Source organism: Pollicipes pollicipes, unplaced genomic scaffold (assembly GCF_011947565.3).
Source record: "Pollicipes pollicipes isolate AB1234 unplaced genomic scaffold, Ppol_2.1 Scaffold_7261;HRSCAF=8764_pilon_pilon_pilon, whole genome shotgun sequence".
In the NCBI taxonomy this organism is placed as follows: domain Eukaryota; kingdom Metazoa; phylum Arthropoda; class Thecostraca; order Pollicipedomorpha; family Pollicipedidae; genus Pollicipes; species Pollicipes pollicipes.
The window spans coordinates 3,935,457-4,040,869 of NW_023597054.1; the positions used below are offsets into that span (position 1 = coordinate 3,935,457).

Below are 105,413 nucleotides of genomic sequence, written 5' to 3' on the forward strand. Positions count from 1 at the left end.
GATTGGTTTGGCCACCAGTGACATCTTGTCAGTTTTTGGTCAGGACAAACAATGCCCGTGACTACGTCGGACTATTACTCAACCACCTCAAAGGTCAGAAAAGAAACAAAGCTGAAAGGGATGCCACTGGGTGAAACCACCAAGTCAGTGATATCACATACCACACGGTTATCACTCACATGTCGCGAACTGACCTTCTCCAGGAACTGATACGGACAGGCCCAAAGGCAAATTCCAGGACACCTATTCCAAAGCGCAACTGAGGTGTCATGCGTCGCATACCCCGGAAGTTACGCAAAATCCCACCCTAAAGACAGTGATTTTCGGAATCAGCGTGTTGAGAAGGCCCTGCACACCAAATTTCAATGCAATCGAGACGCCCCGCAGTATCACATTGGGATGCTACGCGGCGTATAACTCGGAAATTACGCAAAATTCCACCTCAAAGGCGGTTATTTTTGGAATCAGCGTGTTGAGAAGGCCCTGCACCCCAAATTTGGAGGCCATCGAGACGCCCCGCAGTATCACATTGGGATGTTACGCGGCGTATAACTCGGAAATTACGCAAAATTCCACCCCAAAGGCTGTGATTTTCGGAATCAGCGTGTTGAGAAGGCCCTGCACATCAAGTTTCAAGGCAATCGAGACGCCCCGCAATATCCAACTGGCAATTGGATATCAATCTGCTGCTAGATTGACAGAAGCCATAGTGATGCGTAGCAGCATATTCTTGGTCAAGGCTTTTATGACGCGGGGATGCGCCGTGATGCTGTAGCTGTACGCAGTCAGCTGAACAGGGGCGGATCCAGGATTTCGTCAAGGTGGGGGGGGGGGGCACGCGATGTGGACCCCCCTAGAGTTTGGGGCCCTCCAAAAAATATCCTTGCATTTTGGTCGGTACATTTTAAGATGGTGTGCTAGATGTGCTACGTTTGCATATATATAGAGTTCATTCATGTCCTACAGATCATGTTAATTCCTGTAACTTTGAGGCCAAGTATTTAGGAACAACAGGCGAAATTAACTCGAGTTGGCCGTTAACAACCATAAAAACCAAGCACGGGCTTGACTAATTCCTAATTTATTTACGGCCAGCCGGCTGGGCGATGTTATCAGCTGATGACTGATGACTAATGCAAAATTTTTTCTTTGGTATAAAGCAGTACAAAATATTCTAGCATTCAAAATACGTTAAGAACGTGATGCACTAGTATATAAAGCGTCACACGCTAAATAACAAATGAAAATGAAACATACGATGTCGGTGGCACGTAAAAATACGTTCTACAGTTGCGCGTAAAAATTCATCGATGCATACCTGACTACGGCTCTGAGTCGAAGGCACCAAGACCATCCCCATTGAGTTATCTTGATGGCTGGTCCCCAGTCCATCGGATAACTCACGGGACGAAGCCTGAGCGATCATGGGTGCCGCAGGAGGTCAACAAAGTGGTCCCAGTCAACAGCTATATGGTCCTCAGGGCAAGCAAAAAGAATTCAAGACTGACGTGGTGGGCCCCTGAACGATCGGTAGCGCCCCGACAGGCTGACACATAAGGCCCCAGCCAGAGCACAGTACCCCCTAAGCAAAGGAATTATTCAAGACCGTGAGTTAATACCCTTGTGCGATTAAGAGTACATGGGCAGGCTAGCAGACAGAGCCTCGATAGGAGTGAAGAATCCTCCGTAAACGAGATCAAAGGGAAAGAGCCCTCAATCAAAGTAGAGGGCCCCTGAGCATCGAGTGTCTCAGTGACTTACCTTATAAGCGCCCCAGCAACAGCACAAGCCCCTGCATGCAAGTGGAAGGAACCCGAGACTAATATGAAGGGTCCCTGACCAACTGAGTGTACCCTAGCATATGGGGCCCGGAAAAGCATATAGAGCCTTTCGGGCGAATGGGAAAAATTCGTGGACGAAAACCTGCATCGACCAAGAGTGACCAGGCATGGAAGCAGATAGCATCCCAACGACAGCGTTAGGCCCTATGATAAAATGCAAAGAGATCAAGGAAAACGTGGAAAGCTTCTTAGCGGTCAGATTGACCGGCAAATGGATATAAAGGTTAGGGCAATTAACAGAGTAACGCTTCTATACAGCATAATGAGCTCCGAAACCTCCCCAAACAATAGCTTCTCATCCAGCGAAGAATTAAGTTAGTGTGTTTATAAGCTCTTTACTTTTACTAGCAATTGTTTTTGACCGTCCGTAGGCCCAAAGGCGTCCAATTTTGTCGTGCTTTTGTTGTTAGAAAACTGCGTCCGTTCGGTCGGTTATGGGCCCCTTCAGAGCCTTTAGGTCCCTCGGCATGGTCCATGAGGGAGTGGTCCCGTGCCTCCGCCAACGGCCCGAGCAGCTTAACACGTGCTCGTGCGGGGTTGAACTTGACCACCCACCAAAGGTTTTTTCCAAAATGACTTCCGGACAGCGCGGCGCAACCGCATCAAATTTTGTATACTCTGGACAGTTGAATAGCGGATCGTTTGGTGTCAAAAGTTTAGATGTATCTTGTACGGTTACTGACCTACGGCGGGTCCAATTCAAGCCGTGGGTACTGCGAAGTCGATTTCTAAGGAATCGTTTGATCTGATGCAACAAATGAGTGTTAGACAAGACCGTGCATCTCTGAGATGCTTTCTTGGACAACACAACAAATGAATAAACAAATTCCATTCACCTAAGGTCAGTTTTGAAGGTCAGACCAAGGTCAAAGACTGCCTGTTTTATTACCCTAGGGCTTGCGGTCTGGGGTGGTTTCTGGAGCTCGTTTCGAATTCACTGATGGCGGGAAACTAATTTTACATCTTGCATATACTTCTCAAAGGTCAGAATAGGTCACTCACCTAAAATGACCCGGGCCAACATTTTGTTTTGTTAGGAGCATACTGCCTAGTGGAATCTTTGTCGCTTATTCAAATGCAAAATTTGAAGCAGTCTTGTACGATTTTGGTCAATATGACCTTTAAATGGTCAAACAAGGTCACTGACCTTAAATGATTTTATTTGATCTTTAGCTTAGAATAGGTATCTTGGTTATGTGGGGCACTTCGGAGGCCAGCCTGGAGATTGACATTGTTTGATCTAATTTGACCCGAAGGTTATGACCTAGGATCTCAGACCTTGACCTAAGCGAGTTCAGGTACAGGCAAACACACCCTGGAGTTTGGTATCCCTAGCTCTCTCAGTTCCTGAGATCTCGGGGGGGGGGGGGGAGAATTGGCTTGCCACACGAGCGAAGGGTATCCAACCGACCACCCGGGCGCGTGTTTATAGATGGGGTCCGCCAAGAACACAGGCCATCCATTTAAGTAAGAAATACTCACGACATGATGTGTGGGGCTCCGAACGATCAAATGTGTCCAAGCAGGTTGACATATAGGGCCCCCGTCAAGAGCGCAGGGCCCTCCATTCAAATGAAAAGTATCCAAGACCTAATGTAGAAGGCCCCCGAATGATCGAGTGCGCCCGGGCAGATTATCAGATGGCTTCGACAACCAAGACCCAATATATAGGGCCACCGAACACTCCGGCGTGGCCGAGGAGGCGAACAGATTGGTTCCCGACAAGTGCGTAGGACCCTCCTTTCAGATAGGAAACACCCAGGCACATTGTGGAGGGCCTCGAAATAATTGAGTGCGTCTTGGTAAGTTAACAGAAGGGGCCCCGACCAGAGCGTAAAGCCTTCCGCTCAAATATGAAATGTCCACGGCATGCTAAAGAGGGCCCCGAATAGTCGAGTGCGCCAGAGCAGGGTAACAGATAGGGCCCCAAAACGAGCAGAAGGACCTCCATTCAAATAAAAAACCAGATGAAGAGGTCCCCCAACGATCGAATGGGCCCGAGCGTCTTATCAGAAGGGAGCCTGACAAAAGTGCAAGGCCTTCCATTCAAATAAGAACTACCCAAAATGTAGTGTGGGGGGCCCCTGAAAGATGGAGTGTACGTGAGTAGGTTATCAGGTGACCCCGATAGGAGTGCAGGGTTCTAAATTCAAACACCAAGATCCGAGGCGCAGGGCCCCCAGAATAACCCTGTATTTCTGTAGTTATGGCCGGGGAAGCGAACAGAGGGGGGGGGGGGGCGACAAGTGCGTAGGACTTCCATTGAAATAAGACGTGCCCAAGACCAAATGAAGAACGGCCCCGAATGGTCGAATGTGCCCGAGCAGGTTATCAGATAGACCCCCCCCCAAAAAAAGCGTAGGTCCCCCCATTCAGATAAAAAGTTCCAAGACCCAGTGTGGAAGGTTCCCGAACGACCGAGTGTGCCCAAGCATGCTATCAGATGGGCCCCCGACAAGAGCGTAGGGCCCTAAGCAAGTGGCAGGGAATTGGAAGCGCCCTAGACCAATGTAGGAGGCCCATGAGCACATCGCGAGTGTGTCAGTACGTTAATCGGGACACAAGTAAAGAGCCCCTGAGCGACCGAAAGCACTCCGACAAGTCAAGGGCAACATGGGAGGCTCCCTGACGATCGGAACGACCCTGCGAGTGGGCATATGGGCTCCCCAGAAACAGTATAGGGCGCCTAGACAGTGTAATGAGGCTTAGAACTCCCAATTCACAACTCTTGCAATCACTGAATAATTATTTTACTTCTCGTGGGTCCTTCACTTTCGCTTGCAACTATTCTTGGTCGCCTGGAAATCCAGAGATGTTCGATTCTGTTGCGGCTTTTCGTTGTTGAAAAACTGTACCTGTTCGACCGGCTATGGCCTCCTTGGAACCAATGGGTCCCTTCGGGGCCCAAGGGGGGCCATGGTGACGTGCTCTCTCCCATCCTTTGGATCCGCCCCTGCAGCTGAACACAACATGACGCCAAGAATGGTTTGGCAAAAAGAAATAGGACTACATGTTCGACACCCAAAAAGGTCTTGATTCTCCCTGCTCTTAAAAGTCCTGGTGTTAACGGTGCGACGTATGCTGTAGCTTTCTGTAGTTATGCGTGCGGGTAACAGCCGTGGTGAACCCCGATCACCAGATTCACACCAGATGAAGAAATCGCACGCCGTCAGCCCATGAGAGAGGGTATTATTTTACCGGCGTTTCTAAACTCGAAAACAATCGCATTTTCATTGACTACCCACCGGACCCAATGAATAAGACGCAGCTGCTCAGCCGTGGTGACGTCACCCAAGTGCGTGTCGCGAGTGAGCACGTCCAGTCCAAAGTCGTTGGTCGCCGCACGGGTCGCCGAGTTGGTTTGACCGTCGACCGCGGCATTCCGGCCCACAATGCCGGACGGATGCCTTGCTCACAGAACCCACTGGCCGAATTCCCTCGCTAACAAATCCATAGGCGCTCTCAGACATGTTGTTTCTATCATGTAAGCGTCCGCAAAGACCTCACGACCACGGGAGCTTTCAGTTCATTTGGGAGCTCCCCTGATCGTGAGATCTTTGCGGACGTTTTAATGATAAGGACAGCAGCTTCAGCTCCCCAGCTTTGGCAATACAGACGATCAAATGCCAGGAGCAGCTCCTTCCGTGGCGAATTTTGTTAGTGCGTTGGGACATTTTCCCTGCACTGTTCCATTTGCCCCCCCCCCCCCCTCCTCCCATACACACACGCTTATCTTATGAAACGACTATCACGCTCACGATGCTGCTTACAATGCACGTGCCAAGCGCACCCGTTCATTCCTGAAATATTCAATTTGGTGGAAGGTTCCAGTGGGCTGGGCAAACAATGTTTCTGACATAAAATCCTACCGGAAGCCGAAGTTTTTGTTAGGGAAATTTCCTCCCATGATCGTGCTTGGCCGTAGGCGTAGGAGCGTCTCAAACAGTGAGGGCGGGCTCAGCAAGGGTTTTGCCTTGGCTCGGCTGTTAGGCCTTCGGTAAAAAAAATTTGGCATGAGAGGCATGCACATCTGAGTGCAACAATACGCTATCCCAATCATCCACTCCCTCGCGTGTTACGCTTCCGTTGCGCTCCATCCAGTTTCCGACACTCTTTCTCCCCATCCATCCATACTCAGCGTAAGTTATGGATGGCCCAAAATACAACGGGGAGAGGAGAGGGGGGGGGGGGGGAGGATAGCAAAGTGTAACTATCGTTGCCAAGGACTTGGGTCCACGTGGAAGGCTGTGTATTAATTTGGGGAAATATACCCAACCCACACAGAATGCCTCCCAATGGCTAAACGGAAGAGGGTGGAAGGGATTCCCTCGCTACCTGGCCTCTAACTAACATAGCGACACAGTACATACGACAACCGATGCTCGTAGACCTAAGGAACACGACGGTGGCCACTTTGCCCAATCAGGTCAACCACGTTTCCGGGCAGAGCATCGTTCGTTCATCCGTGACATATTTCGTCGTACGCAGGTTCTTACTGGCAAATCTTCGAATCGCATTTCCTTTTGTGTATACCTTCCTACGCGAATATTCGTGTGCAAATATTTGTCTTGCAAAACTTTTACGCAAATAGACGTATTCGCCCAACTACGTGTCCGGAAATCTCGATATCCTCGAAGCTGCGCACGCGCAATTATTTGTATTGCATTGCTTCACATATGCATTTCATCGCATCGCAGTCCTTCGTACCACATTTCTTCGTATGTTTGATTCACCGCATCGAATTTCTTTGCTCCGCACTTGTTTGCTTCACATTTTCGTACACCGCTTTCTCTGCATTTTTTGTTTCCGCATGTACAGTCCGCCCTATGAAGTGCGTGGTGTTGAGAGCAGGAGACATGGACGACGAAGGGTGCATATTTTACTCTCAGTGGAAATATTTTCCAGCCGAGACTGTCGCGCTAGGCCGGGCGGCGGCGTCTCTGCAACTCAAGAGTGTTGCTATCTGGGAAGCTGCCAGGGTTTTTTCTCGTTTAAGTGGCTATGTCCCCGAAAGGGCACTCTCGGCCGGAAATATGCACGAGCCCAGAAAATCTCACCGAGGCGGTGCGCCGCCACAAGTACAAACAGTGCTATTACGGGCTCATCCGTCGGAAGTACACCCCAATGGTAGATGCGTGTTTTGCCGAACCTGAAAGCCATACACTATATTGGTGAGACGCTCCGGGTCTTAGGCAAGACTTGGCACCCGCAGAAAACCTCTCAAGCCCGCCCCAGCTAGGGCCGCGGCTTAGTTAAACAGGAAGTTCCAGAGTCGACTAGGAGGCTGCGTCAGACAACCAGCTGGAATGATGCATTCGCTGGGCACAGACTGCCATCGACGAGAAAGTGTCGTGCAGCAAACTGAGGCAGGAGGACGCGTCTGTGCTGCGGTGCGGCCAGGAGGACGCGTCTGTGCTGCGGTGCGGCCAGGAGGACGCGTCTGTGCTGCGGTGCGGCCAGGAGGACGCGTCTGTGCTGCGGTGCGGCACGAATGAGCAGTGCTCTTTACAGATGCGTCGCGCTTCACGATGTCTTTTTTCTAAACGTGCAAACCAGGCTTCATGATGGCGTCGTCAAATGCAGCATAGTTTCTGTCATTTGAAAATTGTCCAAAAAGTACGTGCTGACATGCCATTTGCTTGCCAACCATGTTGGTTTGTTGTTTGTTCTCACTGTTGTGTGTATTACATTATATCTCACTGTTGTGTGTGTCACTCCACGCGTATATGATGCTGTTCCGTCTTCATTCATAACCCTGCACAGCTGATGAATGCGCTGACATTCCTCTGAAGCCTGACCACCGTTCCACCAGCTCAACTGGTAAAACAGCGCTGGAGTCAATGTGCCACAGACTGAGCTGGCATCTCGAAACCGCAAAATCTTAAACCCTTCCATCAAAATATTTCAGAATACTTCCAGTAGCCTCTTTAGCAACTTAACGGATGACGTAGTTGACTTACATAACTTTGTTAGCGTACAACGTACGGATCACCTGCAACGAGAGTTATAACTTTTTTTAACTTTTCACTCCTCTACACAAAGTCAGCGTTCTTTGGGCATTATTTGGATGACCATTATATCGCTGAGATCGATTCTTACCTACTTGAAAAGTGGTGCAAGAATACAAATAGTAAATGGCTTTTGGTAATGCAAAATGGTCCAAGGCTGTTGCGAAATACATATTTGGAGAGCTAGGGATGTTTGGTCCTTAGGTCGCTCCCTCCCCCCCCCCCCCCAACACAAGTAGGCGCTCCTGGCATTGGTCACAAAGTGACTAATGCCAGGGGCGTTGACGTTGCATTAGACAGCGACATTAGACAGTGCACATGACGTTGAATTAGACTGCGTTTTCTGGGACCCATGTGCGTTATTCGACTCTTGTGCGATGAGCTGTTGTATACATATATGTACACACACATAAATAGATAGATAGATAGATAGATAGATAGATAGATAGATAGATAGATAGATAGATAGATAGATATATATATATATATATATATATATATATATATATATATATCTCTCTCTCTCTCTCTCTCTCTCTCTCTCCTCTCTCTCCTCTCTCTCTCGTCTCCTCTCTCTCGCTCTCTCTCTCTCTCTCTCTCTCTCTCTCATCTCTCTCTCTCCTCTCTCTCTCTCTCTCTCTCTCTCGCTGATGAATTGTTGAAAATAAGATCTTCAGATTGTCGGCATGCGTGAAGCATTATGAAATCGTCAACCTCGTATGTGTAGGGAACCCAAATTCATTCTATCAATATGTCAGGGCGTCGTTGGCGTGCTCCTTCTGTTTAGAGGGATATGCGCACAATTTTTTGGAAATCTTGCAACCACGTTGGCCAGTGGTCTGGATCATTGTTGTTTTGATTGGTCTCGTGCTTGTGGCACTGCTTGCGCATTCGGCTATGATTTGGCAGCACACTTCAGAATTTCCACCATCAAATTTTCTCGCTACACACAACCTTCCAAGGTAAAAGTATCCTTCAATAAACAGTTCACACTGTCAACAACCTGCCATCATGGCCGTTCCCGTTCGCGGCGAGCTTCAACGAAAGCTTAAAATGATCCGCATATTTCCTTCGATGTTCAGCTGATTCTTAGAATGGAAATGCTCCTCAATACCTTGCACATCGACTTCAACAGCCGTCCCAGTCGGAGGTTTAGGCATATGGTACGAGCTGGCTTAATGGCACGCACGGAATGTCTTGTGCCCGACTGCAGTGAAGCAAATCGAATCGCAAGCAGAGTGAAGAATATATCCACGTGTAATACACACCACCGATGAGGACATCTCGCGGATTCACTTCGCTGCCATCTCAGCATGACTGCTGGCAAAACGTCCGCCAGCGGCGACGCCATGGCACCGTCCTAACACAGCCGGCGGCGCTGGGCATGAGAAACCACAGTGGACGACACGGGACGAGACAGACTACTCCCTCCGCCAGTGCACCAACAAGAGCCGGGACGCACTGCCGTGTCCATGGGCGCACCCCTGGAGACCAGCTCTGGACTAGCTTCTGCAAGCTGCCCTCGCCCCCTCCCCTCCACCCCCACCCACGCATTCGCCTCTTCCGCTTTATGCTCTGTTACGCGGTACATTTTCCCCAGCCGTCTCATGTCATAGACGTTATGGCTGGCTAGTCAGTATCGCTAGCAGGTTCAATGCTGAGCTTGGAAGTGCTGTGGTAGTATCGTGTGTTTGAGAACACCGCCTCAGCTATTGCTTTGCTCTCTAACGCCAGCATTAGACCCATCCGCGGCCAGGAGACACTGGCTGATCAGTTGACGGACTGTTCAGCGGACGGGCAGGCCGATCAGCTGACGGGCCGAGCCAAAGACAGCTGACGGACAGGCTGATCAGCTGACGGGTCGAGCCAAAGACAGCTGACGGACGGGCTGACCAGCTGACGGGCCGCACCGCGGCAGAGGCGCCGCGGGTGAGAATACAGAGGGCGGTATATGTATGCTCCACGTTGAGACGCCGCGGACACGGTGGTATAAGTGATCCTGGCGGAGATGGGTTTGGTGACGCTGATACGCTGCTCCGCTTCAGCTTCCCGGCGCACCAACAGCCCGTCGGGGGGGGGGGGGGGCTGACCGTGCTCAGAGAAGTGCAGCTCTCAACGCCGCCCAGCGTGGCAGAGCACAGTCGAGAGAGGGTGCCGAGAGAGCTGTCTTTGTACAGTGCGGGTCAGGTGACCGGACTGCGGCGGCGCTGGCGCTACATCATCTGACACTTCTCCTTAAGCCTCAGGGATCCCATGGCAGAGCGACCCCGCGGATCCAGGTGCACCGTCATCGTCCGACTCTTGTCCAGACTCAGCAGCTCCTGGAACAACTGGCTTACGTTGACGTTGTTCTTCGCCGATGTCTCGAGGAAAGCGCAGCGGCACGCCTTCGCCTGAGGAGAGATACGCCTTCATGTTAGCTGCCAGCGCTGGCCACACAGATGGGCAGTGACGCAGCTGTCGTCTTCTTGCGTTCAGTGACGCGACGCCAGAGACCAATAAACACAACGGTGCACGGGTGTAGTCTCCTTTTCAGTGCGGGGGGGGGGGGGGGGCTCAGCCCTCCTCCTAACTTGGGCTCTACCCTAACTCTGGGAAGAAAGTGGGTCAAATCTGAGGAGAAACATGTTTGTTGGCAAATCTTGGGGGTATTGTGGGTCATTTTTCACTGTTCAGCTCTTCAACCCATTTTGTGAAGCTACGCTCCCGCCACGGCGGGCAGACCAGTTTTATACATCCTCGCACGATGAATTACAAGGTCAGACGCACGCGCTTGCAGACGCTTTTATAGGTTTCATGAAAATGAATTCCGCTGATAAAAACAGCATGGAGTTCCCTGTTCCGTTGGGGAAAATGTCCGCCTTGAGAATGAAGTGGGTCAAATTCGTGGAGAAACGTGTTTTTTGTTCGTCAGGGCTTATGGATTGCTTAAGGTTTCGTTCGTTCGTGAGAGTGGAGTTTGGGCATGTCATAAAATACTCATCTAAACTTATTTTGTGAGGCTGCACTTCTCACAATTTCGCCAGACACCCGATTGTATCTGCTTTCCCCGTTCCCTCCTCACCTGTGCCTCTCCCTCAGCTTGCGACACCTCCCGTTTGTCGTTCTCGTCACACTTGTTGCCCACCAGAACGATGGGAATGTCTTGCAGATCCCCCTTCACTTCGCTGATGACGTTGAAGATCGAGCTGCAGACACGTGACCAAGACCATGAGCCCTGCGGTCAGCTGGCGGCATGAGCCATGAGCCGTGCGGTCAGCTGGCGGCATGAACCATGAGCCGTGCGGTCAGCTGGCAGCATGAACCATGAGCCGTGCGATCAGCTGGCGGCATGAACCATGAGCCGTGCGGTCAGCTGGCGGCATGAACCATGAGCCGTGCGGTCAGTTGGCAGCATGAACGGGGAGCCGTGCGGTCAGCTGGCGGCATGAACCATGAGCCGTGCGGTCAACTGGCGGCATGAACCATGATCCATGCGGTCAGCTGGCGGCATGAACCATGAGCCGTGCGGTCAGCTGGCAGCATGAACCACGAGCCGTGCGGTCAGCTGGCGGCGTGAACCATGAGCCGTGCGGTCAGCTGGCGGTATGAACCATGAGCCGTACGGTCAGCTGGCAGCATGAGCCACTAGCCGTGCGGTCAGCTGGCAGCATGAACCATGAGCCGTGCGGTCAGCTGGCGGCATGAACCATGAGCCGTGCGGTCAGCTGGCGGCATGACGCTGCACCATCCTGAGGGCGATGGTGCAGCATCAACGTCACGCGTTGTTGCGTCTGCCGGGTAAAGTGAATAGTTCACGCTTGAAGACATTAAAGCAAGCAACATGTACAATGAGATAAGCTCATATATGCCTACTGGTACACTTTTAAGTGAAAAAGACCACTCTAGACACCACAAATCCTCTGTTAAGTAAACATGTTTTCCTATGCAGTATTGCTTGAATTGGTCATCGTCTCTCGTAAGGCATCGATTGAGAGCCAGTTGGCTGCCGTTAAATCTGGAAAACGTGCTCAGCAATTCCAGATATGAACGCCTCGACAAATATATTTGCATTGGCCTTGATCACCTCATGACTAATGGAATAACCAGATCTTAATGACGTTATTATGGCATCATGAATGCCTGGGTGATCTTGAAATAGCCTCACCAAAATAGCTCGCACGTCTTCGCCGGTGTCTAGCTCAGAAACTAGAAAGGCTTAGGTCATAAGAAGGACAGCGCTGTGAACTGCACCGAACGATCTTCAAGATGGCTTTTTTTCAATTCGATACCCCACACCAATGTGTAACATTGGCTTCACACGCGCCCGGGTGGCCGGTTGCATGCAACGAGCTCATATGGGGGTCAATTTGTACTCTTCCTGGATATCTCAAGATTGAGAGAGCTAGAGACAAAGAAGGAAGGAAGATAAATTCAAATTCACAAGGAAGATAAGTTTGTAAATGAACGCACGTATATCAAGTTTTGATGTCCCTAGGTCACAGCCTCCATGTAAAATTAGGGCAAACAAGGCCGATATGAAAACCGGTGTCTGAAGTGCTGTAAAACCTCTTCATGAAACCACCTTTGCCCTTCATGGCCGTTCTACGCAAAATTTCACTGGCGTTTATTTCCGGTAAAACATTGAAATTGATTTAGGAGTCAAGCCGTATATGGCTGATTCCTTAGACAAAGGGTTGATTAGGGTTTTTGAGGTCGGTGCACTCATCTGACCATGATCAGCTCCAAAGAAGATGCATACGTTGACCCTTCTGTGATGGAAAAATTTAAAGCAATCCTTATAAACCACCCCACAAAGCAAGTTTTCTGGTAAAAAACCATGTCGTTTTGACCTCGATCCAACCTCCATGTCTTGCCCAAGGGCTGCAAAGGAGCTAGTTTTAATCCTGAGTTCAGTTCTTTAATTTTTTAAGCAATCAGCTCAAAGACGCATGTGTTCGCCTAACGCTCCTCTGCTCGGATCAAATCAAATAATTCCCTGGGAATTGCCTTTGCTGATACCCTTGATCTGACTTTCATCTGTCATACGTCAACGACCTTACGACACCAAATGTGTTGGCAATCCAACCACCTGCAGCTATGCAAAGCTTGACGCTGATGCGCTACACCCATCTCAGGTTATTCTGGAAAGACCTTCGGGGTCCAATAGCCCCCAGGAGGGGACGTGTTAGTCAGCGCGCTGGGCGGAACACAGCCATATCGATAATTGTGTACAAACACCACCGAATCACTGTGTTGGATTATGTGCCAGTCGTCTTTTTAGCCAGCTGGGGTTGTGGCATGCAGCGTGTGGGGCTCCAACAGCTAGGCCAATGTTACTCAGGGACCTATTGTAGACCGGGTGGAGTAATTCCAAATACCTTACCGCCCAAACCCCTTAAAACACGCATACGGAACGAGGCTTTACAATGGAGACATATTTTGTATGCACGGACCCTGAGGATCACACGAAGTCAGAATGACAAAACATTGGCTAAACTGCTGAAAACTGCAGTCGACGAGCGGACCAGTTCAGCTGTCCACAGCGCGTTTCTTTGCTGACATCAAATGCTAACGACTGATGGGCTGCGCCTGATATCGTCCAGGATGCACTCCTGACCTGATCTCACCCAGGCTGCACTCCTGACCTGATCTCGTCCAAACTCTGCACTCCCGACCTGATTTCGTCCAAACTCTGCACTCCTGACCTGATCTCTTCCAAACTCTGCACTCCTGACCTGATCTCGCCCAACTCTGCACTCCTGACCTGATCTCACCCAAACTCTGCACTGCTGACCTGATCTCGTCCAAACTCTGCACTGCTGACCTGATCTCGTCCAAACTCTGGCGGGACGTTATGGAGTACACCAGGATAAAAGCGTGGCCCTTGGAGATGGAGAGCCGCTGCATGGCCGGAAACTGGTGGCTTCCGGTCGTGTCGGTTATTTGCAGCGTGCAGATGTTCTTATTACAGCTGATCACCTTGGAGAACGATAATAAAAACGATGACATAAGTAGCGAATGTGAAGCGCCACGGGCATGTAGAATCACGAGTAACGGAACATCATATGTAGGTATACACTAATGATGCTTTCATCGGTCAACCAAGATCTCTGTTTAGCAATAGGTGTTTTGTTGCTTTGTTGCTTTTTGTGCTGTTTATTTTTCCCCGGCTCAGTTTGATAATCAATCAGTCAATCTGTGCAAACCGCTAGCTAAAAGTGTTGTAATATTGCATGAATGAGATCTGGAAAACAGCAATAGTCTGCGGCATTTACCGCCTACTATAATTGTTGCAGGATTGAAACACATTGCAAGGAGCAAAAGATTGGCTCACTTGTACAAAGTCATGCAACTTGTAGCCTGCGTTGCTGGAGGCAAAAGATCAGCTCACTCGTACAAAGTCATGCACTGAATACTCATTCAACAGTTTAAAATGTCTTAGCATTTCCATAGGTACTGGACACCATGTTCATTTCACGATTTCACAACCACATAGAGCTGCAAGCGTTTCTCTTGAGTAGCTTGTCCACAAAGGCACCACGACTCTGTCCGCAGTAGGTTGAGAAACGTGACCACTCTGACATGGTTCTTGATACGTTTTGAAATATGCGGACCATATCGCGCCGTACGGTTTTGTGCGAACGGCAACCACAGAGGGATGCGGGTAATAGCTATGGAGTCGTCACATTAGAGCTCAGCGTGCTCAAGAACCTAAATGCGCCACGATTTCCTGAAGTCCTTCACTCATATTCATCTTGCAGCCATTTTACGCCGTGAACATGTATCAGGGCGACGGCAGCAGAGGCATGCAGGCAGCAAATATGAATGCATTTATTCGTGGGTTCGGTGGGTTGTCGCAGTTGCCTTCGCCGATCGTATTCGCAACGACTTGCCTCTGTGGCTGGGTGGCGTGTAATGGACCCACCTGGTCAGTCAGGTACGTGTCCTCGATGGTGGGTACTGGACCCACCTGGTCAGTCAGGTATGTGTCCTCGATGGTGGGTACTGGACCCACCTGGTCAGTCAGGTATGTGTCCTCGATGGCGGGTACTGAACCCACCTGGCGGTATGTGTCCTCGATGGTGGGTACTGAACCCACCTGGCGGTACGTGTCCTCAATGGTGGGTAATGGACCCACCTGGCGGTACGTGTCCTCGATGGTGGGTACTGGACCCACCTGGTCAGTCAGGTACGTGTCCTCGATGGTGGGTACTGGACCCACCTGGTCAGTCAGGTATGTGTCCTTGATGATGGGTACTGGACCCACCTGGTCAGTCAGGTATGTGTCCTCGATGGTGGATACTGGACCCACCTGGTCAGTCAGGTACGTGTCCTCGATGGTGGGTACTGGACCCACCTGGTCAGTCAGGTACGTGTCCTCGATGGTGGGTACCGGACCCACCTGGTCAGTCAGGTATGTGTCCTCGATGGTGGGTACTGAACCCACCTGGTCAGTCAGGTATGTTTCCTCGATGGTGGGTACTGAACCCACCTGGCGGTACGTGTCCTCAATGGTGGGTAATGGACCCACCTGGCGGTACGTGTCCTCGATGGTGGGTACTGAACCCACCTGGCGGTACGTGTCCTCGATGGTGGGTACGTAGCTGTCCTGGAATGTACCCCTGACGAAGCGGAGCACCAGGGAGGACTTGCCGACGGCGCCGGCTCCGAACACCACCACCCGATAGTCGTCACTGCGCTCGGGCATCGTCCACCTACAGCGAAGAGGACCGGCCCGGCCGGCTCTGGTGCTTGCGCCTCCGCTCAGCAGGGACGCACGGGCTCAGCCCACGTCTCTGGATACTTCAGCTTTGCATGCGTTCGAGTATCCCGTTGATTCGTTGGCTGAAAATGTAGGATAAATTCTTTGAAACATTCACAAACTTGACCAAACTAGAAAGTCTTAGTTAGAAATGCAGTGCATATAAAACAAGAGCGATGGAATCAGCACAAATCTCTTTTAATAGCATGAGTGGTAAGGAAGTGTTGACATACCTGCCAGCGCTATTCCTGATATCCTATCAAATCACTTAACTATGCACCTAGCCTATGTCGAGTTCAAAGTTATGCAAGGTTGGAATCATGAGATACATGTTGCTATTCCTTCAGAGTTAATAAGGATGATGTTCCAGGACCCAAGCTAGCACAATCATTCTAATGTGCTACAAAAACTGCGTGGATTGCACGCACAATGCATGTCTTTAAGTCATCTGACCCGTACTAGCTGATTGGTCATTTCGCCCCCGTCATCGACTCACTACTGAGTGTGCAGCGCTGACCGGCAGAAGAGGCGAGCAGGCGCCGACTGGGACCAGGGACGGCTGCTCTCCACCGGCTGGCCACATGTCTGAGCGCCGCTCAGACAGCGCTGGTGTGGTGCGCCGCTCTGAGGCCCAGACAGCGCTGGTGTAGTGCGCCGCTCTGAGGCCCAGACAGCGCTGGTGTAGTGCACCGCTCTGAGGCCCAGACAGCGCTTGTTTGGTGCGCCGCTCTGAGGCCCAGACAACGATGGTGTGGTGCGCCGCTCTGAGGCCCAGACAGCGCTGGTGTAGTGCACCGCTCTGAGGCCCAGACAGCGCTTGTTTGGTGCGCCGCTCTGAGGCCCAGACAGCGCTGGTGTGGTGAGCCGCTCTTAGGCCCAGACAGCGCTGGTGTGGTGCGCCGCTCTTAGGCCCAGACAGCGCCGGTGTGGAGCGCCGCTCTGAGGCCCAGACAACGATGGTGTGGTGTGTCGCTCTGAGGCCCAGATAGCGCTGGTGTGGAGCGCCGCTCTGAGGCCCAGACAGCGATGGTGTGGTGCGCCGCTCTGAGGCCCAGACAGCGATGGTGTGGTGCGCTGCTCTGAGGCCCAGATAGTGCTGGTATGGTGCGCCGCTCTGAGGCTCAGCGGCCTGGGGCAGTGGCGAGAGGCGGCGGGCAGCGGTGGCTCACCGCCACAGCGACGGCCGGCCGGTCAGCTGGCGCCAGCACCGCCGCACCAGCGGCCATCGGAGCTGGCCTACTCCTGTGGGAAGGAGCGGCCGTTTGAACAGCCCCGTCGGCGCCACAGCGACGCCAAATTGCCGACGGCGGCGGCTGCCAGGCGTGGATCCCAGCTACCATTGGCCTGTAAAAATAGCTGTCATTGGAAAAGCGAGGCCATCAAGACAAAAAGAAGTTCTCCAACCCACTCTGTCAGACCCCCATCCCGCTCTTTTAGACCCACGGTAGGTCTGTTGAACCCCAGCCCGGTCTGTCAGCCCTCCAGGCCGGTCTGTCGTACCCCCAGCAAGGGATTCCAATTTTGTTTTGCGTGCCGCTCAACGACTTGTGTCGGCTCCTAAGCCAACTAGGACTCAGCCCTGAACAAAAGCAGTAGCTTCACGAGCTCCGTGTACCTACTGCTCACTTATTTCGCTGTTTCTGAGTGCGTGCTTATCAATTGTTTTATAAAGACAACCTACCGATTGGCACCGATGCTTGCTGTCAAAAGGTCAGACCAGGAAGACAAACGTTCGGTCCATGTAGCTCTATACTCTACGCAGCCTCGAATATCGATATGTTACTCCATATCTTTTCATGAGCTTTTGGAAGGCACATTCTGTCGAATGAGAACGATTCTGTAAAAAAACCTAGGAGGAAAGAAATGAAATAACAAGCAATGCAAAATGAACTTGTCTGATGGCAGAGCATGTGTACAACCCACATGAACCGGCATCAATAACGCGACGTAACATGCATTAGAAAACAGCAAATGCGCTAAAAGAAAATTACACAATCGAAATTGTTCACAGTGCGAGGCATAGTCTGTTCAACACGTCAAAACGCATCTGGGAAGCAAGGTACTTCGCTCCGAGCAGCTAGACGTAGTTACAAAACTTAAGTATGGTTGCACTTATGCGCTTGGCTGTCTATGGGGGAGCTTTATAGATATCTCTCTGGAAGGGCGTGGTCTCCCAATATTTGTTTCTACACCTCGAATATTTGACCAGAATTACGATATACCGCAACCGATAAAGTATCTAAAAATGTGCATGTCTTGGAGCAATCTTGTATTCATCTCCATTGGTTCTTATGAGGCCCAGCTTATGAGTGCGGAGTAACTTGTTGCGTGTTCGTGCTGGCAGACCTTTGATTACATCTGGGTAGTGATGGGACGGCGCCATGACTATTGTAGCAATTTTTACACAAGTACGCACATGCTATCCGCTGATGATGAAAGTGTTAAAATAACGAGTACGCTAACTTCGCCCTGTGGCCTATTTGATAGGTCTTCGGCTTGGCGCGAGACGAATGAACCCTCAGCGCAAACACTTTGGCAATGGTTAATGCCACCTTAATATTACGTCCACACCATTCTAACACACCCACACTCGTGCATGTGTTACAACAGTCGTCCCACACCCACACCCACACCCACACCCACACCCACACCCACCCACCCACACCCCCACACACCCACACACCCACCAACCCACCCACACACACACATACGCACACACACGCACACACACACACACACACACACACACACACACACACACACACACACACACACACACACACACACACACACACACACCAGGTACGGGGTGCGGGTCTTCTAATCAAAGATCCACAGGCGGCGCACTGGCCAAATCTCACGAGCACCGCTGCCTGTCGCTGAGGACTTGTTGCCCCCATGGAGGGGGCACCGAGCGGGCAGGCCTGCAGCCGAGGCCTGGCAGCTTCAGCTGGGCGCCTCACCTGTGAACCTCCAGACCTGCCAGTACAGCCGACCTTCAGGCTCGCCAGATAGCACCGTCCGCCGCTCTGGCGTCACCAACCGTGCATTCAATAATCCCAGTATCGACTGCCCTTGCGTGACGTCATGTTGGCATGACAACGCAGCGAAAATCGTTGCGATGATGTAATGGATAGTGGATGGAGGAAGACTCTGTCGGTCAACACAAAACCGCAAGGGATAAAGCTTCGCTAATGGCACAACAAAGTAGCATGCACCGCGTGATCTCAGCGTAGGTGTGGGACGTAGCTCTCCGCAAAAAGCAACAGCTCACAGCGAACAGCAACAGCTGCGCCTGACGCAACACCGGCCACGCCCACTGCCATTAGCATGAGTAGAATTGAAAGGCTTAATATTGAAAGGGGCTGTTTTCGACAGCTTTCGCAAGAACATTCGCAAACATTGTCCAGCATTTGCACAAGACAGCGACTTGAAAGGGAGCGAGGAGGTCGCCGTCCTTGCTCGATCAAACCGCCGTATCCCTGTGTCTTGTTTTGGCCCGGGTTTTGGCCAACCCTAGGTGAACCTAAATCGAGGAGAATGCTGTTGCTATTTGGGAAAAAAGTTGTTTCCATTTTGACAATATGCCGTTCTTTGCGTTTTTGCCCGTATTCTTTAGCTTTTTAGTGCAGTGCGTTTAGTGTCCTTGGGGCATTTTTTCCTCTCGCTCTGAAAAGTGATTCGCCAGGGCTTAGTCCGACACAAAGCTGACTATGTGGTGTTGGTGGTCTCTGGCCAAAATAGGGCCCACATTGTCTCAGACGTCTCCGATCCGTGTAAGAGGCATCGCGAATGACATTTGAGACTACGGGCCTACGGGCATAGGTCTTTAATGTGACCTATAGCCAGCCCTAGGGTTCTTCGGGCTCTAGGGGTTGGCAGATGCAGAGACAGAGCCCCTGTTAGGCACTGCGGTCCATGACCGACAAGGGGAGCCTCCAATGTTTCAGGGACCTCGATCAATGCAAATCGCGTGCCCCTGCCTTGCTCCGGCTTGAGGGGTGCCCCCCCCCCCCTCTCCGGCTCTGATTGGCACGGGACCAACTATTGGGTGTTAGTGGTCTGTGGTCAAAAAAGAGGCCCCATTGTTCCAGGTGCTCTCAATGGGTGCAAGATGTTCGCTGACAGACAATTGAGGCCACGATTCTACCAGCCGGGATCCTTAATGTGACCTATAACCAGTCCTTTGGGCCCTACACACCCTTCAGCCCTGCAATCGAACCCTTGATATTTGGTCCAGAGAGGCTTTCCGGGCCCCTCTTTGGCAGAAGCGCATCTCGAGCGGGCCACGGGGCCATGCCCCTCCTCTTGGGCCATAGTCTCCGAAGGAGCCCATAGCCGGCCGCACGGGCGTAGCTCATTAACACAAAACACAGCAAAATTGAATTTCTTTGAGCCACTATGCAACCAAGACAGTCGCGAGGGAAGGCAAAGGAACCGTGAGCGACATAAATAATTATACGATGATTGAGAGGTTCGTGATTGGAGAGATTTTTAGGCTCATTCCTTTGTCCAGAGACCCTGCGCTGTTGCCGGAGCCTATATGTCGACTTCTGGGTCAATCCGATCGCTAAGAGGCCTTTCACGTTGCTCTTGTCTTTGCCTTTGCTCGGAGGGCCCTATGCTGCTGTTGAGGTCCTATCTGCTAGCGTGCCGGGGTACTCCCGATCAATCGGGGGCTCTCCAGGGTTTCTTCACATTAGCCCGACAAGCTTTACGCTATTGCTGGAGTCCTAAATGTTAACCTGCTTGGATGCAACCGGCTGCTCAGGGTCCCTTCACTTTGGTCTCGGGTTCTTTCCACTTATTCGGAAGACCCTGCGCTGTTGCTGGAAGCCATGCCAGTTCACGCGTTGAGGCGGTCGATGCTCAGGGGCCCTCCACCTCGATCTCATCAGCAGAGGACCCTTCAATCTCGTCGGGGCCCTGTCTCCTGTCTCTTAACTGCTCGGGCACTCTTGATCGCACAAAGTCCCGCCATGATGGGTTTGAACAGTTCATATCTGTTCGGAGGACGGCAAGTTATCGCCCCTATTGGCCCTGCACGTTCGACTTCCAAGGCACTCTCGCAGGGCCAAGGACATTAGTTAGTGCGCACTGGTCTTGGGTTCTTCCCGTTTGCTCGGAGGGCCCTGCGCTCTGGCTGACTGGGTCATTCCCGATCGTTCAGGGGCCCCACCATGTTGGTCTTCGGTCCTTCTCACTTGCTCTGAGTACCCTACACTATTGATGAGAGCCCTTTGTTGGCCTGCCGCAGCGCCCTCGATCGCTCAGGTGCCGTCCCTATTGGTTGTGGGTTTTTCTATTTCATCGGAGTGCCCACGCTGTTCACGCGGACCTAAATACTGATCAGTGCGGGCAGTCTTGATCGATCCGGGGCAGTCTTGATCGATCCGGAGCATTCCACGCTGGTCGTGGCTTTTCCGATGAAGTCAGAAAGGTTCAGAAGCTCTGTAGCCGAGCGAGCGCCAGGACGTTTGGCCTGCGTGTGTGCACGGCTACATTTGCCCGCCTGCCCTCTCTCAATTAATTGACGTGCACAATCCGAGACACACACGATGGCGATTCCCCTTGGCACCCTAGCCGACGTACACAATCCGAGACACACACGATGGCGATTCCCCTTGGCACCCTAGCCTGAGATTCCCCTTGGCACCCTAGCCTGAGAGCGGCAGTCGGTCATGGCTCGGGGAATCTGCACGCGCTGTTGCTGAAGATGATTTTACGCGTCACCCATGTCGCGTGTCATTTCCGTTGGTTGCTGAATTTGCTACACGTTATGCTTGTGCATTACGTTTTGCACACATTTCCAAATGCGTAGGAATGCTTCAAAAAGTCGAGGCGTGACTCTGGGCCTAGCTAGGAGCGTCTCCTCGGAGGAGCGCCTCCTGAGAGGTAAGTTCGGCAACCGGGGATCGGAGTGGAGGTGGGCAAGAGGAGGGGAATGGAGAACTTAGGCCGCTGTTAAGCCACCATAACACCTTTTTAAGGAAAGTACATAATCTGTTGTTATGCAATATATGCAAACAACAATTTTGTTTTCGAATCCGTCCCAAAATCTCACAGTTTTGATAAGCCTCGATTTTGTCGACTAGTTTTCAAGAGATGAGGTGTTCTCACAGCACCTTATGCAAAAGTAAATTTGGAAGCTCCAAATACGGCTTGCCGAAAACAAAGTGAAAAAGGCCTGACGCCAAAGTGTCCACTGTAAAATAAAAGTTGCAAAATTTAGGCCCTTCTTTTGGATATTACTTGTCTGAGCCCTACTGCCGCCCGCCGTCGGCGGCCACCACCTGGACTGCCTGTCCGTCGGCGGTCACCACCTGGACTGCCCGCCGTCGGCGGCCACCACCTGGACTGCCCGTCCGTCGGCGGTCACCACCAGGACTGCCCGCCGTCGGCGGTCACCACCTGGACTGCCCGCCGTCGGCGGCCACCACCTGGACTGCCCGCCGTCGGCGGCCACCACCTGGACTGCCTGTCCGTCGGCGGTCACCACCTGGACTGCCCGCCGTCGGCGGCCACCACCTGGACTGCCCGTCCGTCGGCGACGGGCGCCGCCCGCACCGCCCACTGCGAACTGATCGTATGGCTGTATCACTGCTGTGTTGCATGTTTGTGGATCAGCGCCAGAACTTATTGGTGTAAAGCAGGTGGGACGCCTGCTTCAGTACGTATTTCCGAATTGTCTACTCGGATATGAAAGTTCTGGAAATTACCTACCTCAGGTATGCACTGATCTACCGGGCATTCACTAGCTCCTCCTTGAGCGCAACCGACTTGATCCACTTTTGTATGTAGGACAAAGGTGCAAAATTTTCTGAAACAAGTTACGTACCTATATCTGCCGCGAGCGTTCAACGTAACCCGGCGTTTTAAGGGGAAGGGCTGACTTTCATCTGTCATGTATTGCCGACATCTCATGCAGCTCCGTGAAGGTACTAATTTTCGGGGGACTTTCTTTTCTTTCACGAGCACTTTCTCCTGGTGTCCACTTTCTAGTTTTGGCCTTACTAGCTACTCGAAGCACTCAGCATCCGTGGCTAAGGAATCCTCGCGCAAGAACAGCACGCACGTGATGTGGCTTTTCCCCGGCGGATGGTGGTGTGTACTCACATAGCATAGGTCAGTGACTGCAAACTAGAATTCGGTGATTCGGGGGAGCGAGCTGACTTAAGGCGGGAAATGCGAGCTACGCGCATCCTACGCACATAATGGAAAAGGCAAAAACACATGTTGGCAAAGGTTGAGGAATTGCCGCTCAACTCCCTACAGTGGTTACAGTCACGGGCGTAGCCAACAGTATTCGCATTAGAGCTGCAACTTGTGGGCCCGCAGCCTCCCTATACGTAAGCTGAAAAGTCTGCTAGTCTTTCTCAGATTAAAAGCGATGCTCAATTAAAAAACAAGGCGTTTCAAAATGTGGAACCCAAGACACAAAGCTTCTCAGCTGTGGATCATGTCATTGCGTAATGCAAAAGCATATAAGCTCTACAATGAAATTTGCGGGTTATGGCCACCGGAGGCAACGAATTGAGTGCGACCGCTCACGAGTCCCCAAAGCTATATCTCGACGGACACCACCGTTGTTGAGAAGCAAATGAGAACGTTAGATGACGAGCATCAGGCATACACTTAAAAATATCAGGTATGAAGGCGCTGATTCGCCCTTCAGTCCGTCTACTTGTGGAGGAACTGTCCTAAAACCAGAAGTGCTATGGCCCCTACTTTTCATGTTTCTTTCTTAAAAACCATCATCGCCATGGAACGCCTATCCGCACATTCTCACCCAGTAGCGCAGGCAAAGGGGGCGCAGGGGAAAGTGCCACCCCCTTAGGTCCGAGGGTCCCTCCGGGCCCTTCGAGGGCTACAATTAAGGACGCGAATTGAGGGCCCGAAGGACCCAAAAGGTCGACCGGAGCTCTCATTCAGGGGCCCCGGCCCGCAGGAGCGGGCACTCCAGTGCCAGCCAGAGGGCCCTGCGCGCTGATCAGGGTTCCTTGAGTCGCTAATGGCCTAGAAGATGGTCAGACACCACTAGTACCGCACAGTCGACCCCGTGGCCGCATGGGCCTGGGGACCTATTTCCCAATCACTAGGGACATAGCCGGAGCTAGCGATCTACACTGGTCGGGATCCCTGCATCTGTCAGGGACCCATAGCGCCTAGCAGAGGGTCCTGTGCCTGCAAGGGGCCCCGAGCCGACCAAGGGCAGTGCTCGATGGGATCCGAAAAGGGGCTCGGATGACCCAGCGTAAGCAACTTTCAAAGGCTCGATTGGAGGACATGAGGGCTCATGGGACTATCTGCAGGTCACATAAAGAATCGCCACCCGAAGGACGATGTCAGAGGTCCTCTTGCACCGTTTGAGTACTCCCTGAGACAACGCGGATGTTTATGTCTGGCAAAAGCAAGAGCAAGGCCGGGGACCAGGACTCGCATTGGTCTGGGTCCCTAAAACAGCGGTTGGGGCCCTGTTTTGGTAAGGGGCACACAGTGCATAACAGGAGGTAACAAGTCGGCTTGTGGCCCTCGTCAGTCACGGGTCTTAAGAAGATTCGAAGAGAGACCGAAGGGCCCCGGACAAAAAATGTGAGGTCCGATGGAACTCAGGTCCGGCCCCCACCGGTGTGCCGTGACCTGAAATGCCAGCCAAATGGCTTTTATTAAGGCCCTCTTATAAGGGCTCTCTCTCTCTCTCTCTCTCTCTCTCTCTCTCTCTCTCTCTCTCTCCTCTCTCTCTCTCTCTCCTCTCTCTCTCTCCTCTCTCTCTCTCTCTCTCTCTCTCTCTCTCTCTCTCTCTCTCTCTCTCTCTCTATCACATAGTGCGTCAACGCGGGACCATACAGTCGGCTCCATGTCCGTCTGAGCCCTTGAGACCCATTTCCAAGCAGGAACGACGTCGGAGCCATTATTGGCAATGTTCGGAGCCTCTGACACAATGAGGGGCTCATGTGTCGGCCAGTGGGCGCAGTGGCGAACACGGGTCCTGTGGCGGTAAATGGGCCCTAGTCGGCTGTTGGCCCAATTGGAAGGCTGAAGGTACTAAAGGTACTAGGTATGTTGTAGGTCACATTAAGGGGCACCGCCCGTAGGGCCGTAATTTCAAATGTCAGTTAGAAGGCCCCTTGCACCGATTGGGGACCCTTGAGGCAGAGCGATCCTCTATTTCAGTCTGAGATCATAACACCGAGCAGTCGGCTCCGTGTTGGTCTGAGCTCTGGCGGTCAATTTCCCAAGCAGGGGCACGGCCAGGTCCGCAATTTGCATTGGTCGGGACCTCCTGCAACAGTGAACGGCTCGCGTGTCGTGTAGGGGTCCACAGTGCTAAGCAGAATATTCTGTGTCAGTAAGGGGCCTGGAGCCGGGCAGGGGAAGATTTGCTCAGCAGAGACGGGGACAGGACCCCGAATGACATCGGGCCTCTTGCGTTGGTCGAGGCACTCTGACAATTGAAGGAAGCATAACAACTTTTGAGGATTGCTCACATTAAGACAATGGAAGGGTTTTGTGCCAGTCAGGGCCCCAAGTATCGGACGGCAGACCCTCCAACCTAATACGAGCATGGGCCCGTTAAGCCGAACCGGAGTCTATGTGCCAATCATTGGACCGCCTGCTGTGAGCAGGGATGTTGTTGCGTCAACAAGGGTTCATGCGTCGATCCGGGGTCGACTGCGCCGGTCAGAAGGCCTCCCATTTCAGGGAGAGGACCAATGTGATATGATATATCCCCTAACGGCCTCCGGATCGGCCAGAGGACTCCACCCCGTGCCGCCAGAATGGCAGCCGGAAGATAACCCGTGGTGGAACGGAACGACCTTTCAGCCATTGGGCGGGGAAAAATAAAATTCCCTCTAGTCTTCTACTCAAGGGAGCCTCTTTCCCGGAAAGACATAATGTTTCTCATTAATATTTCATAAAGTAGGTCGAAATGAGCTAAAAAAAAAAACGGAGAAGGCCATCCCATCTTTGTCTGAGAACGTCCATTCTTTTGCGAAATCGGCCAGTGAAACCAGTGAGATCAAGGGGATTGAGCCTGCGCGCCTGCAATTTCAGGAGCAAGGCCAGCGGTGGTCTTTGTTGTAAAACCGTATGGCCTTGGCCACTGCAAGTAACACCAGGCGGCGGGCGTGCGAGCGAGCATGACCGTCGTATAATGATGGTTTCGAATGTCTTTCAAAAAGAATTTGTACTATTCAAAGATGAGGCTGAGTGGATCTTGCCTACAACCTCTGAAGCTGTCCTCTCGACAGATTAACAGTTAAAGCAGCTCGAAAAGGAGGAAATCTGCCTTTACTCTTCCAATTTCACAACCAGAATCTAGCGTCACTTTGAAGGCCAATGTGTTTTCAATATCAGTCTAATAGTCGCGCAGGTGAAATATACCCCCGGACTACCCACAAACACGCTATTCGATATCCTAAAGCGTGAAAAGGCTTTCACAGCGTCATCACTTTCGCCCAAGGGTTACCCGCGGCTCAATGTCAGCCGAAGGGCCGACGCTCCGCAGCCTGCCGAGGTTGCAACGCCTGGCATCGAGGCTTTTGTGGCTGTGATTTACGAGCGCGCATAACCAAAACTACGTTGCATATTTGTGTCACATGTCAGTTCTCACTGAATGCCCAACATCTTCAAACAAACATGGCTTGGCCATGTTTATCCAACTTGTTGACCATTTCGAACTACATTCACAGGGTACTTGATATCAATGTACAGCCCATATCAAGACTCTGACGAAGCTTCTGAGTTCTATCGGCTTCCACCGGACCACTGCTAAATGACGATCGGCGGTGATTTATTGCATGCAGTCATTTGGCGTATGATTTCTTCAGCTTTTTAACCATAAATTCAGACAGAATTGATTTCGCGTTAGTCTCTGGCTAATATTCCGGTTATAGAAGGCAGAAATGAAAAACATAAAAAATGCCCCATGGGCCAAATGAGCCATACGCGGCGATTTTTGGGGTCATCCTTTGTCAGCGCTGTGCCGCCCCTTGTCAAAGCTCCGACAGCGCGCCTGCTACCACCTGCCCTGGGCCGGGCACTGCTGCCGCGGCCCTGCACACCGGCCCTGCAGAGGCGGCTACCACCTGCCCTGGGCCCGGCACTGCTGCCGCGGCCCTGCACACCGGCCCTGCAGAGGCGGAAACGTGCCTGCGGGCTTGGAGATCCCAGGATCACGTGACCGGCAGCTGCTAGAGCGGCCGGCGTCACGTGACAGGGAATGCCTGCTCATTACGTGTGCCGTCAGGGGTGGGGCGACAAGCGCGCAGAAGGGGAGACCGACGGGAGGGTGTGGCGCTGCGGGGCGCGGCGGAAGTCTGCGGTAGTGGGAGCGGCGGAGGGCGCCCAAGGCTGGGCGTCCGTGAAGACGTCCCTTGTCAGCGAGCGCAGGTACGCTTCCGCGGAGCACTGCAGGCGGACAGCTCGCCGATAAACACGCTGTGAGCTGTTGCCTGCGCCGGGTGCAGCGAAACTATCGGACATCACAGTGCAGAGCCGGCGTCCGGTGCAGCCGCGTCGCCTGGCACAAGCCTGGGGACGGACGGAGCAATCTGGGGCCTCGAACAAGCCGTCCGGGAGCGGAGCAGGTCAGCACAGAGACGAACGACTTCTGATCGGTGAGAGCCCCGGGGGACGGCCGAGACACGGAAACCACGAGTGGAAGGTCAGGTAGGATGTTTTCGGGGTAGGTAAATGATTAAAGCGCTGAGGCCGGCCGTCGGCGTGCATGTGCAAAAAGCCGGTGTTGATCCATTGTCTTTAGACGCCAACAGGTTTGTTTGGTGCCAGGGGCGCAGCAAAGTGGGAGGATGCGGGGGGAGTGCGGAGATGCACTCTCGGCCCCTGGGGGGGGGGGGGGGGGGGGGACCCGGAGCAAGATGAGCCAGCGGTGATCCAGTGTCGCAGTACTTCTGGTACGTAACACTGTATTTAATCTGAATTATTCTCAAATTTATCACGATTAGTTGTTCTCAAGGTGTCTTTGCGTTTGTAATCTATCATTGTTAGAACATTTTCCGCTCTGCCTCCGCGTCTTTCACAAGCTGTCTTTCCCTATGCTGAGAGAGAATTGGTGGGTTGATCTGAACATATCGGTATAGAATTATGTATCACCTTCTCTCTGTGTGGAGAGAGAGAGAGAGAGAGAGAGAGAGAGAGAGAGAGGAGAGAGAGAGAGCTATAGAGAGAGAGAGAGAGAGAAGAGAGCGAGAAGCGATATATCTAAGCGATATAACTATCGATCTCCTGCATCTGCTCTAAGAAGCTATCTACTCTCGCTCAGATATCGAGAGAGAGAGAGAGAGAGAGAGAGAGAGAGAGAGAGAGGAGAGAGAGAGAGAGAGAGAGAGAATGAAAGAAAGAAAATGGGATGACAGCGCAAATATGCAACGGTTGTTAGCTCCACCAGGATTTCAGCAGCCGTCAGTGAAGACACACATCCAGTTGTCGTCAGCTTAATACTAATTTACATTAATCAGCCAATGTTTGTTGCAGCGCTCACGTGAACACCTTCGCCACGCTGGAAATTTTTCCAGTGGCAGGCGTAGAGGCCCACTGCATCAGTCAATTCATAGGACATATCACTGTCGGTGATATTTTCTTTCAGTCCATTGCAGTTCCTCCTCAACATTTTCTTCCCGCACCAACGTTGTTGACCTGGATTTCCGTCTGCCGGTAGCTATGGCACCCCGAGGCTCGATGCTGGAGCTGGACCTGCCGGTGGCTCTGGTGCTGGTGTCGGTGCTGGTACTGACTCCTGCGTCCGTGCGCGGTCAGCTCCAGACCCGTGACCACCCGGGCGGGTACCACAGCACACTACTGCAATACCTGGCCGGCCTGCCACAGCAGAGTGGCCGACCCCAGCAGCAGACCAGCGAAGCACAGCAGCAACTGCAGACCGCCAGGCCGGCAGCTCAGCTGACGCTCGGCCGGCAGCCGGTGCTACAGTCCCCGGCCCGGCCAGCCCAGGGTCGGGCCGATCCGACGGGTGCGGGCCGCTTCCCACCGGCGGCGCCTCCGCGGCCGGGCCTGCCCGGACCGCGGCCGCTGCGGCCTGGGGCGATCGTGTTCCCCGGGCCCGCGTCACGCCGCTGACCGCTGGCCGGTGTCGTCCGAAGCGGCAGCGAAGCCGAGCGGACGAGTCGGCTCGAGCGGCAGAAGCGTGCGGTTCCGCGGCCGAACGAGGCGTGCGGGGTGGAGAGCGGACGGGTCGGCTCGAGCGGCAGAAGCGTGCGGCCCCGCGGCCGAACGAGGCGTGCGGGGTGGAGAGCGGACGGGTCGGCTCGAGCGGTAGAAGCGTGCGGTCCCGCGGCCGAACGAGGCGTGCGGGGTGGAGAGCGGACGGGTCGGCTCGAGCGGCAGAAGCGTGCGGTCCCGCGGCCGAACGAGGCGTGCGGGGTGGAGAGCGGACGGGTCGGCTCGAGCGGCAGAAGCGTGCGGTCCCGCGGCCGAACGAGGCGTGCAGGCTGCAGATGTGGTTCGCCAGAGAAGCTATCCACCAGGTCCAAGATGAAAAAGTTGGGCTGCTTAAAGGTTTTTCAATTAATGCTTTCCTGGAGGAAGAAGTATTTTTGCGCCATGTCTTTCGCCAAAATGATGTTTGAACCACGCTTAAATCGAGGGGCCGTTACATAGGGGGTGCGTTTCTCCTATCGGTCCTATATTAAAGCCAAAGCAACCGATCAAAAGGACCATTACATAGCTGGTGCTTGCCTCCTATTAGTCCGATATTAAAGCCAAAACAACGTGAATTAACTGCAGAGAGAAGAGAAAACTTCCAGTGGAATAACGATGCCACATAAATATTCGAAACAACTTGCGGACGTCCAGATATTCAACTCAACTTTCTTTATCGACTGGCACCCACCCAGTCCAGAGGTTTATGACAAGTGACGAGTCATGGTGATTCTATTTTTCGCTCGAGGCAGTGATTCTCATAAGACTCCGCTCGTGAGGCGGAAACTTTCAGGGTGCAGATATTTTGAAAATAGGATGGGGACTTGCGAAGAAATCATTATATTTGGTATCTGTACATATTTGTCTGTATCAGTCTGGTGAAGCCATCAAAGACAAACATCTCTCACGTGCGAGAAAAAAGGAAAAATGCGTCACCATTGTCCGGAAGCAGCTGCATCTATATCAATACACAGTACTGCTCACAAAACCAAGCATTCGATCGCTAATGCTTTGGAGAATATTTACGCGTAAGCAATATAACCTTTTTGCTGATGAACAGTTCTTGTGAGTTTCATAGCAGTCTGCGGCAGGACGGCGTTGTTTTGCAGAAATGAACATGATGAGAATCAAGTGTTCCAACAAGCTTTACATTATCTTTAATTTACTTGTTTTCGCTATATGAAGGCATTAACTTTTAACCCCGTCACAAAATCCTGCGCAACCTTGCGCGAAACAACTTGTCGAGCATCAGTTGCGCCGCGCCTCGGCGGCCTGCAATCGGGCGTTGGAAACGCTAACGACGGTAGCAGCCAGGCAACGCTCAATGAAACTTAATGGACACAAAAAGCTTGCTTTCGTGAAATAAAAAAGTCGTCTGTGCTAGAACTGTAATTTATAATGTGCATTCATAATGTAATTTATCATTTGCTTTGCTGTGCAGACCGTAAATGAAAGCAAGCACCGTAACTAGTAATTCATTTTCGCATAACTTTTTCTGCTCAGACTAGAACACATCACGGGCGATACCGACTCCGACTAGACGAGTTAGCACTCAGCGAGCATACTGATTGCTTTGCTACGCGTGGCGCGTATGAAACATGCGATCGCCGTTATGGTCGTTAGATGTCAATAACTTTGCATACGCATTAGTCTGACCATTTTTGAACGTGTGTCGAAGAAAGACGCGCTCCATGAGTTCTGTCTGCCGCGTTCCTATGCGCTGATGACGTATATCGCCTCAACTATTAAACTCTCCCCAAAATGACTGTCTTTGTGATCAAGTTTTACCATTTCTTCTTTTATGTATAGTATCAAGTGAGAACATCACACTTTACGTTCATGCGACACGTGAGTATTTTTCGAAAATGGTAGTTCACTCCGCTGCTGTTAAAGTCGACTCGAGCGTCTGCGTCGCTTCATGGCGTAAGGTTATTCTGAGAATAGCGTGTCTTGTAGCTCCAGTGACTCCGGTGGATGTCACTAGCTGATCTGTGTGTCGGGTGGCCTCCAGCGACGCAGCATCTTACCAGAAGTTTGGTGTGAAAGACTTCAATCAGAGAAATCTGCAGCCAGACAAGACAGTTTCTCACGGCCGAGCCATTTCCTTTATATGCAAGCTATTATTTGTCCGCCCCGATGGTCCAGCTGGTTAGAGCGGTTCCAAGACAGTGCCACAACAAAAGCTCCTGCCGACAGGTGTGCTACGACATCACTTCTACTGCTATATTTATTCACGCTATTAGTGCTACGCTACAAAATTTATGCTGCAAAGATTATACTTGTTATCACGTCACGTCACGTCATTGGGGCTTTACGAACCACTCAACTGCTAGGGCTATATGGCGTCACCTGCCTCTCGCCCTGGCAGGAAGGGCAGGCACCGGGGGAAATCGAGCCCCGTACCTCTGGCTTTCCAAACGCGCAGTGGTTAACGCAGACGTGTTGTACTTGTTATCACTTTTACTGCAAACGCCTATACAGTCACTACCTATACAATACATAACTTCTGCAGAAATTTGCACGCGACATTAGCGCTACATGAAAAAGCTTATGCTTTACAAACTTGCATTTATTATTGTTACTGCTGCAACACATAAACACTCCTTACTTAAAACACAGCGTGAAGTAATGATTGTTCATGCAAAAACTTACACGCGACAGGAATGCTGCACGACATGACTTACACTTTACAAATTTGTATCCGTTATTACCTCAGCTGCCAAAACCTACACAGCCATTGTTTATATACGTAATTTTTCCGCAAAGACTCGTGCATGACATTAGTGGTACACGACGGAACGCATGCTTAAAAATGCTAGCTGTCATTACTTTTACCGCAAAAACTTTAGAGTTTTTACGTGAACGCAACATTGTTTCTACTACTTATCTTTGCCACAGTTCCGTCACTTAAAAATAGAAAAATGGCCGAGGGAAAGTGACACGCCAGTCTCAGTTTTTTTTAATTTTTGTTTTTGCTGATTGCCGTCAAAAGGTAACGTTACATCCCCGTTACATTCAGGTCAGTCAAGAGTCGCCATTGGGTGAATATCTAGCTTGATATAAATCTGAGGCTATGAATCATTTATAGAAATATGCAGCCGCTGCTGCGTGCGGCAAAACCTTCACGAACAAGGATGCTCTTGTGGGGAATAGTTTTGGACTCCTATACCTGTCTCTATTTCGTTCGACTCGTATCCAACCAAAAAAATTAAGCCGCACGCACAATTTTGTTGTCGCGTGGACACACTCGTGATTTTATGGTCGTCAGGGTACCTGCTGGACCCAAAATGTGACATTTTCTTAATAACGGACACGGCGTGAACATGAAGCAGGTTATGTTTCCGCATAACAATTCGCACACATTGCACGTGCCACGATGCATTTTTCCAAACCCTGCGTTTTGTCAACTTACACCATGTTTGCTGGTGCCATTTATACATTTGGACGCAGAGTCGTGACCAAACGGGACGAAAACGATATGACTGAGACGATAAGCAATCAGGTACCCATGTGCTCCTCTATGCGTGTATGTGGCCGCTCGTCGCGCAGGCGGTGGCACGCTGTACAGAGCAAGACATGAATCATTCAGCACGTGCCATAGAAGGCTTTTATAATTTCAAACGAGACGATTGAAAACTGAGCGTGGCCGATTGGAAATGGAGTACAGCCGACTGTGTATACCTGTGGTCTTAGCATAAGCGGCACAGCCAGGTCAGCTCGAAGTAAATTGCGCGTAATGACAGGCAAAAAGCTAACAGAAGAGTTCCACAAATGTTCAAAGTACGAGACTTTATGGAAGTTCGGGCTGGAAAATGCTACAGAATGAAATCGATGCCTTCAAACTGCGCATCGCACAGTCTTTGAGCCCCTAGCAAATTTCTAATCTCTGTGAGGTCCGTCTGTTCGTCGCACAGAACCGTGGTCCCGGCTCAGTACTTGTGTCAACAGGCCACGTGAAGTTAAGTGTTCGGCATGGCCATCAGGGCTACAGCACTGTGTTAAACTTGGGATTGGCATCCGGCAGAGGAGGCGCCATCGGTGCGTGCCAATATCCCCTGTCGTTTAACATTTTGTTTGGGCGTGCTTCTCCCATTCTAGCCGAGTTTAAATAACACAAATTTGACGAACTTTTAGTTCAACGTGACCTGGCGGTGACGTATGAAATCATACCCACGTCTCCTCGCTCACCGGTATCTCTGAAAAAGCGTGTGCTGCACCCCGGTGCAGTATCAGCCCATGGGACCACCGACAGCCTTTCAGAATTGCCGAGGGTGCGCACAGAGATCGCCCGCCCGAGCTCTGCACTCCGGGCTGCACTAACATGGAACAGGTTTCCTGCGGTGGTGCGGGAATCGGCGGGGCCGAGCACCTGTACCCGGCGAGATCGGTGGCCACTCCAATATGCTGACGTGTGGCAGTGTACTATGTGCTATAGTGTTGTATTGTCAAGATCCTTGCGTGCGTGCGTGCGTGCGTGCGTGTGTGTGTGTGTGTGTGTGTGCGTGTGTGTGTGTGTGTGTGTGTGTGTGTGTGTGTGTGTGTGTGTGTGTGTGTGTGTGTGTGTGTGTGTGTGTGTGTGTGTGTGTGTGTGTGTGTGTGTGTGTGTGTGTGTGTGTGTGTGTGTGTGTGTGTGTGTGTGTGTGTGTGTGTGTGTGTGTGTGTGTGTGTGTGTGTGTGTGTGTGTGTGTGTGTGTGTGTGTGTGTGTGTGTGTGTGTGTGTGTGTGTGTGTGTGTGTGTGTGTGTGTGTGTGTGTGTGTGTGTGTGTGTGTGTGTGTGAGAGCGCATCTGTTTAACTTTACCCAAGGTCGGAATAGCCACATTGGGTAGTTTACAAGCATACGTCATTCATTGATGATTTGTTTGACGGTAGGAAACTGCGGGCATACAATTCACCAGTTGTCGAGAATCGCCGGCTTGCGGGTCGGAACTAGGTCCACAAATCGGTAACGCGGCCAGCGGGACGCCATCACTACATTGCCACTCGGAAAAGAGCAAACCAATGCAATGAAGAAGCACGAATCAATGCGCCCGGTTGCGCATGTGCACGTACAAACAAAAGGTTCGAAGATTTTGGAACTTTTTTCCAAATTCGTCTCGAATCTCGGCAACCCAAACAGACAACTACGTCAAACCTACTGGCTGCACCATGCAGGCACATGTACCGTCGACAAACCCGGTCGTCACCATCAGCCAGCACCGCCAGAGTGATTCCGCCCAAACCGAGCATACCGGACAGGTGAAGTTGACACAGGCGTAAAGCCCGACTCAAGGTCACTATTGCAACGCAAAACAACTGCGCTTTTTAAAATACTTTGATCGTGATCGCCCCAAAACTCCGTCACTGCGAAATGTCCCGTTTTTTGCCGTTCGACAATTCCTGATGATGTCATGCCATTGCCTTTGAACTCATATGCTTTGTTTTCTCAGTGACTTCCACCCTTCTCCGCGACGCGTGGATCGCCACGGACATCAGGCGACACAGGCATAGGCCACTGTCATTGCAGTGTCCAGAGCGTCATGAAGCCAGCTCCAGGAGGGGTCGGATTGTTGTCATGACTTTCAATGGAGAGCTCTTAGTAATCGAATTGCACTGTAGGAACAAGGGTGGGGGGGGGGGGGGCATGGGAGCCATGCCCTCCCCACTTTTCAATGTGAGGGACAGGCAGCAGTAGTAACTGCCCCCCCCCCCCCCACACACACTTTTTGGATTAAGATTGCAGTTGGCTTAATTTTTCACTACATGAAACGTACACGCCGGTTTACCTAGTTCACCAGCCATCTCCCTCAAAATGCGTCATTTTTTTTCGTTTGCTCATTGGCCATCGCTTAATGTTACAGCCGCAAGGCCGACGCCGCACGGCCTGGAGACTGTAACGCCGGACGTGGAGGCTGTTGTTGCTATGACTTGCGAGCGCGTATGTTCAAAACCATTTTCCATAGTTTTTTATCAGTAATAAATTCCGACCGAATTTTACACAGTTAAGATGAACCTGGATCAGCCACGTTGATACAAATTTGAGCCCCCATTCCACCTACAATCTACGGTCAGGGATTCCTCTATATCTATGAAGAACACAGAAAAACATGTAACTGTACTGTATGTGACAATTATTGGGTCACCCGCGGCGGTCGGGGATGTTGTTGCGTCAATGTGGGTTCCTATGCCTATCCGGGGCAAACTGCGCGGGTCAAAAGGCCTCCCGTGTCAGGGACGGGAACGATGTGATATGACATATATTTCTAACGGCCTCCGGATCGACCAGGAGAGCCCTCCCCGCGTCGCCAGAACGACAGCCAGAAGACACTTCGCGATGGGATGTAATGGCTCTTCAGCCCTTGACCGAAAATGTTAATGTACCCCTGGTGTTTTACTCAAGGGCCCCTTACCCGGAAGGGAATAAGGGGCCTCATTGTTGAGTAGGGTGGGAGTCTCAATATTGTTGAAAAGGGTGGGTCGAAATGGGCTTAGAGAACAAGGCCATCCCATGTTTGCTTGAGAACATTCATTTTTCAAATGGATAAGTGAAACAAATTACATCAAAAGGTTTGGACATGCCCGCCCACAACCTCGAGAGCAAGGACAACGATGGCCTGGGTTGCAGCTTCCATGAAACCGAACAGTTTCGGCCACTGCAAGTGCCACCAGACGGCGAGCGCCGTGTTTATCTGTCTTCTAGATAGATAAATAGTTGCAGCAAAAAAAAGCACGACAAATAGAGATTTTACCTTTGCTCTTCAAATTCCACAACTAGATTCCAACACCACTTCGCAATGCTTCAAGGGCCAATCCGTTCTTATCATCAGTCTAAAAATTGCACACGTGAAATGTGCACTCAGACCGCCTTCTAAGTATAATACTTGATGCCATGAAGCGTTCAAGCATATTTCTTTCAGAACCGTCATCATTTCGTCCACCTGTTAGTCACAGCCCATTATTAACTGCTAGGCCGACGCCACGCGGCCTTTGAAGACTGCAACGCCTGGGGTCGAGGTTTTTTGCTCTAAGATTTTCGAATGCCCATGCTCAAAGCACGTCACGTAACTTGCTTCATTAGTCGATTGAAGTGTTTAAAGATAATAATTTCAGAAGGGTCACCAGTTTCGTCCACCGGTGGGCCACGACTAAAAACTACCCACAGGGTTAACGCTCCAGGGACTATGGAGACTGCAACGCCTACCGTCGAGGTTTCTGTTGCTAAGGTTTGCAAGGGCGCACGTCAAAAACGACGTTACATAGACTGTAACGTGGTTTTTCACACAAATTGCAACAACTTACCTAAATTGTAATAAATCACTAATCGATTCTGACCGAGTGGTGAACATTTCCAGACAAACATGGCTTGTCGATGTCAATGCGCATTGCTAACCACTCGATCTGCAGTCAAATTTTCATCTTCAAGTTTGGATAAAAAATATTGATCTACAAATTACCTTCACAGTGTCCTTAATGTCTGTAGAACCCAGATAAATTTTTGACGAAGCTCATGAATTTTATTGGTTTAGAAAGAGTTCACTAAACCATTGTAAATCAAGGGCCCTGGTGATTTATTCAATGCGGTCGTTCAACGCGGTCGCTCTCAATTTGGGCAGTCTATTGACTTCAAAATACGAATGGAAACGATCTCACGGTAGCTCCCGGTTTCTGTTCTGGTTTACAAGGTAAACGTAACAATAAAACGAGGAAAACCGTGTCCCTTATTAACAAGTAAGCCATATCCGGAGATATTGAGGTGTCACCATGAGAGGGGCTTTTGCCAGCCCCGTGTTTCACTTGGCATGGCTCTGGCTACGCCCCTACCTACACACAAAAGCAGGTCAAGTCGTCTACGTCGAATGATGGGCAATAAAATGGCCTTTGTGTCAATTCACACACAAGGCAGGCAGCTTCCCGGAGGTTCTTTTTCTGCGATGGTGTGGTGTAAGGGGAGATAATTCGGAAAATAGATACTATTGCAGGTGTCCAGCATACGCTTCACACACCAGTTAGTAGTAATACTGATCCAGAAATGTGCAACAAATCAGCCATACGATCAGTTCGCAGTCAGCCATGCGGCAGACAGCCGGGCCAGGGCAATGGCCGTCGACGGCGGACGGGAGCAGGGCCCAGATAAGGAGCATATGACAGACGGGGCTTCATTACGTGCCTTGGTTCTTAAAAGGGAAATTCCATATTCATAGCCTTTGTCACATTGTTGTTGGCAGTTTCAAGCTCCGAATTTGTTTCCGCCTAACATCCTGCGACGAGTGTAATCTCTTGAAAAGCAGCCAGCGAAGTGAAGGCGCATGTCAAATCTGGGCACTGTGGGCCATCGATCCACTTTCAAACTTCTCACCAGCCTATGTTCAGGCCGTATTTTGACATCTACCCTGAGAAGGCAGATGCCTCCTAAATGACCAGAAATGCCTACCTGCTCGCGGAATTTCGGCTCCCGAAGAAAGATAATAATGGGCGAATAATATAGGAAAGCTGGATAGCTCTATTTTCCAAATAACTTAGATGAGGTGAATAGGCCAGATTGTGCAGCAGTGAGAAACAGCTCTAGATGTACATCTACCATAGCAGCTTTGACGTTTGGAAAAAGAGCAATAACGACCTCCATCTATACCCCGCCCCTGCGGTCATCAGGCTCGCTTTCCAGACGAAGTTCCTAAAGTGCGCCCCGAGCTTGACCGCCCCCCCCCCCCCCCACTTTTTAAAGTGTTCCCTACGTCTATTTCCTATTATACCGTTGTTCCTAACCAGACCTCCCATGGTAAAAGATACCCCACTTCCTTCGAAGCCCAGGCTCTGCAGACGTCATTTCTTACAAGATCTCGGGCATGCATAACCCAGTTGCCCTCTTTCCCCCAAATCCGCCGTCGATTTCGTCTCGCACAGATCGGCAGTTGCGAAACACCACGCGAGACACGAGAATCTCGATCTTAAGTCAGACGGGCGGGATTGCAGCGGAATTTTACGCATAGCAGCGGACAATTACTTTTAGAGATATTTCTGTTCACAGCTTCTGGGGTGCGGCTAGAGTCTTTTACTGTTCTCTGGACTCAACAGCAATTTAATGGTCTCGTGAGAATATTAAACCGGGCTATATCGCTGGGAGGAATTGTGCTTGTTCGTACGTTCGTACGTGAGAACGTTCCGCTGAATCCCAAATATGGAACCGATTCTGAATGTGAATGTGTTGCCAGCTTGACAAACGTCGTTCCTCTTATGTTTTCTGCGCAACAAATTATATATGCTCTTGACCAGCAAGAAAAAGAAAAGGGTTTAGCCAACGCCAAATTCCGTAAAATATTGGCCGTGTTCGTCGACGTAAAAATCCGCATTGACCATTTGACATACGCGTTCAAAACAACTCTGCGGCGTGTTGACAGCGGTCAGCGGTGCGGTGCAGCACGTGTACGTGTTGATTTATTGAGATGTGGGATGGGTACGGGTGTACGTACTCGCGGATGTAGAGTGAGAGGGTTTACGGCGGAGAGTAGTTCCGTAAACAGCGATTTTGGCAGTGGCGGTATGTAATACTTCTGAGGGATTCTCGGATAATTACTTTCAGCCTAATCACAACGGTAAAATAAAAAGGATGCCCGTGACCGGTACCATTATGCTTGTTTGAGACATTTGCTACTTGGAGTGTGGTGTCTGGTCTATGAAATATTGTGGTGTGTCAGGTCTTAGCATAACTGGTCTTCCTTAGTTTTAGGGCCTGGTAACTAACTACAGATTGCAGTGAGCTTAGGATGATGGTGTGGGCCTGGCAGCTATCTGCAGATTACAGTGGGCTTAAATGTGTTGTGGGCACTTAACTGCCACAATGCAACAAAAATGCCTGTCATATTGTGTGTAGGTATGAGGAGTTAATCAGGGGTAGCACCACCAGCTTTTGGTAGGATTGGATGAAGCCATAAAACTGTCATGACACATGAATAAAAGGTAATATAACTGAGGTAAAAAGGTAAAATAGGTAAAATAACTGAGGGCCATATATCTGGCCATGTACTACTAGGACAATAAATATCCTAACAATGCCTGCTTGAGGATCACAAAATGTGATGTTTTAACTGGGAAAAGCAACTGGCACAAACCAGTTAACTTACTGGCAATAAAAGCTAGGCAGAGATGGGCCCTAACACACTGCTGCCAGTTTGATCCTTCTCTGCATCACCATCAACATGTGTCTGGATGGCCGCTTGATGCTCTTCACTCCTGTGTTGGGTTCAGTTTGATCCTTGAGATTTCAGAAACCAAGAAAGCTAGAGACACCAAATTCACATAGTGTGATGGTCTGCATGTGAAGTTGCCCATCACCATTTGAGGTTACTAAGTCATGGCCTTCAAGCCAAATAAGGCCAAACAAGGTCAAAACCAAATTGGTGTCCCAAAAAGTGCCCCAGAACCTAGACACCTACTCTAAACAAAAGGTCACTGGTGCTCATTTAAGATCAGTGACCTTGTTTAACCTTTTGCAGCTTATGGTGAGCAAAATAGTACAAGACTGCTTTGGGCTTTGCACCTGAATAAGTGTAAAAGATTATGCTGGGCAGTATGTTCTTAAAACAAAATGTTGACCTGGGCCACTTAAGGTTAGTGACCTATCCTGACCTTTAAGAAGTCATGCAGGATGATGATGATGATTTGGGTTTAAGGGAGCGTCGATGGCGGAGGTTGTTTTGCGCACATCCATGCAAGATATATCATGTGCTTTCTGCTATCAAAAATTTGATGTCAGCACCAGAAGCTATGCCATGCAGCAAGCTACAGAACAATAAAGCAGTTTGGTGATTACCTTTGTCTGACCTTCATAACTGACCCAAGGTCAATGGAATTTGTTCCTTTGTAATAACAAATTATCTGTCATTTAAAGGTGTACAGCTATACCGAGTTTGGCGCGGGTGCGTCACGCCGGTCGGAAATCACTCCCGAAAACATGCAGAGGGTCAAATTGACCCCCACCCGAGCGCGTGTTTAAGAGTGTTCTATAATGGGATGGGGGGGGGGTCGGAGTTGAAATACCTACCTTAAAGATCATTTAACAAAGTTCACAGCTCTGTCCTCTTTAAGGCCTCAGCCTCTCTAGTTTCTGAGCAAACGCCCGCAAAGATGTGCAAACTATTTTGGGAGACTATTCCTAGGTCGCCTAGGCATGCATGACGTCATAATGGTGTCATTCAATTCCTGCCATTCCATTAGCCATGCGGCGATCGAGGCTGAGAAAAGATGACTATCGAGTCGTTTATATCTGGTGTTCGTGAGCACGATTTCCAGATATAACGGCCGTCAATTGGCTCTCTTGTAATGTTGTGCTGGGCCTTGTGACGTAAAGAAACAATGACGCATTGAGGAACATATTAACTAAAAAGAGAACTTGTACTGTCTAGAGCAGCCTTCTCCACCTAAAAGCGTGCCAACAGTTATAATAAGTAGGCTGATCTCGCCATTTCTGATGCTTGCTTCAATGCCTTCAAATGTGGAACATTTTCCGCCCCCGTCGCACGCTAAAACTGCATTCAGCTGTGGGTGAACTGGCGGGCAAGGTTAAGAGGAGACAATCAAGTTTTGCGGCTGCAGGAATGACTTCCCGCGCGTTTTGCCGCACGTTGTGGAGGACAAACAAGTGGAGAGGTCCAAAGATAGGCGTCAGGAGTTATACTTGTAACTTTGGCGAAATTGGCAAAATGCTGGTGGCTTGCAATCTGCGAGTCGCATGTTCATGTGGCTTGCAGAGCACCCCTCTTCTCGTTCCCTGACGGCCCAATGTCCAGTAGCTGCGGCAGGCGGCGCGATGACCGGTCCGCCGAATGTGGGGGCGCTGCTGTTCCGGCGGCTGGACGGCAAGCCGGCCGAGTTCCACCTGGAGCGCGTATTCGGCGCCGAGCGCTCCCGCGTCACCCAGCTGGTCACGCGGCATGGTGGCGTGCTGGTGAACAACCCGGCCCGGCACCCGCACGCAGTGGTGCTGACTGGTGCGGCGCCCGGCTCCGAGCAGCGGCCGCCGATCTCCTACCGCAGCGACACCTTCAGCACGCAGTGAGCACGCGAGACTGAGGTGCGCCAGCCTTGCGATAGGTGGCGCACCGCTGTGGTTTTTTTGTTTGTGGTGTGTGCCCTGCGATGATCATGATTTGGGCGGGTGTGTAGACGGTGCATGTTAGGTTGACCTTGTGACGTCGTCAGTGTTGCTTTTCTGACCTCTTAATAACAAATCGTCACCATTTCAAGGAAGCCAAATTCCTGGGTATCTCCTGGTGCTTATATGCGTTCGGTCCCAAATGGGTCCATTGAAACCACTGTTTGCGATGACCACCCATCGCACACATCCGTCCCACTACGTGGATATCGTTTCTAGAGATGGCTGTGTGCAAAGCATGTTGCATCATTGTATGCTCGCATCGCTGCGCCTGTTGCACCTCTGAAAACGCGACTGCCGCCGATACGCTGTATGTATATTGCCGTGCTGCCTCTGTCCAACTGACCCGAGCGTAGCGCCTCCCTCGGTCCGCAAACACAGCGTTCTTGCCGGCCTCTGACCGTGCACTGCCTGCCGGCCGGCAGGTTCGTCGATGAGTGCGCGTCGGCCGGCCGTCTGCTGGACCTGAGCCGGTTCCGTGCGCAGACAGAGTCCCTGTACGCGCACCCGTCTGAGGCGTCAGCCGTGCTGCTTGGCGAGCGCGCCTGGCCCGAGTTGCAGCTGGATGCGCGCTTCGCGCCCGTCGTCTCGGACGAAGATGAGCAGCTAGCGGCCGAGCTGGCGGCGGCAGACGCGCCGCTGGGACGCGCTGGCTCCGTGTGGAAAGGCCGCGCGCATTTCACCCGCCTGCAGGACGTGAGCATACTGCGGCTGGTGGCGGCTCGGCCCTGCAGTGGCGGCTCGCCGCCGACGGCGCCGCGCTACTGGCAGCTGATGGCGCCGCGGCTGCCGGCCGCGTTGACCGACCACCCACCGCTCTCGCTGTGGACGCGGTTCGTGAAGCGCGTGGTGCCGTGTCTGGCCGAGTTCAGGGGCGCCTTGCCGCTGCCGGCGCTGGTGGCCGTGTCGCGCGCGGTCGGCGCCGGGCTGGCGCTCACGGAGGACGAGCGGCGCCAGATGGCGGCGGAGGCCGAGCGCCGCGCCGACCAGGCGGCCGCGGCCGGCGACAGCTGGTGTTCGGACAGCGGGGACGCGGCAGATGGCGCCGGCGGAGCCAGGGCGGGCGGCCTCGGAGGCGCGCCTGGCACGAGCGCCGTCCGTGTCGTACAGACTCCGGGCGAGCTGGAGCTGAATGTGTCGCACGTCTCGGGGGGGCCCTCGGAGTTGAGCGACGACGACACGGTGGCGCCCGAGCCGCCACACGAGGAGCTGCAACGCGACGGCACGGCCGGCCGCGACGTTCACTCCTTCCACATGGACTGGGACAGGGCGGAGGACGAGCCGGAGCGGACGCTGGCACGCGCCCCCGCAGCGGCGGCGCCTACCGCCCGATCGGACACGTCTCGGCTCGCTCGCATGCGCATTCGTCGCTTGTGCGGCTCGGGCGAGGAGGCGCGGACCGCCGCGGCCGGGGCGGGCCCCGCCAGCGACTCTCCGCGCCGGTCTGTGTGCGCCGGCGGCACCAGGACCGCCGCGACGCCCGCGGAGCGCACCGAGTCGCCGGCGAGCGACGACAGCGCGTCCGGCGGTGGCTTGCCGGGCGGTGCGCGGCGGCGACTGGGACTGCGACGCCGGCGCGGCGCGGCTGTCCGGCGCTCGCCCAGCCCGGCCGTCTCCGCCGTCAGCGTCCGCTCCCGCTGCCTGTACACGCAGCTGGAGGAGGGCCGGCTGCTGCTGCGCCTGCTGAAGGAGAAGGGCCGCGCGCGGCTGACGGGCCGAAGCCTCTGGCGCCGGATAGAGACCGAGCGCTGCGTGCCCCGCCGCACTTGGCAGTCACTCAAGCAGCACTATCTGGCGGTGATGGAGCCCCGCCTGGACGAGTACGGTTCGCTGACAAAGCGGCAGCGCAACTGGCTGCGCGTGCCGGCGCCGCTACCGCGCCGCAGCCGCCGCCGACCGTACGAGCGCGAAGAGGACGTGGCCATCCTGCGCTTCTTCATGGAGGCGCCGCGCCGCCTGCTGGTGGCGCGTGGCAGGGCCATCTGGCAGGAGGCAGAGCGCGCTTTGGGGCCGGGCCGCACCTGGCAGTCACTCAAGGAGCGCTTCCTCAAGAGCATCGTGCCCAACTGCGAGCGGTACGCCGGTGAAGACGTGCCGGAGCCGTTCTGCGACGAGGTGCGGCGCGTGCTACTTGATAGCGATACTTCGGACTGTTCGTAGCGCTCCACGCAGGGTGACACGTCAAACAGCCGCATGCCTTTCAGCCAGGACTGTGTTCGTTGCTAGTCGGGCAGTCGTGCCAAGTTGAGTGCGCTGTATCCACGCGAAGATGTTACGTGTGCCATAAATCATGGAAAGGTCCTTATGGATTTACAAGGGACTGTTCGTAGCGGTCTGCGCCCCGCCAGTCAGGCCGCCGTGCCCGTAGGGCAACGCTGAAAACAGCCGCATGCTTTTCAGCCAGGAACTGCATACAGGGGCGCAGCCAGAGCTTCCAAGCAGGGCACAGTTGACAAAGGGCCCCTAACAGGAAAAGGGTCTTTCCCCAAAAAATCGCCGGATATGGTCCATGTGTAATTGAGGACGTGTTTTCTTATATATATATATATATATATATATATATATATATATATATATATGTATATCTATATATATATATATGTACACACACACACATATATATATATATATATATATATATATATATCTATCTATCTATCTATATATATACATATATATATATATATCTATATATATAGATATATATTCCCCATTGCTACCCTCCTTAACTGAAATAAAGGCCATACGCTACCGCGCTCAATTCTACCTTAAATTTACGGTAAATATACTGACAAAATCATGCGCCAAATGGCTACACGAAATAAATCGCCGGTGTTCTTCCTTTCACAATGGTTCGGTAGACTCCTTTAGACGCATAGAGCTCAGAACTTTTGTCAGAGTTTTTATCTGGGCTGTTCAGAAATAACAAGGATGCAGCGAATGTAGATTGAAAATCGAGGTAGGTTGACAAGCTGTATTAACATGGCCAGGCCATGTTTTGTGTGGATATGTTCAGCATTCAGGCAGAATCGAAGTGGTACAAGTTATGTAACATAATTTTGAGGTAGCGCACTAGCATATCTGAAAAACTCGACGCCCAGCGTTGCAGTCTCCCTAGGCCGCGCAGGGTCGACTTTGCGGCCAATATTAAGTTGTGGCCAACAGGTGAAAGAAGTACCTTTCAGGGCTTCTGGACGCCAATCGTTTATAGAGAGATATTCCGGGCTTATATTTCACCTGTGCGGTTTTTAGACTAATGAAAACGTATTGACCTTTACAGCATAGCGAAGTGGTCCTGGAATCTGGTGACGCTGGCAGAGAAGGGCAAAATATCTGATTTTCGCGTTGCTGCAGCTGTTTGTGCCCAGAGGACAACCTCAAAGCTATAAACGAGGTTCTCTCATTGTAATTCTTGAACTGCACAAATCAATTTTGAGGGACATTAAGAAACATTATTTTGCAATGGGCGTTGTTGCGCGCTCGGCGCCCGGCCCTTGGAGTTACTTGCAGTGGCCAACGCCGTTCGGTTTAACGAAAAGTGCGACCCGAGCCATTGCTATCCTTGTTACCCGAAGTTACAGGCGTGCCAATGAAGCTTCATGACACGCTCAGCTGCTGGGGCTATATGGTGCCGCCAGCCCATCGCCCTGACGGGAAGGACGGGCACTGTGGGGAATCGAACCCCGTACCCGCAGTTTCCCAGACATGCAGTGGTTAACGCGGGCGCGTTAACCACTACACTAGCGGCACCCGGCGCGCAGCCTCAAACCTTCTGATGGCGCTTGTTTTACTAGTCGATTCTGCAAAATAATGCATGTTCTCGGGGAAACATGGAATGGCCTTGTTTGAACTCATTTTGTCACACTCCAATCAACACTAATGAGATCCCTTATTTCTCTCCGGTAAAGGGTCCCACTGATGTCCAACACTACGGGGCACATTGTTGTTCCCGGCCAAGGGCTGCAGGTATGTCCTGTCCCACCGCGGTGTGTTTTCCGGCCGCCATTTTGGCGATACGGCGTGGTATTTTCTGTTCGATCCGGAGGCCATTAGACGGATACATCATGTCTTTGGTCCGCTCCCTAACACGGGAGGCGATCGGAACCGCGCGGTTGACCTCGGTTCGACGCATGAACCGTGATTAATGCAACAACATCTCTGCTCGCTGCAGGTGGTCAAATATATAACACATATACTCCAGTTGGGCTTAACGGGCCCATACTGTAATAGGGTTGAAGCGTGCACCGTTCGGCACTGGGGGTCCTGATTGGCAAAGGGGTCTTCTAGTACCTCGGTGTGAGCACTCATAAGTTCTTATGTTTCCTTCGATTATCAGAGGACTCCGACCAACTAAAGAGACTCTCTGCCATTCAGGCTCCCGTCCCCGTTCCTGTTGGGCAAACCTTCCTCTGACCGCATCGAGGCCTCTTGTTGACACATAGTGCTCTGTTGGGCACTGCGGGTCCCTGAACGACACAGGAGCCCGACCATTGTAAGTCGCATACCCGGCCTTGTCCATGCCTGGGAAACGGGCACCCAGAGCTCTTGGTCTCATGGGCCCAGACGGTAATGGAGCCGACTATTCGGCGTTCGTGGTCTCTGACCGGCTAGTGCACCCACATTATCTCAGGGGTTCCTCGAACGTTGCAAGAGGACCGCTGGCGTATATGTCAGGTCACTACCCTATGGGCCGCGATTCTTAACGTAACCTACAGCCAGACCTTCTGGTCGTTACGCCCTTCAGCCGAGCCTTTGATCGTCCGTTCCGGTGGGTCGCCCGGGCCCCTCTTCGGGTCTCATCAAACATTACCCTTGGTCAGCGCGGGGCCCCTTGCGAGCACACGACCCTTTGTTAAACACTGTGGGCCTTAAACAGACACAGAGGCCCCGACCAGTGTAAATCAATGACCCTGGCTTTGCCCCTGCTTGGAAAATGGCCCCTCAGGCCCATGCCGCCACAGAGCCGACTGTGTGTTACTGGTAGAGTCTGATGTGAAAGGAATTCTCGGTCGGGCTGCCTCACACGCAGCGGTGACCTGCAGCACACGACGCCGACAGGGAGAGACCCACCCCACGCGCCCGAGCAGCACCTCTTGTACGCCCTCCAAGGCTCATCCCCGCAACACGATCTGCGAGTGACTGGCCGGCGCCACCGTGACGCACCGCCCCGAGCCGTGATTGATCCCCTCACTCAGACATGGGTCATCGCCCCGCTCGCCTTACATGCTGACACACGGTCCCGGGGCATGGTCCACCGCCACACCCACCCCTGCTCTTCAAGGATCATACACAGTCACGCCGACGTTTCATACTATCCAATCACTCGACACACCATAAAGTTGGCTCGGTTGCCGGCGCACACGCTGGCTGCGTCGCAGCGGCATCGTCGCAACTTCTTCCGCCGGCTGCTCAGGACAGGCCAGGATGCCCACCGGTTCCGTCCCAGTCGCCGCCGGTGCGTGCTCCGCGTTGTCCGGGTTGTCAGCGACTGTGCCAGAGCCCTCCTGGTGTGACGGGCCCGCGGCCAGGTATAGGGGTCCGTCGTCCTCCTTGTCACTGGCGTCACATCGCGATGCATCGCTGTACCGAAGCCACAGATCCCGCACGTGCCACGGTACGCCATCCACCTCGGCCACTTGCGACGACACGATCCGCGTGACGACGCCCTGAAGAGGTGTTGCCGTACATCGCGTACCACGGCAGCGCATCCAGACGAGGTCACCAACTTGTAGCGTGGAGTTGCCGGGCCGTTGCCGCGCCTCGTCTGGCGCCGGTGGTGACCTCTGCGAGTCATCGGCCATGTCACGCTGGCTGGGCTGCACGCAGTCTCGCATCTGGTACCGGTAAATGCCAGCGGCCGGTGCGTCCGCGGCAGAGTGGCCAGAACCCGGAGGAATGTTGTACAGGTGCACGGCCTCTGCAGTGGTCCAACGTAGCCGCGCAGCGATCACTTTTATCGTGCGATGACTGCGCTCCACGATGCCGTAGCCCCCTGGCTCGTGGACGGCCCGGAAGCGAAGAGCTGTGCCCCACTTTGACGCCAAAGCAGCCATCTGACGGCCACGGAAGACCACGTCGTTATCCGCCAGAATTTCTGCCGGCGCGCCGTGCTCGTAGAAGATCGCCTCTGGATGTTGGACGACTTCCGTTGCATCGGCACGGCGCAGCTGCCGGTACAGGCTGTACCGGGACGTGCCGCAGTCAATCAGGGACAGGTACGATCCACCTTGGTAGTGAGCCACGTCTATCGCGAGACGTGTCCATGTGTCGGGGACGTGCAGCGAGCCATGCCGCCACCGCGTCGGCACTGGGTCGATGGATCGGCACACATCGTACCGACCCACAACCGATCGTACGGCGGCTTGCGACGCCTCCCGCGCTACGTCGCGCCTCACGAAGTACCGTAGTGTCCGGCGGATTCCTGGGTGGCCGGCACTCTCGTGTGCGTGCACGATCCGCGCCTCGATGTCCATGCCATTGCTGCCCTTCGCCGCGTCAGCACCATCACGTACGGCGGCAGCTGCCGCCCTGGAGCCGATGCGCATGCTCTTGTCACGTCTCACAGCACCTGCACCCCCAGTGCGTGCCAGGATCCTAGCTGGCACACCGTCGTCTACCTGGGTCCCGCGCAGCCATTCCATGGGGACGCGGATCAGAGTATCCGCTAGGTTTTCATCCGACCGCACCAGCGCGATTGTCAGCGTTAGGTTCAGCCCATCCATCAACTGCCGGATGACGTCAATGCACCGTCGAATCAGCATTTCGCCATGCACCTTGGTGCGGAGGCGCGCGCGGTCACTCAGCGCGTCGTCAATCCACCGGTGGACCGTAGCGGAGTCAGTGCGGAGGTCAATGATCTCCATCCCCCAGGTCATCCCATCCGTGCGTGACGGTATTCACCCTGCACTTCAGCCAAGCGACAGCAGGGCGAAGCCAGCGGCTGGCGGTCAGATGAGCCACCAGCCGGCCGCACCATGCGAACACAGCGCGCCGCGTGACCTGCTCCCGTGGTGCAGCGACGCCATTGTCACGCGACCAGTGCAGTTTCCCATCCACCAGCTGCACGCGCAGGCCGAGCAGGCGCGCGCCGTCCGCTACACGCTCCAGCGCTTTGCAGGCCAGGCCGAAGCGAACGAAGTGACGCACCACGTGGTCTGCGCTCACGATGTCTTCGTCGACCAGCGGGTCATCCACGTATGGGAGCACGGCGCGCTGCATGTCGTCGTCCTCCGCCAGCACTGCACGAACGACAGCCTCCATGATGAGCGGGGCGACGTTGAGCCCAAACCCCAGTCCTGTCAGGCAGTACCGCTGTCCTCGCACCATGACCGTCTGGTAGGGCCACAGTCGGCGTTCCAGGCGCAGCTGCAGGTACGCCTTGCGTAGGTCCACCACGGCGACACGCGTCCCATGTCGCCGCCTCTTTCGGAGCTGGTCGGCGCAGACGTCCGAGTCCGCCGTGTGGGCCGTCACGAGGCTGTTAAGCTCGCGATAGTCCAGGACAGGTCTCAACTTATCCTGATTTGCCTGCCGCACCGCCATCAGCGGCGCCAGACCGCGCGGCGGTCCATCCACCTGTTGGTCGTACGGCATCAGCCAGCCATTGCTGATCCATGCGTCGATCTCCGCGTCGTACGCCTGCCGCGCGTCCGCGGGCACAGGATACTCGGCCACCACGTTGCGTAGACATTCTGCACCTGTGCCGCCCGTCCACTTCCAGGCGACCGTCCACGCTTGCTGCTCGCCGCTAAACCTCGCCGTAAAGTCGACTGCGTCCACCTCCAGGCCTCGCTGGGTCACAGCTGCCGCCGCACAGAACTGCACGTCTGTCGGCGTCCGCACGCTGATGCCTCCCAGGGCAGTGGTGCCACTCATGCCGAGCACGACGTCAACACCCAGCGGTCGGTCCGGCACTACCAGGACCTCGAGCGTCACTCGACGGTCCTTGCCATTAACCACTATGCTGCCGGTCCCGCAGCATCTAAGTTCCTGGCCGTTAATCGTGGCCATTTTCACCGTCCGCGGTGTCCATTGTTCCCAGCGGCCAGTGTACAAGAGCGTGTCCGTACAGCCCGCGTCCACCAGCTGACCGTCCGCCCATTCACCTCCAGCCGGGTGGTGGGCAGCGCGCCCCTTAATGGCGGGGAGACGGCGCTCGCGCTGACGCGGTGTCCCACCGACTCGTTTCCCGACCGACGCTGTGGACAGGCGACGGCGATTTGGCCCGACTGACCGCACGTCCAGCAGCGTCGCAGTTGGCGTCTCGCCAAGCGCATCGTCGGGGATCGTGGAGGCGCCTCTGCACGCGCCACGGCCGCTGCCACAGCGACGCGTTCATCGCTGAGCACGGCTCGTGCCCGTGCGAGAACACTCGCTAGGTCCAGCGCCTCCGCGAGGGTGCCGGCCCGGATCGTCTTGCGGACTTCGTCTGGCAGGCCGGAGACGAATGCGCAGACGAGTGCGCTGTCAGGCACTCCGCCGAACAGGGAGGCGAGCCGGCGCAGGTCTGCAGGGTACACGTCCGCAGGCTCCCTAAGCTGCAGACGGCGGCTCGCAAATGCATCGTAAGCCTCGAGGCGGTCCATGGCGAACGCGTCGTACAACGCGTCGCGCACGGCGTCTGCGGAGTCCCGCGACGTCTCCGGCATCTGCAGCCAGACAGCAAAGGCGCCGCCCGTGAGCCGTGCCGCCAGGACACCGGTCAGGTCCACGCCGTGATGCCTGCACGGCACCGCTGCGCGCGTGAACCACTCCACGACGTCCGACGATCCATCGTACCCCGGGATGAGCCGGGCTTCAAACGGCCCGCCTCCATCCCACGTGACGACCCTGCTCCCGCTGGCGCTCCCGCTGGCTGACGCTGGTGTCGCTGCGCCACCAGTCGTGATGGACATCGTCACACCGCCTGCAACCGCTGCCGGGGTCTCGGGCATTCTGGCCGAAATAGCTTGTGAAAAGAATTCTCGGTCGGACTGCCTCACACGCAGCGGTGACCTGCCGCACACGACGCCGACAGGGAGAGCCCCACCCCACGCGCCCGAGCAGCACCTCTTGTACTCCTTCCAAGGCTCATCCCAGCAACACGATCTGCGAGCGACTGGCCGGCGCCACCGTGACGCACCGCCCCGGGCCGTGATTGCTCCCCTCACTCAGACATGGGTCATCGCCCCGCTCGCCTTACATGCTGACACACGGTCCCGGGACATGGTCCACCGCTACATCTGACCAAAATATGGGTCATCGAATCAGCACGCTCCAAATCAGCGCGCAGGACCATCTGACTGGCATTGGAGTGCTCGTCCGTGCGGGCCGGGACACCTGCATGAGACCTCCAACTGGCTTTTCGGGCCCTTCAGGTCGTCAAATTGGAGCTTTAATCGCGGGTTCCGACGGGCATAAAGGGCCCACGAAGCCTAGGGGGGAGCATGTGCCCCCTGCCCCCCTCCCCCTCCCGCCCGCGCTACTATGTACGACGCGTGAATCTTATAGTCGTGCCAAGTTGGGTGCGCTGTTTCCACGCGAAGATGCAACGTGCTCCATCAGTCATCCTGGAAAGGTCTATGATTTCACAGGTTGCGGGGAAGGAGTGCACGTTTGTTTTGTGGATTAGCATCATCTGTAAGTAATTTACAGTACACAGTGCACACTCTTACGGACGCGGCACACAAGCGCGGATCTAGATCAGTTACGGTTGTTGCGATGCCCTATTTATGTTTAGACCTCGAAAGTCTCCAGTCGTGGTGGTCGCCGAGGTCATAAGTGTCTGCTGCTTTTTTAATCTCAGTACTGTTACCGAATGTCTAGGAATGTTCGAGAATTGGATATTTGGATCTACACGTTTAGAGCTGTAATGTTTTCGGGGACGCGCTGCATCTGTAACATCTCATTTAACGTAAGGAGATTAACATTACAGTGTTCACATCAAACCCATGACAGGAAGAACAGACGCAGAAATGCTATGGCATCGTTCAAATTTTTGGGAAGTTTCGTTTCAGGATACCGGCGGGCAGGAATATTTGCGGCGCCTAAGCTATTAGTGGTTATATCGAACAGTCGCACTTTCCTCTCAATCATTCTTGACGTCTCGCGATGATCGGCAGGCCCTCTTCTCTCTTATCCTGACAAACATTTCCTAGCGGGTAGCATGTCATGGGCGACTACAAGGCCCAGGGCGCCGCTTCACTTTTGGAGAATCCCGCCCTCCCACTGATGAATCGAGCCCCGTCTAAACGCACGTTCCTTGCAATGAGCCGAGTTTTCGCACGGAATTTTATATGTTTGCACTTGCTCCCCTCCACGACTGGGAGCCCACGTAATCCCGGTGTGTACAACCACCTACAAGAATTTGGGGCGTGTATGAGCCCGGCGCGAAGCCACTCGGAAGTGTAGTCTCGCAGCCTTATACCGGAGCAGAAGTCCCATTTCCATACATGTGTTATATGCAGTGTGCGATGGTCAGCGGACAGGCAGAGTTAACGTGAGGCCTGAAGAAGTTAATATGTGGAGGAAAGAACATAAAAACTTAACACTTTCCCGTCGTTCCTCGCATCGAACGCCCAGTCACAACAAATGACGTCACGCATTCCTACTGACAACTGTGCAGACGACAGATCGAACAGGGCCAAGGTGGCGCGCGCCAGACGTCAGGTCAGGTGATTGTCAACGTAACGAGCTGGCCCGCGCCCGTTGAGGTCTGTTGTGGGGCGGTCACCCGGGCTCGTTTTGCGGTAGCCGAGAGGTGCAAAGGTAGTTCATTTTTTGTTCACTTTTTCTTCGTGTATCAATTCTGAGGAAAATTGTCGATATTGCATGCGCACGTTTTACCTCAGATTCTTCATACCCAAACCTGAAGTCCATGCCTGTGCGGTGGTTTGAATTTGGGGAGGCCATGTGTTAAGTTTGTGTGAAGTGCGAGCGTAACTTTGTGCCTGTGTGTGGTTTATTTCATGTGTCACATTGCAATTATGCTTACCCTGCACTGTTGAAGGTGTATTTGGCTGATTTATATCCCATGCAGATTCATGCAGTGCAGTTCCTAAAAATTGTGCATGATTGCAATTTTGAAACTGCACCTTGGAAGTCAAGATGGGCACAGGCAAACAGGTACCTTACATGACAGAATATCAGTGCACAAAAGTTAGCTTTTTCAGGCAGTATTATTTTTATTTAAACTTTTAAATGATCGTATAACAGGTTTATCCACACTCTAACATCCGAACTGAAGGCGTGATACAGTGTTCCAGTGCTCCAGAAATCTAAGATGACCCAGAGGCCATTGCTACAGCATAGTCAAATTGCTGCATGTCAAGAACCATAAGATATGCATGGGACCAACACAAAAATAGTTAAAATAACTATATGCCCATCCAAAACTGATAGTGATATTGCACTGTAACTTGAAATGGAGCTGCATAGAGTGGGATTGTTAGACAACTGCTTAAGTTAGAATTTTAGGCTGAAGACCCAGCTGATCTGGAATCATTCCATGAAAACTGCCTTAAAAGAAAAGTTAGTTTAACAAGGGTCAAAATGATGAAGTTTGTGTTGTAATATGTATTGTGATCTTGAGTTATGGTGGTCATATAACATGACTGCTGAGGGGCTCAGTGTATGCAACCATGATTCAGAAAAGCATTCACCATTCTTATGCGTTTCAGACTCCAGTGATGTCGGAAGCAACTCCAAGGAAACCCAATACTGCAGGTACAACATGAGTGATCGTTGTGATGTGTGACTTCTTGGAATAGTGCCAAAATGTTAAGTGCCATGTTTAAATGTGGCATACCTTTTTAGTGGTTTGCCAGGCTGACTGTTTTTACACATCACGATGGGCCAGGTACATGGTTTGAACCCACCACGCAAGATCGACCAGTCCCGAGTCCAGTTTATCAGATGAATTTACCTCCAGCACTTTCCCAAACAAGACTACAGAGGCCTGCACATTCCATCCAGTGCTATGATATGACTGCCCCCGAGTCAGGGTTATTGTTCAATCAGATGATCAACTGACCTCTCCATGTCAAGCCAACCAGTGTGAGCATTGCTGGAAGTCATACTGAACACTGTTAAATTATTCCTTATTTCTGTTCTGACTGGAGTGTAATGATTACTTTGTATGTTGGCTTAATATGAGATTTTTTACTGTGGACCACAGGACAGACCACATGGACAGACCAGAGATATTTAACATCTATGAATTAAGTATGACACATTTGTGGTCAAAAGATGCACAAGTCTGTCAAAGTGATTTGGCATGATGAAAAGGCATGATGGGACACCAAAAAAAGCTTCCTGGCAACAGGATACACAATTTTGAAACCCAATAAATTCTGGGCCCCTGTAGTATTGTCATTTTTACACTATGGCTTTGGTATCTGAGCAGAACATCATGAGTGGGCAATAGCAAGACCATTTTCTGGTACTTGTCTGCTGCTGGGCCCATGTTAAGGCCAAACATTTATGGAATTTAGACTGTATTAAAAGAAACTTGAAAAATTAGAAGCAACCATGGATACTACTCTGATTAGGTGGTATAGATTTGTCAAGATTTCTCTTCATGTTGTAGGAATTGATTGGATCTTTGCTGGTGTTCTGTTGCAGGGATTTACACAAATTCTGTAACATTTACTACATACTGGGCTGTAGTATTGGAGTCAAAGACAGAGCAATGCAATTATTTCAATTGTTCACAATTTATAGACAGTTGAAGGTTGCTTTTTGGAAATAGTACGGCCATCAGCACTTGCCATTTTAGTGACAGTGTTGAAAGCATTCCATTGATGCAGTCTGCGTGTCAACAATTGTTTTTCACAACCATTGTCAGTCATGTGTCTCTTGCCATCAGATGGTGTGTATTTTGATGACCCAGAGCTGCCGGAGGGCTGGACCAGGAAATGTGTGCAGAGATCTACAGGCCAGTCAGCAGGCAAATGGGATGTCTATGTCTACAAGTGAGTGTGAGAATCTGATTGCCATAGCCATGCTATTTGAAAGCATGATTTTGCAACTGTTGTGCCGTTAGGCCCTTGTATTTCCTTCGGGGTGCCAGTAGTATAGTGGTTAGCATGTCTGTGCTAACCACTGCACATCTGGGGAACCAGAGGTACAGGTTTCGATTCCCTGCGGTGCCTGCCCTTCCTGCCAGGGTGAGAGGTAGGTGACACCATATGGCCTCAGCAGCTGAGTGTGCTGTAAAGCCCCAATGACACATGTATTTCCTTCTGTTATTGGAACTTGGACTGAACTTTCCATTATGGATCTGCTTTTACCTCACACTGTAATCAAGTGATTTTTTGTACCTGACTGCCTACTGTGATGTATTGGAATTGCTTGAAAACTTTGAGAACCTCATTTTTGTAGCAGCAAACAGTGGACCTGAAGTCAACCCCAGTTAGTTTAAAGCATGTATGAACTTGTTAACCTATTTTGTGCCAAGGGGCATTTAGGAATTAATTTTTTTTGTAGCTGTCAATGCTTGAAAGTAATGTCTTGTGTTTCATGCACATGTTTAAATTAATTTTACATAGCAATGGCCCAGGGTGAAATTTTTTTGACATCTGGGTAGAAAATGACACATTTTTATTGTTTTTATCCTCATCACACTCACCATCCCCACACTAGTTTGTCTTTCCTTCTTTGCCACCACACAGATGGTCAAATTAATCAACCTTTTTCTGAGGGCACCATTAACTGCTATTTGTTTGCATCATGTGATGCATTCAGTGGCTTCAATTTGACTTTATATTTCAGGGAACCCAACAGAAGCGCCAGGGCCCATCCTTCCTCATATCCTGCATCCTGCAAAATGTCATCTACAGGACATGAAAGTGGTGCCTACTCTAAAACTATCATCCTGTGCATCCTGTATGTCTCATCCTGTCTGTACTTGACCTGACCCGGTCTGTACATCATAATACAATCCTAAGGCCCAAAGGCCTCAAAAAGACCTCCTTGTTTAGTTCACGGTGAACAGTAATGAGCTACATGCCAACAGAATGTGTATGAAAGCTCAGATACAAAAAAACACACAACAACTCAACAATATTTCAAGATGAGGGTGTGGCAAACATTGACAAACTCAATTTGGATTGAATGGGGCTGGAAGCTGCAGTCTACATGCCGATAGCGTATCCGACATCATTGAAATCGGTACTCCCCAAGTAGACGTCACCTTTTTAGGGACAAAAACAATAGGTTTCAATTATACAGTTCCCTTGAACACTGGGCAAGAGGCTAGTTGAAGGAAATCGTTTCGGAAAATCATGCTAATTCTACCCTAAATCCGCTTATATATCGTATATATCAGAAATATCAGCGTCGACCCCAAATCCGTGTTTTGGCACCGCGAATGCTCTTGATAGAGGTGCTGGGCGTCTTCTCAAGGAAATGTGATTCGAGAATACGCGTGCCATCTGATGATGACGTCAGAGCGGAACAAATGTTTTGTTGTCTTTTGTTATGCAATGTTGATTACGTTACTGGGATAATACGTAGTTTCTGCGCTTTGAAGAATGCTGAAATCCTTCAATACGCGATGTTGATTACGTCACTGGGATACCAAACAATTCCTGCGTTTTCAAAAGTGATTAACTGTTTACGGAGGCTGAGGTTTACGGAGCAGACCCGTAGTGCGGCCTTGGCCGACTCGGGCCACTTGCCGCCACACAACCCTGTCAGGCACTGAGGCTCCTAACCGATACAGGAGACACTCGACGCCCCATATTGAGGACCTAGGGGAGAGGAATGGAGAACCCCAATTCAGAGGGCCCAGCAGAAGCCCTCTGACATTTCAGGTCACGGTACTACGGGTGGGGGGGGGGAGGGGGGGGGGGGGGCGAGCCCTATCCCGTGATCTTAAGTCTTGAGAGGCCCCCCGGCCCCTCTTCGGGCTTTTTCAAACAAAACCGATGACGGACTATTATAAGCCGCTACCCGAGATGGGGCCCCCAGGGTTCAGACTGACAGGAAGCCAGCTGTTCGGCGTTCGTGGTCTCTGACTGACTTAGACACCCGCATTGTCATAGGGGTTCCTCAAAAGGTGCAAGAGGACTTCGGACTGATATTTTAGGCCACGACCCTGTGCGCTGCGGTTCTTTATGCGACCTACAGTCTGCCCTTCAGGCCCTAATGCCCTCTAACCGGGCTTTTGATAGTCTGTTCCGCCGGACCCTCAAGGCCCCTCTTCGGGCCCCATTGAACACTGCGCTTGGTCGGCTCGGGTCCTTTGTGAGCTCGGCGTCTTTTAGGCGCTGTGGGTCCTTGGCAGATACACGGGACCCGACCAGTGCTGAACAGTGCAATTCACCGACTCCAGGTTTTTCCTTGCTTGGGAAATGAACCCTCATGCCCATGCCGCCACGGAGGCGACTGCGCAGTTCTGGTGGCGACGGACTTTTAACACCTATATCTTTTTAGGGTGTCCCTGATCGGCGCAAAGCGTCCTCTGACTATCAGAGGTTCCGTCCCGTAGATCGGGGCCGTTGAATAAGACAGCCCAGCCTTACGGCTAAATTAACCATCCAATCGAGCCCTTGATTGTCGGAGCCGGTGGGCCCTTCAGGTTGTTCGGGCCTCCTCTAGCCGACTTTGGGCAACTTGCCAGCACATGGCCCCCGTAAGGCACTGTGAGGCCCGACCAATGTAAATTGCTGGCTCCGGTTTTATCCCTGCTTGGGAAATGGACACTCAGTCCCATGCGGCCATGGAGTCGAGTGTGCGTTACTGTCGGTGTCTGACCGACATACAGGCCCCTATCGGCTCAGGGGACCCTGATCAGTGCGTAGGGCCATGTGGGTGGCACTGGGGTGCCGCTTATTTGGTATCGCAGTGACGCCATAGTCGCCATGCAATAAAGGATACAAAAACCCCGTTCGCTCGGCAATGGCGTCATCGACAGCTGGTGCGTGTAGGCACGAGCCGCATATATTTTTTCGTACATGCGCATCCTAGCAACCGTTGTCAGCGGTGTTGGAACTAATGCTGACCGAAATGGCCTAGCTATCGATGTTCTGGAAAAATGTTTTATCTTACCAAATATCAGAGGTGACGAGAAATATATTTATAACGTAATTTTGTTTATACATTTATATTTGCTGTAGCTCAACAACTAGCTTTCAAGAACAACGAGAAACAGGGTTTTGGAGCGGGAAAGCTGAGGCCACCAGAACGTACATTGTCGACCATACATTGAATGAAAGAGATGGAAACGCAGCGAAACTTCTCCGAATATTTTGCGTTTGCTTCTTTCTATTATTGCCGTCATATTTTGGGCAACCCTTCCACGCACGGGGTATCCGGTGCTAGGATGTAGTAGCGAGATGTACTACTATAATGAGGCTCCTGGGACATGTATAGCTAACCCCATGCTTGGTTCCGGTCATCAAGATCTTTTGGCTTAGCCATCTGTTTCTCCTGTAGCTATAACCTTTAGTGCCAGGCATCAGGCATTATAATGTGGGAGCTGGAATGATTGCCTGTTTTTGGTGTATTGTCTTTGTCCCGTTCGGTATTTGGTGCCTGATAAATGGTTTGCAACATTTATCAATTACTTGCCCCGTTTTCACCTGAGCCAAGTTATGAAGGTCATGAGTGAATAGAAAGAGAGGTGTTATCATTTAGCAGAAAAGCAGAACAATGGTTTTAGGATATTATTTATGTAAATGGCGCATCATAAACACTTCTTTAAAGAAAATCAGGATTCAGGATCAGGATTCCGCCAGTCTCTTTCAGAGGAAGAATCTGATACGACTGTGCTGTGGTGGCGGTCTGGAAAGGAAAGGGATCCAGGATTAGCGACAAATGCTTTTCCGTCCGGAAGGATGCGTTTGGTGTATATTGAATAGTAGGCAATATACATATACCTGGGTGAATGGTAATATGACTTTATATGCATCCTTACAAGAAGTTTAACAAAAATACAGACGTTCCTATGTGTGTGGTTTACACGCTATCATTTCAACGGTGAATTTGCCATTTTTTTTAGGCTCGTTTTGATTTCAGATATTGACATCCTGTCAGGCTTTTTTCACATCCGCACACCCTACTAAAATGGATTTTGGAACACTCCAATGGCTGACATGTTGTCAACTGTGTGTAGATAGCTGAGAGTTTAGGGCTTTGCACCTTTTGACATACATTAAGTATCAAAAGAAGTATCACAGTCTTTCAGATGTCCTGCGCTTTCACAGCAGCTTATGCACCTCACGTGTTGTCGTTCAGGGTTTGAAGATAGCACGTCCCAGGCTGCTTACCAGCTAGTTCCGGCGCTGGATGTATAAAAAGGAGGGTTTTAATTGCGAATGTCATGCATGCTGACGACATAAATGCATCTACACATCCTAAATATATTCAGATTTCAAGTACACACTGTCTCTTGATTCATGTAACGTTTACTAATATAGAGCAAAGTATGACCCGCTACTTCGCGTGTGAGCTGTATTGCGAGGTGCCGCTCAAGCGGTGTCGGCGGCACGTAACGAGCCGTGTGTTTGTTCTGTCTCGTCACCAGCCCAATGGGACGCAAGTTTCGCTCGCAGAACGAGGTGCGCAGGTACCTGGAGCAGATTGGCAGCGAGCTCTGCCCCGACCTCTTCTCCTTCAACCCGTACGCGCAGGCGGGTACGCCCGGCGGACGCCGTCGCACCCCGGCCGCTGCCGCCGTCAACCCCAAGCTCCCAGTCGCCAAGCCGAAGGTGTCCATCGCCAAGCCCAAGGTGTCTGTCACCAAGCTGACCGCAAAGAAGGTGCTGGAGCGCGGCAAAGCGGTGAAAGCGAGGCGCGGCCGGCCGCCCGGCTCTGGCGCCGGCGCCGGCGCCGACGCCAAGCCCAAAATGAAGCTCAAGTTTGACTTTGCGAAGCGGCGCGGGCCGGTGCCGGGCGGCACGCGCCGGCCGGTGGGGCGGCCGCCGGGGCGGCCACCGGGGCCGCGCGCTATCAAGCCGCCGCCGCCGCCGGCGCCGGCGCCGCCCGCACCCAGACCGACGCCGCCCGCACCCAGGGCAGAACCGCCTGCACCCAAAGCGACACCGCCCGCACCCAAACCCACACCGCCCGCAACCAAACCGCGGCCGCCTGCCCAACGACCGACACCCACCGTGCACAGGCAGGGGACGCCGGGACGCAAGCCGGGAACCCGGCCGCCGGCCTCGTCAGCTGCCGCACACAAGGGTGGGTATGGCGCGAGCTGCACGCCGCGTGTCACGGTGCCGGCGCAGTGAGCGCATGTGGGCCTCACCGCACCCGCACCGTCTGGGGATTTTTTGCTTTTGTTTTTATTTGACTGACGACGCCAGTGACAATGAGAAGGACGTACGTCGCGTACATACGCGGTTGTCGTCGCCGCGACTATGGCGTGGCCGACTGGGGCGCTGTGATGGCCCTGACGGTGGTGCGCTCTGCCAGGCGTTTCGGCACCGACTCGCCGTCACTGGGTGCCGCCACAGTCGCCGTACGAACTGGTGCAGGAGAAGTACTTCAAGGACCCGTGGAAGCTGCTCATCGGCACCATCTTCCTCAGCAAGCCGTCAGGTCAGCACCGTCGACCGATGGTAGTTACCTCGCTCGCCGCGGGCGAGTTCTGTAGTCAGGCGTGCGGCTGTAGTGAGGTGTACATTGGTTGTGCGTCGCGTCGGTCCGTCCAGTCGACACAGCCAGGCGGTCGTGGTGAATCATGCGATGTCTTGCACAATGTTTCCCGATGCTGACACAGACGTGGCCTTCGTGACGCTAGCCTGACGTTGGTTGGATGACGTGCCGTGCTGGAGCGAAGTGGCTCCGGCCAGCCCTGACTTTCTGTTGTGGCACGTACTCTGTGGCCTTTGCCACGAGCTTCCATCAGAGGCGCGTCTGTTCTGAGATCAGCTCAGTAGAGCTGGCCAGGGCGAGCCTGGTTGCTGCTCCAGAAGCTCTCGTAAGGGAGGATGGGCTCGTGTGGGGACGCCACGCTGAGGAGCCCGGCAGGCGGACGCCTCTCCATCGGGAGAGTGCGACACGTGGCGTAATTACACGCCTACCATTTGGCACATCGGTGGCCCAAAGGTGGCCTGGAGACGGCTGCTTGCTTGCCATACTGCAACGGTGCTGCGGGACGCTCCTCCAGCCGGGCTAGCCGATCTGCCTCCAGCACTGCAGGGCACCTCCCGAGCCTGTTATCGCAACGCGGGACACATTCGACTCACCTCGCTCGCTGGCGTTGTTTGTAGTTAGGGTGTTTATACGTAATGCATGCTCCGTTATTCACTGGCTTATTTATCTGTCACTGTTTTATGTTGTCCAAGCGGGGTAGAAAAGACGCGGAATCGCGTCACGCGGTTTAGTACGAAAAGACCCCTGGGCCCACGTTGGGACGTCTAGCAGTCGCGAATAACCAGGCGACACGCATTACATTAGAAAGAAGCGATGGGTGGGAAGCAATGTGATACCATCAAACCATTACCTCAAAGCACAATTGCTTGGCGTCGTACGTTTATGTAGTGATGCCAGTGTTATTGGCCGATGCACATGCCGAGCGGCGGCGAACGTCGGTGGCCGTCCCACCGCCCGGGCAGCCGCCGCGAGCTTCGACGCGCCGTGCCGTGCGCCGCAGACGCGTCGCCCGATGACGTGTGGGGCGACCCGCCGCCGGTGCTGGAGTGCCGCCGCGCCCGACCGCTGCTCGAGGCGTTCTTCCAGCGGTGGCCGACGGCGAAGGCGGCGCGCGCCGCCGCGCCGGCTGAGGTGCAGCAGGTGATCGAGCCGCTTCAGCTGGGAGACCAGGCCGCCCAGCTGATCATCAGGTTCTCAGGTGCGCATGCGCCGCTTGCTGTGCGACGTCTGGCCGGATCGTACGGCGGCAGGAGGGTTGGGATGTAATGATGCTCACCCCTGGTACCCTCGCGCTGTTGTGCACTGCTAGGGCTGTGCATAATGTGTGTGCACCAGCTGGCTGATCACGTTCACTGACCAAGCTGCAGGGCCATGCTGTAAATCCAAAACCCTGACTTAAGCCAGTAACTCTTGCTATTGGCTTAGTAAGCCCTTTGAAATGGTCCCATCTATTGGTGGTGTTGTCGCGTGGTGGACGTCAGTGGTTCAAGCGTGGCCTTCTAGAGCCGCCGTGACCTGGTGCCGCATTGTATCAGCTGACTCTCTTGGCAGACAAGCGTGGCCTTCTAGAGGCGCCGTGACCTGGTGCCGCATTGTATCAGCTGACTCTCTTGGCAGACGATTATGTCTCCAAGAAGTGGAAGTCGCCGCGGGAGCTGCACGGCATCGGGCGGTACGGCAGCGACGCCTATAAGATCTTCTGCCTGGGCCAGTGGAAGCAGGTGCGACCGCTCGACCACATGCTCAACCTGTACCACAACTGGCTGTGGACCAACTACAAAGCGCTGCGGCTAGACTGAGGGCCGGCCGCTTTTTGCCGCAGCTGGACTGAGGGCCGGCCGCTGTGCGCGGCGGCTGGAGGCGCCCACCCGCTGGCCGCCGCGGTCCGTGCGCAGGCGCCGTTCAGCGCTTTTACTCCGATGATTTTACCGGGCGGACATGGAACGAGCGGCGCTATGCGTCCTGTTGGGCGCATGCTGCGGTAGCGCGGTCGCCGCGGTCCCCCTGTTGGTGCGCCAGAACGATCATCTCTGCCCATCGTCACGCACCTGCCGTCTACTGCCTGTGGTGGGGCCCGTGATCTCGCGTCTGACCGGCAGCATGTGCAGAACAATACACTGCGAGTTCATGCATATCACAGGTGCATCGGTCGGAGCGTGTGGAGGTAAGACGAAAACGACACCTTTTTAGGGAGCAGGGCACATTTTCACATGGATTTCAAGTTTGGGTACCGGTGCGTTTTTGTAAGGAGTATCAGCAAAGTTGTTTCATGCTTGGAAATGTCAGTATGGATGGCTGAATAAGCTGGGAAACAAGGGACATTGTGGCGACTTTCCGGCGGCATAAGTCATGCGGAGATGTCTTCGCAGGTTTGGTGCGTCAGCGCCATAGCGCTAGCTCACAGCTAACGCGGCGAGTTACTTGGTTACGTGATCACTTGGAAGTTACTTGGTTACTTGGCCAGTTACGACTCACTAATATACTTGAGAGCAGGGAGGAATAGACTGGTCATACAGCTTCCATCGCGACAGTCACCGCTCGTGAGGCGCCTGCCAGCCGGGCTCCGGGGGTGGGGGAGGGGGGTATACTGCACGCTCACTGCGTGGTCATGAAGCGCCCATTACAATTGTCATGTACAAACGTGATGCCGGCCGCGCGTTCTCGGGGAGCGATGTAGCTACGCAGTTCTCTGCCTGTCAGCTCTACGTGCAGTCGCCTCGCTTTTTAACCTGGGGGCCAAGCAGTGCGAGATCAAACGATCGTGAAGACACGGTCAAACTAGTGTCAGCATGTCAGGCTGGGAAAGGCATGATTGTGTAATCATTGGTCGTGTCTAGCTTTTGGACCGCAAGCGTACAAGGAAATGAAGCTTAGGTTTTCCCACGATGACCACCTTTGCCTCCGCCTGTTATAGTCAATACCCTGCCCCGTGGTCCTAGCCAGGGTCTAGTAACGCGGGCGGCAGGTTCACATTAGCCAAGCGTTGTTTGTCGGCTTACGTGTAAACGTTGAGGGCCAAAAAGAAAATACTAACCAGTCAGTTGCCTTGAGCACGTGTCTTCCAGCGGGCACAAACTGCTTTCCGTCTCCGCGCACTGATGAGGCACCGCGTGTGGACTACCGACCCGTCGCTGACACGCGACACAGATGCAGCGTTGGAACATCTAGTGGACTCAGAAGCGGCCATTCTGAGAGGCTGTTAGTCCTTTGAGTCCTGGGATGAGGATGGTGCTCAGCTCCACACAGACATGGGTTCTCATCCGCCGAGGTTGTCCGGTACATAGTTACTGTACAAATTTGGTATACAATGGCTGGTTTGAACAGCCTAGGGCTGAATAGTGAATGTGTTGCCAGACAACTATAAATGATCCAAAAAATATATTTTCCCGATACATGATATACGAAGCATGTTACCGACACTTCAAACACAATAACAAGACAGGCGGACGCCGTGTCCGCTCCCAGGAGCTGCATTCGCGCGGGCGCGGCGCCCGGTGCTTCCTACATAATACGCGCTGTTCTATGATGACATTACGACAGAGCGTCCCAAGCGGCGCACCTGTCTAATTTGCATCCGCACTGCGCTTGGCAAGGATATGGCTGGCTGGAAAGCTTGCGTGCGATTGGCTGGCACTGCTACGCATGATCGTCTTGGCTGCCGAAAGGCATTGTAGGCCTGACACCCCGCCGTGGCAGGTATTTCACCCAGATATGTCGCGCGATGCTATCAGGTTTCGGAGCTGTTTCCATGTAAACAGAAATGCGGAACGTCGTCGCACCAATGCATACATGCGCATTCAATACCGAGTCTGAACTCAGCACTGAATCTCAATACTCTATCGCTTGGATGTGAATGAGTGACACCCTGGAGCGCGATTGCATGCCTACACCAATACACAGGATGTCGGCTATCAACAGGCAGTATGTTCGCTAGCAATACGCATTATATCTTACATCAATGCGCAGACTGGTATCGCACGGCAGGCACGACTGTGAGTCTATTTTTGCCATTTTGAACAAATTTGATTTCGAACTAAAACCACGCATCGAGCTCTAAAATGCCCCAACACGGGTATTTTGTATCCGCGCGGCACCCACACATGACAAACCAGACATACGAAAACCAGACCGCCGCTACCACCATTTCATGCGCAGGCCTGCCCCACGTCACAACGCTCCAGGAAGTCCAAGGCACGCGCGGGAGCCCGCAGCTGCCCAGGCGCCTCCAACAGCTACCCAACATGACCGAGACCTGTGTCTCTCGTGGGTGAGGGTGACCAGCCCTGCGGCGGTCCCCAGGCGGGCGTCACGACACGTGTGCACGCACAGCCACGGCGCGGACGAGCGGGCCCTCGCGCACGGACTAGCGAGGCCCTGGCACTGGCCTGTGCCGGCAACCAGTCGTGCTTAGAAGCATGACTGCCCGTGGTGAGGCGCATTATCGCTGGAAAAAGCCTCCAGAAAGCCGACAGACGCTATGTCATACTGGTATACGCACGCCAGTTCACAAAGATGGCAGCAGAGCATACACCACCAATAAGTTACTTGAGTCCCACCAGCCAAAGGGCACCTGGTTTGCAATTTTGAGCTAGTGACACCTGATGTGTGGCTTGCTATGCCCTTGTAAAAACACACGCTTATGAGACAAGACCCTTTCGAGAAAAATGTGGAAGAAAAGAGGACAGCCAAATGAAGTCTTTAGTCTACAACACAAAAAGTGAAGCTCATGGAATGACCACATTCTTAAATTCGCAAGGCACGTCTCACCGGATCATACATCCCGACACACGGCGCATGGTTCATGCCGACCTGGAAGCAAAAGATCACAATGTCCCCGCTTGCCTGGCCGCTGGGACCCGGTACCGCACTATCAGTCGCACACGCACAAAGCACGGACACCTGAGCTAAACCTACAGCGAACTGGCCCTGTCTTTGGAGCTGACCTATCTACACGCCGCGCACAGCGAAATCCTGACCCTAAACCAGGTACAACACGGCAACCCTTCCCTCGACGCTGAGCCTGGCCACGGACAAAATCCGAAAGACCCTATATATCACATCAACACTCGAGAATATGGACAAAGAATGCGTGCACCGACTGAAGCGTGCCGGCGCGCCGGTGGCGGTGGCGTGGTCGGCCGCCGCTGGCGCGCCGGTCACCGGCGGCGGCAGAGGTCAGAGGCAGCACTTCTTCTGCTGTCCGCCGGTGCCGAGCCGCAGTGACTGGCGGCCGCCGCCGGCGCGCGCCTCGCCGAACCGTCGGATCGCGTCCGCCGCGCAGTCGTTGAAGATACGGTCGAACACCTCCACTGTCGGACGGCCAGGGCTCGGATCAGCCACGCGCACCCCGCCAGCGGCGCCGGTCACCGCTCGGAGCCAGGGTCAGGGTTCAGGTCAACGGAGCATGCCAGGCCCGCTCCCCGCCAGTGGCGCCGTTCACCGCTCGGAGCCAGGGTCAGGGGTCAGGTCAACGGAACATGCAAGTCCCGCTCCCCGCCAGCGGCGCCGGTGACCGCTCGGAGCCAGGATCAGGGGTCAGGTCAACGGAACATGCCAGTCCCGCTCCCCGCCAGTGGCGCCGGTGACCGCTCGGAGCCAGGGTCAGGAGCCAGGTCAACGGAACATACCAGTTCCACTCCCCACAAGCGGTACATGCGGCTGACCGGGCTCAGAGAATAGCACCGGGTCAATCGTCAGGTCCATGGCACCGTTCCATATCAGCGGCAGTCGTGTCGCCGAGCTTGTCGCGCAATGACCCACTCTAGCGGGGGTCTGCTCTCTGTCCCACACGAGGCCAGTGCCAAGGTCTCGCGGGATTATTTGTGTCACAGAACGTGAACGCATCGTCCATCTTGTGATGGCCACGGAGCGTCATTTTGATCACCGGAACACGACACCAGTCGTCTGTAAGCACGTGCGTTAGACGGGGAGCTTCCTCACTGTATTCAAGATTTCATGTCGAAATGGAATGCCAACGGAATGACACACAGTGCGGGCGGAAATACACGTCGGCGCCAAAACACAACCGCCGCGGTCCGTTGTATGACGGCCATGGCGATGAAAACCGTTCGCCATGATGTCCAAGTGAGAAGATACGACGACGGCTGCCCGGTGGCGAGCACGAGCGGGGCGAACCGCCGTCGGAGCGGCGCGGCCGCGTCACTCACCGACGTTGTAGCCCGTCAGTGACGACGTCTCGAGCACGCAGGTGGCGCGCACGGAGTCGGCGTAGTCGACGGCGTCGTGGTAGTCCACCTGACGCGCGGCCCGGCCCTGCTTCTGAATTATGTCCAGCTTCGTCCCCACCAAGTATATCCGACATCCCTGCGTGGCGGCGTCGCCGGCGTTAACACCGACGGCGTCACCACACCACGTCTACCTCCTTGTTTCAAACCTTTTGGCGCTGGACATTTGGCCGTCTGTAGCGGCTTTCCCTGGTGATGCGAATATGCCCCGAGATGACGACATTTAGACATGTATTTGCCTGCGCGTCACAATCAAAGTTTGTGAAATCACAGCTCTTGAATGTTTCACCACAGACAGATGCTATGTTATTCCCACCATGCTTTCTCAGCAAACAAAAACCCGGCTATCAGCTGACACAAAGAGCCACCACCGGTATCCTCACAACACATCGGTGTGTTCCATACAGCAATGTGTGTTTAAACGAGCTCATTGAGTATGCCCAAAGACAGCGTTGTATAGGATCAAACTATCGATGTGCAGCACCCAAGTGCCAAATGGCTGATAACGTTCTTCTGAGTCAGCTAAACTTCAATACTATATTTCGTTCCGTTTCCATGAAACGAAATAGCCTGTTATATAGCCTGAAGTAGTCTACCGACCCCAAACGCTTATATTACTCACGTCAAGAAATTGACAAAAATTTCGAGCGCATTGAAATTTGGAGAGCATTTAAGACTTGAATCCCGTGGCCAATGCAAAACGAGTGCTGGAAAATCTCGCATTTCCCATGCAATTACTGAACATTTCTATTCAGTACCGATTTCGGAATTTCTCCCCGATGACATACACGATTGGGCATGCGAGGGTCGTCAAAAGGGCAACTTAGCCCTTTACCCATTTACAGAAAATTATACAACTGATCGGCTTAGTGAGATATATTTACACAATGCCGTTTGGCTGGTGTGTGTGTGTGTGTGTGTGTGTGTGTGTGTGTGTGTGTGTGTGTGTGTGTGTGTGTGTGTGTGTGTGTGTGTGTGTGTGTGTGTGTGTGTGTGTGTGCGTGCGTGCGTGCGTGCGTGCGTGCGTGCGTGCGTGCGTGCGTGCGTGCGTGCGTGCGTGCGCGTGCGTGTGCGTGCGTGTGCGCGCGCATGCGCGCGTGCTTGCGTGCGCATGCACGCGTGCGTGTACATGCGTGCGTGCGTACGCGTGCGTGCGCGTGTGTGTGAAATGATCTGCATATGGTATTTCCCGACTCGTACAAACAGGTGAAGCCGTAAGGCAGCCGACCGACTCAATGGCGTGAGGACATATGGAGCACATCACGTACCCCATGGTGAAATACGCTTCGCAAAACTCTACAGTCCATATGGCGAATGAGTGCCTAGAGCAGCAAGACATCAATCAGGAACCACGTGAAATGCAACCCTACATTCGGAACGTTTCACATGAATCTGGCTTCGACCCAGTGATGACAATGCGGGCGATGTCGTGTGTGTCATTGGGGCTTTACGATGCACTCAGCTGCTGAGGCCATGTGGCGTCGCCTGCCTCTCACCCTGGCAGGAAGGGTAGGCATTGCGGGAAATAGAACTCCGTACCTCTGGTTTCTCATACGCACAATATGGGCGATGTCGTGCACGTTTCAGTTGATCAACAAGATGAACTTGAAAGACGCCCAATGTTAATGCGTAAACAAAACATCCTTGATGTAGGCAAACGGACCTGACATTTGATAAATGCGAAGGCGAGTAACTGCACAACTACACGAGCTGTACCTCCCACGGCCTGGCTGGTCGATCGAAGTCCCACAGAGCAAGCCGCGGAAGGAACTGGCGAGATCGAACTAACGCGGCACAGTGCCTTTGCCCATCCATGTAATCGGCAGGTCATATTTTGTACGTGTTTCACCCTACCAGGCCCATAACGGTGTTGTCTAGCATGATGTTCCAATCGTTAAAGACGAGATGGACGTACAAAGGACAGGGCATATATATATATATATATATATATATATATATATATATATATATATATATATATGCTCTAGACAAGCTAATACTCCATCTAAATGCGTCAGGTGTGATTCCGACCTCCTCCAAAGGCGTCAAATGTGTGCGATGTCGGTCACTTGGTATGCCAAATACCGTTTACAGGAAGCACATAAAAGCATCCCGACATAGAAGTCCTATATCGCCCCAAAACCCTACCTCGACGCGCAGTTTGATCTCATCGACGTATTTCTTGGCCTTCTCCCAGTGGGCGGCGTTGGTGAGATCGTAGCAGACGACGGCCGCCGTCGACTCACGCATGTACAGTGGCAGCCAGCTCTCGTACCTAGACAGGTCACATGGCCGTCAGGACGCCAACAGCACGCTCACGGCAGGGCTCGGCCTAACATGGCCACACAAGACTGGGTCAGAGCGGACGCTAGCCATCATCTCGGGACTTCAAGCTGAGCGACGAGACACCTCGTTCGCGCGCTTCGGTCTCAAGCAAAGGACACCAGTTTGTAACTTTACAATGGACTCTTGAGGTAGCCTGAATCTTGGACAGCTTGGTTTGCACAATAACATTACAGTTGATGTTGTGAAGTGTGTTGCCAAGAAGTGTGTACACAAAAAATGTGTGAGTAGCATTGTGCTCATAATGCACAGAAGAGCAACACAAAAAAAGATGTAAAGGTACCTTATGCTCATAACAGTAATGCCCAAATGCCCAACTTTTGGTTTTTGGCACCCTTTCATCATTATGAGCAAAGGGTGACTAACATGCTTCTTAATCTCGCAAACATTGCGGGAATACATTTCTGACATGATAGTGAGATATTCCTTCTGACAACCACTGTTGATACAAAAACACCTGGCAACACTGCTCAGTGAACATCATCCAGTTAAAATCACCTTTCTGAACCAGCTGTGTCCCAGATCTCAAATTTCACCTTGTCATTTTTGTGGAACCGATATTCAGCACCATATGCCGCGCCCACAGTCTGAAACACGCAACACATTTTACGACTGCAATCGCCGACCACATTCAGACAATCTATACCAAAGATGAGTGAATTTTCCCATTGAACTGCACACCATGGCAAGCTGCTGACATGTGTCTGGAGACCCCCAATGTAATCACAGGATCCAATTAACATGCCCCCTGTGGGACATTGTCCCAGCCATGGGGTCCAGACACATGTCTGAAGGCAAAAATTACAACATGCAAAACTTAAACAACCAGTAGAGCACAAACATCCAACTAACAAACCCAGGATGCCAGAGAAACAGGTGCTTAGTCTTGGGTTACCAGAGACACATTTCCCCCTTCACTTTTTCCAGCATAACTGATTAGCACAGCAACTCCTCAAAGCTTCCAGTAGCTGTGGAGCACAATGGCCATGAGTCAGGTGGACTACATCATGCAAGGCCAGGTAAAAAGGCATCAATTCTTGCTGCGCTTCAGAACAAAATAGATCTCAGCCCAGAGTGTTTTGTTTTACAAAGTGAGCTGGGATCTGAGCCATACTGAATGAGTGTGGTTTTACAAAGTGAGCTGGGATCTGAGCCATACTGAATGAGTGTGGTTTTACAAAGTGAGCTGGGATCTGAGCCATACTGAATGAGTGTGGTTTTACAAAGTGAGCTGGGATCTGAGCCATACCGAATGAGTGTGGTTTTACAAAGTGAGCTGGGATCTGAGCCATACCGAATGAGTGTGGTTTTACAAAGTGAGCTGGGATCTGAGCCATACCGAATGAGTGTGGTTTTACAAAGTGAGCTGGGATCTGAGCCATACCGAATATGAAACCTGTCTCCATAAGTTGCCAACAAACAGGTTTCCCTGATTTGGCCTACTTTCTCTTAAAGCTGAGGGGGAGCTGAAGCCTCTCCCTCTGAATAGCAACTAACACCCTCAACATGAAATATTTTTTCCTGTTGGCAGCAAGTACCACATGCTCTTGTTAATACTCTGCTGGAAAAGGAGTTGATAGATACAATCAAAACAATTTGGCAGTAGGCACCAACAATGCCTCCACATTCAGACACCAATTTCAGGTGTGAAGGTCTCCATTGCTTCCACTTCCTATTTGTGGGTTGCTTAATTGTGATCTTACTCTACACACTGAGCCAATGAATGTTTGCTGACAGTTTTAGCCTGCATACCTTGGATCTCTCCACTGGTTTGTCATGCACATTACTGGAATAATGATTCATAATACCCAACACTGACTAGATCTATACAATCTGGGCATTGCAATCTGTAGTGAAGCCAATCAGAGAGAGAGAGTGTGATTATCAGGATGCTCTTTGGCTTAGCCAGTGCAGGAATGGGCCAATTCAGCAAGAACAGCATGGCCTCAACAAAGACATTGTTGAATGAACCAATAAGAGTACTGAATGCCCAAAAAGTGGAAAGCACAGCATTAGGTCTGATTTGCAGTTTAAGGCAGGAGGTTTGGACACTAAGCTTCTTGGTCAGGTTAGTGAAGGATCTGAGGGACCAGTTTGACATGCTTCTACACCATGCTCTTGAAAATTCCCTATTGGGCCTATGTCATTGACAATATCCTGGATGCCACTACAAAGTTGACCTGGTTTGCATACAGGCCACCCAGTGGAATTTTGACAATGAAACCCAGAACCACCAGTCACTGGTCTTCCTTACCATATTCCTGGACCTGTATTGTGGTCCAAACACTCCAACTCTGATCACACTGCATAGAAGGGTGGTTATTTTCATGGAGCCTTGGCAAGTATACTTAACCAAAGTTTCTGCTATCACCTGGTTTATTGGAAACACACACAGGGTTCTTCACAAAATCAAGCAGGATTTTTGGGTCTGACATCCATCTTTAAATAATTCAGTTTTTGATCAAGCTTGGCCAGTCAGCAGCCTCCAATGACATGATAGCACACATCAGATGTCAGATAATAAATAAATAAGATTACTAGATAATCCTCTCATAAATCATACCGGATCACATAAATCCAAATCCGAATGATGCCAATGTGGTCAGAGCTGAATATAATGCCATATATCACCCACTAATTAATCATGATCACAAGCATGACCTGTGAAGCCACAGGAATATTGTCAACAGCATTGGCACAACTGAGATGCTGGCATGCCCTAGTTAATGTCATGCCAGGCTGCACAAATATGTATCATTTTATATGCATGGTGTCACACCAATAACTGAGCAAAAGTCATGTCAGCCAGATAGTCAGAAGTCATAGCCAAGTGCCCAAAATTTGATGCGCAGCCACTAATGAGGTAGCACTTGTGTTTCAAGGAACTACAATGATATAGTAATGATTTCATGCAGAAAGCCTGCTATACCAAAAAATATTGTATTGAGGCAAAAGATGGTTCAAGTTCAGCATAATTTAGCCTGCACCATGTTCAATGCATACATGGCCCAGAGTTAGCAAACCATGTTAATTATATGCAGAGCACACTCCATGAAAATTTTGCAGATGATGGTATGGTGATCATATCTGATGCTGTGAAGCATTTAATGCTATTGCAAATTATAATCAGCCTTTAAACCATGAAGATAAATGATGCAACAGTCTTCTATTATTGCATTATAATGTACATAAGGTTTACAGCCCCAATCTAAAAAAATCCATCTACTGCACCTGACTATTATGTGCCAAAAAAGTTCTGAGCCTCTTGCATGCACTGAACTCAGACCAACTTGTGCTTAATTTTCCCATGCTTCTATCATGAAGAGATGTTAATTTGAGTTTTGATTTTTGAAATTTTGCACAGCACTTTAGCCTGATATTACATCTGAAGCATTACCATTCCCTGAAATAGTAGCTCTCCATGTACTGAACTTACCTTCAACAATGAATCTAACTTGCTGAATATGTTCAGTGTATCATGTATTTTTTGCAGCCTAGGTTCCAAATGACTGGTTTGTCTCCAAAGCATGTCAAGGAAAGCATCACATAAATCGTAAACAAATATAGCAGTATCCGGGTTAATAACCAAGCACAATTGATATGGCCTTCTCAAGGCATAACAGATAACATTTAGGCTGATGTTACAAATACTATACATTTAAGTGAATTTCATGCCATACATCATCAAGACTTTACAATGAGCTTCTACAAACTTAATGCAAAGTTGAACAATATACTTACATTAGAGTTTGAAGTCGGAAAACTTTTGTGCAGATACCTCGTGCACAAACATGTCTTCCCCGCAAATGCCTTGCCCACCATGACAACTTTTATCGTTGGGCATGCCGCCGCCATTACAATCAAAGCTCAGTTCACAGGAATGCAACAAAAATAGTAACGCGGCTGTTGTGCTAACAACTCAGTTAAAGCCCAAGACTGAAAATTATGAACTCCTCGGTCCAGCGCCCCACACCCTCCCCTCTCATGGAGTACCACTTCTGTTGCATATGATGAACCACGGTTGCGAATATACGCGTCGCTGCCCCAAGCTATGTTGAAATTGAGTGTACGCTGATCAGCTGACTACATAATATGACGTCATGCTAAAGTTTTAGGGAAAATTTTGTGGCGCTTTTCGCTGATGCTTCTCGTCAGCCGTCATAGATTTAGCGCCACCAAAAAAGTTTAAAATGCAGCAGTAGCAAAAAACTCGCATTATGCATACGAAAGAGCTGGAACGCCTCTACTCTGTATGTTCCTGTACTCAAAAATCTGCTTAGCTCATCGAATCAAGTATAATATCTAGATGCGAGACACTTGGAAAGTATATGCAAAGACATGACAAATATCTGTATGCTACGTTTTCAGCTATCTTTGCTTATTTTTATTCCTGCATTCATGGCAACTCGGTTTGTCATCTCTTGATGTTCAGAGCAGTTCTTTTGAAGCATTTTTGGTGCTACCGGCATTAATTCTGGGATAGCAGGCGATATCACGGATTGCCTTTGTCCATTGCCTTGATTGTGCATGAGTGGGCCGCAGGCTTGCCGTTTGTAGTTCGCCAGTTTGAGTTAGTCATGCTCATCCGCTAAGTTCATGCGTCTGTCAAGGCGAGGTCGCCATTATAAGCGGCACGGCGTTGTTAGGTTGTGCCAGGGATTACGTGGAATTAAGGGCGTTTTTCGCTGTTCCCGCTACGAATAGGAAAAGGCCTAATGGGCGTGTTATTGAACAACAGCTTACTTTAGCAATAAAATAGTTGTTAATTTAAGCTGCCTGGCGGCGGCGTAGTGAGAGGATACGGAAGAACTAAGATCCACGAAATGCTCGATGGAAATGCAGCCACTGCCCTCAAGATTTCCCTCCTGCTTCTGGCATGTATTGTGATACAAGCAGGTAAGACCAGAAATCCAGATTGCCAAAAAATGTGTTGCTGGGCATGTTGACCATAGGAGCAATGTGCTGGAAATAATTTCAGGATGTGCATGCCTTTAATCGAAGAGTGTGGAATTCATTGTGTGGTTAACTCAGGCTCAGCACAATAACATCTCATAGGTGGCTAGCGCCATGGATGAATTGTGTTGCGGGCTGGCCATTAGCTGGGTATATCCATGCATACACAGGTCAGTACCATGGGATGTTTTGGTCTACCTTTCCAAAATTTGGGAATCCTGCAAAAAGTGTGTGTGGAAGGCAATGAGAATGCCTATTTTTCATTTTGGAAATAATCCCATCAATTATGGTCACATAGGGGTACCATGTTTGGTGTCATGAACCAAGTCAAGTCTGATGCTGCAGTTACAATGCTGCACTGCCCACTCATTCTATTGACTGGTCTATGACGTATTTGGGTGAAATGTTGCAGAACCTGATGGGCTTGAAAATTTGTAACACTCAAGAAGAAATTCTTGAGTGTTACAAATTTATCATTGGGTCTCACATTTTTAGAGATTAGATTATGTTGGCTAATTGAGAAATGGGAGGTCAGCAAGTAGTGAAGGAATTTTTCAATGCTTGTCCCTGTCATTAAATCTTGTTTCAACTAATTTCTTTAGTGTCATTATCTCAGTCTAGGTTGCAGGATGTTCTGGTAATTATCCTAGCTCTTGCCTGACTGATACTTGAAAATGTTCAAACTGGAGAAAGTCACCACTTCAGCTGGGAGTCCCTATTCTGCCAATGGATGATCAGCAGCAGAAGTGTGTCACCAATGGGAGTTTAGTCTGAGTTGTCTTATGTTTGGTTAGTGACTGTATATCTGTTTGGAGCAACCATTCACACAGCTCAGCTGTTCTCACTCTTAAGTGTCCAGACATGACCTGATAAACCATGATCATATCCCCTCTCAATATTCTGCAGTACAAGCCTAGAAATTTCAGGATGTGAAAGACCAAAATGTTGAAAAATATATATTAGGCCATGCTAAGTTGGTACTAAAATTCATAGTAAATTTTTTGCTGCTACTCTAGCAGAAAGTTACTTGCAAACTAGTCACTGTGATGTAGGTAATGGGTGGCTTTAGTGACTGGTGCTTGAAACAATACCACAGCCCCCTCAAGAAGTTGTAAGAACCATTTTAGATATCTGCACTTACATCAAACTCTACAGTTTTTCTCTCTTTATTTACCTTGCCAAAGCATAGCATGGAATGAGTGTTGCTCAGAGATGCTTATCAAAATCCTAGGACATAGTTTGAAGCATGGTTAGTTAGCTTTGGTCATGGTTAAAGTTACTAATGAACCATGGCTTATGCTGCATTCTCTTATGCCAAAAACATGCCAGATATCCAGGAAAATGATAATGTGCCTTTGGAATTAGCACCTACAACTGTGTCTAAGCAACATTGATCCATAATATTCAAGTGGCAAGTCCTAACTGATCACAGCTTGATCTTGATGTTGAATGGCAAAGACAGGCTCTCTCCACTCCAGCTTGTGCTTGCTTTGAGCAGGATTCACCCAAATGAGAAGGGACATGTCCAGCATGTGGCTCAGGGATTGGTGGCTGTTCATAACACAAGAGGGGTCAAGGGTCTTTGAAGGCACTGTTGAAGGGCTGGAGTGCTTGTATGCTTTGGTTGCATTAATTGAACCTTACATATAAAGTCCTACAGTTGAGCTGGAGTGCTTGTAAGGGCTGGAGTGCTTGTATGCTTTGGTTGCATTAATTGAACCTTACATATAAAGTCCTACAGTTTTCCATGCATTTTAGGCATGGAAACTTGCTGGGAACTTGTGAATAAGATTGCATAGATGTAATCCAGAAATTCACAAATATGGTTTAATTACACTAACACAATAGATACCAGGGAAGTTGTGCCAAGTTTTCACAGTGAAAACTTACAACCTCAGTCATATGTAATGCAAAGTTGCAATGTTCTTGGCCAAATTTCCCACAAGAAGAAAATAAGCTTCAAGTTGCACCATCATTGTCTTTCAACAACTTTTGAACTTTGTATTAACTGAGAAGCATTGCATGTATACATCTTGGTCCAAGGCAGAGAGAAGCCATGCATATAATAACTGATATCCTGGATTTTTATGAGGTGGTGGTTTGCTTGGGCTGTGGACACAGATGACATTTAGTTTTCCATGATATGCATTTTGTCAATTTGGACATTGCAAGTGAGGTAGGTTGGGCTAAAAACACCAGGCGAGCTGATGCTGTTGGTCAGATTTTTCCAATACTGTGCCATGCTGTTATTACCACTGTAGCACTTGCAGAGAGTATCACTCTGGTGTTTACCTTCATCTTTATCTGTTAATGTTGTTTATAGAATAGATGTGTCTGGCTGGGATTTTAAAGTCTAGTCTTCTGGAAGCAGTCTTTATTAACTCAGATTCCATCTTCATGGCAGCCAATGAGACTAAACTATTAGTCTAAATATCAGATCCTGCCCATCACTATCATAAGTATATGTCGGTCAATATAATTAACTTGATATATTAGCCATATCTGCAAAACATTTGTTGATCGGTCGATGTGACCATATTGCTTTTTAACCATGACCCATTTCATAATGTTCCGGTGTTGTCCCAGGCATGAAAGGTTGGGTTCGTGATGTTACTGTGTTTTCATCTGGAGCAACTCAGCCAGAACAGATTGTGGGTAATCTGGTTTTGGCCTCTCAAATGTCTGCCCTGGGGTGAATTGCTAGCAGCACCAGTCGGCGTGGCCACTGTGGTGGTGACGATGTGTGAAGTCACCTGCGGCTAGTTCGACCTTGACCGACGCTTTTAGACGCATGTGGCAATAGTATGGATTCGCTTGTCTCCATCCAAGGATTTGCCCTAGTGCACTTTCTGGTACCATTTACGTCGATGGTTTGTGCAGCACATTCACAGCAGAGGGTTTGGATGATGGCTTCAAAATAGCTTCCATCACGTCGAGCCGTTACAGTTGGCGTCAACTCCAAACTGTACGAGAAAGCGGCAGGAGACGGAACGCAGCAGTAGTGGGTTCCTGTCCGGGTCGTGCACATTGTTTGACTTGGCTATGACAGCGAGGTCAGCTGGCAGCTGGGTGGCAAGTGTCAACCGTGCACTCGACGGCAGTGCCGAGCCGTCGCATGGCACTGCATGGCAGTGCCGGGCCGTCGCATGGCACTGGACGGCAGCGCCGAGCCGCTGCATGGCACGATGGGGCATTCGTGCGCCGCCCAGCTCTGCGCGACAGACCGACGGCTGAGGCGGACGTCGTGCTACAAACCTACTGCTGCAGGAGTTCGATCCAGCACACGCACGTGACCCGCTCAAGGCCTATTATGGCCTTAAACCACCCATGCACACAGGTCCGCATCACTTCGCTGTTGCTGTAATGACGTAATGGTCCAGCGCAGCCTGTTCTCCGGAAAGTTCCCAAGGGAGAGGAGCCGTGACATTTATTAGGGTTACAAGAGGGGAAACAAGAACCGCGAGTACAGTTTTATGAGTGCTGAATACTTGAAAGAGCCCATCACTTCTCGTTCTCGTCAGCAAAATAATTGGATTCAGCAAACCGCGGAGTTCTTCGATCTTAATCGTTGCCAGAGCTCTCCGTCGCTGCTGTCGGCCATCTGGGTTGGCACCAAGCATCGACTAAAGCTCACATTGCGCCTAGTGCACAACTCAGAACACGTTGTGAGCTGGCGGGAGCGGGGGCGGCGGACGACGCGTGCTGCGGCATGATATGTGCCTGGTGACCGTGGGCCTGACCCGGGCTGGGCCGGCTCCAACTCAGCACGGCTCGCTGTGGGCCCGACCCGGGCTGGGCCGGCTCCAACTCAGCACGGCTCGCTGTGGGCCTGATTCGGGCTGGGCCGGCTCCATCTCCGCACGGCTCGCTGTGGACCTGACTCGGGCTTGGTCGGCTCCATCTCAGCACGGCTCGCTGTGGGCCTGACTCGGGCTGGGCCGGCTCCATCTCAGCACGGCTCGCTGTGGGCCTGACTCGGGCTGGGCCGGCTCCATCTCAGCACGGCTCGCTGTGGGCCTGACTCGGGCTGGGCCGGCTCCATCTCAGCACAGCTCGCTGTGGGCCTAACCCGAGCTTGGCCGGCTCCTTCTCAGCACGCCTCGCTGTGGGCCTGACTCGGGCTTGATCGGCTCCATCTCAGCACGGCTTGCTGTGGGCCTGACTCGGGCTTGGTCGGGTCCATCTCAGCACGGCTCGCTGTGGGCCTGCCTCGGGCTGAGCCGGCTCCATCTCAGCACGGCTCGCTGTGGACCTGACCCGGGCTTGGTCGGCTCCATCTCAGCACGGCTCGCTGTGGGCCTGACTCGGGCTTGGTCGGCTCCATCTCAGCACGGCTCGCTGTGGGCCTGACTCGGGCTGGGCCGGCTCCATCTCAGCACGGCTTGCTGTGGGCCTGACTCGGTCTTGGTCGGCTCCATCTCAGCACGGCTTGCCGCGCACAACACCGCCATGGTTTCTCAGGCCGTACTGGCGGGAAGTGTGGCAGACGGAACTTCACGCCTCACCGTATTGCATAAACACGTAAACCCGCCTTCACGTTCCGCGAGGCGCGTTTACGTGTTTATGCAATTTAAACAAGGGATCTAGCGCGCTGTTTGAGCATGTTGCTGTATGTATGTTATGAGAGCTGATCGATTGTGGATGGTTATGCGGTCCACCCAGTAGAGAGATGAAGGTTTTGCACTAGCTTAGCACGACCATGATGGGTGTCATGAAACGGGTGCCTGTGGCGGGCCACTGTTACGGCCCGTCCTTCGCGTGTTATCGTTCTGATTTATGGTGACCTGGCACAACTGCCAGCCTGGGTACGCACCGTGCACAGAGGACACACGGCAATCTGCACGATCAGTGGCGCGGTGAAGTGAGAAATGTTTGGCCGTTTCTGCTGGCTGTGGCACGAGGCTTGATGACTCATTCACTTCTGGGTTGTGAAACGTTGCCATTTGGGGCCGAAGGCGCTCGGTCTGTTGTGTCGTGGATGACAAAGCATCGTATGTGCTTTTGTCTGGTCTACTCTCAGTCTTCTTTCTTCCAGTTTGGCTGCAGCGGTGTGAGTGTATTGGTTGGAGGACGTCAATACAATCGTTTCTTTCAAGGTCAGATTTCAGGGGTCGAACATCTGAACTCCGCCATTTGGCTTCCGAGCTTTTCCGTTGGCCAGACCGCGGATCGGTGGCGCGACAGATGCGTGCCGGCCGCGCTCGCGCCGTATCCGCCCCCCGCTGCTGACGACCCGCTGCCGTCTGGTCCCGGGTCTGGCGCGGCCGGCGCCGGCTGGCCGCGCGGGGGCGCCCCTGCCCGCCCGCGGCCCGGCTGGCGGCGTGACGCGGCCCTGGTGACGTCACGTTCCGGCCGGCCGCGGCGAGGGCCGGTCCGGGAAGCCCGCCGGCCGCGGCGTCGGCGGGCTTCCGTTCCGAGCCGGCCGGCGGCCGACCGGTGCTGAGCCGCCTCGGCAGGCAGCGGCCCGCTCTGGGATCAGTCGGATCCTTCTGCATGTGTGCCGGCCGAGCACGCCGGCCGCGGCGTCGGCGGGCTTCCGTTCCCAGCCGGCCGGCGGCCGACCGGTGCTGAGCCGCCTGGTCGCGCAGCGGCCCGCTCTGGGATCAGTCGGATCTGTCTGTATGTGTGCCGGCCGAGCACGCGCTGGCCGCGGCAGGGAGCGCCGTTCACCAGCCCGGTGCCATGACAGCGCACGGTGCAGTACCGCCGGTCACTAGGCGCGGCGCTTAACAAATGCCGTCTCCATTATATACCCTCGCCGACTGCACACCGCCCTGGCTGTGTGCCCACATCATAGTCACGTGTTTTTGCAGCGTTTTGGCCAGTGGCGAAATATTCTCAGATACAGCGTTGCACTGTGTCCCGGTGTTGTTGTATTTCCTCCCAGCTGAGTGCAACCGAATTGTAGTCTCTAACCCTCTGAAGTCAATTCTGCCGAGCCGGGGTACACAGAATGGGAGGAAAACCTTGCAAACACGAGCCGCTGATCTCATGTCACTGACTCAGAGGAAGGCTGGCTCGATTGTCGACAGGCCCGCTGTGATATTTGTAAGGGTAGCTCTCCTTTTATCACGCAGCGGTTATCCCATTGAATATCTGAAATTCGCGTTCATAATTCCGTGTCATTTAAAATATACAAATAGCCAGCACAAACCCGCTATTCCCCCGTTATCAGACTTATCTTCGTGTCATGTCCTCGCATCCCATTCATTTGTATCTCAATTATTTGTACGCAAATATCCGCACTGCTCAGGTGTTCCATGTATCGGTATTATCTGCTCCGTTTTTTTTTTTTTGTACGTCGCGCTCGTCACCATGCTTTTTTGTTTTTGTCCCAAACCTTTTGTTTTCTATAGTTCGTTGGACCCTCCTATCACAAATCTGCGGATGCGAGTACGGAAATCTTATATAGCACGCTGCTTCATTTGACCTGTTCTTCATGCGGCAAAGCTTGGTGTGCGCAATTCTTTGTCAGACATTTTGGCGCGCTTCTCGATTCCCTCCTGGACAATTATACGCTTGCGCGGACCTCGTAATCTTAATTAATCCATGCTCAATTCGTTGACAAGCGATTCTTCGTATTGTCGATACTTTGTATCACATTTCTTCGTGCTCGTTCAACTTGAAGTTGCATTTTTACTCACGCAAACATTACATCATGTCGTACGCGAGACCGCTAACAATTGCCTACCATGTGAACATGATGCTTAGCGTGGATTTCCGGTCGTCTGACTAAAGCTGCATAAGTTCTGTTTCAATGCGCATGTTGCCCAGTGTCTCAGGCACTGTCGTGGCCAAGAGCGTTCTTCTTCGCCAGACGTCACCCGCCGGCCTGCTTGCCAGCCGGCGCCCGGCCGCGTCTCACCCGTGCGTCTCACCCGTCTCGCCTGTCGCCAGGGGACCGGCTGAGTGTGTATGTGCGGCACCACGAGCGGCTGGCGTACGGCCGGGCCGAGGTGGAGGCCCGCCACCAGCGCGTGCGCCGCAGCGCCGGCGGCGTGCCGCTGATACTCGAGTTCGGCGCGCTGGAGCGACACTTCCGCCTGCGGCTGCGGCGCGAGGCGCGTGTGTTCGCGGCCGACGCCGTGCTGGTGGGCCCGTCCGGCCGCTACGAGCCGCTGCACACCGACCACCTGTACGAGGGTCACTTGGAGGGTGAGTGACGGCCCGGGGCTGCCTCGGCTCGGCGGCCGGAGCCAGCAAGAGGGGACGGATGACAATGTGCGTGAGGTCGGAGTGTCGCAAGCGAGAGGCTTCTGGATTGCTGAGTGGGCAGTGTCTGGTTGCGAGAGTGATTTGAGCCTGGGTAGGGAGATGGGCGTGGTCTCGGTGGGATTAGCTGACTGGGACCGTGAATCCGGTCATACAGGGGTGTGAGGGGGGGGGGGGGGCTTCGGAATCGGAAATGCAGGGCAAGCCGGGGTGGTTATAAACACAAGACATTGTTTTCTGAATTTGCTTGATGTGATGAAAGCGTTTAACTAAACTTCTGATGTCACTAGTGTTAAGCGCGACAAAGCTCCGGCCTCGGCTCTGGAATGTGCACGCGTACTTCAGCAAGTAGATAATTGGCGGGTTGACAAAGGCAACTGTGCCACTGGCAGCATCTGTGGCAGCTGCATATATAACAGATGGGTTTATTCAAGGCACGAGTGCGCCCCAGGCAGCGTGCGCGGCAGCCAGCGGCGGTGCGTGCCCTGGCGGCGTGTGCGGTAGCCGCCGGTGGTGTGTGCCCCGGCAGCGTGTGCGGCAGCTGTCGATGGTGTGTGGCCCTGGCAGCGTGTGCGGCGGCTGTCGACGCTGTGTGGCCCTGGCAGCTGTCGGCGGTGTGTGGCCCTGGCAGCGTGTGCGGCAGCTGTCGGCGGTGTGCAGGCTGTGGAGGGCTGTGCCGTCGCCCCGCCTGACCGGGCCGTGCCCGCTCTGCCCGTCAGGTGTGCCGCACAGCTATGTGCACGGCTCGCTACACGACGGCGTATTCCAGGGCAAAATCGAGACGCCACAGGGCAACTATTACGTAGAGAAGGCCCATCACTACTATCCCCGTAACCTTTCATCATCGTTTCACTCTGTGATATACTCAGAAAATCATGTAGAGGACCCGTTTGAACACCTGCAGCGCGGCAGAGGTGAGCCTTTTTACTGACCAATTTATGTAGAGTCACCGATGCTATACAATGTATCATTATAAAGTCACTTAATTGCACAGTGATTTTGTGGACATCAAGATAAATGGTTGCTGCTATTTGTTTGCTATTTGTAATGTTTTTTATTGTGATCTTGTCATCTTGTTTGGTATAGGCGATACTAGTTCGTTAAGCAATTTGTTGGTGATGTATTATTTACATTGGAACAGTGCTTGCAGAAAAAAATGAACTGATGCTAGATGTCTTTTTGCTGAATTGCTGACTGATGACTGAATTCATCGAATAAAGGCTTCTGCTCCTACAAGTTGTTAAATATCCATGAGAGCAGTGTGATGGTGTTTGTCGCAAGGATTGTATTCGTAGTCGCCAGCCGTTTGCTCGGATGTGCTCAATTTAATATGATCTGATTGATTGTTTTCATTACGCATGCCATGTGCCATTATGCGGCGTTGGTGGCGACCGAGCTGACCGTCCGCCGCTGGTCAGGGCCGTTTGGAGGCTGCGGTGTAGACGGCGACGTGTCCGCCTGGATGAGCCTGGTTCAGAACTCGGCCATTGAGGACGACGACGAGCCGTTCGTGACCTCGGCCCAGGCGTCGAGGACCTCCGGTGCGGTGTCGCACGAGCAGCGCTACCACAAGTATACAGAGGTGAGCCGGGCGGGTGTGGCGCAGGGCACGGTTTCGTCTCAGATGACCAGCATTGATCTAGTACAGTGTCTCACCAGCAGAGACAGAACAAGAACACAGGGCCGCGTCTGTGCACTGTACACTGCACTGCGCTCCGGCTGTGCCGAAACGAGCCGTCGTCCAAATAGAGGGCGCCTCGTCTGCCGCGCCGAGGCGCTGGCCGGTGCCCTGTCTCCCTCAGTGTCCAGACGCGGCGGACGCCGTCCGGTGCCCTGTCTCCGTCAGTGTCCGGACGCGGCGGACGCCGTCCGGTGCCCTGTCTCTGTCAATGTCCGGACACAGCGGTCGGCGGCCGGGCGGCTGTGCCGCAGGGTGGCCGGCTGGTGGCCGTTGGTGCGCTGCACGTCCTGGCCAGGTTCTAGGCCGCTGTACAGGCGCTCTAGGCGGCGACCTCCGGCGCCCGGCCCTGCCGATGCTGCTTGGTGGATGGAGAACAGCGTTATCTGCGAGCTGGGAGCCTCGCGGTGTAATTTGATGGCCTTGTCCTAGGCAGCATTGTCCTCTGACAGGCCTCGTGGCCCGTGTGTTTATGAGCGGGGGGTGATCGGCCACGCCCGGTGTTCAGTGGTGGAGGGTGATCGGCCACGCCCGGTGTTCAGTGGTGGAGGGTGATCGGCCACGCCCGGTGTTCAGTGGTGGAGGGTGATCGGCCACGCCCGGTGTTCAGTGGTGGAGGGTGATCAGTTGCGCCCATGTGTTCAGTGGTGGAGGGTGATCGGCCACGCCTGGTGTTCAGTGGCGGAGGGTGATCAGTTACGCCCATGTGTTCAGTGGTGGAGGGTGATCGTCTACGTCCGTGTGTTCAGTGGTGGAGGGTGATCGGCCACGCCCGTGTGTTCAGTGGTGGAGGGTGATCGGCCACGCCCGCGTGTTCAGTGGTGGAGGGTGATCGGCCACACCTTGTGCGGCCGTGCTGACTGGTGCCGGCCGCCCCCCGCCAGGCGGCGCAGCGGGAGCTGGACGGTGCGCCGCGCTCGCGGCACCGGCGCGCCCCCCGCCAGGGCGGCGCCACCAGCCACCTGCCCGACAGCCGCGGCACGTGCAGCGTCTCGGTGGAGACGGACCCGACCCTGTGGCGGCACGTGTTCGCGAAGGAGGGTCGCGACCCGCGGCGCACGCGCGAGGAGCTCACCGCCATGGTGGCCTCGCACGTGAAGGCCGTAAACCGCGTATACGACCGCGAGAAGTTCGACGGCGGCTACTCGCACCGCGGTATCCAGTTTGAGGTGCAGCGACTGAAGGTGAGTGGCTGGCGCCGGCGCCAGCGTCGGTGCGTGGCCAATGCGGAGGCAGGGCGCGGCCTCGCCGGCGCCGTGGTGGACCAGCCTGCCGGCGATGGCACTGAGGAGATCCGGTACTTGTAATACCCGCCATCACCAACGTGTTCTGAGTGATGACCTACTCGTTACCCGTCGTCTCTCATCACTTTCGGAGACGTCCCAACTCGCTCACTTTTCTTGGTGGTTTCACTTGTGCCTTGCCCGACACGATCGATATAGGCCTCAGACGTGTGTGAACGCATTGGGTGCTGATGCAGATGTTAATGGAAACACTAGGGGATGCAAACGGGCCCGACATCAGCGGCCGTCGTTGAATTTGGGGCTGGCGCGCTGTCACTCCGACTGACTCCGCCAGTGTATACTTCATTCGTTAGTGAGTGCGATCACAACTCCGTACTGACCGCTCCGGCATCTCTCACGCGTCGGTGCACAGGCCCGCGCTGTATCAAACGTGGCGTCATTGTACTGTATTCTTTTCACTGAACATGCGAGGCAGAAGCGGCTGTAATCCTCACGGGGTAAGGCACCCGTCCTATGTGCTGTATTGGTGTGAAGCTGTGCCCGTGTCCCGCGCGCGCTCACCTGTATGCTGGTATTGGTGTCGAGCTGAACCCATGCCCTGCGCACGCTGACCTGTCTGCTGATATTGGTACCGGGCTGTGCCCGTGCCCCCCGCGCGCGCTGACCTGCATGCTGTTATTGGTGCTGTGTTGTGCCTGTCCCACGCGCGCGCTGACCTGTCCCGGGCTCGGGCCGTCAGATCGACGACGACAGCACGTGCGACCCGTCCTACCGTGGCGGCGATCGCAACAAGTTTTGCATCCCCAACGTGGACGTCTCCAACTTCCTGAACCTGCACTCGGAGGACAACCACGACGCCTTCTGCCTGTCCTACGTTTTCACCTACCGCGACTTCAACAAGGGCACCCTTGGCTTGGCGTGGGTGGCCTCGCCCGCAGGTGGGTCACCTGCGGCGGCGGCGGAGCGCCCGTTCACACTCCAGTGTTGCACACCTGGGGCGCTGCGGTCGGGACGCTGGCCGGACGTTGCGTGGTCGGACCGGTGGTTTGGTTGCCTACTCTGGGGTCACACTCTCATGCTGCTGCGTCAGTGAGTGCCATGCGTCATGGGTGTCGTCCGGTGCAGTGTAGTGGACAAATGATATCCCGGATCGGCGGCTAAATTGTTCGTGGTGAAGTGCTCAAAATGACGTGACATGTATGCCTGTCATATTACGATGACCTAACGTGATTTTAATCCACACAGTTGCACGTAATTCTAATGCGTTTTCAATGTCGCTAGTTCGTTGTCATTCCAGCGATCTTTTTGCATAGGCACAGCGTAAATGTAATGGAAAAGAACAGTTCAGGCATCACTTATTCATCGTGGAAGACAACACGCATTTGTGTTAAATGGCGTTTCGTTGCTGGGCTGTCCGCCTTGGTAGGAAATTCGTCTATTGGGGTGGATCGGCGTCGGCGTTAAAATGTGCGGGGAGGACGCGATAAGCGTGTCGGTAGCCCCTGCGCTAGGTAGGGTCCGACGACGGAAATGCCGCATCTGCCGGCAGAGCGGAGCCCCGCGCCGTTTTGAGCGGCTGTGTGCTGGCGCGAGTGTGTTGTTGGGGGCTGGTGCGGCGTCTGACCGGCGCCGTGTGTGTGTGTGTGTGTCGCTCTCGGCAGGCGCGTCCGGTGGCATCTGCGAACGCTACAAGCCATTCGCCGACAACATCGGTGGCTCGCAGCGCACCAACAAGCGCTCGCTGAACACCGGCATCATTACGTTCGTCAACTACCACTCGCGCGTGCCGCCGCGCGTCTCGCAGCTGACGCTGGCGCACGAGATCGGCCACAATATGGGCTCGCCGCACGACTGGCCCAGCGACTGCACGCCCGGCGGGCCCGACGGCAACTTCATCATGTTCGCCAGCGCCACCAGCGGCGACTTGCCCAACAACAGCAAGTTCTCCGAGTGTAGCCGGCGCAACATCAGCTCCGTGCTGGACGCCATCTCGTCGGGCAAGAAGCGGGACTGTTTCACTAGTGAGTGCGGCGCCGCGGCCCCGACTGTCGCCTTTTGTTGCGGTAAGAGGCTCCGAGACCAAGACCATGTCTAGCAGCTGTGAGCATGCATTTGCACAGGTGATGGCGTAGCCAGGCTGAGGTATTGCAGATACCGACTGGCAACCAGTTGTCCATTTTCGTTGCACCTTCGTTGGAAATTTTTCCATCCGGGCAACTTAACCAAATGGAGCGTTGTGACAACCTTTGTCGTCATTTTTGCGTACCAAATTGCGCCGTCGTGTGGCATATATATATATATATATATATATATATATATATATATATATATATATATATATATATGTCAATGCAGGACTTCAGGGAAGATGCGGACTGTGCTACTGCTATTGGGCTATCACCATATAATTAAGCACTGCTCACTTGTGACAGCGCCGACGGCACCGTCGTTCGGGCGGACAGGTCGAGGAAGTACCCGAAGGTGTCAACGGGACATTGCTGAAACACTATGGCTTTGTCGCCGAGTCAGTGATGTGCTATAATGGATTGCCCCCGTTGCTTTGTTAAAGGGACGGTGGCCTCGTTTGATTTCCGCGAAATTGTGGCAAGGAATGTGTCAGTTACAGTGCATTAGGCAAGTAAGAAAGGCCGTGGCTCGGTGTTCGAGTGCCCATGCCGAACGTAACCGGTCTTCATCAGGCCAAACGTACTGGTTAAGAGAGGATGTAAAGCCAGCATTGGGACATATGGAAACACCAAACACCACCAAACACCAAAAGGTTCTTGTGCAAATAAAAAGAAAGCAGTTTTGTCCATAAGGAGGCATTTGAACTGTTGTTTAATATCTTATGCTATCTGGTACCTCCTGGTACATAATGTGTCAATGTATTGAAGGTCAATTATGTCCAGCATAAAAACTCAATATCGAAGTGGAGTCGTCCCTACCGTTGTCCTAGCCAGTTAGAAGAAGCACCCAGTAGCTGGTTTGTGTATTTGCGTGATCAGCATCACTGAGAAGGTGACCTGCGGGCTCGTGTGTACTTCGCAGTTGGTATGGTTGTTTCTGTGTTGAAGCGTAATCACGCCCTCTCCTTAACGTGGCAGATCAGGCAATCAACTTAATATTTCAATTGGTTGGTTAGACACTGAAGGGTTTTTTTTTGTTCGGGAAGGTTTCGTTCCCGGATACTAATGCATCTGGCGGGCGCAATATTGCTATGGTTGGACGGGCAGGCCGGCGCCATTTCCAGCAGCGTGCCGAGCTTGACACACATGCACGGAGCCCACCTTCCGCTTCGGTTCCGCGGCGTCAAGAGCGACGCCACATTGGTATTCACGGCACGGCACCCGCTCTGCTCTGCTGATTGGTACAAATTAACCGCAGTTGAGTATGCCCCTTCACGGTTGACTGCGTTCAATTACAGCGTTGCCGCTGATACCACTGACAGATGGCCTCGCGTATCCCAGTCATAATTATGTGCGTTCTTAGCGTGTGGGTGTCGCTACTTTATTAGTCCAACGGTTTCAGCCCGGGCGACTCAGATGGATATTAAGGGGAAAACATTGTAATAACGTTTTGTTGGAACTCGGTTCGATGATTGCCAAGGCACAATGACGCATGGTACTATGTTTTAATTCAGACGGTTTACTCGCGACAAGTTAAGTTCGCTGCTGCCAGCAAATCTGAAAAATGTCTTCCGCCCTCCCTGTAATCTCTCATCTCTGATACGAATGTCAGGAGCGTGTGTTCTGGATGGCTGGGAAATAATCTGCTGTTCTATTCTACAGGCGAGTTATGCGTACATCAGGCTGACATGTTGTCACACTCATTGCTAATAATAACATGAGGGTTATCTTGCCGTTCTGGAGAAGTCACGGAGGAGCGTTCGTGTGACGTCGCCGGGCGGAGCGCACTGTGGGTGACGGCCGGGGCCGGGCTGACGCCAGATTGACGCCGGGCTGACGCCAGACTGACGCCGGGCTGACGCCAGACTGACGCCGCCGCCGCGCCTGTCACAGAGTCGGACGGCGCCTTCTGCGGCAACAAGATCGTCGAGGATGGCGAGGAGTGTGACTGCGGCTTCGATGACAACGAGTGCTACGAGAGCTGCTGCTACCCCAACCAGGTGTCGCCGGCCGACAAGGCTGCCAACGCGTCGGCAGAGGGCTGCCGCCGCCGTCAGTACACCCAGTGCAGGTGGGTCGGGGCCCGGCCGGGCGCGCGGCGCGGCGCCCGCACCGCCGCCGCCGGCCGGCCGCAGTGCAGCCGCCTTCAATAGGACATAGGTCGCACAGGGACCCGGTTTGCTCAGAAGATCAAAGGCAATCGGGGACTGAACTGCGGGCGGCCATACAGCGCGAGAGTAGTCTGGGGCATCGTCTGTTGCAAGCTCTGCGCAATACTGCCGTCCCCAAAAAAAGGCTTGAGAAGTATTTTCGAAAAAGGCTTTTATTTCATTTGATGCGGCTCGAAAAACCGCACCTTGTGATTTAAAGTAAACGTGTGGAGATTTGGGACATCGCCTTGGATTTGGTTTAATGTTTATTTAAACAATTTGAAAAATTAGCGTTGAAAATGTGTCCACATTTCTTTTTCTTAGCCCATAAGTATGTTTAATTCACCAAAACTTGAAAATGTTTGTGAAGAATTCAACTCATGGTTCGGAGACAGTTTTGCCTACGGATGGCAAAACAAATCACGTGACCCATGGAATCGAATGCATTGTCTATCCCAGCAGCAAGGGCTCCTGTGGTTGTACTTTCATTTTACAGCCAGCGCAGCAAACAACAAGTTGTAGGATCCAGCATGAAATGGCGTCAGTGGCGGCAGCGCTCATAAACCCCCAAACATCATCATCAATCCCACTACAACGTCATCCCAGCAAACAATTTGAGGATGTTGTGAAAGAGGGCCTTTAACGAGCGTTGCGAGATCGAACGTCCAGAGAGCGCGATCCTATGGTCTCAAACGCCGACAAGAAAGCAGGATGAAACAGCGCAGTCCACTTATGATGCTATTGTCGCGTGCTGAGCGCGACAACCGCGGTCACGGCTGTTTGCAGAGACGGCGTTAAGCACGCCGGCCCATTCGGCCAAGAGCCGGCTAAATTGCGAACGATGCCGTTGATTATCTCATTACTTCTGTAGGGTCAGAGTGGGTGTTTGGACGATATCTCTGAATTCGTCGTTGTTCTTAAACTGTTCGTGATTATCACTAAAACAAAAACATTGTTGGCCTATTGGCACGTGAGTTCTAAAGCTTGCCGCGTGGTGAAAGTATTAGACAGCGCAGAAGGCAGAGATGCGTTGCCCACCAGCACCTTCACTCTAGTTCCGCTGGAGCAAGGCCTTGTCGTGGAGGGCCCGTGTCGGCGCGGCCGGAGATCGGCGAACGGAGACCCGGCTGTGCTGCGCGTGACATTGCGGCTGATGCTGCCGGACACGCCCTCGCTTGTTCGTCCCCGGGGCGGCCGAGTGGCGCGCAGAAGTCGCAGCGGAGGTGTCAACAGCGGCCGGCGTGGCGCGCAGCAGTCGCAGAGGAGGTGTCAGCAGCAGCCAGTGTGGTGCGCAACAGTCGGTGTGGCGCACAGCGGTCGCAGCGGCGGTGTCAGCAGCAGTCGAACGCGGTCGTATTTGACACGAGGGGGCCGGCCATTTCTCGGCCGCCCCTCGGCCTCGTCCTTGCCTGGGCTAGCTGCAGGGAGCGGCCTTCAGAGCGTATATTGCCGTGACATCGGTGACGGCCGGGGCGTGTGTTTGGGGTGCCACTGCTGGCTCCGCGCCGTCAGTATGGCCCCAGTGCCGCCACCTGATGCTGACTCCTCCGCTATAGCCCCAGCGAGTCCAACACCAACCCCGTTACACCTCCAGTGACTCTGACACCGACCCCCGTTACGGCCCCAGCGAGACCGACCCCCAATATAGCCCCAGCGAGTCTGACGCCGACCCCCGATACAGCCCCAGCGACTCTGACGCCGAACCCCGAATCAGCCCCAGCGACTCTGACGCCGACCCCCGAATCAGCCCCAGCGACTCTGACGCCGACCTTCCGTTACAGCCCCAGCGACTCTGACGCCGACCTTCTGTTACAGCCCCAGCGAGGGCCCTTGCTGCGACCGAAGGTGCAGTTTCGTCGCCGCGCTTGAGCGGCTCAAGTGCCGCACCGAGGACAACTGCACGTACGACTCGTACTGTGACGGGTTCGGGGCGGCGTGTCCGGCGCCGCCGCCGCGGCCCGACATGACCGAGTGCAACATCGGCACCAAGGTAGGCCGGCCTGTGGCGCGCGCTCACGGCCGCACGGCACCTGCCGTATGGCCGTGTGTTGGGCCGGCGGGGCGGCGGCAAGTCGGGGTGGGTCAGAAACATCTGCGTGCGTAAACGCACTGGTCATGGCCAATGTCCGCGTGGCAGAGCAGCTGGCATTGAAAATAAGTTTTGTGCACATGATGTTTGAAACCATTTTGCCGCTTTTCAGAAAATGACGATTCACTGTAGACTCGTTTGCGGTAACTCGTAAGATTTGATATTGCTTGAAGAAGGATGGAAATACAGCAGTTTTTAAAAGGCCCTCAGATGAATTATCAACTGCATGCCGCCGAGCCTGGCGTGGCCTGGCCTCGGGATAATGAATTATTCATGCTGATAAGCATGCAACCTGAAAGTCACCGCTTCCACGCTGCGCATTTGACTCGTCCTATTGCGTTAGCCGGCGTGAAGGCTGCAACGCTGATCATAACGGGTACAAATGCTGCTTTTTAATCCTATTGCCTTGTTTTGATTCGAAACAGTTGGCCTCCAGATGAGCGATGCCACCTTGTCGTCAGGCTGTTCAAAGCAATGCACAACAATGCGTTATTTTTATCTCCGCGTCGAAAAGTGACAGATCCCAACTGCCTCCCGTTTCCCAATGTGCGTGTTGAGAAAGCAGCCTTGTATTGGTGTCCGTCAAACAGCTCCGTTAGCAAAGCACGGCATCGGTCATATCAATGAGCACTCCCCGCAAGCGGAAAACATGGAGCCGCGTCGTGCGGCGTTAATTATTCGCCGGCCGCTGCAGTATTCACGGCCGATGAACGGCCGCCCGGCCGCTGGAGACAGGCACGTGGCCCGGGCGGCCGAGGCCGATGACTGGAGGCAGGCGCGCGGCCCGGGCGGCCGGGCCGGATGCGGCCGCGGCGCGCCGTCGGCTGATGAGCGCCGCCGTCGGACCGCAGCGGGGCGCCGACCACTGGTCATCTTTAATATCGGAGCGCGCTGTTTGCGGCCGCGGCCGAATCAATAGGCGGCGCGGCACGTTCCGGACGGTCGCGTTGTTTGTGGCGCGAGCAGGCCGGACATGGGCCTTTGTTGGGAGCAGCGTCGGCCTGTTACACCCTGCGGCCGCCGTCGGCAGCTCCGGTCGGCAGCTCTGGTCGGCAAAGTGTCGCACAGTCGGGTTCTTGGTGAGATTGAAGGGTCGCAATGCATCGTGATCGGGTCTAAAATAACGCACTCGCGTAGGTCGTTGCCTCATTTGACTGGCGCGGTCAGCGATCGTTCAGGAGTAACATGTAAAAGACTGCAAATAAGCGACAAAATGCGTCCGAATCGACTGTTAGGACACCCGAGGTCAATGACCGAGGGGACTGGTGTACGGGAGACCATTGGTGAGGCTACAGTCGCGTTTAGTTTGCGTTTTGCACGTTTTTGTAGTTTCCGCGTGCACCGTGCCGGTTTGGCTCGGTGCTACGAGCGTAATTGGCTTAGCGTGGCCTGCTTTGGCCGGCCACTGCAGATGCGTATCCATTTCCTGATTTCCTCATGGTCTCGTGTTTGGTATACTCTAACACCGCGTAGCGTGCTGGCTGCAAATACTCACATTGTTGTGCGTCATGTGATGTGGGTAATTGTACCTGCCGGGAGCTTGCGATGCTCGTCGGCTACCCGTGCTCAGTGCCAGCAGACCGCTGTCTGGGTGTCCGGGGCCGCGCGGCTGCCGTCCGAGGCCGCCGATTTCATCGGGCCTCTGCAGCCCACGCGCATAGGCATGAAGGAACCGTTCGGATGGTGGCCCCCGCGACGGTGCGGTCTCACGCTGTTCCTGCCATGCCGGGATTTGACACTCTTTTGAGAGGCAGACGATCGCCGAGGTGTGTTTGTGTTGGAAAGTAGCCTTGCTGAACCACAGGGAGCGTTTCTTTGCTGTTGTGGTGAGGCAGTAGTCTAACCGTACTGGTCTGCTACGAGAGCTGATGAACACATGGCTCACGAGGCGTCGCCTCCCCCTCCCTGGCTCCTCGACCGCACCGTTCACATCTTTTTGCGATGCGGGTTACGTGTGGTCCTGTTACGTCCGACCAGGCTGGCCAGTAGCTTGCTACGTCCGACCCGGGCTGGCCAGTAGCCTGTTACGTCGACCCGGGCTGACCAGTAGCATGTTACGTCCGACCCGGGCTGGCCAGTAGCATGTTACGTCCGACCCGGGCTGGCCAGTAGCATGTTACGTCCGACCAGGCTGGCCAGTAGCCTGTAACGTCCAACCCGGCTGGCCAGTAGCATGTTACGTTGGACCCGGGCTGGCCAGTAGCCTGTTACGTCCGACCCGGGCTGGCCAGTAGCCTGTTACGTCCGACCCGGGCTGGCCAGCAACCTGCGTGGTCGTGTCGCGACTCGCGTCCGCGTCGCCTGCGGCCGTTTCCAGTCGGGTGTCACCCGCGCTCTGAGTAAGCTCCCTTCTGACAGTGCTGGATGGCTCTCCCCACCCCTGCGCCAGCCACCCGTCTCACCCCCCACCCCCCCCTCTGACATGCCTGGGATGGCTCTCCCCACCCCTGCGCCAGCCCACCCGTCTCACCCCCCCCCCCCCTCTGGACGTTCTGGGTGGGCTCTCCCCGCCCCTGACTCCAGCCACCCGTCTCCCCACCAGCCCCCCCTCTGGACAGATGGTGTGGTCTCCCCACCCCTGCGCAGCCACCCGTCTCACCCCCCCCCCCCTCTGACATGCGGTGGCTTCCCCACCCCTGCGCCAGCCACCCGTCTCACCCCCCCCCCCCTCTGACATGCTGGGTGGCTCTCCCCCACCCCTGCGCCAGCCACCCGTCTCACCCCCCCCCCCCTCTGACATGCTGGATGGCTCTCCCCACCCCTGCGCCAGCCACCCGTCTCACCCCCCCCCCCTCTGACATGCTGGGTGGCTCTCCCCCACCCCTGCGCCAGCCACCCCGTCTCACCCCCCCCCCCCCTCTGACATGCTGGGTGGCTCTCCCCACCCCTGCGCCAGCCACCCGTCTCACCCCCCCCCCCCCTCTGACATGCTGGTGGCTCTCCCCACCCCTGCGCCAGCCACCCGTCTCACCCCCCCCCCCCTCTGACATGCTGGTGGCTCTCCCCACCCCTGCGCCAGCCACCCGTCTCACCCCCCCCCCCCTCTGACGTGCTGGATGGCTCTCCCCACCCCTGCGCCAGCCACCCGTCTCACCCCCCCCCCCCTCTGACATGCTGGGTGGCTCTCCCCACCCCCTGCGCCAGCCACCCGTCTCACCCCCCCCCTCTGACATGCTGGGTGGCTCTCCCCACCCCTGCGCCAGCCACCCGTCTCACCCCCCCCCCCCCGCCCCCCTCTGACATGCTGGGTGGCTCTCCCCACCCCTGCGCCAGCCACCCGTCTCACCCCCCCCCCTCTGACGTGCTGGGTGGCTCTCCCCACCCCTGCGCCCAGCCACCCGTCTCACGCCCCCCCCCCCCTCTGACATGCTGGATGGCTCTCCCCACCCCTGCGCCAGCCACCCGTCTCACGCCCCCCCCCCCCCCTCTGACATGCTGGATGGCTCTCCCCCACCCCTGCGCCGGCCACCCGTCTCACCCCCCCCCCCCCCCTCTGACATGCTGGATGGCTCTCCCCACCCCTGCGCCAGCCACCCGTCTCACCCCCCCCCCCCCTCTGACATGCTGGATGGCTCTCCCCACCCCTGCGCCAGCCACCCGTCTCACCCCCCCCCCTCTGACATGCTGGGTGGCTCTCCCCACCCCTGCGCCAGCCACCCGTCTCACCCCCCCCCCTCTGACGTGCTGATGGCTCTCCCCACCCCTGCGCCAGCCACCCGTCTCACCCCCCCCCCCCCTCTGACATGCTGGTGGCTCTCCCCACCCCTGCGCCAGCCACCCGTCTCACCCCCCCCCCCTCTGACGTGCTGGATGGCTCTCCCCACCCCTGCGCCAGCCACCGTCTCACCCCCCCCCCCCTCTGACATGCTGGGTGGCTCTCCCACCCCTGCGCCAGCCGCCCGTCTCACCCCCCCCCCCCCCCTCTGACGTGCTGGATGGCTCTCCCCACCCCTGCGCCGCCCCGTCTCACCCCCCCCCCCCCCTCTGACATGCTGGGTGGCTCGCCCCACCCTGTGCTAGCCGCCCGTCTCACGGCCCCCCCCCCCCTCCTCTGACGTGCTGAGTGGCTCGCCCCACCCCTGCGCCGGTCGCCCGTCTCACCCCCCCCCCCTCTGACATGCTGGGTGGCTCGCCCCACCCTGCGCCAGCCGCCCGCCCACCCACCCCCCCCCTCTGACATGCTGAGTGGCTCGCCCCACCCCTGCGCCGGCCGCCCGTCTCATGTCCCCCCCCCCCCCCACGGCGGACAGGTGTGTCTGAATGGCGAGTGCTCCGGCTCCATCTGCCTGAAGCACGGCCTGCGCGAGTGCTTCCTCACGTCGGACGCCATCGAGGACCGCGGCAAGCTGTGCGAGGTGGCCTGCCAGCGCGGCCAGAACGCCAGCACGTGCCGCAGCAGCAGCGAGCTCGGGCTCGGCGCCGGACGGGGCATCTACATGACGGCCGGGGCCGCCTGCGACAACTTCCAGGTCGGCCGAGCGGCGCGCGGCCTGCAGCTGGCGCCGGCCGCTCACCCGGCCGGTGCTGGCCTTGGACTGGACTGGTGATTCGTGCGGCGCGGGGCGAATGATCGTACTTGTCTAATCCTCGCTCGTGATCGGCAAAGGCCTCGTGTCGGGTCGTCTAATGGCTATATCTGATGGGTACATATCTGATATTTCCCTATGATGGGTCAACGCTAATGAGCCGTGGTTGGCGTTTGTGTGTTGTCCTGTGATAGGCACTCATGTCGGTCTGTGATTGGTCCGCATCTGGCATTGACGAAGGACGTGCGATGGACGCGCGTCTGATATGTGACACGGCTATGACACTTTCGTCATTAGTATGCGGGGTGTAAGTGGCCGAGTGGGCCGAGGTGTTCGATCTTGGATCAGGAGGTGCGGCTCAATTCCTGTAACAGGACGCTTCCACCGGCTTCTACGGAAGGGGCCGTGTCGACGGCCGTGGCAGTGACGCGCTGGGATGAATAACCCAGCAAGTGCTGTTGTTCACTGTTGGCCCGTGGCCGGGAGCGTTCCAGCGGGCGGTGGTGCCTCAGTCGGCTGACACGTCACCACAAGCGCGGAGCGCACGTCACCACAAGCTGCCGCTGTGACGTGCGCTCCGCTCCGACTGGGGCTCGGGCGGGCGGCAGAGGAACGAGCGCCGTGGGCCCTTGGTCTGCGTGGTCGTGTGAACGCCGCCGCTGTGACGTGCGCTCCGCCGCGACTGGGGCCCGGGCGGGCGGCAGGGGAACGAATGCCGTGGGCCCTTGACGTGTATGTGCTGTCTCCGATCGTGGCGCAGTTCACGTGCCTCCCACGCGACGGCAGTTACTGGAGGCCGCGACGCTGACGCGCCCACCAGTCAACGTGTCAACGGGAAGTGAGCTGACGACCCGCCTTCACCGGGCAGGGCTACTGCGACGTGTTCCTTAAGTGCCGCCGAGTGGACGCCGAGGGGCCGCTGGTGCAGCTCAAGAATCTGCTCTTCTCCGAGAAGACGCTCATGTCCATCGTCGAGTGGATCACGGTCAGTGGCGCCGGCAGCCGCCGTGCGGAGCGCCGCCGCTGCTGGTATGCGCTCTCTTATCTCGGTCCGATGTGGAACGGGGCCTGTTTTCCAGCCACGCAGGCTGCGCCCGACACGTCGTCCCGATACATAAGCGATGGAGACGTTGTCAGGCGCGGCTGTCCCAGCAGTGGTGTGGCGCATCGCGATGGTGAGGGGTTTGTATTTTGGGTCACGTGACGAACAGGGTCCCTTCCGTAGAACAAGCATTGCGTTTTCAGCTTGGAGGCCCGTCTCGTGAGCAGGGCTTGCCTCGGAGTAGCAGCTGCGCCTTCTGCGAAGCTGGCGTGCCCGGTGCCGGCAGCGCAGGGACTGGCCGATCGGTAATGCCAGTAGATGAATATCGCGCCGTGCGGCGGCTGGTTGCCCGGTGATTGATGAGGGAAATAACCGGGGCTGATTTTCCGTGCCGCCGTGTGGAAAATGTGGGCGCATTCTGGACATGCCTGGCGGCCGTCAGCCGCGGAATAATTGGTCTCGGCTGGGCTGTTGGTGGCGGTCGCTGACGGCCCGGTGCGGAGGTCATGATCGGCGGCGACTGCCGACTGCGGCGGCCGGCCCTGACGGGGGCCCAATCACCGGGCGGGCGGACTGCCCGGCCCGACACCCCGCCGCCGCCTGTTGCCATGGACGCTGTTCCTGATACGGTCGTGTGGCGGTCGCGGCCAGGCGTCGGCATGCGCGACGCGTCTTGTCTGTTGCAGTGTGCACTCCCTACGTGGCCAACGGGACCCGGATCTGGCTCCCGACCCGGCTCTACAAGGCCTGCCGGCACCTGCGCCCTTGGGTTACGCGTGAACTTGCTATTTTAACTGGGGGTTCGATCCCTCCCGCGCGTCGCGGTTAACCCGCGCGGTCTATATAAGGTGCCCCGACCTGAACGAGCTATCATCCTATGCTAATCATCATTTGTCAGTATGGTGACATCTCGCTGCATACCATGAGTACGTGGTTCATTGTATTCCAAAAAGAAACTAGCAGAGCTTTTAGTACAGGCTTTTTTAAAACGTTTCGTACAGAGCGGTACTTGTTCTTCTGGTAGTGGATCGCAACCCCGCTCGGAAAAGATGACAACTCTAAACTCTGTTGCAACTCGGACAACTCGGCTGCGTGCCTTGAAACTGCCCCTCCGGCACACGGCACTGTGCGTTTTGCCGGTTCTTCACATATTTACGTTGCGGCATTTATGCGAATTGCAAGCAAGTTGTATGCAAGTTGTTGGCTGTAACATGGACTAGGTGAGAAACCATTTGGCTAAATAAGCGTCAGCCTAGTTGTGTGCCTCGGGCGCTGGCGTTACGATGCCGCTGGTCGCAGCAAAAGAGTATGGGAACAAACACTTATGCTAGAAATGGAAAACTCGTTTTGACCTCGAAAATCAATGCCCGCGATAGCCCACAAAGTTTGAAAACTCCTTTTCCGAAAAGTCGTCCACTGTGACCAGGAGCCGTGGTCAGAACTTAGGTCACGCCGACCCCGATACGCGACAAGCTCCTTGCAGTTTTAGATGACCGTACCGTCCGGTTCGAAAGGATTTTTCGTGATGACATTTCTGTGCAAGGTGAATACCATTGGGGTCGTCAGCATGGCCAGTATGCCCTACGGGCTTTCTGGTTTATGTATGCAACTTTCCTAGTGATGGCTAGTTTCTTTTTCGTTCCGAATATTTTCTTTCGAGACACATGTTCATGTGTGGTTGTCACTTCGCCGTCTCTGCTAAGACGTTCTGTGGTGTCGGGCTGGCTGACGGAGGGGGGGGGGGGGGGCGGGGGTCTCGGTTGTCCGTGGTGCTGACGGCGCCCTGTGGGGCGGCTTGGCTGGCACCGGTGCTCGCGGTGCCGGTGTCAGGCGGGCTGACGGGGGTGTCTCGGTTATCCGTGGTGCTGACGGCGTCCTGTGGGGCGGCTCGGCTGGCACCGGTGCTCGCGGTGTCGGTGTCGGGCCGGCGTCGCTTGTGGCGCCGATGCTGCCGGGACAGGTGGTGATGCGGTCTCGCCTCCATCGGCCAGCACTACTGGTGGGCGGTGCTGCTGATCTCGGTGGCGTTCGTGGTGGTGATGGCGCTGTTCATCCGCTGCTGCGCCGTTCACACGCCGTCCTCCAACCCCAAGAGAGCGCCGCCCAGGAAGTTCGCCGACACGCTCAAACACCCCATGGACACGCTGAAGCGGCAGCGGGTAAGCCAAGGCCCTGGCCCCGGCCGGCTGGTGGCCACACTCCAGCCATAGCCAGCAAGGTCAACTTCTCATCGCTGACGTAAAGTAATCTCTGGGAGCTCGTGGTGGGCTCTCTGACCTTAAGCCATCAGCCCAGAATAAATATTAATCACCGCACCTTGAAAATTTGCCGTTCTTGGAAGTGTCCGCTCTCATATACCTTGCGGTTTTTCACACGCCCAGATACATGTACAATCACCGTCGTTTTGAATCGACAGTATCCGAAATATCATACCATTATGATGCCTCTCATAGCGAAGCGAGCAATGTGTTACGATCGAAACGTCATGCCGGGTATAACTTTGCCGATGTGAGTAGCAACGAGGCCACATAATTACGCAGTTGGAGCGCCCGAAAGGTCAGCTGATTAAAGTTCAGGGACGTGGAGGCTGGTTCAAGCTGATTCACGAGATAGGCCGTCAGTTTTTACAGCCTTCATGTGACATGCGACCTGGGCCCGAGTGTAACATCTTACATTATCACGCTGATGCTCTTGTATTCTTTGACGACCGTGGTCGCAAAAAAACAAACATGGGCGATGAGAAGTCCAGCTTGTTGGGCCCTGACTGCTATCACACCTGGTGGTGCCTATCGTCCCTCCAGTCGGCCCGATCACCTGCATTTACGCGGAGCGCCAAACCACTACGCTCTTCTGTGCCGTGATTTACCACAGATAGAGATAGCATTTGTTCTTCGATCATCAGAATGATGCAGCGCTGGCCAATGGAAGTGGGTCCTGTTATCTATTCGGTTTAATTTATATTTATTTAGGCGAGTCGTTCTTCCACATGTTAAATGTAGTCGTAAGACTGTCAACAATTACGATTATTGACAGTAGTTTAAGGGTGCCGCTTCTTCCCGTACTCGATTTGGCCGAATGGGCGCCAAATGACCGCTGCAGTCGGCGCGCCCGAAAACACCGGTCAACAACAACAAAAGCGATTTGGCCGTCCTGTGCCGTCCTGCCATCTGACGGCGACCCGTGCTGTGCCGTCCTGCTGTCTGGCGGTGGCGCGTCCTGTGCTGGCCTGCTATCTGACGGTGGCCCGTCTTGTGCCGTCCTGCTATCTGACGGCGACCCGTTCTGTGCCGTTCTGCTATCTGACGGCGACCCGTTCTGTGCCGTCCTACCGTCTGACGGCGGCCCGTCCTGTTCCGTCCTACCGTCTGACGGCGGCCCGTCCTGTGCCGTCCTGCCGTCTGGCGGCGGCCCGTCCTGTGCCGTCCTGCCGTCGGTCTGAGCGAGTGTCGTTGCAGCGGCAGCATCCGCGGCGGCCGCCGGGCGGCGGTGGTCCGGTGGTGGAGGAGTCGGAGCTGGCCGCCAGCAGCGCGCGACCCAGCCGGGCCAGTCACGGCCCGCCGCCGCCCTACCAGCAGGTCGGGCCCAGCCGTCACGGCTACGGCGCGGGTCGCGGCCACTACAGCCGACAAGGTCAGCCAAGCCCATATGGGGCCAACACCAGACGTCAGTGGTCCTTGCATATTGCACATCTTTCAGTGTGAACGTCGATGACATGACTCAGATTGTTACTGGTGATTTGCGCATGCATACATATTGCCAAAACACTCAGCTTGGCGACATTTTTGAAACTGGCTTTCAGTAAGTTCAGTTTTGTGTTGGAGATTTTGTTGCTTAGATATGCTCTCATCGTCGAGTAATCGAGGGCTAATTGATCCCTTTGCGACGAGGTTGTTCGATTTCATTCTTCCTTCCAAAGTTCCTTTCGAGCCTGTGCCAGTGTCAAACTGAATGCAGCACTTGCTTGGACGAACTGGACCCAGGAGCTGAAGGGTGACCGCACCCGAGCTGACCTGTGCTGGCACAGCGCGCGCCGGGCGCCGCGGCTGCCAGTCAGGCCGGTCCGCTGACCGGGGCGCCATCCGCAGGCACACGGGAGGACGTGGAGGCCGGCGGCCGGGCGGCGGAGCGTCAGAAGCGCCGCTCTCAGCCGGCGGCGGCCGGCCGGCACGTGTGACCTCGGTCCGAGGCGCCGGCGCCCGCCGCCTCCTGACCCGACACCGACACGAACGCCGAGCCTGGGCCCCCCGGACGCCGCCCGCCAGCCGGCGGGACACCACGACCGGCCGGCCGGCGCCATTGCCCGGGGCCGGGGGGTTCGGCCGGTGGTCGTGACTGCGAGCGGCACCGCGGGCGGCCATCCACGGACACGGTGCGGCTCACGTCCAGTGGGCACGCATTGAAATCAAACCATTTGTGTACTTGCATTATGAGAAGCGGCATTGCCAGGGCGGCGCGTTCTTGGCCTCTTCCTGGCGTGCGGGCGGTGGTGATGTGATACCGCGGCCCGGCACCCGTTGGCGCGCGCTCGTGCGTCGCCCCGGCCGCTGGGCGGGGCTCAGGCGTCTGCGGCCGGTGCAGGCTCCGACCTTGCTGCAGCCCGCTTCCGACGCCCGTCCGTCCGCGCCTGCAGCCTGGCCAGTGAGCGACACCCTCTCAGTGTGCGCCCCATTGGGCCGCCCTGCTCCCTGGCGCTATTTAAGCTTTCGAAGTTATTTGTTCCGTTGCACTGGTGGATGGAAGTGTGATCTGCGACGGCTGGCCGGCGCTGTATGTGCGTGCGGCCAGGTCCGCTCCCGGGCGTGCGGGGTCGCGGGACTCATTCGGGTACCCACTGCTTTGTTGCTGAACGCGTGAGGGCGGCTTTTGTTGTGAATGGCGGTGAAGCTTATCTGAGATGAGGCTTGGTGTGGTTTTGATATCTTATTCGAATTTTGATTCCAGAAGCTTTTAAAGTTATCGTCTCCAGAATATCGGCTTGGGCCGGGCATTGGAGGTGTCGGTTGGCAGAAACTCATGCTGCTTTGTACGGTGAAGTGCGAAGGCGCCTTGGAGTGGGGCATTGCCCAAGCGCTTGTTTTCCCCCGCCCCACCATGCGGAGTCGGTGCTGACTCGATCGCATGGCAAGCGTATGACTGGTGTTGGTGGCTTTTGAGAACCGGATGCGTTTCAGGAGTGGTGACTGGTTGCGTCAGCGGGCGCTGCGTGCCGACTCTCCGTCTGTGGGCTTTAGGCGGAGCACGTGGGATGAGCGTGTCCGGGCCGGTTGTTCCGCCACCTCCAGGGGGCGTGTGCCGGTCGCCGCCCCGCGCGCACGCAGTACTAGAGCCCGCGACCACGGCGGGGCAGCTCCGAATACCACCACTTCCACGCCACCAGCGGTGACCTACTCTGCGCACGATCTCTGGCCACTGAGGCACGGCGCCGGGGCGGCGGGGCTCGGCGGAGCCAGGCGCAGTGACGGCGTCAGGCGTCAACGCGCGGGCTGTGCCGCTCCGTAAGGCTCACGAGCTATTTAGTCAAGCCTCGTAAGGATAATTTGTTTCGCAAATATTTGTACTCGGCGTTCTGTGGACTGTAGCGTTTCGACGGCTTTCCCGCTCGTCGTTAGGGTTCCGCGTATTCATTTTCTGAAATTCCAAAGGAATGTAGATGTCTTCTGATGTTTTAAGATGTGCGTTATCCCGTCTATGCAGTACACGAACGCCCTTCACACGATGTCCACGTATGCGTTGTCTTCTGTTACGGAGGTGCACAAACAGTGCGGCAGAACAAGCTTGGTGCAGTGCTCCCTTTCGTTGCTGGACCCGCCTTGTCAGCCCCAGCCGCCGTGTGTCGCCGCGACCTACTCCGCAGCACTCGATACCCAAGTGGCCTTGCGCATCATCACCGTGTCATATTGATTTGTGGCGAGTCAGGGGGCGGCGGGCGGCGGCGACGGCTCGTTAGCGACGCCGCCGCCGCCCGCCGCGCACGAGATGGCACCTCAGCGCGGCGCGTCCGCTCGCGGCGCGGACTGCTGCCCGCCACCCGGGCACGTGGTGGAGTCGGACCGGACTGGTGGCGTGTGGGCGCGATCCGAAGCCAGCTCCACACCCGGTGTCGCTGGTCCCGGTAGTTAGGATGCACTCATCTGTCTCACTTTGTATGTATATTGTAAGATGTGTAATGAATCTTACGAGGGTACCCTGGCGTCTTCCTAACGGACCGTCGTGGCGGGACGCCGAGCTCAGCGGAGACTGGCCGCTGCCTTGTCGCGGTTCGCACGTCTGCACGTTCCACCCGCGCACCGATGCCTGACGGCCGGCGGCACGGAGCGGGGCGAAATACAGCCGGTCAGCCGTCGCTGCATTGACCTTCGGGTACACTGGCGAGGGCGCTGGGAAAACTCCGACGTCGGCCAGATAGCCCGCCTGCGGTAAGGCGTTCCCGCTTGTTGCTGGACGCCGATATGGGTAGCCAGTGGTCGTAGTTCACGGGCTCATTAATGGTCATGGCTGACGGCACCCGAGCCGACGCAGCTCGCCCGCACGCCAATGCAGCCAGGCTGCTCATCAGGGCGCTTCTCTCGATTCAGTTCACCTGCCCCAGTGCGCGTCGAATTGAGCATATATGATCGGATGTGGACGATCGCTGCATGACATGATCCGATGGATATAACAAAGCGAGCAGTATTGCGTTTGGGAGCAGCCATCGTCCTCGGTGTGCGCTGGTGTCCCTTCGGCTCTGGATGCCCCCAGACCCTATATCTCGCTCAGGTGCGGAGCATGGTGGCATTTCTTCAGCGGTTTTTGAGCCATGCGTTTTACCTCCGCGAGACACGGAAGGCGTCGCAGGGTGTTTTGAAAACTGTGTGTGCTATAGCCAGGCGGAACGCGGTATTCTTCCCGGAAAACTGAACGAAATAGGCGTCATCGGACGTCGGTGTTAGCGACCTGTGACGCGCCAAGCTGGTTCACGGGGCAGAATCGGTCAAGTCTCGTCCTGCACCATGAATATTATTTGTATCGTTTTCTTTTATGTTCAGCGCCATGTATGCCAAGGCTGGAGAGAGAGAGAGAGCGGCACTGTGAAGCTCATGACACACTAATGCGTTAACAGCATGTCATCAGTGAAAGCTGTTGTGTCCCGTGGCCTCTCAAATCAGGCTAGACACGCCCAGACTCGTGTGTCGAGGTCCCGCCCTCGTTATCTCAAACCGTTAGAACGGCGGTGTTGGAATAAGCGATGACGGCTTGTCACCGCACTACAGACGAGTTGTGTGACCTAAAATACGTCAAGTTTGAAAATATGTCGGTTGAAGCAATCAAAGCGATGGAGCAAAATGTAGGCTACCGTCGTACGTGCTAGGTACAAGGCACTTCGAACCTACCATCATTCATACGACAGATGTTACATGCGACCACAGGCGTGCTTTCATACGGTAATGGGGTGCCAAAGCGACCAGATAATAAAAGCGCCGATATATACTTTTACTGGCAGTCTCGTTCAGCGTGCAAGCTTGCCAGACGGTCAGACCATCGTTTGAGCATGCGTCATCGGTAGGTGGTAAGCGGAGTGATGGTAAATCCAGGCTCATCGGTAGGTGCTGGGGCGGAGGAGTGACGGTAAATCCTGGCTCATCGGTAGGTGCTGGGGCGGAGGACGGTAAATCCTGGCTCATCGGCAGGTGTGGGGCGGAGTGACGGTAAATCCTGACTCATCGGTAGGTGGTAAGCGGAGTGACGGTAAATCCTGGCTCATCGGCAGGTGCGGGGCGGAGTGACGTAAATCCTGGCCAATTGGTAGATGCTGGGCGGAGAGTGACGGTAAATCCTGGCTCATCGGTAGGTGTGGTGGCGGGAGTGAGGGTAAATCCTGGCTCATCGGTAGGTTGCTGGGCGGAGTAGTGACGGTAAATCCTGGCTCATCTGTAGGTGGTGAGCAGAGTGACGGTAAATCCTGGGTCATCGGTAGATGCTGGACGGCAGTGACGGTGAATCTGGTTCATCTGCAGGTGATGAGCAGAAGTGACGCTAAATCCTGGCTCATCGGCGGGTGCGGGGCGGAGCGGAGGTGAGGGTAAATCCTGGCTCATCGGCAGGTGTGGGGCGGAGTGAGGGCAAATCCCGGCTCATCGGCGGTGTGGGGCGGGAGTGAGGGTAAATCCTGGCTCATCGGCAGGTGCGGGGCGGAGTGAGGGCAAATCCTGGCTCATCGGTAGGTGGTGGAGGAGTGACGGTAAATCCTGGCTCATCGGTAGGTGCTGGGGCGGAGTGAGGGTAAATATTGGCTATTCGGTAGGTGTGGGGGGGTAGTGCGGGTGGTGCGGGGCGAGTGACGGTAATCCTGGCTATTGGTAGGTGCGGGGCGGAGTGACGGTAAATCCTGGCTCATTGGTAGGTGCGGGGCGGAGTGACGGGACATCCAGACACGCCCCTCATCCCATCACACTTGTGCACACCACACTGGAAATTAGGGCTGGAATATTGCGCTTTTCATTGGAGGGCGAGAAAACCCATGAAACTTGCCTATCCAATTTCCGAGAAATTTCCGAGACGAAATTGTCCACGTTACTCTGCGGTCATAATTTGGACTTGATATCAGAAAGACAGTCATTTAGCTGCTTGCGTTTGTGGTACTATGAGCTCAAAGTTCTTACGTATAATAATGACCTTCGATACACCAGGAGGTATTGGTCAAACGGCATTGCAGGGATTATCAGCGGGCATAATAACGATACTCGATATTCCGATCTGTCCTCATCCTCAAGAGCTCATGTCTTGAGGATGAGCACAGGCCAGCAGATGGACGTTTGTATTTTCTTAATGTCTAATAGACGTCGCATAGATTATGAAAATGTAAGAGTCCGATTTTGCATCCTGTTTTGGTTTAAAGAGGATTGCTTGATTGAGAAGAACCAGCCAATATTTGGCCACAGCACACGCCTATCAAGCGGACACCGCACGTGCCCACAACTGGTGCCGCTTCGAGGCTACTCCGGGAGGCCACGGGGAGGCAGCGATTTTAAATGGCTGCTGGGCTTCTCCTTGACGCACCAGCCACTGGGGCTTAGATGATACTTCTCTAAATGACGTGATGACAGTTCTCCAGAACTGTCTAAATTTGATGGTCTCATTCTGCTGGTAATTGAGCAATACAGACCGGAGTGCATCCCTCAAGTGGGTGGGAGCAGGCACGGGGCCGCGCCACCCACCCTTGGGCTGCTCATGGGCTGACCCTTTCGCCGCACCGAAACTTTATTTCGGAACCACATAGCCTTTATCTCCAAGAGGCACAACATTTCAAGGACATCGCAAAGGGTCCTAATTTTTTATTTTCGAGAAGCACCAAATTCCACTACTTTACGTATATGGGCCTTGCCCGTTTGACAAAATTCTGGATCAACCCATGTGGCAAAGGATAAGCCGATTTTTCAAGTTAGAAATTTCGAACTTTGCAGCTTTCTGCATCATTTGATTTAATTTATAGCCCCCACGAATCAAATGAAATGCATGTGAGGCGAGTAAAGCATTTAGATAACCCATTCTCTATTCGTAATTCTAGGTTATTTACGACACATTGCCCTGGCCGTGAGGTGTGGGAGAATCCTATGATTTCATATTTCCAAAGTATGACTGATATCCCATCGTTGAGAGCGTCTTCCGCAAACATTTTGGAGACGCATATCAACGTAACCGATATTTGAGGATGTTGCAATTTCTCGTCCTGTGGGTATGTAACTCAGTCCATGCTTAACTTGTTTCATGCTCCATAATCACATTCTGGTACAGTCATATTCATACACTTAGAGCAAAATTCATGGTGCTGGCTCCGTGAGTGCTCCCAGCAGCAAGCTCCGCTTAGCTGAGTGGACTCCCTGGAGATCCGCTTCAAAACACAGCATGAAAATGACCAGGTTATTGCCCCTCTGACTTTTGTGGCTGACAACCTTTACTAACACTGAATGAGTGGTAGTAATTTATTGGATGGTTCTAACGGGCTGACATTAGCTGACTTTGGCTATGATTACTTGAAGCCTTTTCGTGCATGATTTGTCTTCGTCTATTGCAAACACGATTCCTGCCTGAGTATGAGTATTCCTACCTGAGTATCCTCTAACCATTATTTCTGACACCATGACCTTTTTCGAGGGACGCCTAATTCCAGAGTGCATCACGAAGGGCCGCAAATCCTCATTCTCAACGGGCACAACCATGTAATGCCTCCCATCCGGGACGAAATCCTGGAACATTTCCTTAGGCAAGTCGCACTGAAACCTTTGAGACACCATGGCCTCTATTTTAAAGCGGATCTCTGTGCGTGTCACCATGAGGAAAATTGGCCA

The 105,413-nt window shown here is 53.8% G+C and overlaps 6 protein-coding genes across 8 annotated transcripts; 4 read left to right on the top strand and 2 right to left on the bottom strand.

Moving 5' to 3' along the window:
• Positions 1–8,707: 8,707 nt before the first annotated feature.
• LOC119113021 (GTP-binding protein Di-Ras2) lies at positions 8,708–18,627 on the bottom strand. Of its 2 annotated transcripts, none has more exons than XM_037237338.1 (6): positions 18,557–18,627; positions 16,111–16,835; positions 15,402–15,676; positions 13,656–13,810; positions 10,914–11,037; positions 8,708–10,242 (listed from the first exon to the last, which is right to left on the bottom strand). In XM_037237338.1, the coding sequence occupies exons 3-6, from the start codon at positions 15,537–15,539 to the stop codon at positions 10,063–10,065; spliced, it is 597 nt and encodes a 198-aa protein (XP_037093233.1). In that variant the 5' UTR covers positions 15,540–15,676; positions 16,111–16,835; positions 18,557–18,627; the 3' UTR covers positions 8,708–10,062. The 2 variants fall into 2 exon arrangements, with proteins under 2 accessions (XP_037093233.1, XP_037093232.1); XM_037237337.1 differs by having other exon boundaries at positions 16,090–16,835.
• A 19,208-nt stretch (positions 18,628–37,835) lies between these two features.
• LOC119112636 (uncharacterized) lies at positions 37,836–42,030 on the top strand. Its single transcript, XM_037236869.1, has 4 exons — positions 37,836–38,170; positions 40,537–40,798; positions 41,324–41,801; positions 41,938–42,030. The coding sequence occupies exons 2-4, from the start codon at positions 40,554–40,556 to the stop codon at positions 42,028–42,030; spliced, it is 816 nt and encodes a 271-aa protein (XP_037092764.1). The 5' UTR covers positions 37,836–38,170; positions 40,537–40,553.
• Positions 42,031–42,498: 468 nt separating this feature from the next.
• Positions 42,499–43,199, top strand: LOC119112955 (telomeric repeat-binding factor 2-interacting protein 1). The gene has a single exon (XM_037237258.1). It carries the CDS (start codon positions 42,699–42,701, stop codon positions 43,056–43,058), a length of 360 nt encoding a protein of 119 aa, XP_037093153.1. The 5' UTR covers positions 42,499–42,698; the 3' UTR covers positions 43,059–43,199.
• Positions 43,200–51,570: 8,371 nt separating this feature from the next.
• LOC119111958 (methyl-CpG-binding domain protein 4) lies at positions 51,571–62,530 on the top strand. Its single transcript, XM_037235857.1, has 7 exons — positions 51,571–51,644; positions 52,556–52,601; positions 53,743–53,848; positions 58,405–59,063; positions 59,298–59,423; positions 60,481–60,678; positions 61,098–62,530. The coding sequence occupies exons 2-7, from the start codon at positions 52,565–52,567 to the stop codon at positions 61,277–61,279; spliced, it is 1,308 nt and encodes a 435-aa protein (XP_037091752.1). The 5' UTR covers positions 51,571–51,644; positions 52,556–52,564; the 3' UTR covers positions 61,280–62,530.
• Positions 62,531–62,843: 313 nt separating this feature from the next.
• LOC119111957 (ras-related protein Rab-24) lies at positions 62,844–72,062 on the bottom strand. Of its 2 annotated transcripts, none has more exons than XM_037235856.1 (5): positions 71,810–72,062; positions 68,605–68,655; positions 67,874–68,000; positions 65,648–65,804; positions 62,844–64,789 (listed from the first exon to the last, which is right to left on the bottom strand). In XM_037235856.1, exons 2-5 carry the CDS (start codon positions 68,637–68,639, stop codon positions 64,656–64,658), a joined length of 453 nt encoding a protein of 150 aa, XP_037091751.1. In that variant the 5' UTR covers positions 68,640–68,655; positions 71,810–72,062; the 3' UTR covers positions 62,844–64,655. The 2 variants fall into 2 exon arrangements, with proteins under 2 accessions (XP_037091751.1, XP_037091750.1); XM_037235855.1 differs by having other exon boundaries at positions 68,567–68,655.
• Positions 72,063–72,598: 536 nt separating this feature from the next.
• kuz (zinc-dependent metalloprotease kuz) lies at positions 72,599–101,259 on the top strand. The gene is made up of 14 exons (XM_037235693.1): positions 72,599–72,964; positions 79,919–80,176; positions 80,953–81,147; positions 81,652–81,815; positions 82,796–83,095; positions 83,895–84,093; positions 84,817–85,176; positions 87,175–87,352; positions 89,247–89,421; positions 93,771–93,989; positions 94,915–95,031; positions 97,080–97,247; positions 98,544–98,718; positions 99,174–101,259. The coding sequence occupies exons 1-14, from the start codon at positions 72,892–72,894 to the stop codon at positions 99,260–99,262; spliced, it is 2,670 nt and encodes an 889-aa protein (XP_037091588.1). The 5' UTR covers positions 72,599–72,891; the 3' UTR covers positions 99,263–101,259.
• The last annotated feature ends 4,154 nt before the right edge of the window (positions 101,260–105,413 follow it).

What these genes read in the sequence shown, in the direction of transcription:
- LOC119111957 (XM_037235855.1), bottom strand. Translation starts at nt 71,923, where the DNA reads ATGGCGGCGGCATGCCCAACGATAAAAGTTGTCATGGTGGGCAAGGCA. An exon ending in TTCCGACTTCAAACTCTAAT is followed by an intron (nt 68,656 to 71,809) that starts GTAAGTATATTG and finishes TGCGTGTTTCAG; the next exon opens with ACTGTGGGCGCGGCATATGG. An exon ending in GACACAGCTGGTTCAGAAAG is followed by an intron (nt 68,001 to 68,566) that starts GTGATTTTAACT and finishes TGACCTGTCTAG; the next exon opens with GTACGAGAGCTGGCTGCCAC.
- LOC119112636 (XM_037236869.1), top strand. Translation starts at nt 40,554, where the DNA reads ATGACCGGTCCGCCGAATGTGGGGGCGCTGCTGTTCCGGCGGCTGGAC. An exon ending in AGCGACACCTTCAGCACGCA is followed by an intron (nt 40,799 to 41,323) that starts GTGAGCACGCGA and finishes GCCGGCCGGCAG; the next exon opens with GTTCGTCGATGAGTGCGCGT. An exon ending in CGCTGCCGGCGCTGGTGGCC is followed by an intron (nt 41,802 to 41,937) that starts GTGTCGCGCGCG and finishes GGGACGCGGCAG; the next exon opens with ATGGCGCCGGCGGAGCCAGG.
- LOC119111958 (XM_037235857.1), top strand. Translation starts at nt 52,565, where the DNA reads ATGTCGGAAGCAACTCCAAGGAAACCCAATACTGCAG. An exon ending in GTCAGCTGCCGCACACAAGG is followed by an intron (nt 59,064 to 59,297) that starts GTGGGTATGGCG and finishes GCGCTCTGCCAG; the next exon opens with GCGTTTCGGCACCGACTCGC. An exon ending in CTTCCTCAGCAAGCCGTCAG is followed by an intron (nt 59,424 to 60,480) that starts GTCAGCACCGTC and finishes CGTGCGCCGCAG; the next exon opens with ACGCGTCGCCCGATGACGTG.
- LOC119113021 (XM_037237338.1), bottom strand. Translation starts at nt 15,539, where the DNA reads ATGCCCGAGCGCAGTGACGACTATCGGGTGGTGGTGTTCGGAGCCGGC. An exon ending in TCGAGGACACGTACCGCCAG is followed by an intron (nt 13,811 to 15,401) that starts GTGGGTTCAGTA and finishes TCGTTCTCCAAG; the next exon opens with GTGATCAGCTGTAATAAGAA. An exon ending in CAGAGTTTGGACGAGATCAG is followed by an intron (nt 11,038 to 13,655) that starts GTCAGCAGTGCA and finishes ACGTGTCTGCAG; the next exon opens with CTCGATCTTCAACGTCATCA.
- LOC119112955 (XM_037237258.1), top strand. Translation starts at nt 42,699, where the DNA reads ATGGAGCCCCGCCTGGACGAGTACGGTTCGCTGACAAAGCGGCAGCGC.
- kuz (XM_037235693.1), top strand. Translation starts at nt 72,892, where the DNA reads ATGCTCGATGGAAATGCAGCCACTGCCCTCAAGATTTCCCTCCTGCTT. An exon ending in AGTGCAACATCGGCACCAAG is followed by an intron (nt 89,422 to 93,770) that starts GTAGGCCGGCCT and finishes CACGGCGGACAG; the next exon opens with GTGTGTCTGAATGGCGAGTG. An exon ending in ACACGCTGAAGCGGCAGCGG is followed by an intron (nt 97,248 to 98,543) that starts GTAAGCCAAGGC and finishes GTGTCGTTGCAG; the next exon opens with CGGCAGCATCCGCGGCGGCC.